Source organism: Leopardus geoffroyi, chromosome B1, assembly GCF_018350155.1.
Source record: "Leopardus geoffroyi isolate Oge1 chromosome B1, O.geoffroyi_Oge1_pat1.0, whole genome shotgun sequence".
NCBI lineage: Eukaryota > Metazoa > Chordata > Mammalia > Carnivora > Felidae > Leopardus > Leopardus geoffroyi.
The window spans coordinates 33,259,607-33,397,258 of NC_059327.1; the positions used below are offsets into that span (position 1 = coordinate 33,259,607).

At 39.6% G+C, this 137,652-nt stretch overlaps 1 protein-coding gene across 2 annotated transcripts; it reads right to left on the minus strand.

Annotated features, from left to right (window-relative positions):
- Nucleotides 1-36,681: 36,681 nt before the first annotated feature.
- On the minus strand, nucleotides 36,682-106,860 carry ADAM7 (ADAM metallopeptidase domain 7). 2 transcript variants are annotated; one of them, XM_045456835.1, is made up of 23 exons: nucleotides 106,686-106,860; nucleotides 105,588-105,691; nucleotides 100,810-100,886; nucleotides 87,885-87,963; nucleotides 86,258-86,334; nucleotides 84,853-85,045; nucleotides 82,714-82,767; nucleotides 77,220-77,291; nucleotides 63,213-63,382; nucleotides 60,574-60,658; nucleotides 59,073-59,203; nucleotides 57,037-57,211; nucleotides 54,772-54,861; nucleotides 53,355-53,550; nucleotides 52,281-52,383; nucleotides 51,105-51,294; nucleotides 45,370-45,450; nucleotides 44,050-44,128; nucleotides 43,209-43,314; nucleotides 42,742-42,841; nucleotides 39,885-39,950; nucleotides 39,170-39,226; nucleotides 36,682-37,758 (listed from the first exon to the last, which is right to left on the minus strand). In XM_045456835.1, exons 1-23 carry the CDS (start codon nucleotides 106,735-106,737, stop codon nucleotides 37,714-37,716), a joined length of 2,382 nt encoding a protein of 793 aa, XP_045312791.1. In that variant the 5' UTR covers nucleotides 106,738-106,860; the 3' UTR covers nucleotides 36,682-37,713. The 2 variants fall into 2 exon arrangements, with proteins under 2 accessions (XP_045312791.1, XP_045312802.1); XM_045456846.1 differs by lacking the exon at nucleotides 39,885-39,950.
- Nucleotides 106,861-137,652: the final 30,792 nt, after the last annotated feature.

The window sequence follows — 137,652 nt, forward strand, 5'->3', positions numbered from 1 at the left end:
TACAGTCCCCCAGTTAGGGGACAAGTGAGTCACGGGAACAAAGAGCAGATACTTGGAATACAGTCAATGATATCGTAATAGCCAGGCAATGGGACAGATGGTAACTACACTTGTGGTAAGCATACCATAAAGTATAAACTTGCCAAGTCACCAAGCTGTGCACCTGAGGCTAAGGTAACCTTGTCTCAAGTCTACATAACTCAAATTAGAAAAAAAATATATTAAATAAGCGACACCAAAAGTATCTGGAAATCAAGCGTGGGAACAAACTTTTACCGAGAGGCGATGCCCCTTATATTCTTTAATCCTCATGCTAAATGCAGGATGTATTTTGGTATCCCTGTTTTGCAAATGAACGATACGGCGCTGAAATAACTCCCGTAACTGAACCAAACGAAAACAGCTGGCAACAAACCACACGCAAGTTAATTTTATAACAGAATGTAGGTTTTGGCACAGAGCCAAACATTTGAGGAGTGCCCAGACGACAAGCTTCTTACCGCGTCATCCGCTACCCAGACGGAGAAGATGTGAGACCACAAAGCGGCACTGTTGATAACTACCATGGAACAACAAGACAGCAAAGAGAAATGACCTGGGAAAACCAGGATGTGCGGGCATGCTACTTAACCATGTTTTATTTAAAATGTGACAAAAAAAGAAAAGGGTGTGGGAATAAGTTGGAGAAGGATGGCAGGCAAGTGTCCCTATCACCAGCTTGGTGGAAGGGCCATCTCTCTGCTCTCCCACCACCTGCAGCTCTGTTCTCAGACCTCCAGTGCCCAAGTCTAATATTCTTTAGCCGCATAGTCTTGATAGCCCCCAATGATTCTTCTTGCGTAGACCCAACAGTCCTTTGCATGAAACTTGCAGTTAGTTAATACTGTGATCATGAACTTGGGATCACAGGATGGGTCCCCCAAGGAACCTGTGAGCTTGAATAGTCACCACCATAACTTGTTTCTAGATAGCTGCCTAATACTTGGTACGTCGAACAGAGGGGTGGTATTTCGGAGTCACCAACAGGCCTAGGTTTGAAGCTTCTCTTCTCTTCTTAAGTGTGCGATATTTGGCAAGTTACTTAACATGTCTTCGCCTGACTTTTCTCATTAGTTAAAAGGGATGGGGCGCCTGGGTGGCTCAGTTGGTTGAGCTTCTGACTTCCGCCCAGGTCACGATCTTGCCGTTCGTGAGCTCGAGCCCGATGCCGGGCTCTGGGTTGACAGCTCAGAGCCTGGAGCCTGCTTCAGATTCCATGTGTCTCTCTCTCTCTCTGTCCCTCCCCCACTCATGCTCTATCTTTCTTTCTCTCAAGAATTGATAAATGTAAAAAAGGAAGGATGATGATGGTGTCTCTGAGATATAGAAAATTCTTTCCAAAAATATTTTTATCTACTTTTGGCGTTAGTATCAGATAATTAGAATTGTATTTCTTTCTACCAAGTACAAGATGCAACAAATAGCTCAATAAGCATGATTTCTGGACACTTGACAAAGAGAGTCATTGGCAGCAGAGTTGGATTCGAGGTTACAAGCCTTGGGTGAAGGTCCTAGCTTTCCCATGGGCAAGTTGCATCACCTCTCTGAGCCTCAGTTCCTCCTCTGCATAAATCAGAGCAATGCTGACCTTCACACAGTCATGTCTACCTCACAGGGTCACTGTAAACATCAGAGTAAAGTATTCTCTATTCCAAAAAATACTACCTAAAAGTAAATGATTATAACTTGTCATCCTAGCATGTTTTATTACAAAGAATTTAATCATTACTCCTAAGAAAATGTGTATGGCACTTGGCACCGTTCAAATATTTTTAGGTAGAAACATACTCCTCGCAGCTGTTGTATCACCTGTAACCGAAAGGTGAATTATTCGCAGGATTGAATTAAGTTCTTTAAAAGAACCCAATTACCATCAGTTTTTGGGGACATAAACTCTTGTCCAGAATTTGCTTAAGGGACAAAAGAGTTGTCAGGGAAGCAGTCGGATACAATCTGCTCATCATATCCAGGCGTTTGAAGAACAGACGCCACCCTCTTAATGTACTCCATATGCAAAAATTGAAATAGATCATACCTTAAAAAATACGAGAATGAGAACATTACTGGGATGAGGGCTAGCTCGGATTGGAAGAGATTCGTGGTGCATTGCAGAGAAATATGAGTAGCAATGATGAATCCAGTTATAGAAGTCAGCTTCAGTTCCCATTTGCAACCTTGGTCAAGCAGCCAAAGAAACCAAGAGGAGGAGAGTTCAGCAACTGGCCAGAGAGAACCCCCTGGGGCAAATTTTTCAGAGAAAGGTGATAAATCAGGTGACGGAGAAAAGCCTCCACACTGCTTTAAGTTACTCTAAAAATCAGATTCGATGCAGAAGTTCCCAAGCGAAAAACCTGTTAAAGCAAGCAATCAAAAGTAATTTTGTGTCAAATTTGTATTTTAAAAGGACATACTGAGATTAATATCCACTGCCCTTGGAAAACATGTGACCATCTCAATCATGATTCCCAGGGCATGTTTGATGCCATTAATGCCATTATCCTGATCATTATTCCCAGCAGGCAGGACAGTACCATTTTCCAGTTGGAGAAATGGATTGGGTTAGCTGCCCCAAGCTCACGACTGGCCATTTTCAGGCTTGTTCTTTCTCGCTGGTAAACCCCGCCATCATTCAAGTATGTCAAGCAGAGAAATTTTATAAAACGCTTTTAAAACTTAAGTGGTTGAAAGAGCTCATGGTTGCCTAGCAACAGAGCTTCCCGAGGTAAGCAATGTGACATACTGAGGAGGTCTCTGGAGAAGAGAGGAAACCTTGCTTCTAGCTGTAGCTTTCTCACCATAGTACGTGGGAAAAGCATTTCAGCACTGAGGCTAACTCGCCAATAAAATGACATGCTTGAGCTAATCATCAGCAGAATTGCATTCGCTATTTTATTGGATGAACCATCAAGTTATAGTCTTAGCCTCTGAGGCACGACACTTGGGTTTAGATCCTCATTTTGTCATTGATTACAGCATCTTTGGGTATTCTCAAATTCCTTAGTCACTTGTCTCTATGTAAGACAAATACACGCTGTCAACATGTGGATCTTTCACATGATTTGCTTAAAGAGCAGATTCTTTCCAAGCAAGTGCAGTGTGCAAGGCACTGACCTTGTCCTAAGGGAGTAAACGTGAGTAAAACACAAGCTCCATCTTTCAGAAGCTTGTGGTTCTGCAGAGGGAAAGCATGCACAAATCTTTTGAAAACTTGATGACAGTCATGCAATTTGCAGTGACGTTAGAGTTCACCTAACCGACTTTTATGTGGCTCCCAAAGTTCCCTAGAGACCTGGATGCCATTTATTTTATGATGAGGTTTATATTGCCAGGTGTCCTAGGAAGTCTGATGCCTCTCCCACATTTTGACACAAGGGAAAACTGAGGCTCAAGGGAAGTGACTTGCCTCAAATCACTCAGCTGATAGGTGGCGAAGGTCGGATTCAAACTCATAGTTTCTGATTACACATTTCACATTTTCACGTAAGGTAGGCCCCTGATGTAAGGTGCAAATTGATAGACGCACACAACAGCTATAAAAGTAAATGATGGTCTTTGAAAGGAGGGAAGAATTACATCAGGAAGGAAATGGGAAAAAAAATCATGGAAGAAATGGCATTTGACTTGGAGATCGTAGGCCATGCGGACTTATGTCTCTGGTAATATTAGGAAAGATATTCTTGGCAGAGGGGATATTATGAGCAAAGGAAGCAAAATGCGCATAGAAGGACCACGCAGTTCAGGGGCCTCGATTTCATTCAGCAGGCAATTGAGAGATGATAACCTTTTTAAGCAAAGGAATGGCATCGTTGTACGTATGACCTTGAAGGAATTATATTATGGTAGGTATAAAGTGCCTTTGTAAAGACCAATCAGGTGGCTGCTGCAGTTGTCCAGGAAAAAGCATGAGAGTGTCAAGCAGAATGACAATGGTCAGGGCAGGGATGACAGAATGGACCCACGTGATTGTAGGCTCAGAGAATGACATTGTGGGCTGAGGTGGGGGAGTGCTCAAATGACCACATTGTATCGAGTCTGGTTGACAAGCGGGCAGCCATGTTGGTGCTACAACTATAGATTCTAGCATCATCTGCCCATAGGAAAATATTGCCAGGATGAAGGTGGATAAATGGGTAAGGGAAAGATCATGTAGTATTGATAACGTCTGTAGTCACCACACTAATTAGCAGGGACTTTGAGTGCAGGGACTATATTTTTATGTTTTAATGATACCTAATTACGATGTGACATACATTCAGCAAAGTGCACAGATATAAAATGTGAAAATGTCTTTTCACAGAGCAATGGTAAGAAAACATTATCTGCCTCCCAAAAGGCACCCGCATGTCCCCTTGATTTTCCTCTTCTCCCCAGAGATAAGCACTAATTCCTTCTTCGTTTTCCCTGGTTCTGTCCTTTATATAAAGACAACCATCTAATATAAGTTCTCTTGTGTGTGGCTTCTTTTACTGAAAATTATGCCTGAAAACTCATCTCATCTATGATATTGCACGTAGCAGCAAACCATCTTTTTTTTCATTCCTGTGTAGCATCCTATTGTATAAATACACCACGATTTACTTACACAATCTGCTATTCAGTGACTTGAAATGAAAAAGACACTCTCACGCGTGTTATTCTTGCACATTTTTGACATTCTTGTGCATCAGCTGTGTGTACGCATGGGCAAAAACCTGGGAGTGTTATTTCTGGGTCTTAAAATGCACACACACATACACACGCTTGCGCGCGCGCACGCACTGATACATCTTTAGCATACCGCCAAAGAGCTTTGCAAAGTGATTGTACCAATTAACAATCTCACCAGGAATATATATGAGAACTCTGCTCTAGCTCTTTGCCAACACTGTATCAGCCTTTTAATGTTAGCCATTCTGGAGAGTTCAGTGGTATTTCCTTGTGCTTTCAGTTTGTATTTCCCTGATGAAGAAGAAATTAAGTTGAACACATTTGTGTACATTTGTTGTCCTTCGATAATTTGGTTATTCTCACTTGTGAATGCCTGTTTAGCATTCTTGCCTAATATTCGATTGAGTTGTCTATTTTATACTTATTGGTAAATGGGAGTCCTTTGTATATTTATGTTGCAAACACTCATAAGCTTTACATTTTGCCCATATCTCCTACACTATGGCTTGTGCTTTGACGTACTTGATGGCGTGTTTTGACAACCAGAAATTGCTAATTTTATTCCTCTCATCTGTCTTTTCCTTTACCATTAATGGTTTTGTGTGTTTGGGCGTGTGCGTGTGTTGAAGACATCTTTCTCTACCTCAATACTGTAAAGAGATTTCTGTACATTTTTTTTATTACTTCAAAGTTAGATCTACAAATCACCTGTAGTTGACTTTTGTACATAGAGTGGGATAGGGGTCAATATTCACCTTTTCTCAAATAGATATCAAAGGGCCCAGCAGTGTTTAATGAAAGACTACCGTTTTCCCTCCTCCCTAGCACCTGTGGCTCTGCTTGTGAACCCTCTGTTCGTCTGTATCACTCTCTTTTTCCATCCTTCCATATTTACAGACTTTCTTTTTTTTTAATGTTTCATTATTTATTTATTTATTTTTTATTTATTTATTTTTTTTAATTTTTTTTTTCAACGTTTATTTATTTTTTTGGGGACAGAGAGAGACAGAGCATGAACGGGGGAGGGGCAGAGAGAGAGGGAGACACAGAATCGGAAACAGGCTCCAGGCTCTGAGCCATCAGCCCAGAGCCTGACGCGGGGCTCGAACTCCCGCACCGCGAGATCGTGACCTGGCTGAAGTCGGACGCTTAACCGACTGCGCCACCCAGGCGCCCATCATTATTTATTTTTGAGAGACAGAGGCAGAGCATGAGTCAGGGAGGGGCAGAGAGAGAGAGAGAGAGAGACACAGAATGTGAAGCAGCTCCAGGCTCTGAGCTGTCAGCACAGAGCCTGACGCAGGGCTCGAACTCACGAACTACGAGATCATGACCTGAGCTGAAGTTGGATGCTTAACTGACTGAGCCACCCAGGCGCCCCTTTACAGACTGGCTTAATTACTTTAGCTTCATAAAAGAGTCCTGATGTCAGCTAACACTGTCTTAACTCCTACAGATTAGCAACGTTCTTAATATTGGGAAGCGTTCCGGTCGTCTTAAGGTTTATCTGGGCCATTTTCAGCTCTTCACATTTCCGGGTGCAAAATAGTTTTTAAAATCACATTCTTGGGGCCCCTGGGTGGCCTAGTCAGTTAAGCATCTGACTCTTGGTTTTGGCTCAGGTCGTGATCTCCCGGTTGGAGAGCAGGCTCTGAGCTGATGGCACAGAGATTCTCTCTCTCTCTCTCTCTTTCTCTTTCTGCCTCTGCCCTTTTTCTGCTCTCGCTCTCTCTCTCTCAAAAATAAATAAACTTAAAAAAATTTTATCTTCCTATTTTACAGACACACAGACACACAGACACACACACACACACACACATGTGCGCCTTTTGTATTGTATCAAATCAGTTTAGGAAGAACATACATCCTTAAGATATTGAGTCTTCAAAGCCATAAACATGATGTATTTCTTCATTTATCAGACTTTCTATTATTTCCCTCCAAAATGTTTTATACTTTCCAGTGTAGAGGTTTGTATACATTTTTGTTAGATTCAGTCTTAATCACACAATTTTGAGTCGTCTCAATAGTTTTTGTTAGTGTCACGAGACGCAATTTATATCTGTATGTTTATACAGCATCTTGTGGCTTTATTAAATTCACTTAAAGTTGTAACAATCTGGGGGCGCCTGGGTGGCTTAGTTGGTTGGGCAACCGACATCCGCTCAGGTCATGATCTCACGGTTCGTGGGTTCGAGCCCCGCGTCGGGCTCTGTGCTGACAGCTCAGAGCCTGGAGCCTGCTTCGGATTCTGTGTCTCCCCCTGTCTCTGCCCCTCCCCTGCTCAAGCTTTGTGTCTCTCTGTCTCTCAATAATAAATAAACGTTAAAAAATTAAAAAAAATTGTAACGATCTGTAGCCTCTGTTGTTTATTCAACAATGCAAAGTCACATTATCAAAGCAAATTACTGCCTCCTCTGGGTCTTTGTATTTCTTTTGCTTTTACTTGCCTTAATATACCAGCTAGGATTGCCGATACAATGTTGAATAGGAGTAGCAGTAGGATTGGTCCTTGCCCCATTTCTCATGTCAGAGCCAAAGCTACATATTTTTAACTATTAAATATGAATTTTGCTTTAGATGGTTGCAGCTGCTTTAATCAGATTAAATAAACATCCTTTTATTACTATTCGACTAAGAATTTTTGTCATAAATGGATGTTCCTTATTATCCAATGACATTCCGTCTATATCAAGATGCCTGCATAATTTTTCTTCCTTAGTCTCTTAGTATGGTGCTTTATATTGATTAAATGTTAATGTTAAATGAACCTTTCTTTCTAGAATAAAGCCAGCTTGATTGTGATATATTATCCTCTTTATACCTGAATTAATTGTATTTGAACCTATTTTGCTTTTGACATTTGCAACCATATTCTTTTTTTTTTTTTTAACGTTTATTTCCGAGACAGAGAGAGAGAGAGCATGAACAGGGGAGGGGCAGAGAGAGAGGGAGACACAGAATCTGAAACAGGCTCCAGGCTCTGAGATGTCAGCACAGAGCCCAACGCGGGGCTCGAACTCATGAACTGTGAGATCATGACCTGAGCCGAAGTCGGACGCTCAACCGACTGAGCTACTCAGGCGCCCCTGCAACCATATTCTTGATTGGCCTGTAATTTTCCATTTGGAAATATCCTTTTCTGTGTTTGGCACTATGTTTATTCTCATCTCATAAAATAATATGGGGGAGAGTTTGCATCTTGCTACTTATGGGAAGAGTTAGTGTACAATTGAAACAGTTAATCGCTTAAACGCTTGGTAGAATTCACTGGTTTAGCATCTGGATTTAGGGCTTACTTTGTGGGAAGTTTTACATTTTTGTAAACTCTAGCTTTAATATTTTAAAATTTAGATATTAATATTTTAAAATATTAAAACTATTTTAATATTCAGAATTTCCATTTCTTCTTGTATTGGGCCACGTCTCCTTAATCTTTTATTCTTCCCCTGTTTTCCAATGCCTGGCATGTTGTAATTGCTCTAATACTATTTAATTTGTATTTAATGAGTAAATGAACAAATGATTTAGAAGTGGATTGATCATATGAATACATGAGAAAATACCTCCTAGTAATCCAGATTGCATATTTGTGTACATGCATCTACCCTTATACATACATATAAATGTGTGCATGTGTAATTCTAATTTTTTTAGTGTTTATTTTTGAAAGAGAGATTGGGAGACAGAGTATGAGCAGGGAAGGGGCAGAGAGAGAGGGAGACACAGAATCTGAGGCAGGGTTCAGGCTCTGAGTTGTCAGCACACAGCCTGATGCAGGGCTCAAACCCATGAACCATGAAATCGTGACCTGAGCCCAAGTCAGACTCTCAACTGACTGAGCCACCCAGGTGCCCCTGTAATTCTAATTTTTAAAGTTTATTTATTTTGAGAGAGAGAGAGAGAGCAAGAGAGAGAGCACACATGAGCAGGGGAGAGGCAGAGGCAGAGGGAGAGAGAGTATCCCAAGCAGGCTCTGAACTGTCAACGCAAAGCCCCATGTGGGGCTCAAACTTACGAACTGTGAGATCATGTCTTAAACTGAAACCCAGGGTCAGATATCTAACCAACTGAGCCACCCAGGCACCCCTGTAGTTCTAATTTTTTTTAACGTTTACTTATTTTTGAGGAAGAGAGAGAGAGTAGGGGAGGGGCAGAGAGAGAGGGAGACAGAGGATCTGAAATGGGCTCTCCACTGACAGCAGAGAGCCCGAAGTGGGGTTCGAACTCACGAACCATGAGATCGTGGCCTGAACGAAATCGGACGTTTCACTGACTGAGCCACCCAGGAGCTCCTGTCATTCTATTTTTTAATGAAGCATGGCTATAAGAGAGCCTGTTATGGGGCATGCTAAACCATCTTAGCTTCTCACTGAGAGTGAGTAGACATAGGCTGGATCACAACTGACAAACCCAAATCTAGTCCTAATCTCTGAGAACATAAATAAACCTTACTGAGATTATCCACAAGCAACGTTACTTAATTAATTAATTGTTATTGATTTATTTTTTAACTTCATTTATTTACTTAGAGAGGACGAGTACAAGTGGGGAGGAGCAGAGACAAGGAGAGACAGAATCCCAAGCAGGCTCCGTGCCATCAGCGACAGCCTGATGCGGGGATTGAACTCACGAAACGTGAGTTCACGACCTGAGCCAAGACTGAGAGTCAGATGCTTAACTGACTGTGCCACCTAGGCACGCCCACATTAATTGTGTCTTCATCCGAGGTGTCATCTATACAGGGAGTCGGATCCCGAATGCTGCAGATAAAGAGAACTTCTAGATCGTGGACAGACACCTCGTCAAACAAAATCAACATCGTGTTCGCAGGTGGTCTATTCAGTGTAAACAAAACAGAAACCAACAAACGAAGCAGAGAACACAGTTCCAGCCGCCAGCGTAAATACCAATGAAGCGTAAGTCGTAGGGCAGAATCCTATCTAGTTCAGTTGGGATTCAGCTCCGATTTCCAATGCCACTGGGGACAGCAGTACCTGTCAGGAAATAGAGAGGGAAGCCCAGGCCAAGGTCGGGGGACTGATGGTGGAGGTTAGTGCAGCTGCTCAGTGGACAACTGAATGCAAAAAACGACAGACAGAACGGCCCCTGGGCTTGGTGACGTAAGACTGATCCTTGACCCTCCCTAAGGGAAGCAGCCAGTTTCCTTAGCCGCTTTTTTGGTTTTGTCTAATTTCGTTCAGAGCTGAGTCTTTGCCTGCTAGGCCAAGGGCTACAGCAAAGCCTGACGGGCTAAGGCAGCAATGGGCTCATCGTCACCATATTGCAAAGTTTTCGAACCCTATATGTTCCAAGGAGGTCCAATTCTAAGTAGAGTACCTGTTTCAAAGACAAAATTAGGAGTTTTATTGCCTTACTCCTTTGGAAACCATTTTCTCTTCTCAGTGGCATGGGAAATCGAGACAGGTACAATCTCTGAGTTATACATAAGACATAGAATCAGAAACAGTGCTTCCCCAGTGGGACTCTAACGAGCGTACAGGAGGAGGACGTGCCAGTAAATTAATTGCAGTGGGTATACACAGGCAGGAAGTGCCAGAAAATTAATGGCCTCAAAAGCAAAGCTTATAATAACTGTCGTATGATCAGGGCATTCGTTTTTACTCTAGGATGTGAGAGTGACCTGGGGGATCTGGGGATGTGTCAAATATTTATTCCTACATTTTTTTTTTTAATTCTGAGAGAGAGAGAGAGAGAGAGGAAGAGAGAGAGAGAACCAGCAGGGGAGGGGCAGAGAGAAAGAGGGAGACAGAGGATCCGAAGTGGGCTCTGTGCGAACAGCAGTGAGCCAGATGCGGGGCTCGAACTCACGAACCGTGAGATCAGGACCTGAGCCAAAGTCGGACGCTCGACTGACTGAGCCCCCCAGGCACCCCTATTCCTGCTCTTTAATGATTAACTTTTGCTTTCAGGTTTCCCTGTTTTCCACTGGGCCTTTCAGTGTTCATAAATATATTTGATAGAACATTGTGGAAGAGAATAAAAATGGGGAATCATACAGTTCATGAAGCTATTTTTAACATGGTAGTATTTGCTGATATGTACTAATGTTTCCCATATACAGACTCTGTCCTAATGGCCTTACATATATTAACTCAATTATTACAATAACCTTATTGGGTGGGTACATTATTACATTTACATTTGAGGAAAATAAGGCACAGAGAGACATGAGCACTGGACCAGGTTAACATGTGTAAATCGTATAGTTAAAGTTCAAACACAGGCTTTCTGGGTCCAATCTATACACTTAACCACTATATACACCCTGCCTCTTAAAGATGCCCGAGTGCTGTAGGCAATGAGTAGACCAAATTCAAATTTATTCAAAAGACCTGACTTCACTATCTTCTATGACACGGAGCTGTGCTCTAGGTGTGATAAATATATGTCAGACAAGTTGTTAGTAAGGTATAGAGATATATACCCCAAATTACAGACATGGAAAGGTACCCAAGTCCAGCTTTTGATGCTAAGATTACTCAAAAAAAGTTAGCGCTCAACTAGGAGCAAGTTCGGGTTTTTCTAGCCCCTGGCTTAGACTTTAGTTGTAGCCCAGTCGATTTTAGCCACAACGTTTTACAGAAGAATTGGTTTCCGCAAATTTCTCATACCTGCTGACGGCAGTCTTTTGGCACTGTTCCATGACTTGTTTTGTATTTTGCCCGTGATCTAACTAGACTTTTATAGTCTACCTATTTCTATAGCTGGAGGTAGCTGAGGAGACAGACTCCCACATCTTAGTTCAACCTTGCAGCCCCTCAGTACCCTTTAAATAGACCATTTGCAAGTATTCAGTTCTGTGAACGATGAGACCAGAGTCTCTGGAGAACTGGTGTTGCTAACCAGAGGCACCTGCAGTATAAACCAGACTGACGTCTATGCTGTGTGTGAGTACATTCACACAGCGTAATCAATACGGCCAAAGGAAAAGGGTGTGAGTGCAGTCAGCGTGTCGGCTACTGCATAGAAATGTTGTGACACTGGGACATCGTCTCCTGTTCTTCCACCCAGTAGGGGTTTATTACATTATGCATTGTTAGGTGGCTTGGGGCTGATGGCTGTTAGGTTGCATAGAATCATTCAGATTTCCGTGGTGGTAATGAGACTTCCACAAATCACAAACATTAGATCCTGTGACCCCGGGATCTCTATTTGTAGCATTTTTCATTCTCCGCTTTAACAGGGAGACCTGGTATTTTAGAGATTAGTTCTCAATGGCCTTGGCAATGCTATACCAATTTTACACTTAAAACTGATGGGCTTATCAACCTAGGATAGTGACAAAACCCCGGGGAACTTTAAGCACTGTAATCCTTTCCTTGCCTCTGAAGCCATACAATACCAGCACCATCGCTGCTTAGGGCCCCTCCCTGTGTCTTGCCTTCTTTTTTCTTTTCTCTTCTTTTCTTCTCTTCTCTTCTCTTCTCTTCTCTTCTCTTCTCTTCTCCTTTCCTTCCCTTTCCTTCCCTTTCCTTTCCTTTCCTTTCCTTTCCTTTCCTTTCCTTTCCTTTCCTTCCCTTCCCTTCCCTTCCCTTCCCTTCCCTTCCCTTCCCTTCCCTTCTCTCTTCTCTTCTCTTTCTTTTCTTTTCTTTTTAAATCACTATGACTTCCAAAAATTGCTTGTAAAGATTTTCCTCTTCAATCAAGCAATGAAAAAGGAGGCAAAAAAAAAAAAAAAAAAAAGGAGGCATTTGGGAAATGCAAAATACTACATAAATTTAAGCACACTTCTGTTCATTCTAAAGCCAGAACTATACACATATGATTACCTTGCATGAAAGCAAGTGCTTGTTTTTGCCTAATTTAGGGAAAGAGTTGATGCATTCGAGGAGTAAACTGGTGAAGACCAGAATTTATTTTCAGCGCTGCCACTTACTGGATAAGACCCGGACAGATTACCTTTCAGAGCCCGTTTTCTAATCTACATAATAAAGGTAATCTCACACACACACACACACACACACACACACACACACACACACACTCATACTCCCAGAGACTTGTGACAGCTGAGTGAGATAACGCAGGCAAAATGTTTAGCATTAGTTTTCCTAATGTTTGAAATTCTGAATCATTAGAGTGGGCGGTGCTCAGTTTAAGACACAGGCCAACAAGTGGTTCATCGCAGCAAAGTTGTTACAAAAGAAGAGGAAACCCTGTTGGTGTCCTTCTTTCTCTCCCTAGCTGTTCACCTTGGAATAAGAATCTATGTGGCCCCAGAATAGTGTTGAACGAATACGGGGAACTCGTCTTGACTCTTTTGGATACTGCTCTGTAATGGGTCCTTGGAAGTTCATTCATAACGAGAAAATTACAATGGATAAGACATCAAAGACACACGGTGCCGTGGAAGTGATACTGGAAAAGTGCCAGGTGCCCGGGGATCTGGTTGCATCTGCTTGCTTGCTAGCATATCCTCCAGCCTTTGGGGGTGTCACTTTCCTCTCCTGAACAAAAAAATGAGAAAAAATGGCCCAACGACCTTGATAGCCCTGAACCATTCTTCAAATTTGTGCAATGAAATTCCTTCATGAAAGAGAGATTTTCTGCAGCTCAGAAAAAAGGCCAGTTGCTAAAGAATTGATATGAGCTTTCAGAGCAGGCAAGACACTGATTTCTGTCATTTCCCGAATGTGAATTTAGCTTAAGCCGTCTCTGGAGCACTTGGCTGTTGGCCAAGCAGGGGCTCCATCACTGAAGAATAACATGACCTTCCTCCAGATGAAATTGTTGACTGTAGACGCAGCAGCATGTTTGGCCGTTTCATTAATAGAGTTGTTCTAGACCTTGAGGATTTGACAACAAAGTCATCTGTAGTTAACAGGCATTTCATGTGGAATATTTTTAAGAAACAACCCACGCATTTTGAAAAGCCTATTGTGTATTAAGATCCCGCAATGCGTTTTTGTTCTTTCCCAACACCCTGTGAATCCAAATGCGTTAAATGCCTTCATTGGCATTTCAGCCTCCTCCACATTAATGCACCTTTTCTAGGGCAGGGACCTTGGGTTGCTTTCCTCATTATGCATGGAACGTAGCACGGCTACTCGGTTGTTTATTCAGTCGATATGATAATGAATCAGTGGTCACAAAGATCTTGTGAAACACTGGTCTGTGAGTGAAATAAGTGGGCATTCGGTGCAATGGCATTCTACCAAGAGATTTAAATTTAGAAAGAAGTCTAACTCGGACACTATCAGATGCAGGTAAGTAATTTTCACCTCTCTGAACTTGAACATCCTCCTTGACAAATGACAGAGTGGAACAAGGTGTCTAGCAGGATGTCTTATCTTAGTTTCCTATGTTCTAGTTCTAAATTCTATGCTTTCATTCTACATATATATTGGAATTTTTGATAATCCCACAATTGTATTTGGAAAGTACACAGATTTAAGGGGTACCAAAAACTATAAAATGACTTCCCAGCATCCCGATAAATTTCAAGTACCTTACACCTGGCCTTCAAATCCTTCACAACATACTATTTATCGCATCAACATGATATATTTTCTAGGTTACTTTCAACATACAATATTCAACAAACATACAATATTAGAGGTCACAATGGTCCATTCCCTATCTTTTTAAAAACTCCTTGAGGGAAGGATTTCTGTTTCAATTTTCTTTGAGTCCTCACTAACACCTTGCACATAAGAGCAAAAATATATAAAAATAGAAGTGAATAAATGACATTAAATTTTATTTTCTTTGAACACACACAAATGAAGGAACAAAGGCAAACAAAGAAATAAACAAACCCCATGAAGGTGTCAGGAAAGGAAAACAGAATGGATCTCCTTCAACCAGAGGTTCGATTTAGATCAGAGAGATAGAGGACTGGTTGCAGGCAGGCAAGAACTTAGCTCTGTAGCACACCCGTTGAAAATTCTTGGAAGAAAACGCCGATCTGTGGGGTTGCGCCTAGACACATCCAGAGAGACTGTTTCTGCACAATTATACCAGTGAGTAGCCTATGAAAGGCATTGATTGTTGATGATGGGGCGTCCTGCTTTAACGCCTTTTGCTGTGTGATCCTGATGCAACCATCTCATACCCCTGTGCGTAATAAAACTGTTATTAAACGAGCAAATGTAAAAAATGTAGCACAGCTCTTGGTTCTGCTTAAATGTTCAAAAGTATATTATTTTTTTTCCCTTCCACTAGTTGTGTATTTCTATGAGATAAAAAGAAAAAGTCGTATGCAGATCATTTAGATGACCCCAAAGCTTGGGCTACTTTGTGACCTGTAATCTTTTTTTTAAAATATAATTTATTTTCAAATTGGTTTCCATACAACACCCAGTACGCATCCCAGCAGGTGCCCTCCTCAATGCCCATCACCCACTTTCCCCCCTCTCCCACCCCCCATCAACCCTCAGTTTGTTCTCACTATTTAAGGGTCTCTTATTGTTTGCCTCCCTCCCTCTCTGTAACTTTTTCTTCCCCCTTCCCCTCCTCCATGTTCTTCTATTAAGTTTCTCATGATCCACATATGAGTGAAAACATAGGGTATCTGTCTTCAGACAGACTGACTTATTTCCTCTGACTGACTTATTTCACTTAGCATTATACCCTCCAGTTCCATCCACATTGCTGCAAATGGCCAGATTTCATTCTTTCTCATTGCCAAGTAGTATTCCTTTGTATATATAAACCACATTTTCTTTATCCATTTGTCAGTTGATGGACATTTAGGCTCTTTCCATATTTGGCTATTGTTGAAAGTGCTCCTATAAACACTGGGGTACAAGTGACCCTGTGCATCAGCACTCCTGTATCCCTTGGGTCAATTCCTAGCAGTGCTATTGCTGGGTCATAGGGTAGATCTCTTTTTAATTTTTTGAGGAACCTCCACACTGTTTTCCAGAGCGGCTGCACCAGTTTGCATTCCCACCAGTGGTGCAAGAGGGTTCCCGTTTCTCCACATCCTCCCAGCATCTGTTGTTGGCTGAGTTGCTAATTTTAGTCACTCCGACCGGCGTGAGGTGGCATCTCAGTGTGGCTTTGATTTTTATTTCCCTGATGATGAGTGACGTTGAGCATCTTTTCATGTGTCTGTTAGCCTTCTGGATGTCTTCTTTGGAAAAGTGTCTATTTATGTCTCCTGCCTGTTTCTCCACTGGATTATTTGTTTTTTTGGGGGGTGTGGAGTTTGGTGAGTTCTTTATAGATTTGGATACTAGCCCTTTATCCCATATATCATTTGCAAATATCTGTTCCATTCCATATGACCTGTAATCTCATCAGAGTCCATGCCAAATGGACATGTTTGCAGCCAATTCTGGTCCTTTTCATCTCTCTGCCCTTTTCTCCATTAGTGGTTCTTCTAGACTGCAAATCAAGCAGTGTGTCCTTAGAGATAAAGCATGGGCCTAAAGAATTATCATTGCCCTTTTTCAAGAAACGGAAATTAAAAAATTGTTCTTGTGTGACAACTGCTTCTGCATCAGTTTCTGAACCCTTGGACAGCTTCTCAGTTTCCAAGTGCAGAATTATGTTAAAGACCTATTTATCTGTCATCTCTCTTCTGCTGAACAAAGATTTAGAGAAGCACCATAACTATCTGTAAGATCCCTTAACTAAAGATTTCAGTATTTCCACATGAGCCGTACTGGGAGAATTAGCCTGGCTTCTACTGGTTTCCAGACTTTCCTGGAGGTCTGTTGTAGTCATTCTGAGGTGAGCACCAACACAGATCCAAAATCCAGTTAAGGTAATTGAAATTGCTAACACAGAATTTCTCCTGTGGTCTGGCTATATTTAGCGTATAACTTCAACGTTTTCCTATTGCCATCTACATCTAATTTAAATATTTCCACCTAGATGTTAAGGTCTTCTGTCTAGTGGCTTCGACCCCAACTTTCCTTGCTCCTCAGGACATGGTGCCCACCGTCTATTAATGTTCTACTTTGTTACCCTTCTGTAAATGTTACATTTCTCTGACGCGTATTCCAAGCTCCTTAAGGTAGCCTCATTTTCTTTCTCTTGTCAAGATAAAATTGGTCTCAGGGCGCCTGGAGGGCTCAGTCGGTTAAGTGTCCAGCTCTTGATTTCGGTTCGGGTCATAATCTCCGGGTCCTGAGATCAAGTTCTAGGTGGGCTTCATGTTGAGTGTGGAGCTTGCTTAGGATTCTATCTCCCTCTCTCTCCGCCCCTCCTCCACTAGAGTGCGTGTGTTGTCTCTCTCTCTCTCAAAATATATAAATAAACTTTAAGAAATTATTTTTTTAACAGATCAAATTGGTCTCATCTTGTTCATAAAAACTTTTTAAAAAAATTTTTTAATGTTTATTTTTGAGAGAGAGAGAGAGAGAGACAGAGACAGAGCGTGAGTAGGGGAGGAGCAGAGATAGAGGGAGACACAGAATCTGAAGCAGCTCCAGGCTCTGAGCTGTCAGCACAGAGCCCGACGTGGGGCTCGAACTCACAAACCATGAGATCATAACCTGAGCCAAAGTCGGACGCTTAACCGGCTGAGCCACCCAGGTGCCCCCATAAAAACTTTTCTGATCAGTCCAACCTTTGTAATTCTGAGTTTCTTACCCAACCCCTATCCCCCCACCTCCTGCAAACACACCCATTTTTAAAAACATTTTTTTTAGTTTATTTATTTATTTTGAGAGAGAGACAGAGAGAGACCGCACAAGTGCGAGTGGGGGAGGAGCAAAGAGAGAGGGAGCAAGAAAGAATCCCAAACAGGCTCTGTGTTGTCAGCGAGAGCCTGACACAGGGCTCATTCCTACCCCCATGAGATCACAGCCTGAGCCAAAACCAAGAGTCAGATACTCAATGGACTGACCCGTCCAGGCACCCCAAACACACCTACTTTTATGATTGGAACTGAGAATGTTTTGCTCGGATAAGTTAGCGCTCTGTAAGCCAGGCCCCTTCCCTTCTTATGCATCGTCCAGCCACGCATACAACTTTGCATCCAGGTTTTATGCCTGGAAGGGGATTTGTGAATAGGAGCAGGGCCTAAAGAGAAGGACAGAGGGAATGCTTTTATTTCTTTATTTATTTTTGCCTGTTTTCCAAGACTGTAGGGAACTGAGTTTCATGGGATGTGTTGTAACTGACTTAACTGGGTATAAGCTGATCTGCTCTAGGGCTCATGTAATTGCACTGGGAAAAGGGGGTTGGGGGGGGTGGAGGATGAATATTCCCCCTGCTTCTGCATGAAACTAAGCAGAATTAGGACACTGTAGCCATCAGGGCCTGGGCCGATCACAGAAGCCATACATGGGGTCATTGGTGAGTGTTACTGAAAGGGACACGGGGGGAGAAATTGCTGTTTCATAAAGAGGTGTGATTAGGGTTTCAGGAGGCTCAAAAAGGATGGTAAAGCATCCCGAGAATGTCAAGAGGAGCTAGGCCTTACCATCTTTAGTCTGAAGGGGCAAAGGAGGCCACTGTTCCTGCAAGGGAGGGAGGGGAGGGGAGGGGAGCCGGGAGAGAGACTGCTGTGGGAGAGGGCTGCATTGCATAGCACCCGCTGCCCTGTACTCCAGTGTGGAAGGATCGGAGACATAAAAGGATTCCTGTGCTGCCCTCTCCCTAAATTCCTGTCTGCTGTCTCCACTTAGACAAACCCAAAGGCAAGGCGAGGGTAGAAAGTGAATCTCAGGGGCCCACGGAGAGTACCAGGGGCCAGCGGCCTGATGATTGGAAGTCTTGTGAGACCTGCAGGAGAGGTATGGACAGCACAGGTGACAGAGATGAGACACAATCGAGCATGCCCCCGAGCAGGTGAGTGGGTGTGACTGAAGGCACCGTGGGATTTGTTGGTGAGAAACCCCGGGGGGACTTCCCAGAAATAACTGGAGGGCATCTTGAGGTCGGATAATGTCTTCAAGGGAAGAGCACAGAGAGGTCCAGTAAGACCCAAAAATATACCACTACCTTGTGTCAGAGCCCAGAGGTCCAACGGGGCAGGGGGCGGGGGGGGGGGTGTTTCTGCAGAGCCTGCAGTGTGGGGACTTTACTTTTCTGTCTCTATTTTGTACAGTACAGAGAGACTTGAGCTTTGTGGATTGTAGAACACTTCCTATTCTGTGCCCTACAGACCAGGTTTGAATGGCCTACACTTTTGTATTATTTATTGGTAGATATTACTTTCACTGTCTAAATCGAAGGGTGAGAACTATTTTTCCCACATTTGTCATATATATTTAATATCTTTAAGGACTGAGCACATGGCAATTACCCATTTGCTGATGGCTTAACAGCCTTTGAAAGTAAGATTTTGATAGAATCGGTTGATGATAGATGGAAAGATAGATAGATAGATAGATAGATAGATAGATAGGTGATAGATAGATAGATAGAGACAGATAGATAAAAGCAACTGGCTGCTTCTGGCTATCTTATCCACATAATCTCTCTAGTGAATAACACATAAAGATGCAAATGAGTATCTATAAATGAGTTGCTAGAAGCTGCTTTCTGGGTATCTCCATTCCCAGTTGTTCATGCACTTAACGGGAAGCAAGCTATTACATTTTCTTTTTTTTTTTTTTTTTTTTTAACATTTATTTATTTTTGAGACAGAGAGAGACAGAGCATGAACAGGGGAGGGGCAGAGAGGGAGACACAGAATCCGAAACAGGCTCCAGGCTCTGAGCCATCAGCACAGAGCCCGATGCAGGGCTCGAACTCATGGACCGCGAGATCATGACCTGAGCTGAAGTCGGCCGCTTAACCGACTGAGCCACCCAGACGCCCCAACATTTTCTATATCTGGTGTGCATTGTCGCTGGTAAGAACAAAGGATGTTAGGATATCAGGAACAGGAATTAGTGAGAATTATTTTGGTACTTTCTATGGAAAATTAAAGAGAAATATCATCCAAAGCTAGAGTCAATGCTTTGCTGTATGAATACATCAGATCAACTGCTGTGTTCTACAAATGACTGTCAGTATGCAGTTCATTGTTATAGCAGGGGAAGTGACTATTCTCACTTAAAATTAAACAATGAAAAACTGAGAGAACAAGACAGGCCAAACGTTTCACACCAACCGGATGCAAAAACCTTCCTATTTAGTATACTTAGCGTCCTTCCAAGGTCTTGTGTGTGAGTGTATTAGTTTTACAGTTTATTTTGATTTGTTTTGAGAGAGAGATAGAGAGCAAGAGGGGAGGGGCACAGAGAGAGGGAGACAGAATCCCAAGCAAGCTACTCGCTTTAGCGCAGAGCCTGATGCAGGGCTCGAACTCACAAACCCTGAGATCATGACCTGAACCAAAGCCAAGAGTCGGACGCTTAACCAACTGAGCCACCCAGGCGCCCTTATTTGCTTGTTTGTTTTTTAACTTTTATTTTTTTTTAAAGTTTATTTATTTTGAGAGAGACAGAGACAGTGCACGTTGGGGAGGGGCAGAGAGAGAGGGAGACAAAGAATCCCAAGCAGACTCTGAACTGTCAGCGCCGAGCCCTATGCGGGGCTTGAACCCACGTAACCATGAGATCAGGACCGGAGCCGAAACCGAGAGTCGGAGGCTTACCCGACTGAGCCACCCAGGCGCCCCATGTATGTTTTTTTTTTTTTTTTCATTTCTATTTTATTTTATTTTATTATTTTTCTTAATATGAAATTTATTGTCAAACTGGTTTCCATATATAACACCCAGTGCTCATCCCAACAGGTGCCTCCTCAATGCCCATCACCCACTTTCCCCTCCTTCCTACCCCCCATCAACCCTCAGTTTATTCTCAGCTTTCAAGAGTCTCTTATGGTTTGCCTCCCTCCCTCTCTAACTTTTCTTTCCCTTCCCCTGCCCCATGGTCTTCTGCTAAGTTTCTCAGGATCCACCTAAGAGTGAAAACATATGGTATCTGTCTTTGTCTGTACGGCTTATTTCACTTAGCGTAACACTCTCCAGTTCCATCCCCGTTGCTACAAAGGGCTAGATTTCATTCTTTCTCATTGCCACTTAGTATTCCATTGTATGTTTGGGTTTTTTTTGTTTTTTTTTTTTAATTTTTTTTTTCAACGTTTATTTATTTTTGGGACAGAGAGAGACAGAGCATGAACGGGGGAGGGGCAGAGAGAGAGGGAGACACAGAATCGGAAACAGGCTCCAGGCTCTGAGCCATCAGCCCAGAGCCTGACGCGGGGCTCGAACTCACGGACTGCGAGATCGTGACCTGGCTGAAGTCGGACATTTAACCGACTGCGCCACCCAGGCGCCCCTGTATGTTTGTTTTTTAACTAGGATTTCTTTCTCATGTTATTCATTGCGGAAGCCACATGGAAGGAAACAGGGGCCCAGTATCCTCATCCTTAGTGCTTGTTCTCCAAGAACGTGGAGGGCAGGACCCTGAGTAGCTTTCTGCCCAGGAGACAGGTGGGCAGTGGGGCTGAAAATGCGCCTAACGATCTCCCTTCGGCGCTGGCAGAGAACGAGGACGTGATGCCTTTGTTACAGAAGGTCATTTGTTCTGGTTCTCACTGTTCTAGGGCCTCAGACAGCCGTTTGCTATGGTGACAATGGAGGTGAAATTCAGACATCACTCATTTTCCATCTAAAAAACACATTATTTCTTTTTAAATTACAAAAAGTAATCTCCATTTGGCCTTAACTAGTAAATGATGCCAAAGAATGCAGAGGAATTTAACGATCGCCTTGTCTCTTTTATTTTCTCTGGCCCATAATAATTATAAACTTTCAAGCCTGAGAGATAGTCTTTCTCAAGGTCCTTCAGGTTCAGACCCCCATATGCTCACGCATGATGTAGTCCACTCTGCACTCCTAATCTTTTTAAGGCTAGTGCTCGCCACTTTACACGGTTTTTTTTTTCTTTATACATTAATCTTAAATCCCAAGCTGGTATAAGGGCCTTGAGAACAAGGATGATGTTAAAGGTCTTCTGTGCTTCCTGTCAAATACCTTGCCACATCCCAAACCCACCCTAGCCCACACGGCACCAAAATGAGTTGCCGACCCCATCTTGGCCTTTCCAACCATATTCTGGTTACCATTAGAAACACTGAAATTTCTGGGGCGCCTGGGTGGCTCAGTCGGTTGAGCGGCCGACTTCGGCTCAGGTCATGATCTCACAGTCTGTGAGTTCGAGCCCCGCGTTGGGCTCTGTGCTGACAGCTCGGAGCCTGGAGCCTGCTTTGGATTCTGTCTCCCTCTCTCTCTGCCCCTCCCCCACTCATGCTCTGTTTCTCTCTTTCTGTCAAAAATAAATAAACATTTAAAAAAAAAGAAATACTGAAATTTCCTTGGTTATCATTGGCTTTATAAAAAATAAACTAACGGGGTACCTGGGTGGCTCAGTCAGTTAAGCGTCTGACTTCAGCTCAGGTCATGATCTCGCAGTTCGGGAGTTCAAGCCCCGCATTGGGCTCTGTGCTGACAGCTCAGAGCCTGGAGCCTGCTTCAGACTCTGTGTCTCCCTCTCTCTCTGCTGCTCCCCCACTCACACTCTGTCTCTCTCTCTCCCTCAAAAATATATAAACATTATAAAATTTTTAAAAATAAGTAAAAAAAATAAAACCTAACTAGCTAAAATAAACCAAACTTGTAATTTCTTATATTTCTAATATTTTGTTAAAATGTACCTGTCCTGAAGGACAACTTTGTACCTCTTGTAACTAAGGGAAGATATCATATACTGAACATACGCATAATAGAAAAATGTGAGTGTAAAAAAGGGAAGGGTTTTAACCACACGATTGCAAATATTAACATCATTAGCTGATTGAATTTGAAATTCTTCCATGTGATACGGCTATTCCTTTTCAGAAAACCATCACGACTGGTCTTACACGTGTGTGCGTTCTCTGAATCCACGAACGCAAATTATTCCTAGTGATAGAAGGAAAATTGCACTGTCATCTTCGAAATATTGTGGAGTAATGCAAAAGAGTTCAACCATGAACGCAACCAATTAAAATAGTACATCACTTAAAAACCCTCACGTTATTATCGAAGGTTTGAGCGTCACAGTTCTATTTTAGCTGTGCTCCTTAAAGCAAAGAGTTGTGAAACAAGCACGTGACCCACAAACACATGACAAGCTCACTGTTTTTGACGAAGAAGCCCAGCCCCATGAACAATGCTGTTTCAGCCCTGCAGCAAAGCAGGGTTCTCGTCTTGATCACTCAACCTGCAGACGGATGATCTCATCTACCTCATTTATTTCGGTGGCTCCCAGAGGCTGTGCATTGCATTTCACAATAAGAGAACAATTTACCCTCGTGTGTGTGTGTGTGTGTGTGTGTGTGTGTGTGCATGTGCATTTGTTTAATTTTTGAATCCTCCCTTCGTGGTGTTCTTTCACATCCCAGCCCCTTTAATGGGTGAACTTTCAAGTGCCCACGTACAGAGAATGCATCTAGGAGTGGTGGCCATGGGCTCCCCTCTTTGGAATTATTCTAGACCACCTCCTGTTTCGCTCATTTCAGCCCCTTCTCCACAAAGTACCGCAGTCTTCCATTCCAGTTGATTTCAATAGACAGGCATCCTTTGTCACAGAGTGAAGGACCTGCTTTGCACACGTCTCTTTGGATCAGCCTCAGTTTTGTCCCTCAGTTGCATTTTTACATTGTCCTTGTAGCACCATGTAGGGATGACAATGGGACCATCTTGCTGCTTGCTGAATCAGTCCCTGAACACACTGCCTTCAGCCTGCCTGCCTGGGCTCTCCACTAAGGGAAACCAACTTGAAATAATGAGGAAAGATTGCAGTGAAGGTCAGAAAAAAATTGCATTTCTTGGCATATCAATCAGAAAATCAGGATGTTAAAGTTTGATCAAGTCACTTATTTATTTATGTGAACCAAACTCTAATTTCTTTAAAAAAATTTTTTTATGTTTATTTTTTAGAGAGAGACAGAGCACGAGCACAGGACAGGCAGAGAGAGAGAGAGAGAGGGAAAGACAGACTCCAAAGCAGGCTCCAGGCTCTGAGCTGTCAGCACAGAGCCTGATGTGGGGCTCAAACTCACAAACTGCAAGGTCATGGCCTGAGCCGAAGTCGGACTCCCAACTTACTGAGTCGCTCAGGCGCCCCCAGAACTCTAATCTCTTAATTAGATTCCTGAATCTCATGATTGCCATATCTGCTTTAACATTGTTTTTTCATTAGTTTCAAATATCAAATGATAGTATCAAATATAGTTTCAAATATCAAATGATAGGTAAAGATTTACAATGAAAGACGGGAGCCTCTGTCTCCTGCTTTCTCATTCTTGGTCTCCATTCACTGTATCCTAAACATTCCATACTCTAAGTTATTTCTGTGACCAGAACCTCCGTATTTTCTAAATAACTTACTTTGGCTTCTGTTCGTACACATGTCACTTTTAAGAATTATCTACTGTCTTCTAACTAAGAGAGATAAAGATTACCTTCTTTTTCTCACCATTTCTGTTTCCTAATCTTTCCAAAACAGTTTAGCACAACTGCTTTAAATATTGCTTATAGTTGAACAACATAGTACATGGGATTATGTGTCTTTCCTTGTCCATTTTTTTTTTCATTTAAAATTTTTGTCTGAAACTCAGGGTTTTTTGACCTTGGAACTACTGACATTTTGGTCCTAGAATTCTTTGATGGGATGCTAATGGGCAGGAGGCTGTCCTGTGCACTGTAGGATGTTCAGGCACATCCCTGGTCTTGTCCTACCTAATACCAGCGGCACCCCCATCTTGTTGCAACAACCACAAATGTCTCCAGACATTGTCAAATGTCTCCTGAGGAAGAAAAGAATCACCCTCATTGAGAACTACCGCTCCAGAAAAACTAGAAACCACATCTCAGAATCATAAAGACACCTTGTTCTCAATCAGGTCTACTTTTGTTGATTTCCTCTTGGGGACGGCTCTTCTGGAGCTGTCTGTGGTCTTGCTGCGATGAGAGGTGCTCCCTAGGGCTCCCTAGCACGGCAGTCATCCCGAAACTTCCGTTCACCCATCTCTGGGAAACGCCTTTGCTTTCCCCTCTGCTGAATCATCTGTTTACCAAATCTTTTGTCTCCTTTATGTTTTTAATCCTCTAAAATGTTGAAGCACAACCTCTGCTACCTTCCTGTAAGTGAACAACAGGTAAAATTTGGATGAATCGTATGGTGAAAATGTCTATTTTCTGTTCATCTGGATTATTAAGTCCGGCTGAGTTTAGACTTCTAGGTTTGAAAAACATTTCCCCTCAACATTTGAACATACGGATCATCTTACTTCTATAACCTTCTGCCCTGCATTGAAAAATATAATGCCCTCCCTGATTCTCCAGTCTTTCTTTATAACCTGTATTTTCCCTCTGAAGGTTTTGAGTTCTTCCCTTTAAACCTGATGATTTGAAATTTCTGTATAACTTTGAAGACAGGTACTTCACATCTGGGAAGTCACAGGCTCAAGTGCTGATTTTTTTTTTCTTTTTCCCTTGCCGTTTCCTTCTTTCTCTCCCTACTGGAAAATATTTACCTGTAATTTTATGAATAATGTCTACTTTGGGACTACAGCTAGATACAGGTTAATCTTTTCACCTTCTGCTACATCTTTAAACTATTCTTTCATTCTTTTCCTCCAACCCTATCTCATTAGGCTGCCTTCTGGATATGCTGCTGAACACAACCATATTTTTTTAATCTTAATTATTTTATGGATATATTTAAATCTACAGGCTAGTTTGGTTGCTTATTTCTGTTGTTCTCTGGTCTTTTAACTCTTTAAATATATGTGCCTTTTTTCTGTTCTGAATCTGTTAATTCCAACACCAATTATCTTTGGAAACTTTCATCTGCCGGTTATTTTTTTCTACTGATTCTTCTTCCTGACGACTTAATTCCGCTTCTGCTTTGCAATTTTATAACATGTCATTTCCTGTCCATCGGACCCTGACCGTGAGATAAAAATTGAGTTTGTCATGAAAGTGGCTTTTATCTAGCTCTCGATTCACATTTGTCAGTGTTTCTGGACTCTGAAATTTTCCTTGGCTTTCTTATCAATACAACAGTGAATCAGGAAAAACAAAGGTATTCCAAACCTTTTTGTATTCTGTACCAGGTATATTTCTTTAGCGTTCTAGTTCACCATATTGCCGGAAAAGGAAGCTGCATTATTAAAGCCTATTAAAAATAGGCTTCATGCCCAGCGTGGAGCCCAATGCAGGGCTTGAACTCATGACCTGAGATCAAGACCTGAGCTGAGATTAAGAGTCGGTTGCTTAACTGACTGAACCACCCAAGCTCCCCTCATGTTCTTCTTTCATACAGAATACATTAACTCCATCCCAACAGCCCCAAATATCTTAACTCATTCTATCATATACTCTAAAGTTTCATCTAAATATCATCTAAATCTGGTGTGGGTGAGACTCAAGGTATGATTCATCCTGAGACGAAATCTCTCTCCAGCTATGAATCTGTGCAACTAGAAAAGTTAACTGCTTCCCAAATACAATGGTGGGACAGGTAGAGGATAAACATTCCAATTCTAAAAGGGAGAAATTAGAAAGAAGAAAAGGGTGATGGGTTCCAAGCACGTCTGAAAATTAGCAGAGAAAATTCCCTAAGATTTTAAGGTTCAGGAATAATCCTTTTTGGCTCTATGCACCTGGTTAGTGGCCCTGCCTTTTTAGACCAACCAGTCCAAATGGAGTGGCTCTGTTCTTTTGACTGTGAACAGTGACCCTGACCCCTCAGGCCTTGGCCTTCGGGCTCTTGGTAGAATCACCATCCCTGCCCACGTTTGAACCACCCTGAGGGTCATTATTTCCTTTTCTTGAAGGATAGCATGTTATACCAGAAAAGCTCTGGTAGTCCATCTTATAGAATCTCAGAAGTCCAACAGCCTTCCTTCATTTCATCCCATCTCTGCAGTGTTTCTAAAGGTATAACCCAATGCCTACCCCTGGCTTCTGCTGAGATGGCTGACTGGATCCATAAAGCACACATCGGTCATCTTTTAACAAATTATTATGTAGTCATACTCGTGATGTTCTCTCCAAAATATGCTTTCTTAGTTTTGCAATAGAGATAGGCTCAGAATTTTCCAAATCTTCAAGTTCTGGTTCCCCTATGCTTAACAATGGTTTCTTCAATTCCTCTCTCTCTCTCTCTCTCTCTCTCTCTCTCTCTCTCTGACTCCTTGCATTTTGTTACAAGCAGCAAGGAGAAACCAGGTGCCCCCTTCAACACTTTGAATAGGAATATCCTCAGCTAAATAGCCAAGTTCATCACTTGCAAATGTTACCTTCCATAAAACACTAGGACACAATTTAACCAAGTTCTACAACTGTATAACAAGAAAGGCCTTTCATCTGGTCCAATAACATGTTCAGCATTTCCCTCTGAGACCTCACCAGAAGTACCTTTAACATCCATACTTCTAACAACATTCTATTTGTGATGATATATGGATCTCTCAGAGAAACTTTCTCAACAGCTCTCTTCTTCTTTTTCAGCCGCCACCAGAGTTATCTTCAACAGTCATGTTTGTGCCGAATGCCTCTTGAAGGCAATCTATGCCTCTTCTAACATGCATCTCAAAACTTCCTGCCTCTTCCCATGGTCCAGTTCCAAAGCGACTTCCACATTTTTAGGTTTTTGTAACAGAAGCACCCCCCCCACCCCCGTCCCAGCACCAGATTTTATCACTCACCTTGAACCCTGATAACACGTATCATTTAAACAACAGAAATTTATTCTTTTGCAATTCTGGAGTGCAAGATCTTTGCGGGGACGTGATTCAGCCCATAACACAAGTCCAAGGAAAAATTACCTGCTAGCTCCATCAGATACCTCGTAATTCATGGGCATCTGAGTACTTGGTATTTCTCTGCAGTGAGGAATCAGTTGCCCTAGACTAAACACTGCTCTGGACCTGTGTAACGGTCTTAAATGCAAGACCTAAAAGGACCAAATTGTTTCCAAATAACCAACTGCTTTTCAGAACAAAGTTCAAGAATATTTATGGGAATACCAAAAAAAAAAAAAAAAAAAAAAAAAAAAATCCAGGGCCAGTAAGGGTGGCGTTCACAGTGGATGGGCATCTAATCAACAATGACCGTGCATTAAAGAGGCAGAAAGAGGGGCGCCTGGGTGGCGCAGTCGGTTAAGCATCCGACTTCAGCCAGGTCACGATCTCGCGGTCCGTGAGTTCGAGCCCCGCGTCGGGCTCTGGGCTGATGGCTCAGAGCCTGGAGCCTGTTTCCGATTCTGTGTCTCCCTCTCTCTCTGCCCCTCCCCCGTTCATGCTCTGTCTCTCTCTGTCCCAAAAATAAATAAACGTTGAAAAAAAATTATTTTAAAGAGGCAGAAAGATATGACCCTTATGAGTAGGAAGCTCAATCAAAACCAAACTAGAACTGACACAGAGTTTTGAATGACTGGACAAGGATATTGCAACAGTTATTATTATTGTATTTCATATGTCTAAAGATTTAATTGAAGACATAGAATATACAAAAGGTATTAGATGTTTGCATTGTTTCAAGTCAGAGAGAGGAGGACGATTTTGTTGGATACAATTGGCTTCAAGTGTCCTTCAAAGTTGGGGCTCCTGGGTGACTCAGTCAGTTAAGTGTCTGACTCTTGGCTTCGGCTCAGGTCATGATCTCATGGTTCATGAGTTCGAGACCCGTGCTGGGCTCTGAACTGGCGGTGCAGAACCTGCTTGGGATTCTCTCTCCCTCTCTCTCTGTGCCTTCCCCACTTGTGCCCTCTCTCAAAATAAATAAATAAACATTAAAAATGAAAAGTGTCCTTCAACGACTAATGCTTCTTCTCCCTTGCCTTTCTCCCTTGAAGGACCCTTATTGGGGCTCAGGGGAAGTGAGTTGTGTCCTTAGCTTAGCAGAGAGAATCCCAGAATCTGTGGAGTTTGGAGGAGAGCTCCTCTGATCCAGCAAAGCGTCTGAGGATGGGCAGCGGCCAGGTGCTGCATGAGCAGCTAAGGGAATCAAGAGTCCGACTCTCAAAATTACCTTGATCCGTGTTATTTCCTACTAGTTGATCTATCGTCACTGTGCTTTCTTTCCATTGCCTAAAAAACGTAACACATTTCATTTACATCTAAGCCAGTATTTGATGAGCCCATTTTACATTCTACCCTGTGCTACTGGTCCTGGGTGCTGTTCTAGGCAGTAGCTTCTAGCACAACGGTTGAGTAAATCACGATCTTTATTTTACTTTTTTTTTTAATCATTTTTTTTTATTGGGGTGCCTGGGTGGCGCAGTCGGTTGGGCGTCCGACTTCAGCCAGGTCACGATCTCGCGGTCCGTGAGTTCGAGCCCCGCATCGGGCTCTGGGCTGATGGCTCAGAGCCTGGAGCCTGCTTCCGATTCTGTGTCTCCCTCTCTCTCTGCCCCTCCCCCGTTCATGCTCTGTCTCTCTCTGTCCCAAAATTAAATAAATGTTGAAAAACAAAAATTTAAAAAAAAAGATCATTTTTTTTTAAAGGAAAACTTTTCTGAGTAGTTTTTCCCACTTTGCTCTTCCTATCATATGAATTCACTATACATATTTACATTAAGAGGAAGTTAAAATGGCTCACATTTAACCCATTTTCACCTCCAGGGTAACCTGGTTCTATTCCTTGTATTCTTTTCTGGTGAAGGAACAGGTGGAGCTTCATCTACGTGAAACAGAAATGGACAAGCCAGTATCAACGCTTCCATCTACCCCATCCCTGTAAGTCCCTCATCAGTAAGAACGAAGCAATGTGAAGTCCTCCGTTTTCTCTGTTTTCTACCAACTCTGGTCTCTGCAGAGTTTGGTGTCTTCTAATCCGGACGGTCCGCTAGCTTTCGCCAATCCGCCTTTCATAATTATGACTGTCTTTTTCCCCCTCAAGTACAAATTTGATCATGTCACTGTCACTTAAGTCCCCTAAATAATTCCCGCTACCTTTAAGAGAAACACAGCAGAGTATATCCTATACAGGTTACCTTTAACCTGCCCTCATATCACATGTTTCTGCATGCCTTATAGTTGAGCTATCCTAACTCCTCACCACGAATGGACCTGACAGACTCTGGTGTGCGTAGCCTGGCTGATTGTCCCTGGAATGCTAGCTCTCTGTTTGGCAAAACTTTGTCCATTTGTTAAGCTCTTGATAAAAAGCTTGTTTTTCTGAAAGATTCTCCGCTGTACCAAATAGTATACACCTCCTCTCTCTTCTCCTGTCAGTCACATCTGCCGCCTCCTTTGTCTGTGCAGTTCATCACGTGACCTCGAGGCCATTCATTTAGAAGCCTGGGTGCTTTCCTGTGAGGCTTGAGGCCCCTTGGGCAGAGTCTGCTACACCGTCTATCTTCAGGCACCTAGAACGACACCTCGGATACAGCAAATGTGCAGTGAGCACCTGTTGAACGGTGGAGTAAATGAATAATTAAAGGAACAGAGCCTAAATTGTATCAATCCATATTCGTTATTTATTTTATTACTTTTATGCCATGTTTCCCCCCTTTGAAATCTAAGAGTACTATTGGTCTCTGCTTGTCGTTTTGGTTTGTTGGCTTTTCGAAGGGTCACTGAAGAGTCCTCAGGAGGAAGATTATAGCTTTGGCTGGAAATGGGGTTGTGAGATCCGCCATTTTATCCTGCTGCTTTCTGAGTGTCCCCTCGCTAGAAAACGCAGGGGGACTCAGGGAGCAGTATGACGCTGGGTTGGGCTTGGGTCTGATTCTTCATTTCTAAAGGTGGGATATTGAGTAGCACAGTGTCCCGCTGGTGCTATTTTCAGCCTGGAAACCTGTTACGCAACCAAGCAGCATGAACAAGGTGGAGCAAATCGATTTATTTCTCTTCTGAATTAGTTGGCGGTGCGTCAATATTGAGGTATCCAGTTTGCGCAATGTGCTACCTGGGAGGTTATTTCTTCCTTTCCTCCTGCCAGCCTAAAGACGGCAGTAGGTAATGATATTTCAAACTATGTCCTTCTGCAGAGAGAGCATCAGACACATTTCTAAGAACGTCAAATTAGTATCCAGGGACTTTCCCTGGTAGACCTGAAGTGGCACACCCCAGAGCCCGATCTCTAGTTTTCTGGGGGTTTTTGTTTTTGTTTTTAAAATGTTACCGTCTCTGGGTAATGAACGTCAACTTTTACGTCCAGAGGCTGATGTGGATAACGGGAGAGAAAAGGACTCGTTTAAATACAGGACGAGAAGGACTTTAAGTGCCAGAGGATTTACCTAAAAGCCTTTGCGGGGGCGCCTGGGTGGCGCAGTCGGTTAAGCGTCCGACTTCAGCCAGGTCACGATCTCGCGGTCCGTGAGTTCGAGTCCCGCGTCAGGCTCTGGGCTGATGGCTCAGAGCCTGGAGCCTGTTTCCAATTCTGTGTCTCCCTCTCTCTCTGCCCCTCCCCCGTTCATGCTCTGTCTCTCTCTGTCCCAAAAATAAATAAACGTTGAAAAAAAAAATTAAAAAAAAAAAAAAATAAAAGCCTTTGCGTTTTTCGATCCAGTGAATCCACTTTTGAACCCTGTTGGAACGACAGTAGACCTGTGAACATTTTCTTCCCTCTAATCATCGCTTTGAAAACCTGGAGAAGACTGGGAAATGAAACGGACGCCTTGTTCTTTACGACAAAAAACCTAGGCCCACCCACTGCCTTGTGTTGGCCCGCCCCTTTCTAGATCAAAGTTGCCTCTCCCAGAAATAAGCTCCAGTGGCCACCTGTGATGTCACTGTCACCCTGGGGGTATAATAGGTCAGTTTAGAAACTCGAGTGGGTTCGGATCGTGGCTTTGGTCTGAGGCTTACGTGCGGATTTCTGTTTCACCCTTGACCGCTGTGTGGCTGGGCACCTCTTATCCCTACCTTCCTTATCTGTAAGAGAATACTTTCACAGGGCTTTGCAGTGGGCATCGAATGAGAAATACGGAGAGGTCTAGCACGTGTGTGGAGTCTGAAAGGTGCGGCACGGATACTCTCCTTCCCCACATGTTAAATGTGACCACTTGTCTGGTGCATTCTTCATTTGATTAGAACCAGGAAGCCTTCCTCAGAGCGGGTCAGCCCCTTCATTGACTCTTGCCATCCCCTGATCCACCAGCTGCAGCCAAATGTCAATAATTCTTTTGGTTTTCCTTCCCTGCACGCTGACAACGAACGAAGACATCTTTCCCAGGCATGCTAAAGCGAACTAAAACATTGCCCAGGCAGAGCCCTGTTCTACTGAGTAAGACCTCCCAGAACCTGAAGTAGTACAACACAGAAAAGGTTCCGGGATCACAAGCACCCCCCTTGGGATGGGCCAGGAGAAGGGTTAAAGGTGCTAAAGTCTCAGGTGCAGCCCCAAACACGGTTCTACCACGACAACAGCATGGCAGCCAGGGTCGGGCTAAATTGGGAGGTGGCCCCTGCCCGGCTTGCCTTGCTGTGTAAATCCGTGCATCGTTGTGGCTGTGGCTGCAAAGATTGGGAAGTTAGTGGACGGGAAATGGGAATGGGAGCAAGATATATGAGTTTCCCTTGCACCACTGTGAATGTTGGAAGGACCTGTGCTTCCTCCCTCTCAAAATTATATTTACACCAAACACCGTGGTAGTGATGGGAAACACACTCTCTGGAGGTTGAATCCCTGGGTTGACATTCTGGCTAAGCTCTTCCATCCACTGTCTCTCTTTTGGCAAATTATTTTACCTTGAGCTTGATTTTCTCAAAGCGTAAAATGACGATAATAACAGTAGTTAACTCCTAGAGTTATTTTAAGTCAAATAAAATACTACATGCGAAGTGCTTAGAAAAATGCCTGACAAATACTATGTACTCAGTAAATGCTATATTTGCTCTCCTTGCAGCAAATCACTGATATCTTTGAGCAAGCAGCTGTTGGCTCTTGAATTGACTTACCCAAGCTCTAAAGCAACTCCGGTTCAGTTTCTTTCCGACTAGCACTTCTATGATCCTATGAAGACCCCTTTTTACGTACCTTTTGCTCCCGGAGACCCCTGAGGTCTAAAGTTATGTGTATCTTCTTTTCTTAGCGATCAATATCCATTACATATAGTTCCCAATTACAGCTTTTCCTGGAGAAATATACTAATGGATTCTGTCAAGGCCGGGAGACAGCCATTTCCCTTGCATAATGGCTCTCGACTTTCCTAAAAGCCTGAGCTTCCGTCGGAAAGTGATCAGGAAGCGTCCAATAAGCTCAGGAGTCAAATCGATATTTCTCACTCCTTGGTGGTGATTAGTAGGGGGACGTCGATTGTCATGAATGTCCCACCACAAAGTCATAGAAGTCACACAGGCTATGGCTCCTCCTGGTATTTACTAGCAGCCGTTACATATCCCTGGGGAAAGGGGGAGCTCTTCGGGCGTCCACAGCAGCAGTGGCTAATTTGCTGGCCTTCAAAAAACTAAAATAAATAAACAGATCATATAAAAGCAAAAAGCAATAACAAAATGATCCCTCCAGCCCTCCCCCAGTAGTTTTCAGGAGATGGGGTCATTTGGAGCTACTGACATGTCAGCTTCAACACCACTAGACTTCAAGACTGAAAGCAAACAGGATTTATCTTCAGAATCTAAAACCCTCATTCAAAGTTTGCAGGCTCGGGTTGCCTGGGTGGCCCGGTCAGGTAAACGTCTGACTCCGGCTCAGGTCCTGATCTCCTGGTTCCCTGAGCCCCAGCCCTGAGCTGTGCTGACAGCTCAGAGCCTAGAGCCTGCTTTGGATCCTGTGTCTCCCTCTGTCTCTGCCACCCCCACCCCCTGGCACTCTGTCTCTCTCGCAAAAATAAGTAATACACATTAAATTTTTTTTCTTTTCATTCAAAGTTTTCAGGCTGTCCACCCAACTCCCCTTTGCTCAGGGGCTCCGTTTCTGTTTTCCTAACCCAACCCACAACCCTGGCAGAGAAGAAAGGGGTCTGGCAAAATTCTCCCAGAACTACGTCTTCCGTAACCGGCAACGGACTTGAACAAACTTCTTGGTAAGTTTATTTCAAGTCAGGATTTTGCAGGCCTGGTGTTGTGTGAATTCCCTGGGCGAGTTTCCAGCTCATAGATTTAGATTGTTAGGTGGCCACCTAGTGGTCGTTGTAGAAACTTCATCGATGCGTTGAGCCGTGAGGACTGCCAGGGCCCATGCATGTATTTGTGCCCCAGATCAGGAAGCGATCACTGGTCTTTTAGGATGTGACTTCCCAATTCTATCACGCCCCAAGAGTGCCTTTAAATTCCACAACCATTTGGAAGCACCCATGCTTTCTGAGAATGGCAACGTGGTCGTGTGGAGCTGGCCGGTATTTAGAATAGTGGATGCTGTCCTGGGAATGCTGATTTTTGGTTTAGTTTGTGTGGGCTCTCCATCACGGCATTCCTGGCAGAACTGACGTGAACGTATACGGGAGATTCCTTCGTACAGTAGTATTTAAATACTATTGCAACAAGTATGAATTCTGATTTACTTCTGAATGTTTTTTAAAGGCACTTGTCCGAACTTAAACTGCAGAATCTATCGCCCACCCTCTGCCCCCTGGGATGTACAGCTGCTGATATGTCTGCTCAGGTTTCGCTTCTTATTTTTTTTTTTTTTTCAACGTTTTATTTATTTTTGGGACAGAGAGAGACAGAGCATGAACGGGGGAGGGGCAGAGAGAGAGGGAGACACAGAATCGGAAACAGGCTCCAGGCTCTGAGCCATCAGCCCAGAGCCTGACGCGGGGCTCGAACTCACGGACCGCGAGATCGTGACCTGGCTGAAGTCGGACGCCCAACCGACTGCGCCACCCAGGCGCCCCTCGCTTCTTATTTTTGTATTTTATTTTTTTTTAATTTTTAATGTTTATTTATTTATTTATTTACTTTTGAGAGAGACAGAGCACGAGTGGGGCAAGTGGGGGAGGGGCAGAGAGAGAGGGAGACACAGAATCGGAAGCAGGCTCCAGGCTCCGAGCTGTCAGCACAGAGCCCGATGTGGGGATTGAACTCATGAACCGCAAGATCGTGACCCGAGCTGAAGTCGGACGCTTAACCGACTGAGCCACCCAGGCGCCCCTTAGTTTTGTACTCTGTATTGTTTTTCTATGGGTCGCGCTGGGTCTGCATCGCTCAGGGTTCCGTGATTTGCGCACAGGTTTTGCTCAAACTCAGCCGGCTGGTAAAGCCCTGGCCCTCGGCCATTATCTGTGGGTGGATTGGGGAACACAAAGTTCGCTTCCTTCTTGGATTTTCCTCTCTGTGGTGCTGTCTGGGAACTCACCTCCACCCAAGCCTTTCCCCAGTCGGCCATGGGTTTGCTGAGGGTTCCTCACACCTGCCATGCTGCTCTCATTCCCAGGTCCCCCCATCCCATTTCTGGCTGGTCGTCTCCTTGCCCTTCCCGGAACCACCAATTTCAGCCTAACACAGGGAATCTTCATCCTGTCTGCTTCTTAGGTATAGGCCCTATTGCCGACACATCATTTGAACTCATTTGAGTTCTCACTTCCCCACCCAAACCAGCCCACTGTCATTAAAAAAAGGAAATGTCAAATTAGATAAAAGGTCTGGGAAGGAGCAATGCGCACGATAGACCCTGAAGCTCAAGCTTTATTAGCTTCTGGATAAATCCACCTCTGTCCAGGGCAGAGGGTACAGGGACCCAGCTACCGAGAGTAACTCAGTACCCCAAAACACAACATCCCAGAGCTGTAACGAGCTCCATCTTACTTTAGGCAAGTTCCAGCATCAGGAAGGTTCTCTATCTGTGTATGGGGTGGGAAAGGAAGCAGTTCACAGGCTGAGGAGGAAGACAGAGTTCCTTAGCCCATAAGTCCTGCAGGTCTGTTCATTCACAACAGGAGTTCTGTCTGCAACTGTTGGTTCAAAGGAAAAGACTCAAACTGTCCAAGGTGATAAGAGCCATACATATTAGGGCTATGAAATCATACCTGGCTCCATAACCGGCGACAGGGACAGCACTCCTGCTGGTTCCCTCCAAGGGAACCATGAAATTGCTTCCTAATCTGCAGACAGTATTGGAAGAAGATCCCTAAGAAACACGGCACAGGGTGGCAGCATCTCAAAGAAGTGTAGGTCAAGTCTCTAGGGCCTCGGATAAGTAATAAAAACAAGCACGGAAAATACTCCCTATAGTAAAAAGGAAGCTTACCCGGCAGAGGGCCACTGGGGTTATTTGAAGAATGGGGGAGCAGACTAGGAGTCCGGAGTGATTATCTAGGCATGAAGCAGCAAAGCAGGAGGACTCAGATGATGCCAGGCATATTTATAATTTGAGAAAGAGAAGAAAAATTTGCAAAAAAAAAAAAAAAAAAAAAGAGAAATAAAGAAAGAAAAAGAAAGAAAGAAAGAAAGAAAGAAAGAAAGAAAGAAAGAAAGATCACTGGAAACTAGTAGTTGGCTGAATGTGGAACCCAAGGCAGAGATGATGGTGAGTCTTTTGGAAGAAATACGAGAGCAAGAAGAAACATAGTGAATCAAGAAGGCGAGATATATATATATTGTTCGGCAACATATGTATTGTTCAAGCAAGTACACGTATGTGACCGTCCCTTCGTTTTGGACATCAGAAGACTATTGTTTGCTGTAAGGAGTATATACGACACACAATTTCTTTTTTTCACAAGTTTGCCTAAAACATTTGTCTTTTAAAAATTTTTTCAGGTTCCTATTTAAATTCTAGTCTGTTAATATGTAGTGTAATATTGGTTTCAGGAATAGCATTCAGTGAATTACCACTAATGTACAACACCCAGCGTTCCTCACAACAAGTGCCCTCCTAAATGCCCATCATCCATCTAGCCCACCCACTTCCCATCCAGCAACCCTCAGTTTGTTCTATATCCTCAAGAGTCATAAAACAGTTAAATTAGCATCTTTCAGCGGGCAATCGTCAACACTCTTTCTCAAATGAGTGGTTTTAATCAGAAAAACAAACGCGTATGGAATTCTTGCTTAGGTGTGAAATGCTGAGTCCCCGCTGTCCTTTGCTGATCTCACTGTGTCCTCACATCAGCCAGTCAAGTAAAGCAAGAAGAATCTCACCAAGAACAACCAGCTCTCTTCCTTGCTTTATTTATTTATTGAATCATAAAATTCTCACTTAGCACTTGAAAACTTCACTTTAGTATACAAAGAAACAATTGATATAGCTTTAGCCGTTAACAAAAAGAAAATAATACAAGAGAAAGTGCTGAGAAACAGGGGCATAAGAAATACCTGACATCATTCCTTGGACAGCCCCACACACCAGAATCAGGGAAGGCTAGGGACGGAAGAGAAATTGCACAGTAATTGTGCAAATCTGTGCACTACAAAGATCTCACAAGCACTTAAGGGGAGCCGTGAGGATTTCTTCTCTGCTGGAGTTAATTTTCTGAAATTCTTATAACCCCTCTGATTTCTCTGTCGGGTTTAGAAGGAATTCTAAAAATTTAGGAATTTAAGATGAGATTCTAGGAATTTAACCAGAAGCATCTCATGTCCTCCTTTGCTGCCACAATTTTAAGATTGATTCTGTAGCGGAGAGGACTATTCTCCTGCCTCCTTCGCTGATAAGACATGAGCCAGACAGCCCTCTACCTTTTAATTATTTAGTGGAATCAGATGACTTCCTGCACTGAATTCCTTGGCATTTCTGCAGGAGAGAACTTCATTTAAACCAGAATTAGTGGCAATCGTGTCATATTCCAATTAAGGTTCAGTAGTTTTATGATTCCAAACAAATGAACTTTTATAAGAAGTGTTTTGCTTCTTAGACTCGGGGCTGTAATTTAATATCCTCAAGGTTAAGAGTCTTTTTTAAAGTAACCAGATTGACATTCTTTAGGAAAATCCTAGAGCAAGGAGACTATTTTGTATTAGTCTATTGTATTAGTTTTGTTATTGTATTATATTGTATTAGTCATTGGAAAAACGCCAAGAATCTTTTTGTAGCATATGTCTACACTACAGGCTATAAATTCTACAGGTAAAGATTACAGAAAGAAGTTGCTTCTCATCAACATTTTCTGTCTTGATAAGAACTTTTGAAAAACTACCAGAAATTTGTGTAGCAAGTATCGAGGGAGGGTTATGAAGATCTTTCATCCAGAGTCTTCAGCCTAGCCTTGCACAGCTATTTTGGATATCCAGTTTCAAGCTCTAAATAGAAACAGACAGGTAAAAAGAAGTTATTTTCTCTAAAGTCTATGGCACATTATATTTCAGTTACTCATTGTTATCTGCTAATTACAGTAACTTTCCGGGATTCTGTTGTACTAGGCTTGTTCACATTTTTTCCAGATCTCCTTAGCCATGGCTAATTAAGCAGTCATTATGAAGTGAACAAGCCTATCACAAAAGAGAGAAAATCATTTTGTTTTTCATTACAGGACGCCAAACAGTTTTCTTGCATTAAGGAGCATCTCTCTCCTTTCATCAGTATGAGACATGTCGATCATTAAGGAGTGGAAGGACCATTAGAAATGTCCTTCCTTCCCCTTTCCAACACAGAAAGTGTGTTGGGCAAGATTTCTTGTGAAGAATGTTTTTACGGGGGAGGCACCTGGGTGGCTCAGTCAGTTGAGTGCTGACTCTGGATTTGGCTCAGGTCATGACCCCAGGATTGGGATTGAGCCCCATGTAGGGCTCTGAACTGAGTGTGGAGCCAGTTTAAGGTTCTCCCTCCCTCCCCGCTCCCCTCTTTATGTCTCTCTGAAATGAAAAAAAAAGATGAAAAAAGAATGTTTTGTGGGGGAAACTTCTGATTAACCCAGTACATTGTAGAAACTCAATGGAAATCGATGAATGGATGCATGAAGGAATGAAAACAGAAACTCTGAAATGTAGCCACAGTGCTCATTTTGTCTCGTTTTGACAAAAATCACAACTTTTTGATAAATTTTCTAATATAGCCATTGCACTTAAAAAGTGAAATCATCCCTCAGATAGAGTCAGTTATTGACTTAGTAGGTGAAACTTTGGTAAAGCAAACATGAAATAACTGTTCCATTAGGAATGATACTTTCTCCGTAATTACCAGTGCTATTTGGTCCTTAAAATTCTTCATGAGAGGGGTGTTTGGGTGACTCAGTCGGGTGAGCATCCCCACTTTGGCTCGGGTCACGATCTCACGGTTTGTGAGTTCGAGCCCCACGTCGGGTTCTGTGCTGACGGCTCAGAGCCTGGAGCCTGCTTCGGATTCTGTGTCTCCCCTCTCTCTTTCTCCCCTCCCATGTTCACACTCCATCTCTCTCAAAAATAAATAAACATTTGAAAAAAATTCTTCATGAGAAACAATAAGTGTGTATACTCTGGGCAAGAAAAGTCTAAGAAAGAAGTTTTGTTTCTGTTATGTCTAAAATACCCAAGACTCTGAGACTGTTAAATCCTAGCTTGCTCCCATAGTCAGGTTTGAAACTCTCAGACTGAAACATACTCTGTTAAATTGTCTCTTAGAAATTTTAGCACACGGGAGAAAACAATTCCAACCATCTTATTCTTCTGGTAAGGACAGAGGGTGTCCCCTCTCCATCAATAGTGGGTGGGGGTACCATCTGTCACAGGAACCTACCTCTTTGGCACTTTGACTGGGATCTGCGATTCCTCTTGGGTCTTTATTTGCAGATTTCTGGAATACACAAATTGTGCTGTGTCAGGAACTGTACCAGATGTCACACGTAGACACACATACACACAAGCACATCACATGCAGACGGTCTCTTCTTGATCCGTGAACAATCTAAGAAAGTTTGTACATTGCTATGGGAGACGATGGGGAGATAGTCCTGATTAGTGAAGCCTTATCGGAAGCCATTTTTTTTTTCCTTGTAAACTTTGTGGTGGATCTCTCCAACCGTGTATTTGGTAAGAGATTTCCAAACATTTTTCAAGCGCTGGAGTTTCCATTGCAAAAACATCCCTGTTGAAACCCCAGTAAAAACAATTTGTCAAAATGGACGGTACTGGTTGAGTGGGGTATGGGGAGAAATGATCATTCAGCCCCATCCCAACTGGGTGGCATGCTCCGAGATCCTTTTGTGGGAGAGGAGGATTCTGGGGAACCATAGACCGAAAGCTATCTTAATCACACCCTTTTAGCTATTAATATAGACAGCATAATGAGACTTGTTCATTTGAAAAATAGTTGAAAATCGTGGTGCTTTCAGAGCTTTGTTATATTATTTGACTATTTCAAGGAACCAGCAAATAGTTAAGTGACACAGAAATTATTACTGAAATGGCCACAGACTAGCACAACCCAACAGAAAGTGGGTAAGCGACCATACCAGTGTGATGTAGTGCGGACTTGACAAACTGGTTGGAAGTCTCTCCAAGGACTCTGCAGTTCTTTGCTAGGAAAAAGAGATACTATTATCCTTGCAATTAAGTGTTGTGGCAAGTGTGACCCTTTTCTAAGCCTGCACAATAAATTTTCTAGCTATCTCTAGAAAACACCTAGTAAATGTACAAATATCAAAACACACGGGGAAATATTCTTCCCTAAGTTATTCTCTCATACTGAAGGAGTCTAAGAACTCACAAAACAAACTTACATTGGAGAAGAGTGGGAGTTAATTTATGTATTATAGTAAGAATTGACCAAGGCAGATCTTTTAGTATCCGAATGTAAAGTCAATTTCTGAATGTTTGAAATTCCATAACCGGCTATATTCTTGTTTGTATATGAAAACACAATAGGTTCTTGTGCACAGATTCATATCTTAAAATCTTAAAGAGGTTAGAGTGGGAGAGAGCCAAAGCATAAGAGACTCTTAAAAACTGAGAACAAACTGAGGGTTGATGGGGGGTGGGAGGGAGGGGGGGGGGTGAGGGGTATTGAGGAGGGCACCTTTTGGGATGAGCACTAGGTGTTGTATGGAAACCAATTTGACAATAAATTTCATATATTGAAAAAAAATCTTACTAAATTCACTTTTTTTTACTATAGGATTTATTTATTTATTTGTTTTGAGAGAGAGAGAGAGCGAGCGAGCGAGTGCACTAGTGGGGGAGGGGCAGAGACAGATGGAGAGAGAGAATCCCAAGCAGGCTCCATGCTGCCAGCACACAGCACAATATGGGGCTCTATCTCACAAACTGTGAGATCATGACCTAAGCTGAAATCAAGAGTCAGGTGCTTAACCAACTGAGCCACCCAGGCACCCCTAGTATAGGATTTTTTTATAGATGATAGTGTCTTCAGCAAATCAAAAGGGTTTACTTTTTTTCTAATTTTTTTTTCCTTATTGTAATGGCTATAGTCTCAAGTAAAATGTTCAATAGAAGTGGTGGGAGTGGACATCATTGCTTTATTCCTGTTGTTATAGAAAAGGTATTCAGGTTTTTAACCATAAATATATCAGCTATAGGTTTTTTGGTAGACACTTTCACCAGGTTCAGAAAGTTCCCTTATGTTCCTAATTTACTGAGTTTTATCAGGAACATAGATTACATCTTTTCCAAATGCTTTTCCCACATCTATTGAGATGGTCATATAATTTTACTTTTTGCCAAGTGATACCGTGGATTAGCTTGATTGGTTTGTTAATGTTAAATTTTCCTTACCCTCCTAGGATAACCCTCATTTGGTCACAATACCATATCCTTTTTGTGCATTGTGAAATTCAATTTGCTAAAATTTAGTACTTACGCACTTATATTTATTAGAAATATTGGCAAACAGTTTTCTGTGTTATAATGCTTTTCTCTAGAAGGATAACAGAAAAATACTGTCCTTGTTAAAAGAGTTGGGAAGTATCCATTCTCTCCCATTTTTTGGAAGAGTTTACATAGAATTGGTAATATTTCATCATTATATGTTTGGTAGAATTCCCCCATTATTCTTATTAATTATTATTATTATTATTATTTGTAGAAAGTTTTTTACTACAAATTCAATTTTTCTTGTTAAATACAGAGATATTTCGGTAATCTATTTCTTCACGAGTAAGCTTTGGTGATTTGAAACTTTCAAAAAGTTTACTATTGAATTACACTGTCAAATATATATATGTTAAAATAACAATTTTTCAAATTAATCTCCATGTTCAAAATACTGTCAATTTAATAAGGGACATTACTCTCCTGGGATATCACCTTTATGATTCCTGATAGTCATTTTGACTCTCGTACTTTTTTCTCTTCGTGTGACTGGAAGTTTATAAGATTTATTAATTTCTGGAAAGCAGCTTTTGCTTTTATTGTCTTCCTACAGTATTTTGTTTTGTTTTGTTTTTAGTTTCATTGGTGACCAATATTTATTGTTTTCCTGTCCTCTATTTGCATGGAGTTTTATTTGCTTTTCTTTTTTTAGTTTCCTAAAATGAAAGCTGATGTCATTGATCTGATACCTTTCTTCTTTTCTAGCATAAGTATTTAGTGCTATAAACTCTCCTTTACTGGTTTCACTACTTCCCACAAATTTGGGTAGGTTTTGTTTCATTTTCCTTTAAAGTATTTTCCATTTTCCCTATTGATTTTTTATTTGGCCCAGGTGTTCTTTAGAATTTATTATCTAATTTTCATTTGGAGATTTTTTCCGATAGTTTTCTGTTACTGATTTTTTAAAAAAAAATTTTTTTTAACGTTTTATTTATTTTTGAGACAGGGAGAGACAGAGCATGAACAGGGGAGGGTTGGAGAGAGGGATACACGGAATCTGAAACAGGCTCCAGGCTCTGAGCTGTCAACACAGAGCCCAACGTGGGGATCGAACTCACAGACCGTGAGATCGTGACCTGAGCCGAAGTCGGCCACCTAACCCACTGAGCCACCCAGGCGCCCCTGTTACTGATTTTTAATAAAGTTTTGTTTTGGTAACATTGTGTATGACTCCCATTCTTTTAAATTTACTGACTTGTTTTCTGTCCCAAAATATAGTTTACGTTTGTAAATTTTTCTGATAGTGCACAAATCAATATTTTATTTAACTCATAGATTCTGCTGTGAAATAGTGTCTTGCTTTGCTTATGTCCTGCCATCTTTTCCTTCCCCACATGTAGACCAAAGGCTTCATTGGTGTGGAATCACGTTAAACTGTTCTTTAGCACCTCCCATATCACTTAGCTTAGGGCTAGTTCTACTTCGAATACACGTGCAACTACTTTTTAAATCAGTCAGCTGTTGCAAGTGACATTGGCTTACGTGGAGGGGATGAATGTCGGGAAAGATGGGCTCAGTCCTTGTCTGCTGCTCATCACCAAAGTATCCTTTATTCTCCACTCCCAGTGTCTCTCTCGGTGGGCTGTCAAGAGGAAGTTGAATATTGACATAAGCTACGGGGTATGCCTGTGGTTAATATTTAATCATCTAGGAGATTTCTAAACGATTGATACTCAGGTTGCACCCCATAACAATTTAATCGGAGGGAGAAACTAAAATTAGTATTCTTGTAAAAAATCTCTATGATTCCAATGTGTAGCAAACTTTGGGAACCATCGGGATAAGCGTTTGGAGATGAGAACATAAATATGTAAAAGCTTGATTTACTGTTACTCTTACTTTGTCTTCAGTAAGAGGCTTAGACTTCTCCCCCAGGGAATATCGTCTACAGTGACAGAGCTTATATATCGTTAGTAGTGGTCCCATTTCACTAGACAGAAAATACATACCTCTGGATTTGCTTCAGCTTAATACATTTTTGGTAATGAATTAATAATGCGACAACCCCTACACCAATAATCACCAGGACAAGCACGACAACCAGGATGGATATATCTGCAACATTAAAAAAACATAAGCTTTAGCCAGGACATCAACCTTAGCACAATGGAGTATTAACTGAGCTATTACAATCCAGCTTTTCCCTTACTTAAAGGACCTTAATGTCCCCTTCCTCCATTTTTTTTAAATTTTTTCTTCAATGTTTATTTATTTTTGAGAGAGAGAGAGAGAGACAGAGCATGATCAAGGGAGGGAGAGCAGAGAGAGACCGAGAGACCCAGAATACCTCCAGGCTCTGCCCCTGTCAGCACAGATCCTGACGCGGGGCTCGAACTCACAAACCGTGAGATCATGACCCGAGCGAAAGTCGGATGCTTAACTGACTGAGCCACCCAGGCGCCCCATTTTTTTTAAATATAAAGTAAAAGACCAAAACATTATACAAATTATCATGTGTATTAACAACTGACACTCAACCTGAGAGTCCGTTATGTTTAAGAACAACAATCGGCAGGAAATGTGTTGACTGTTAGTTGTTAATTGATTATAAAAAGGTCTTGTTGTGTTACAGTTTCTTAGAAGATCCTATCCAAATATAACTAGAAGAAGATACATTAATTGAAACAGCAATTGTAGTATACTCAAATTTAGGTGTTTAAATATGCAAAATAGTAAAAAGACCATACAAATCCACACGGAAACACAACATATATGTCTTAGACTTGGGAAATAAGGAAAACAAGCTTTCTCATTGTCTAGGCTTTTGATATTATATTCTAGAATGCTCACTGGTAGCATTTAAGTTTTCTCCCCAGTCCACATGTTCCTGTTCTTCCTCACACTGGCACTGAAGTTCAGGGCCATCCACCTGGAAGAATAGTTAATCATATAATTTTATCAGGTTATATGTGTGTTTTGTACCTCGCTTAGCTTGGTGCTGTTTCTACATCACACACACACACACACGCACGCACACACACACACACATACGCACACACTTTTACTGATTAATTAACTAAACTGCATATCAAAATCAACATTGGAAACAAATAAATAAATGAAATTGCAAGAAGCAGCAACTTTTGAAGGTGGCCTTTGGAGAAGAGAATGATTCTAACAAATTTAAAACCAGATGAATTAGATGGCTTTACTTATCTTTCTAGAAGACATGAATGTTACTAAAAGAACAGCCCTGTTAGAGTTAGACATATCATAGCCACACAGCTGGCTCTAACTAGCCTTAGTAATAACGAGATAACATTAATACGAGAAAAAAGAGTGATGCAATGTTTTCTTCATCAAAGACCATTGTGATTGAGACCATATGATTAAGATATGCACTCTTTCTGTACTTATATTTCAGCTTTTCCTTCAACATAACATCATGTGACTTATTCTCCACCTGTAATATTGGGCATAAGAATAGTACTCGCTTTTGAGGCTGTTATGAAGTGTGTAGAATGTAATATATGTAAAGTACTTGGAAGGGTACCTGATACATATACAACTTATATATAAGCGTTACTGATTAATTGCACTAAGGAAAAATGTTACCCACAAATGCAAACTGCTAGGTACTGGTAGTATCAGGCAGTGTTGAGTAATTATATATATATATATATATATATATATGTATATATATATACATTTACATATATATGTATACGTATACGTATATGTACATATACGTATATACATATGTACATATGTACATATACGTATACGTATACATATATATAATTTTTGTTATTTGGTCAAAAGCTTTCAATTAATGTTGACATTGTTATAATTTTACTATAAGAGACATTATGATAGATCCTTTAGGTTTCAACTTCATATGTACATAAGTTACTAGGTTTGTAGATTACCAGTCCAATGATAAAATATATACTTGTAATATTGACAATATCTATAAGTAATACCTGGTTTGGATCTTTAGATCAATTTTATGGATGATACATGAAAACATGGATCCCAAATGTGTATTTTATTTAAAAATCAACACACACACACACACACGCACGCACACACACACACACGCTCAGGAATGAAGTTCTATGTAAGCAAATGACTGGCAAGACATTAATTTAAAAAGGAGCCAAATCTTACAGCATTTTCACTGCACAGAGACAAGCAATTGGTTGAATTGTAGACCTTTTCGAGTTTCACACATTCACCATTGCTGCACACCTGGAAATAAAGTTACCAGTATGAATTAATGACTTGCTCTTAGAATTTACATGATTTTTTTCTATTATAAAAAAAAAAAACACATGTAGAATCTTCTGTAGAAGAAATCCTCCATAAATGTTTGATGAGATATTTGAAATTAATGCAGCGTACAATCAAACACTGTTACATACAAACTCATCATTAAAATACCTGTATCCTTACTAATTCTTCAAATGTTAACCTATCAAAGATTCTACAGTTGTAAGTGCAACAATTTATGTTATTATTTCTATCAAGTTTTCTTTTTCTGTTTTTTTAAAGTGTATTTGTTCTTTTTATTTATTTTGAGAGAGAGAGGCAGAGAGAGAGGGAGAGAGAAAGAATCCCAAGCAGGCCGCATGCTCAGCGCGAACCTGGACCTGGGGCTTGATTCCACGACCGCAAGATCATGACCTGAGCCAAAAATCAAGAGTCAGATGTTGAACCGACTGAGCCACCCAGGCATCCCGCAAGTTTTCTTTTGATTCAGTAAGATCCACGCTTGCTATACCACTGTTGTCAACTGTGCATTTGGTTATTTTTGGGGCGCCTGGGTGGCGCAGTCGGTTAAGCATCCGACTTCAGCCAGGTCACGATCTCGCGGTCCGTGAGTTCGAGCCCCGCGTCGGGCTCTGGGCTGATGGCTCAGAGCCTGGAGCCTGTTTCCGATTCTGTGTCTCCTTCTCTCTCTGCCCCTCCCCCGTTCATGCTCTGTCTCTCTCTGTCCCAAAAATAAATAAACGTTGAAAAAAAAAATAAAAAACGTGTATCAGGAAATGTTTTTCCAACTCTATTGAGGCATAACTGGCAAATAAAAATTGCATATATTTCAAGTGCATATTTTAATGATTTTATATACAATGTATACATTGTGAAATGATTACCAAAAACAATGAACACATCCATCCCCTCAAATAGTTACTTTTTTGTGTGTGTTGAGAACACTTAAAATTTTACCCCCTTAGAAAATTTTAAGTATACATTACAGCATCATTAACTATAGCCACCTTCTACATTAAACCTTCAGATAATTCATATGCTTTGACCAACATCTCCCCATTTTCCCCACCTGGCAGCCATCATTCTCTCTGCTTTTGTGACTTTGACTTCTTTAGCTTCCACATGTAAGTGAAATCATACAGAATTTGTGTCTCTGTGTCAGGCTTTATCTTGCTTAGCATACATGAAAAGTCTTCCAAGTTTATCCAGGTGGCTGCAACTGACAGAATTTCCCTCTTTTTCAAAGCTAAATAATATTCCATTATATATATTCCATAATTATGTAGTATATATTATTGTGATATTTTATATGCATATCACATTTTCACTATCCATTTTCCTGTTAAAGGACATTTAAATGGTTTCCATATCTTGGCTACTGTAAATAATGGTGCAACGAAACTAGGAGTGCAGATATCTCTTCAAGATCCTGATTTCAGTTTCTTTGGTTATGTGCCCAAAGTGAGGGTGCTGGATCATAGTGTAGTTCTGTTTTTAATTTTTGGAAGAACCACTGTACTGTTTCTATAATGTCTGTTCCAGTCTACATTCCCGCCAATAGTGCACAAGGGTTTCCTTTTTTCCACAGCCTCACCAACATTTTTTATTTGTTGTCTTTTTGATAATAGCCATCCAAACAGGTGTGGGGTGACATCTCTTAGTGGCTTTGATTCACTTTTCCTTGAAGATTAATGATGTTGAACTCTTTTTCATTTCCTTGTTGGTCATTTGCATATCTTCTTTGGAAAAAATGTCCATTTAGGTCCTTTGCCTTTTTTTTTTAATTGGACTGTTGTGGTTTTTGCTCTTCAGCTGTATGAATTAGTTAAAACTTTTGTATATTAACTCTATCAGATATATGGTTTGGAGATCTTTTCTTCCAATCCATTGGTTGCCTTTTCATTTTCTTGATTGTGCCCTTTGCTGAAGAAATGTTTTACTTTGATAGAGCCCCCCTTATTTATTTTAGCTTTTTTGTCTGTGTCACATACAAAACAAAACAAAAAAAAATCGCAAAGACCAATGACAAGGAGATTTTCTCCTATGTTTTCTTCTAGGTGCTTTACTGTTTCATACCTTAAATGATCTTGAGTTCATTTTGGTTCACGGTGTAAGTTAAGAGTCCAGTTTCATTCTTTTGCATGTGTAGTATTCCCAGAACCATTTATTCAAAAGACTATCCTTTCCCCATTGTGTATTGTTGGTGCTTTGTCAATGATTAGTTGACCATATACGCATAAATTTATTTCTGGTATCTCTATTCAATTCCATTGGTCTATATGTGCATGTTTTAAATGTCTGTTCCATGCTGTTTTTATTACTGTATAGCTTTGTAATATTGTTTGATGTAAGGAAGTGTGATGCCTCCAGCTTTGTTCTTTTTTGCTCAAGATTGCTTTGGTGATTCAAGATCTTTTGTCGTTCCTACATATTTTTGGATCATCTTTAATAATTTTCAGTCTATGGACTTTTCACCTCTTGGTTAAATTTACTCCTAAGCATTTTTATTGTTTTTGATGCTATTATAAATGGGGTTGTTGTTGTTTTTTAATTTCTTTTACAGATAGGTTTTTTTTTCTTTAGTGTATAGAAATGCGACTAAGTTTTCTATGTTGTTCTTTATCATGCAACTTTACTGAATTCACTTATAAGTTCTAATAGTTGCTTGATGGAGCCTTCAGGGTTTTCTCTCTTTTTTAAGTTTATTTATTAATTTTGAGAGAGACAGAGACAGTGCAAGTGGGGGAAGGGCAGAGAGTTTAGAGAGAGAGGATCCCAAGCAGGCTCTGGACTGCCAGCATAGAGCCCAATGTGGGGCTTGAACTCATGAAGCTGAGACTGTGACCTGAGCCGAAACCAAGAGTTGGACACTTCACCGACTGAGCCACCCAGGTATCCCTGGGGTTTTCTATATATAAGATCATATCACCTGCAAACAGAAAATTTAACTTCTTCCTTTCTGAATTGAATGCCTGTTGTTTTTTTCTTGCCTAATTGCTTTGGCTGGTAATTCCAGTACTATGCTTACTAGAAGTGGGGAGAGTGGGTACACTTTTCTTGTTCCTGATCTTAAAGGAAAATCTTTCAACTTTTCACCATTGCATATGATATTAGTTGTGGGTTTGCCACATAGGGCCTTTATAATATTGGGGTGCATTCCTTCTGTACAGAATTTGTTGAGAGTTTTTATCATGAAAAGATTCTAAATTTTGCCAAATACTTTTTCTGCATCTATTCATATGGTCATATGATTTTTGTATTTCATTCTCTTAATGAGGTATATCATTGATTACTTTGTGTAAGTAGACTCATTCTTGCATCTCATGAATAAATCCCACTTGATTATGGTGTACAATCCTTTTAATGTGCTACTGAATTCAGTTTACTAATATTTTTGCTAGGATTTTTGCATCTGTGTTCATCAACCATATTAGCCCATAATTTTCTTTTCTTATAGTTTCCTCTTCTGGCTTTGATAGAGCATAATGCTGGCCACATAAAATGAATTTGGAAGTGTCTAAGTGTCTCCTCCTGTTTGATTTTTTGAGATGATGAGAAGGAATGGCATTAATTCTTTAAATATTTGATAGAATTCACATGTGAAACCATCTGATCCAGGATTTTTCTTTGTTAGGAGATTATTAATTATTGATTTGATCTCTCTTGGTTTATTCAGATGTTCTCTCTCTTCATCATTTAATTTTGGTACGTTGTATGTTTTTCAGAATTTATCCATTTCTTTTAAATATTCAACTTGTAGAATTATCCATAGTATTTTTTATGATACTTTCTATTTCTGTGATATCAGCTGTGAGGTCTCCTCTGTCATTTATAATTTCATTATTTGAATCCTCTTCCCTTTGTTTCTTGGTCAGCCTATTTAAAGGTTTGTCAATTTTGTTTATCTCTTAAAAAACAAAACAATTTTGGGGGCGCCTGAGTGGCTCAGTCAGTTGAGCGACCGACTTCGGCTCGGGTCATGATCTCACGGTTTGTGAGTTCAAGCCCCGCGTCGGGCTCTGTGCTGACAGCTCAGACCCTGGAGTCTGCTTCTGATTCTATGTCTCCCTCTCTCTCTGCCTCTCCCCCACTCATGCTGTCTCTCTCTGTCTCAGAAATAAATAAACATTAAAAAAAAACAATTTTGTTGGTATTTTTGGATGACTTTTCTTATCTGGAGTGAATAAGAAATTATTTGATATTTTCTTTAACGTGGTGCCTCATATACTCTACCATTGAAAGTCCTTGAACTTTCTAGCATGTGGTTGGTACACATACCTAAAATTTCACAAATACACATTCCTCACCATTCTGATATTTAGTTATTATAATGGGAAACTGTAGTAGTTAAGAAAATGGATTTGCAATATAGGGCTCCATTAAATTATTAAAATTCTAGTTCCCTTTTTTACATTATGAATTTTGTTTTTCAATTCATTTCTCTATCACATGATATGAACGACACTGTAATGTTTGGGGGTGGTGGTATGGGAGGAAAGGAGGTGTATTACAGAAAGAAGCCATACTATTTCAAAATAACTGATTTTTTTGAAAGTATTATGTTTTCCATATATTCCTGTGTTTATAAACCTTGATGAGTTGGCTATTATTTTTAGTGTCCATTCTCAACTTTTCATCTTGGAATAATACACCCTTTCTAATCTGGCCTTATTCTAGCTGCTCAATTTCATTTTCTGATATTTCACCCAAAGCTCCTGTCACACCAAAATTTCCCAGTTATCTGACTATGCCATACACACTGTATCTTTGCCTATTATGTTAGTATTTCTTTCTAAAAAGTCTCTTCTCGGGGCACCTGGGTGGCTCAGTTGGTTAAGCATCTGACTTGGGCTCAGGTCATGATCTCAACGTTCATGAGTTCCAGCCCTGCGTCAGATTCTGGAGTTCTGAGCCTGGAGCCTGCTTCGGATTCTGTGTCTCCCTCTCTTTCTGCTCTTCCCCTGCTTTCTCTCTCTCTCTCTCTGTCTCAAAAATAGATAAACATTAAAACAATTTTTTAAAGTCTTTTCTCATTTTGTCTGCATTGAAAAATATTCATTACCTCAAAGCTGAAACATCACTCATTTAATGGCATCATAAGATGCCTGTTGTGTTTTACGAGTAAAGTCCATCATCTCTTCCTTTGGGCTTGAATGTATATTGGTCACAACACTATGAAAGCACTGGTGTTTGATTTTAATATTTAATGCAGTCTATGAAGTTCTCAAGTACACTCATCTTTACATCATTTGTGTACAGCATGGTCACTGGCACCACAGTATGGTGGTAATAATGGGATAAATGTGGCTGAATGAATAACATAATTGAAGAACCTATAGCTACGTCATAGTCAAACTAATTTTAAAAATTATGCCTATAATTTCACTAGATGTCTACTGTAAGATACTAATTAAGCACACTTATAACATTTACACATCACTTTGTCTAACAGAGATTAGGCGAAATGAATATTTATTATCGTGTTATTACTACTTTGCTCCATAAAAAATAAAAACATTGCCCATTTGTTTCTGCTTTCGCATATATAGGCCCTCAGGAACCAATTACAAAAAGTAATGTTTTCAAGTGACTGAACCAAGAAGTTTTAATAGGACAAAAGGCTTTTGTCTTACCCTTTTATCTCCACATTTTGTTCCAGAAGCAACCAGGCCCAAATCTTTAGAATTGTGATATGAACTAAAAGTTTTGCACTCAGTAGTGACATTCTTCTTTGAAACCTTCTTAAGGTGATTGATCTTTTCTTCTCCAGGTAGAGACGAGTGCTTCCCTCTGCTGCAGTGTATCTTCCCACATTTGACATCTCTGAAGGAAAGGGAGAATATTCTCAGACTTGGGACCAGGAAATAAGGATTTCATAGAGACGAGACCAGCAGTGAAGCAGTTTGGTCACTTTTCTGTAGGCCCAGGCTTATCAGTGGGCTGCCGAAGCATCAAGAGAGGCAGGATGAAAGGTTGGACAGTCACAGTCCTGACTCTGGGAACCGTGAGGTAGAACGATCGTATTTCTTTAGATCTCTGATTGTCACAAATCAACATTAGCTCACGTTTCCAGAAGAATATTTCCTATGAGTCATTTGAGTTAGCGTAATGTTAATCAAGACATTCGAATTTTTTCCTGGCACAGAGCACCCAGTTAATTCTCACAACAAACCTATGTCTTTGCTATTATTATAACACCCATTTGACAGATTGGGCAACAATTGGAAGGAAGGTTAAGGGACAGCCCAGTTTCGCCTAGTATATTTAGGAGCAAAGTCAAACTCGACCTAAGTCTTCTATCGTGTGTTTTCAGTCCATATCCCTCTGTGGCACATAAAAAGAAAAAGCCTTTCTGAGCGTAACAAGTCTGGAAGAATGACACAGCTCATGGTTTTTAAAATCAGATCGTTCACTTCTCCCCTTCCTTCCCGTTTCAAGTTCTACGTTTCTTTCTGGATATGGCTTCACTCGCTTCCTTCTTTCTGCTTCTTTCCACCCCTTCCCACTTTACTTTCCTCCTCCTCCTCCTGTTTGCTCTTTCCTATTTTTTGCAGCTTCTCTTCTTCCCTTTCTTTCCTAGGAATTTTAACTCTTGCCCATCTTTCTTCCTTATATTCCACGACCTCCAGCTCATAACTACAGTACATAAATGCCGGTGCCACTCCCAGGGTTGTGTCCTTGCTGCCTCACTCCCTCTCTTCCTAATCTCAATCAAAAGAGGTTAGCAGCTGTCAGAACAAGAGCGTTCTGGTTCTGATTTCACAAAACCACTCTTAGAAAGCACTTGCTTTTCTTTACGTGGTACTTACTTGTCTTCGCAGGGAATTAATCCGTTTTCCTTATTTTTGCAGTATCCAAATCTATTTCCCTTTTTATTCATCTCATAGCAGAGATCAGAACTGTCTCTCACCTCTAGGATCCAAAGTAGTATGATTAAAGTAACGCAATAAAAACATGAGTGTTATACATCACACAATACCTTATTTTTCTAATCTAATTGAAATGTCAGTATCACGGGGCGGGGAGGCAGAATGGGATAAATAAATCACTTTAAAACTATCCTATTGCAGGGGCGCCTGGGTGGGGCAGTCGGTGGAGCGTCCGACTTCAGCCAGGTCACGATCTCGCGGTCCGTGAGTTCGAGCCCCGCGTCGGGCTCTGGGCTGATGGCTCAGAGCCTGGAGCCTGTTTCCGATTCTGTGCCTCCGTCTCTCTCTGCCCCTCCCCCGTTCATGCTCTGTCTCTCTCTGTCCCAAAAATAAATAAACGTTGAAAAATTAAAAAAAATAAAAAATAAAAAAAAAAGAGCCCAGTTCTCAAAAAAAAAAAAAAAACCAAAAAACTATCCTATTGCATCAGGAAGATATTTTACGGCAGAGTGGGGATATAAAAAAAGTAACAAACATACCTTAACCCACATACCAAGGCAGTTAATTAACATTAATGGTAATATCAACTAATATTTTTTTTTATTTTTTTTTTTAACGTTTATTTATTTTTTTTATTTATTTTTTTTTTCAACGTTTATTTATTTTGGGGACAGAGAGAGACAGAGCATGAACAGGGGAGGGGCAGAGAGAGAGAGGGTAGACACAGAATCCGAAACGGGCTCCAGGCTCCGAGCTGTCAGCACAGAGCCCGACGCGGGGCTCGAACTCACGGACCGTGACATCATGACCTGAGCCGAAGTTGGACGCCCAAGCGACCAAGCCACCCAGGCGCCCCTCAACTAATATTAAAGGTAATACCCAGAGAGATTCTAGGTGATATCTGGGAAGAATGCCACAAACGGCGTTATCTTCAATCTTGCCCATAAATTACAGGATAATAATAGAAATAATGGCTATTATCGTTATCAGCCATTTGTGGTAATCGTCTCTCACCATTATCAAAGAGTTCAGAGCACTGATCATCCCGGGTGGGACATTTCCCCATGAAGCAGTAACCTTTTGCATTCTTGCAAGGAACGCCGTTTACTTGGAATTTGTCCATAGGGCATGCAGAAGAGTGGCCCGTGCACACTTCAGGAAAATCACATTCATCTTTCGCTGGCCTGCACATAGACCCTGATTTTTTCATCTGTTGAAGAAAAACAAAAAAGACTAAATCTTGGGCACATTCAGGTAGCTTGAGGTTAAGTCAGTAGGGGAGGGTTGACCCATTTAATTTATCGGAAAAAAAAAAAAAAGTTTGAAGTTTGGATCGTGACTTTCTTCTCCATTCCACTGAGAATTGTTATCATTTGTAAATGCCTTGGTGCTTAGGTAATTTCAGGAGTGACAGGATGGTTAGGACAGCATTGGGCAGAACCAGAAAGGACATAAAATGGAGAGGTGAGCAAGTGCTCTGCTCATCTTGCTCTAGTACATTCCGTCCCCAGCACACACACACAACCAAGACCCCCTCCTGCCTGTATCTATAATGAGGCATCTCCACTCCCAAGAAATCAGATCTCTCCGTATGAACCAGAAAAGTGCCCTGACTCATTGCTGGAGGAAAGTGCATGAAAATAATCTCTTATTCAGCCATTCAATAGGCACTGAATTGTGATGAGTTCTAGAAAGATTTGAAGATGAAGAAGACATGTTTCCTTCCCTTTGTGAGTTCCGAACATAGTGGGTGAAAAAAGTGTCATTAAACCTTTGGACAGAGTCATTTGGACTTCTGATTACCCTTTCTGGGAATAGATCTCCATGTACTAGTTATTCCCCACTTTTAAATCCCAGTATAGGGGCGCCTGGGTGGCGCAGTCGGTTAGGCGTCCGACTTCAGCCAGGTCACAATCTCGCGGTCTGTGAGTTCGAGCCCCGCGTCAGGCTCTGGGCTGATGGCTCAGAGCCTGGAGCCTGTTTCTGATTCTGTGTCTCCCTCTCTCTGCCCCTCCCCCGTTCATACTCTGTCTCTCTCTGTCCCAAAAATAAATAAACGTTGAAAAAAAAAATTTTAAATCCCAGTATAATCCTTTTCCCTTCTATTTCACTGTTGTTAGAATGACACCCAAGCTGAGGTTAAATAGGTTGGTAATGATTTCGTAAAGGTTGGCCAAGAACAAGAGTAATGTTGAGCATATAAATCTGTTCCTAACAGACCATATGATACCTGCCTCTTCACTCCCCAGACCATAGATCACTGCCAGGGCTTAGACGCCAGAACATCTCAGAAGAAGCTTTACTGGGGCCAAGCAAGCATAACCCTAATCTGGGATTAGTAATGTAACTAGTAATGGACAGACAATTCTGTGGTCCTCTGTATCCTTAATAAACTGAAAACGGAGAACCCAGTCTTAGCAAAGGTCCTTACCTGACAAGATTCACAACATTCTCCTTCGGCACAAGTAAATCCTGGCTTCAACACACATTTGTTTGCATCACAGCAAGGATTGCTGCACTCCTGGCAACAAGCAAAAGTTAAAGATCGGAAATGGGTTGGTAGGCTCCTGTTTAATAAGCTGTGCGTGTATATAACTTATTGTTACTTGTCTTTCGGTTTGAAATGCAAATGCATTAGCCTTGGTTATGACATGTATGTGAAGACGATTCCTTGTAACTGGTCTTTGGGACTTTTACTTTGTTTCCTTCCTGTTTGGCCATTCAGTACTCCACACTCAGTGGATTTTCCCTGGCAGGGTACAAAGCCCAAAGCTTCTGACCTTCCATTTTCCTTTCCACTCTTTGCAAGGAAGGGTCCTGCTACTGCTTTATACTAAAGGTTTAATATGAAATAATAGAACTTCTGAAGACATAATTTAACATTTTTCTCAAGATGCTAAGTATTTCAGGCTGGATTTTGTTGCTGTTGTTAACGCTTCATTAAAAACTCATGGACACTTAGGCCCTGTCTCCTCAAACGAAATTAAAATTGCAAAAGAAGGGGCGCCTGGGTGGCTCAGTTGGTTAAGCGGCCAACTTGGGCTCAGGTCACGATCTCGCGGTCCGTGAGTTCGAGCCCCGCGTCGGGCTCTGTGCTGACAGCTCAGAGCCTGGAGCCTGCTTCAGATTCTGTGTCTCCCTCTCTCTGACCCTCCCCTGTTCATGCTCTGTCTCTCTCTGTCTCAAAAATAAATAAACGTTAAAAAAATTTTTTTAAAAATTGCAAAAGAAATTGTCTGCATCCTGTCATGGACAGCACTTCATATGTTAGAACGAAACTGTAGAACTATTTTAAAGAAGAGGCATGGGCAGACGCATCAATTTCCAAAGTTAAGAGCCTCTTCACATTTAAGGTGAGACATTTGAAAACTCTGGACATGTCACTGTCCCCACTCCGATCGTGCAGTCTCTGGTTCGCCACACAATTAGATTTATTTTGAACTGTAGTATTTGTGTGTATACCACAAATACGGTCTTCAGTCCAGTAGTATCAACGTGACCTTGGTGGTTGTTAGGAATAAAGGATCTCCGCCTCACTTCAGGCCTCCTGAATTAGAATCCACAATTTAACAACATCCCCAGGTGATATACATACACATAACTTGAGAAGTAGCTGTTTAGGATTCATACCTACATGATAAGCTCTCAACCAAAATAGCCTCTATGTTGGAGAAAAGCAGATTAAGAATTACTCTAGGGGCACCTGGGTGGCTCAGTTGGTTAAGCCTCCAACTCTCGCTTTCGGCTCAGGTCACGATCTCAAGGTTCGTAAGTTTGAGCCCCACATCCGGCTGTGAGCTGACGGCACGGAGCCTGCTTGGGATTCTCTGTCTCCGTCTCTCTCTGCCCTTTCCCCACTCGTGCTCTCTCTCTCTCTCAAAATAGATACTTTTTTTAATTAAAAAAAAAAAAAAGAATGACTCAAACATTTGTCTTAAATCTTCTTCTAAGTGTTCCAGAGACCAAGGCTGTAATAAATATGTGGAAGGTTAGAAGGTTTCTGCTCAATTAAGACAGAGTTTTCTAATCACATGAACTGTCCAACTGGGATATAGACAAGCTTCCTAAGGTCCTGAGTAAAACTCAATTGACTGACTGTGGAGAACACATTCTTACTGTGCATGAGATCAGACTTAATGACATCTAGGGGGTTTTCTCACAAGAAGAGCCAATTAATATATAAACCAGGCAAATGTGATACTGTGGGTCTCCAGCAAGATCATTATGCGTAATTCATGACTTGGTAAGATGCCTTGCAATGAGGCTACGCCAATAACTTGTTTCAAAATGAGACAAAAAAACCACATTACTTAACACTTTACAAGAAATATGGTTGATTAAAGGCTACTTACCTGCCTAGGTTCTAGCTGAGCACAAACTTTGTAATTTATTTATTTATTTATTTTTTATTTATTTATTTATTTTTTTTTTAAAGAAGATTTTTTTTTTTTTTCAACGTTTATTTATTTTTGGGACAGAGAGAGACAGAGCATGAACGGGGGAGGGGCAGAGAGAGAGGGAGACACAGAATCGGAAACAGGCTCCAGGCTCTGAGCCATCAGCCCAGAGCCCGACACGGGGCTCGAACTCACGGACTGCGAGATCGTGACCTGGCTGAAGTCGGACGCTTCACCGACGGCGCCACCCAGGCGCCCCACAAACTTTGTAATTTAAATACAACATCATTTGCAAATACCTGAACAGGGCCACAGTCGCACTCTTCTCCTTCGTCCAACTTCTTGTCTCCACAATACGGGTAATCACTTAGCTTATCAGAAAATGGGACATTGAACAGGCACGTCGGATTGTAATCCTTCACGTGTTGAAGGTACCGAATTCTGTTGCATTTACTGAATTTTAGTGCCGGAATGCTAGAGTTTAGATGAGCGAAAAATAAAGATTAATTTTATCCCTGCATACTGGTGGAACAGCTATGAAAGTTTTATGAGGGATTTAGAAAGAATAAATATAAACGATCAACTCTAAAAGTCCATTTACTTCTCTTACTCTTGCCTTAGTGGTATAAGAGAGTAGCAACTGGGCTTTTATAATAGGCAATGTCTATTGAAACAGGCAACGCATGCCATTCTGGTGAAAATACTCTGACTATATCTCCTCCAGAAAGTCCTCCCTGAAGCCCACAGTTTAGACTGAATGGCTTGCTGCCCCATATCACTTTTTGCTTGTGCCTCTTGCCATCATCTACATAATTGTTTATCATTCATGCAAGATTACAAGCTTCTCAAAGCAAGAAATAGATCTTCTTCTTCTTTTCCAATAAGCGTTAGTTTAACTCCGTGTATGGGACAGAGTAGGTCTCTGTAAACATTTGTTGAAACAAAGGATTCATTTGGTAACATCTCACACATCCTAGGAATGCACCATACTTCTGAAAAGTTTAAAGATTCACAAAACTGATATTCACCTCCCTTCTGTCTTCCTCTTGTTTTGACTCCCTTGCCATTATTGACACAATGATTGGGTACAGACATACTTTTTGAGCCTTAAGTGCGTTACTTTGGGATGGTGGGGTTCTGAAAAACACTACTAATTATGTAGATAACGATATAAAATCAGCTGTCAGTTACTTAGTTCTTATTCTGTGCCAGTCACCGTAATTTGGGGCTTTCACTATTTTACTTCATTTAATCAATATATAGAAGCACTGACCATCATCAGCAAACACTTTTCTTATATGCAATGCACTGTGTCCCCTCTGTGAAGGAATTCCAAGGCATGTAAGGTTTAGGACCTGGATGCACATAATTCACAGCATGATGAAGGGATATATATACACACACACACACACACACACACACACACAGGATATACAGTCCTATATTCTGTAACTATTTATAGAGTGTATCTGGGACTTTTCTAGATAGTGTGATGAAATAGTGAACGAAGCAGACAAAACCCTCTGCCTTCATGAAGTTTATAATTTATTGGAAAAATAAAATAATAAGCAAGCTAAATAGCTAAAGCATAGACTATATTAAATAGTGATTAATACTAAGAATGTGGGGGGGGGATGCAAAGAAGAGGGGATAGATAATTCCCGACAGGGTGTTATGAGGAGACAGGATTGAACAATTGGATCAAGTGGCTGGGGGAGGCTTGGCTGAGAATAACATGTGAGTAAAGATTTGAAGGAGGAAATTAGAGTTTATAACAAAGATGATAAAACGAGGCACATTGAGTGTATCCCTCCCCTATGCACCTTAGTGCAATTTACTAATTAATCATTGCATACTTTTGTAGTATGCTCAGATGGAGTTTTAAATTTTCTCTCACTGGGGGCGCCTGGGTGGCGCAGTCGGTGAAGCGTCCGACTTCAGCCAGGTCACGATCTCGCGGTCCGTGAGTTCGAGCCCCGCGTCAGGCTCTGGGCTGATGGCTCAGAGCCTGGAGCCTGTTTCCGATTTTGTTGTCTCCCTCTCTCTCTGCCCCTCCCCCGTTCATGCTCTGTCTCTCTCTGTCCCAAAAATAAATAAACGTTGAAAAAAAAAAATAAAAAAAATTTTCTCTCACTGTATCACTAGGCCAGACACTAACAACTGATAAGATTTAGACCCCAAAGGGAAGCCTATCACGGCTGGTTTTGTAAGAGAATTTACGGAATATATTAGGAAAATTTTCACATAATAACAGTATATCCCTACGATATGGAGATCTAATCAAGAGCCAGTCGCAAAACATCTAAATGTCTTCTCTGCATGGTTTGAGCCTCACCTTCCACCGTGATCCATCACACATCTCTCAAAAGTACAAGTACACGGGTAATCATTATGCTTCATCCCAAGGCTATGCCCCAGCTGATGTGCAATTCTGCTTGCGACTACATTTAGGTCAGGTAAAAGATCCTAAGGCCAAGAAAAGATGTGCATCAGAAATTTCTATAAGATAATGCACTCTAGGACATAGTGTTTTGAAATATTGGTTGAGACCCAGTTTCTAGCTTCTGGTTAAGTAGTACTTATCTGAGAGGCCATGGACTTAGTTATCTCCCTGTCTTGCCCTCCGGTCCTTTAATTATATAATGATGTTGGACAAACGACCTTCTGAGTGTTTCTAACACTAGCATCTTGAAATTCTTTTTTTGTGGCACAGCAATAGTCATTGTTGGATTTCTATAAACTCATTCTTACAAATAGCTAAAAATGATAAGCTAATGTCCTACACAATACAATAAGCATTATTGATTTGCCTTTTATATACTAGATATTCAAAGAGGGTAAAAATAAATATGCGAGGTTCATGTTTTCAAAATACAGTCTTACACCGCACAACAATGTTGTGTGATCCTTGCGGAGGAAGTTTCTGCTACGAAAAAACCCAGAAATTCAGTGATTTGAAATCCCAGGCAGGGTTGATTGTTACCTGTGTTTTAGCTCTATTTCATGTTTTTATCTCTATGTTAATGACTAAAAAATTAATTTCCAGAAGGAGTGGGATATTAGGCTACTGTAAAGGTAAAATTCCTCTAATTTGGCTCTCTCATTGCACTCGTTTGAAATTTAAAATGTGTTCTGGACGAGTTGTAATGCCATAATTGGAGTGGCGACAGCCTGTGTTAGATTAGACGGACTCCACTATGCAGAATTTGTGTTATTAAAATACCGGAGTCAAGGCATAATCATAAAAATATCCATTTAAGAAAGAGATCATGTACTAGGTTTTAATTTCAAGGTCTTAATAAGACTGAAATAAGATTACTTGGACACCATTTACTAGAAGCTTAGTGACTTGGGAAAAATACCAGATAAAATAGATAAGTCAGCAGTTTGAAGGCCTTATTCTTCCTGAAAATGAATTGCAAGGTTGTCTTGCTATGCTATTTTAAATGGCTTATGCACTCCCTTTTCAGCACGGGAACAATTATCACTTGCTAACTCAGCCATCAAGTTTTGTGCACTTTATGTGTCCTTGTAAATAAAGACACATTATATTTAATATGCCAAAAAGCTTTCTTAGTTTTTGTATGTTCATTTGTGTGTGGTGTTCTTTTAAGCTCTGAACAACACTCGTTTACTTTCATTGTTCATCTATAGTTTTTATAAAAGATTATTTTCTGATTTGATCAAAGAAACATAACAGCTTCATCATGACATATCTTGGTGGGAATATATGACAGAATGCATGCGTGTTCTCTTCAGCGGGACACAGAAAATTTACAAAAGTTTAATTCAAACTTTTTGATTAAGCAACATAACATCAATAAAACACAGCCTACCTTAACAACACTGGAGGAATAATAAGGCAGGCATATACCCCCTGGATAAGAAATTCCTTGTGCATTTGTGTAGAGCCACTTCCCACTGGAAACAAGGTGCAAATACACTCTTCAGTCTGAGGTCATAGTTTAACGCAAAGATTGAATTGCTACGAACCCTCACAATGCTAGTACCTTTGCACATAAAAGTGCCTTTTGTTCTAGAGTTCTAGAATTGAGGATGATCTTAGTTGTTATTAAGCTCATTTAAAACCTGTGGTATGTTAGAGGCATTGAAACAGTACAGTCTAAAGTTGAAGTCATAAAAAATGTACTTTCTAAAAACATAATATGGTGAGAGTCCAATTTTCCATGGCTTACTCTATACTCAGCTTTGGATAAAACCACTTAAAAGACCAAACAATTAAGCTAAAAAATGTTTGGAGGGAAAAATACAACACAGTGAGTAGACTCAACACCATGACTAATTAATTAGCTATAGTTGAAAATTTTTAGAAAATTTCAATCAACCATAGAAATTCATAGAGGACTTGATAGCTATAATCAAATATTTTTTTTTTAATTTTTTTTTTTTTAACGTTTATTTATTTTTGAGACAGAGAGAGACAGAGCATGAACAGGGGAGGGGCAGAGAGAGAGGGAGACACAGAATCGGAAACAGGCTCCAGGCTCTGAGCCATCAGCCCAGAGCCTGACGCGGGGCTCGAACTCACGGACCGCGAGATCGTGACCTGGCTGAAGTCGGACGCTTAACCGACTGCGCCACCCAGGCACCCCATATAATCAAATATTTTAAACAGTTGTCACGTGAACTATTCTTGGATTACCTAAAAAGACAGATGTAGTTGTGTATGTTAAGGGAATCCAGACCTGATATGCTTTCAAGAACATTTAGAGTTAAACCACTTTAAATACAGTGATCATGAGCTGGAGGACCACACTTGGAATTTAATTAAGAAGGTTCAAATACAAGGAAGGTGGTCAGGCTAGATGACCACCTTTAATCTTTAACTTTTTTGACCAAGAAGATCAAAAAAGAAATATGCTCTATTTCTTTCTTTGCTTTAGAAATGTTGCACATTTTAGTCTCAGTGTTTGGCTACACATCTTGGAAGAACTTAGAATTCTGGTCTTGCTAGACTCTGGAGATCTTGGAAGAACACCACCTATGGAAATAAAGCATCAGAGCGAGCACGGTCTGATTTTGCTCAAGGTCACTTAAGAACAAAAGTCACACCATGATAATGCCATATATATTGTCTCATCCCTTCTGGTTCTCTGTGAACATAGGCAAAAAGACGTCCAAGAAGCTCAACACATAAGAAGTCTCAAATATGATGTCCGGTTAAACATTCAGTAGCACTTTTCTCATCTCCGTATTTGCAGACGTACTATTGGTGTAAGAAGCTATTGCTCAGGATAAGAGACATTGAGGAAAGCAAAGTTTTCCGTTTACAGCCATGTAAATATTTCTAGACTAATTTATTATTTTAAAACACAGGCCCAAGAAATAGGCAAAGAGATTAATCTTGCCCACAACAAAGGTCATGGTGATATTTTACTTTAACCTCTGTAATTTTAGGGCAAACTGGTGCATGAATATCTGAGTCCAAGTCCGGTACAACTATGACCCCCTGCAGATGTGTGCTGGGGGCCATTCCAGATATAAAAATCAGAAATGATATTATTTTGGAGGTGCATTACACTCTCATCAATCTGCCAAAGAGCTGGACTCCAACTATAGGCTTTGGAAGGTTCACTGTTCTGAGTTCAAACTGAAAGTTAACACTTATGTGATGGCGGGAAGCACATTTGTAGGCCATCCACAGACCTTAGGAGAAGCACTGCTATTATAGGAAAATGACGTGGGTCAGGTGGGTACCATGGTTATATACATAGTAGCCTTAAGGGCACCAGAAGAATTGCCGAAAGATTCCATTGCTCCAAAGGTGTGTTTTCATAATTTAATTAGGATAACAGGACTATGGTTAACACAAGGTGAAGATCAGTTCGGCTCCACAATTATTTATCATTTTCTTATAGGCTGAGTAGTGTGATAGGTATTTTGAATTACAAAAACATGATAAAAATGCCCCCCACCCCGCTTTAAAGAATGATGTAATACTGTACGTAAATCCCAACCTTTACTTAGGAATACTAACGCTGTGATAGATTAGTTATTTGTCATCTTTAACAGCAGAAGAGATGCTCTTGAGAGGCCAGTCACTGGATAGGGACACTCTGTTGAGGGAAAATATCCAGGGAATGAGGATATTCCTTTCCACCAGAAAGGTTGGTTTTGGTGGCGCATTGGAATGGCATAACATGGAAGGAGTTAGTGTTGGATGTTGATAAGTGAATCAATTATAAAAGTACATTGCTTACCTAATGACATTTTCAACCCTGCCCAGAATTGGAAATATATCATATGTTTACTTTCTAGTATTAACCAATACTAGAAAGAAAGAATATGAAAAATTCACTTAGAAATTTTACGTATGGCTAGACATAACATTTTGTCACTGTGTACTATGCAAAAGTCAATTGTTTTAAAAAGTATTTGGTTGCTGTTCATTTGTTTTATTTTCTTTTTTTTATAATCCACCTAAGTTATGCAGGAAAATAGAGAACTTACATACCTGAGTAACAGAACGTGATCAAAATTATTCCTCTTTTTAAGGAATATTTCTTGCCAACTTGAAAAACGCAATAAGGTATTTTCCATATTTGAATCTATGTCTATTTTATCTCCATTTGTCCACATTTCAAGGCCAACCAATGTCACATGAATGTCCATGGTTTTATAAATCTGTTCAAAGGGGAAGTAAGTTTTCACAGAGTCAAGTTACAGAAGGATCCTTCATCGTTACTATATTCCTTTATATTAAAATAAATACTTTTAACATGTGAGGTACAGGGGTGCCTGGGTGGCTCAGTCAGTTGAGTGTCCGACTTCGGCTCAGGTCATGATCTCGCGGTTTGTGGGTTTGAACCCCGAGTCGGGCTCTGTGCTGACAGCTCAGAGCCTGGAGCCTGCTTCGGAATCTTGGTCTCCCTCTCTCTTTCTGCCCCTCCCCACTCATGCTCTGTTTCTGTCTTTCTCAAAAATAAATAAACATTTTATAAAACAAAACAAAACAAAATATGTGAGGTACATCAACAAAAAGCACAGGCCTTATTTTACAAATGGTTATATTGAAACACAATGTAGAGTAAATTGGCCAGAATCCTGGGTGAATTACCATGACCAACAAAGACACTTGACTAAAAAATCATATTCCCTTGGCACCTCTGGGTGGCTCAGTTGGTTGAGCGTCTGACTTCGGCGCAGGTCTGTGAGTTTGAGCCCCACATCGTGCTCTGTGCTAACAGCTCAGAGCCTGGAGCCTGCTTCAGATTCTGTGTCTCCCTCTCTCTCTCTGCCCCTCTCCCACTTGCACACACTCTCTCTCTCTCAAAAGATAAACATTAAAAACAAGAAATAAATCAGATTCCCTTTGAGCTGTCATAAACTTTACAGACACTGGGCTCAAGATGTGCCTAGAATAAATAATTTATTAAGGCTCTGAGATTATAACTGACTTACGTGAATTCACTAACAGTGACACACAGAGGACTAAATGTACCTTATTTATCTCTCCATTTAAGTCATTAGTTGGTTCTACGGCAGATTAGAAGGTTGATATTGATTTTCAAAGACCAATAGCTTAGCTGCCATATTTTGTTTGATTTTTGGAACTACTTTGTAGTCTGAGAAATCTTACTGGAGATTGCTCAAAACAGGCACAAATAGCTGTAGCCCATAAGCCTTCTCACCCCTATTCCCATTTGCTTTTGTAAACTCTAAGCTGGCAGATAGTTTGATGTCATCACAAAAGAAGATAAAGTTTAAGTACACATTATGAGGATTTTGAGACAAAAACTGTATATAGCAGCCAATACAAAGTAGATTGAAAGAAAGAATGAATAAGAAACTGAATGGAGAGCTCACAGAACTAGTAGAGGATGCAATTGTTACTATGAAGCGTATCCATATTCATGGATAAAGAAGATATGGTATATAACGGAGTGTTACTCAGCCATCAAAAAGAATGAAGTCTTGCCATTTGCAATGATGTGGATGGAGTTAGAGTGCATTATGCTAAGTGAAGTAAGTCGGTCAGAGAAAGACAAATACAATGATTTAACTCCTATAGAATTTAAGAAACAAAACAGGTGAACACTGGGGAAAGGAAAAAAGACAGAGAGGCAAACCATAAGAGACTCTTAATTACGTAAGAGATTAATGTTATCATTTTATGTTTTTTTATGATTTTAATTAGCATTCCTTTTCTTCCACTCAAAGAAATCTCTTTAGCATTTTTTATAAGGCAGGTCTGGTGGTAATGAGCTCTCTTCCTCAGCTTTTGTTTGTTCAAGAAAGTTTTTATCTCTCCATTACTGAAGGACAGCTTTACCAGTCATAGTATTTTTAGTTGACAGTTATTTTGATATTACATTCTCTCTTGGCTTAAAAAGTTTCTGTTGAGGGGCGCCTGGGTGGCGCAGTCGGTTAAGCGTCCGACTTCAGCCAGGTCACGATCTCGCAGTCCGTGAGTTCGAGCCCCACGTCGGGCTCTGGGCTGATGGCTCAGAGCCTGGAGCCTGTTTCCAATTCTGTGTCTCCCTCTCTCTCTGCCCTTCCCCCATTCATGCTGTGTCTCTCTCTGTCCCAAAAATAAATAAACGTTGAAAAAAAAAAATTAAAAAAAAAAAAAGTTTCTGTTGATAAATCTCATTTGTAATGGTAAGTATATAGTCATTGTTAGATTCTGCAATTTGGTAATAGTGGTATATAATTCACGACTCTAGTTTAAAAGCTAAAAAAAATGAACATAGCAAAAAAAAAACCCATAAGTACAATGTGCACAATGCTATTTGTTACAAAATATTTAAAAACCATCTAAATTATAACAGCAGTAATCTAACATGTAAGGAGGAAAAGGAGAAGTGCAAAGTATATGAATTCTAAGTTGTTATCAGGTTAAATCAGGATGTGATAAGTTTGATATCTTATGTAAACCTCATGATAACCTCAAGGGAAATTTTTCTGGCAATTATACAAAGGAATACAATAAAGAAGTCAAAGTGTACTGATACTAAAGATATCAAAACACAAAAAAAGACAGTAGGATAAGAAATAGGGAAAAATGGATCTACAAAACAACCAGAAAACAATAAACAAAGTGGCAATACCAGGTTCTTACCTATCAATAATTACTCTAAATGTAAACAAATTAAATTCTTCAATCTGAAAGACATAGGGTGGATGAATGGATAAAAAAGCAAAATACAACAATATACAGCATACAAGACACATTGGCCCTACAGACACACATAGACTAAGAGAGAAGGAATGGAAAAAGACATTTCAAGCAAATGGTAACTAGAAGGAGAAAGAAAGAAAGAAAGAAGAAAGAAAGAAAGAAAGAAAGAAAGAAAGAAAGAAAGAAAAAAAAAAAAGAAAGAAAGAAAGAAAGAAAGAAAGAAAGAAAGAAAGAAAGAAAGGAAAAGACAAGTAGTGGTAGCTATATTTATATCAAACAAAGTAGATTTTTTTTTTTATAATATATGAAATTTATTGTCCAAATTGGTTTCCATAAAACACCCAGTGCTCATCCCAAAAGGTGCCCTCCTCAATACCCATCACCCACCCTCTCCTCCCTCCCACCCCCCATCAACCCTCAGTTTGTTCTCAGTTTTTAATAGTCTCTTATGCTTTGGCTCTCTCCCACTCTAACCTCTTTTTTTTTTTTTTTTTTCCTTTTTTCCTCCCCCTCCCCAATGGGTTCCTGTTACGTTTCTCAGGATCCACATAAGAGTGAAACCATATGGTATCTGTCTTTCTCTGTATGGCTTATTTCACTTAGCATCACACTCTCCAGTTCCATCCACGTTGCTACAAAAGGCCATATTTCATTTTTTCTCATTGCCACGTAGTATTCCATTGTGTATATAAACCACAATTTCTTTATCCATTCATCAGTTGATGGACATTTAGGCTCTTTCCATAATTTGGCTATTGTTGAGAGTGCTGCTATGAACATTGGGGTACAAGTGCCCCTATGCATCAGTACTCCTGTATCCCTTGGATAAATTCCCAGCAGTGCTATTGCTGGGTCATAGGGTAGGTCTATTTTTAATTTTCTGAGGAACCTCCACACTGTTTTCCAGAGCGGCTGCACCAATTTGCATTCCCACCAACAGTGCAAGAGGGTTCCCGTTTCTCCACATCCTCGCCAGCATCTATAGTCTCCTGATTTGTTCATTTTGGCCACTCTGACTGGCGTGAGGTGATACCTGAGTGTGGTTTTGATTTGTATTTCCCTGATAAGGAGCGACGCTGAACATCTTTTCATGTGCCTGTTGGCCATCCGGATGTCTTCTTTAGAGAAGTGTCTATTCATGTTTTCTGCCCATTTCTTCACTGGGTTATTTGTTTTTCGGGTGTGGAGTTTGGTGAGCTCTTTATAGATTCTGGATACTAGCCCTTTGTCCGATATGTCATTTGCAAATATCTTTTCCCATTCTGTTGGTTGCCTTTTAGTTTTGTTGGTTGTTTCCTTTGCTGTGCAGAAGCTTTTTATCTTCATAAGGTCCCAGTAATTCACTTTTGCTTTTAATTCCCTTGCCTTTGGGGATGTGTCGAGTAAGAGATTGCTACGGCTGAGGTCAGAGAGGTCTTTTCCTGCTTTCTCCTCTAAGGTTTTGATGGTTTCCTGTCTCACATTCAGGTCCTTTATCCATTTTGAGTTTATTTTTGTGAATGGTGTGAGAAAGTGGTCTAGTTTCAACCTTCTGCATGTTGCTGTCCAGTTCTCCCAGCACCATTTGTTAAAGAGGCTGTCTTTTTTCCATTGGATGTTTTTTCCTGCTTTGTCAAAGATGAGTTGACCATACGTTTGTGGGTCTAGTTCTGGGGTTTCTATTCTATTCCATTGGTCTATGTGTCTGTTTTTGTGCCAATACCATGCTGTCTTGATGATGACAGCTTTGTAGTAGAGGCTAAAGTCTGGGATTGTGATGCCTCCTGCTTTGGTCTTCTTCTTCAAAATTCCTTTGGCTATTCGGGGCCTTTTGTGGTTCCATATGAATTTTAGGATTGCTTGTTCTAGTTTCGAGAAGAATGCTCGTGCAATTTTGATTGGGATTGCATTGAATGTGTAGATAGCTTTGGGTAGTATTGACATTTTGACAATATTTATTTTTCCAATCCATGAGCAGGGAATGTCTTTCCATTTCTTTAAATCTTCTTCAATTTCCTTCGTAAGCTTTCTATAGTTTTCAGCATACAGATCCTTTACATCTTTGGTTAGATTTATTCCTAGGTATTTTATGCTTCTTGGTGCAATTGTGAATGGGATCAGTTTCTTTATTTGTCTTTCTGTTGCTTCATTGTTAGTGTATAAGAATGCAACTGATTTCTGTACATTGATTTTGTATCCTGCAACTTTGCTGAATTCATGTATCAATTCTAGCAGACTTTTGGTGGAGTCTATCGGATTTTCCATGTATAATATCATGTCATCTGCAAAGAGCGAAAGCTTGACTTCATCTTTGCCAATTTTAATGCCTTTGATTTCCTTTTGTTGTCTGATTGCTGATGCTAGAACTTCCAGCACTATGTTAAACAACAGCGGTGAGAGTGGGCATCCCTGTCGTGTTCCTGATCTCAGGGAAAAAGCTCTCAGTTTTTCCCCGTTGAGGATGATGTTAGCTGTGGGCTTTTCATAAACGGCTTTTATGATCTTTAAGTATGTTCCTTCTATCCCGACTTTCTCAAGGGTTTTTATTAAGAAAGGGTGCTGGATTTTGTCAAAGGCCTTTTCTGCATCGATTGACAGGATCATATGGTTCTTCTCTTTTTTTTTGTTAATGTGATGTATCACGTTGATTGATTTGCGAATGTTGAACCAGCCCTGCATCCCAGGAATGAATCCCACTTGATCATGGTGAATAATTCTTTTTATATGCCGTTGAATTCGATTTGCCAGTATCTTATTGAGAATTTTTGCATCCGTATTCATCAGGGATATTGGCCGGTAGTTCTCTTTTTTTACTGGGTCTCTATCTGGTTTAGGAATCAAAGTAATACTGGCTTCATAGAATGAGTCTGGAAGTTTTCCTTCCCTTTCTATTTCTTGGAATAGCTTGAGAAGGATAGGTATTATCTCTGCTTTAAACGTCTGGTAGAACTCCCCTGGGAAGCCATCTGGTCCTGGACTCTTATTTGTTGGGAGATTTTTAATAACCGATTCAATTTCTTCACTGGTTATGGGTCTGTTCAAGCTTTCTATTTCCTCCTGGTTGAGTTTTGGAAGAGTGTGGGTGTTCAGGAATTTGTCCATTTCTTCCAGGTTGTCCAATTTGTTGGCATATAATTTTTCATAGTATTCCCTGATAATTGTTTGTATCTCTGAGGGATTGGTTGTAATAATTCCATTTTCATTCATGATTTTATCTATTTGGGTCATCTCCCTTTTCTTTTTGAGAAGCCTGGCTAGAGGTTTGTCAATTTTGTTTATTTTTTCAAAAAACCAACTCTTGGTTTCGTTGATCTGCTCTACAGTTTTTTTAGACTCTATATTGTTTATTTCTGCTCTGATCTTTATTATTTCTCTTCTTCTGCTGGGTTTAGGCTGCCTTTGCTGTTCTGCTTCCATTTCCTTTAGGTGTGCTGTTAGATTTTGTATTTGGGATTTTTCTTGTTTCTTGAGATAGGCCTGGATTGCAATGTATTTTCCTCTCAGGACTGCCTTCGCTGCGTCCCAAAGCATTTGGATTGTTGTATTTTCATTTTCGTTTGTTTCCATATATTTTTTTATTTCTTCTCTAATTGCCTGGTTGACCCACTCATTCGTTAGTAGGGTGTTCTTTAACCTCCATGCTTTTGGAGGTTTTCCAGACTTTTTTCTGTGGTTGATTTCAAGCTTCATAGCATTGTGGTCTGAAAGTATGCATGGTATAATTTCAATTCTGGTAAACTTATGAAGGGCTGTTTTGTGACCCAGTATATGATCTATCTTGGAGAATGTTCCATGTGCACTCGAGAAGAAAGTATATTCTGTTGCTTTGGGATGCAGAGTTCTAAATATATCTGTCAAGTCCATCTGATCCAATGTCTCATTCAGGGCCCTTGTTTCTTTATTGACCATGTGTCTAGATGATCTATCCATTTCTGTAAGTGGGGTGTTAAAGTCCCCTGCAATTACCACATTCTTATCAATAAGGTTGCTTATGTTTATGAGTAGTTGTTTTATATATTTGGGGGCTCCGGTATTCGGCGCATAGACATTTATAATTGTTAGCTCTTCCTGATGGATAGACCCTGTAACTATTATATAATGTCCTTCTTCATCTCTTGTTACAGCCTTTAATTTAAAGTCTAGTTTGTCTGATATAAGTATGGCTACTCCAGCTTTCTTTTGGCTTCCAGTAGCATGATAAATAGTTCTCCATCCCCTCACTCTCAATCTAAAGGTGTCCTCAGGTCTAAAATGAGTCTCTTGTAGACAGCAAATAGATGGGTCTTGTTTTTTTATCCATTCTGATACCCTATGTCTTTTGGTTGGCGCATTTAATCCATTTACATTCAGTGTTATTATAGAAAGATACGGGTTTAGAGTCATTGTGATGTCTGTATGTTTTATGCTTGTAGTGATGTCTCTGGTATTTTGTCTCACAGGGTCCCCCTTAGGATCTCTTGTAGGGCTGGTTTAGTGGTGACAAATTCCTTCAGTTTTTGTTTGTTTGGGAAGACCTTTATCTCTCCTTCTATTCTAAATGACAGACTTGCTGGATAAAGGATTCTCGGCTGCATATGTTTTCTGTCTAGCACACTGAAAATCTCGTGCCAATTCTTTCTGGCCTGCCAAGTTTCAAAAGAGAGATCAGTCACGAGTCTTATAGGTCTCCCTTTATATGTGGGGGCACGTTTACCCCTTGCTGCTTTCAGAATTTTCTCTTTATCCTTGTATTTTGCCAGTTTCACTATGATATGTCGTGCAGAAGATCGATTCAGGTTCCATCTGAAGGGAGTTCTCTGTGCCTCTTGGATTTCAATGCCTTTTTCCTTCCCCAGTTCAGGGAAGTTCTCAGCTATTATTTCTTCAAGTACCCCTTCAGCACCTTTCCCTCTCTCTTCCTCCTCTGGGATACCAATTATGCGTATATTATTTCTTTTTAGTGTATCACTTAGTTCTCTAATTTTCCCCTCATACTCCTGGATTTTTTTTATCTCTCTTTCTCTCAGCTTCCTCTTTTTCCATAACTTTATCTTCTAGTTCACCTATTCTCTCCTCTGCCTCTTCAATCCGAGCTGTGGTGGTCTCCATTTTGTTTTGCATGTCATTTAAAGCGTTTTTCAGCTCCTCATGACTGTTCCTTAGTCCCTTGATCTCTGTAGCAAGGGATTCTCTGCTGTCCTGTATACTGTTTTCAAGCCCGGCGATTAATTTTATGACTATTATTCTAAATTCACTTTCTGTTATATTATTTAAATCCTTTTTGATCAGCTCATTAGCTGTTGTTATTTCCTGGAGATTCTTCTGAGGGGAATTCTTCCGCTTGGTCATTTTGGATAGTCCCTGGCGTGGTGAGGACCTGCAGGGCACTTCCCCTGTGCTGTGGTGTATAACTGGAGTTGGTGGGCGGGGCCACACTCCGACCTGATGTCTGCCCCCAGCCCACTGCTGGGGCCACAGTCAGACTGGTGTGTGCCTTCTCTTCCCCTCTCCTAGGGGCGGGATTCACTGTGGGGTGGCGTGGCCCGTCTGGGCTACTTGCACACTGCCAGGCTTGTGATGCTGGGGATCTGGCGTATTAGCTGGGGTGGGTAGGCAAGGTGCACAGGGGCAGGAGGGGCAGGCTTAGGTCGCTTCTCCTTAGGTGATCCACTTCAGGAGGGGCCCCTCTTCCGTGGGCCTCTCGTCTGCGCTTGGCTCCGGCGACTCCGTTCTGCTAATCCTCTGGCGGTTTTCTGGGTTATTTAGGCAGGTGTAGGTGGAATCTAAGTGATCAGCAGGACGCGCGGTGAGCCCAGCGTCCTCCTACGCCGCCATCTTCCTGGAATCTCCAAAGTAGATTTTAAACTAAGGGCATTAGTCAATGATAAAGTGGTCAATATATCAAAAAGATATAACTATATAACTATATATATATATATATATATATAACTATGTATATATAACTATATATAACTATGTATACATAACTATATATAACTATGTATATATAACTATATATAACTATATATATATATATAGTTATATATATATATAGTTTTATATATATATATATATATATATATATATATATATACCCAATACTGGAAAACCTAAATATATGGAGTGCCTGGGTGGCTCATTTGGTCAAGTGTCCGACTCCTGATTTTGGCTCAGGTCATGATCTCATGGTTCTTGAGATTGAGCCCTATATTGGGCTTTTTGGTGATGGCATAGAGCCTGCTTGGAATTCTCTTTCTCCCTCTGTCTCTCTGCTCCTCTTCAGCTGTGTGCACATTCTCTCTCTCTCTCTCTCTCTCTCTCTCAAAATAAACATTAAAAAAAACTTGAAAAAAAGAAAACAAATATACAAAGAAAAACCAGCAGAAATAAAAGGAGAAATAAACAGTAAAGCAATTATAGTTGGGCCTTTAATACCCCACACTGAACAATGGATAGATCAGACAGAGAATCAATAAGTCAACAGTGAATTTGAACAATGCTTTAGCCCTAATGGACCTAACAGACATATATAGAACATTCTATCCAACAACAGAATACATATTCTTCTTATATGCACACAGAATATTTTTGTGATAGACTATATATTAGGTTTTAAAACAAGTCTTAGCGAGTTCAAGAAGACAGAAATCATACCAAGTATCTTTTCTGAACATAAAGGTATGGAACTAGAAACCAATAACAAGAGGAAAACTGGAAATTCATGAATACATGAAAATTAAGCACACTCTCCTACACAATCAATGGATCAAAGGAGAAACTAAAGGGGAAACAAGAATTTCTTGAGAGAAATGAAAATGGAAACACAACATGAAAAACTTATAGGATGCATCAAAAGCAGCTCTAAGAGAAAAGAAAGTTCATAGCCATAAATGCCTACATTAAGAGGTAAGAAAGATCTCAGATAAACAACCTAACTCTACACACTGAGGAACTATACATATTTAAAAAACACCAAACCAAAACAACAACGATAAAAACTGAGCCCAAACTTAGCTGAAGAAAGGAAATGATAAACATTATAGGAAAAATAAATGAAGTAGAGAACAGAAAACATTGGAAAAGATTAACCAAACTAAGAGTCAGTTTTTTAAAAAGATGAAGAAAATGGACAAACCCTAGCTAGACTAAGCAAAACATAAAGGACTTAAACCAGCAAAATTATAAATGAAAAAGGGGGCGTTACAACTGATATCACAGAAATTTAAAGGACAAGAGGCTGCTATGAACAACTATATGACAAGAAACATGACACCTAGGAGAAAAGCAAAAAATTGGAAACATACAACTTACCAAGACCAAATCAACAGAAATAGAAACTCCAAATAGACCAATTACTAGTATGGATATTGAAATAATAATCGAAACTATCCTAATGAACCCGAGGACCCAATAGTGTAAATATACCAAACATTTAAAGAATTAATACCAATAATTCTCAAACTCTTCCAAAAAGAAAAAGAAAAAGAAAAAACTCAAAGGGAAGGAAACACTCAAAACTCATTTCACAAGGCCAACATCACCTTGATACCCAAACCAGAAATGGATACTACTAGAAAAGAATACTTCAGGCTAATATCCCTAATGAGTATAAATGCAAAAAAAATCTCAAAAAAATACCACCAAATTGAATTCAGCAGCACATTAAGAGGATCAGTCACATGGTCAAGTGGAATTTACCCTGGGATGCAAGTGTCATTCAAATAAACAAATCAATGAATGTGACATATTACATTAATAAAATGAAAGAAAAGAATCATAAGAATCGTATCTCAACTTGACAAAATTCAACATTTTATTCATTATTAAAAAAAACCTCTTAACAAATTAGGCATAGGTGGAACATATCTCAACATAATCAAAGCCATATATGACAAGCGCACAGCTAACATCATGCTCAATGGTGAAAAAGCATTTCTTCTAAGGTCAAGTACAAAACCAGTACCCACTCTTAGCAACCCTATTCAACATAGTACTGGAAGTTCTAGCTACAGCAATCAGACAATAAAAAGAAACAAAGGTATCAGAATTGGTAAGGAAAGTAACATTGTCCCCATTTGCAGCCATGATTTCATCTATAGAAAAATCCCAAAGACAACCCAAAATTGTTAAGATCTACTCAATGAATTTAGTGCAGTTGTAGGATACAAAATTAGCAGGCAGACATTTGGTAGCATTTCTAGACAATAACAGGGAAATTTCTGAAAAGAAATAAAAATATTTATCCCCCACATACATGAACGTCAAAAATAATAAAATACTTAGGAATAAAGTTAACTAAGGAGCTGAAAGATATGCTGTAAGATATGTATGCTGAAAAGTATAAGTTGATAAAATAAATCAAAGAAGACACAAATAAATGCAAAGGTATCCTCTGTCCATTGAGTGGAAGAATTAATAATGTTAAAATGCAAATACTACTGAAAGCAATCCCTATCAAGATTCCAATGACAGTTTTTATGAAAGTAGAAAACAAACTCCTAAAGTTTATATAGAACCACAAAACACCCAAATAGCCAAGAAAAAAAAATCCTGAGAGAGACAAAGCAGGAGCATCACACTTCCTGATGTTAAGTTTTATGTAAATCTAAAGTCATCAAAACAGTATGGGACTAGCATATAAAGAGACAAATAGTCCAATGGAGCAGAATCAAGAGCCCAGAAATGAACCGAGGCATATACAGTCACCTAATATTTGATAAGGAAGCCAAGAACACTCAGTGGACAAAACATTATCTCTTCAATGTATGATGCTGAGATGATTGGGTATTCACGTGTAAATAAATGAATGAAGATGAACCAGTAACTTATGCCACTCACAAAAATGAATTCAAAGTGGATTAAAGACTTAAATGTTGAGTCTTACTATGAAGATCCTAGAAGAAAACAAAACTAAAGCTCCTTAGCATGGGTCTTGGTAATGATTTTTTGGATATGACGCCTAAAAGCACAAGCAATAAAATAAGAAATAAGAAATGGGACTGCATCTCAAAGCTTCTACACAGCAAAAGAGTCCATTAAAAAAGTGAAAAGATGGAATGGGAAAACATATTTACAAGCCATATATCTGATAAGGGGTTAATATCCAACACACCTAAACAACCCATCAACTCAATAGCAAAAAAAATACAAATAACCTAATTCAAAAATGGGCAAAGAACCTAAACAGACATGTTTTTCAAAAAAGATGCATGAAAGGCCAATAAGTACATTGAAAACATGTTGAACATCACTAGGCATTAGGATAATGCAAATTAAAATCACGATGAGGTATGATCTTATGCTTGTTAGAATGGCCATCAACAGGTGCTGGTATGGATATGGAGAAAAGGGAGAAAATCAATCAATAAAAAGAAACAGGAAAAAAAACATAGGTGACTATGAGATATAACTATTTCACACTACATTGTTCCTCCCTTTTAGAAAAATATGGGGAGGGTTTTTAATAGCCATAGAAATAGGCTTAAAGCTCAGAGAAAATCTACTTCTGGCTCAGATGTACAAAACTGGAAATAATATCGCTTCTACCCTGACAGAAAGAAAAAGCCAGAGAATCTACAAAGTCATATCAGATCGGACCGTAAGTTAGCTGAGGTAACAGGGCAAGTAAGATGATGCCTGAAATCTCGGGAAAGATTGCTTCTTTAAGGCAGAAATGGTACTGGAGTATCTCCCAGCAGCAGAGCATGCTGAGCGCCATACAAGACATATGAAGAATTTACCAGACATTTTCAAGGAATTGCTAAAGGGCAAGTATGTGATAGAATGAGTATGGGATCCTCTGAGAGACACAGGCATAAGGAATCTCACACCTATGCTCAGCATCTTCTCCACAGGCCTCCTCTGCATGCCCATGAAACCATGGAGGGCAGGATGGGAGACTGGAGGTCCCCTCCTTTGGTGGGATAGGCTTGAAGGATGACAGAAACTGCTGACTTGGGAACATCTTTAAACCTACCAGACTCTTGTTCTCCAGAAAAACAAAAGCACTAAGCTGCTGTGTGACCTTCAGAAAAAAAATTTTTTTCCTGTTCTTATCTCATTGTTCCTTCTTTCCTTGTGCTCACTACGGGCTTAGTTTGCTCTCTTTGCAGTTCCTTAAGGTAGAATGTTAGTTGTTTGTTGATATTTTCTTTTTAATTGATATATGTTTGCATTTATAGCTATAAACTTTCCTCCCAGAGCTCCTTTTGTTGCATCTCATACGTTTTGATAGGTTTTGTTTTCATTTTTTGTACCAACATTTTTTTCTTATGCCTTTCATTTATCTGTTGGTCCACTTGTTCAGGAATGTGCTCTTAAATTTCTGCATATTTATAAATTTTCCATTAATCTGGCTGGCGTTGCTTTTTTAGTTTCATACCACTGTGGCAGGAAAAGATACTTGATATCATTTCCATCTTCTTGAATTTGTTGAGATTTGCTTTGTGGCCTACTCTATAATATATATCATGAAATGTCTCTTCTGCTCTGGAAAAGAAATGGTGCATTCTGTTGCTCTTGGGTGAAAAATTCTGCATATACCTGTTGGTTTCATTTGGTCTATAGTGTTGTTCAAATCCAGTCTTTATTGATGATCTGTCTGGATGGCATATCGATTGCTGAGGGTGAGGCATTTTTTTTTTTTTTATTCTCCCAGAACTCAAGTGAAAACCTATTGTTACTGAAAGAAGGGAAAAGAAAAACCAGAAAAACAAACAAAAACCTTCTGCCCCTGGAGGACAGACAGGAAGCTGTCCTAAGGCCAGAGCCTTCTAGGTCTCCTACCAGTGAAGGAAGAACATAAACGATGAGAATAATCTACCCAAAGACCCCATGGGCAGAGCTTTCCTAAAACAGGATAGATCAGGGTAACAAAACTCTCTGGGTCCCCTAACCAGGCTAGAGATCACTGAATTAACAACAAAAACAGATTACTACTGAAGGAGAGATAAGAATTGTGAGTGCAGACCTTTCAGCTCTGGCTCTTAACCAAGGCCTGAAGCTGAGGGTGAAGTGGGGACAAGGTCTCCAACAGTGCTAGGTTCTGGAACAGTGATTTTAAATGTATTAATGGATTTGATTTATGCATGATGAGTTTTCAAGTCTTTATATGTTGCTTTATAAATTTTGTGGTTGCTAACCGATATTTGAAATTTATTTAGATGTTAAATGTCATTCACTTCAAAACCCAAAATCTCGGAGCTGTGTTTCCTTTATTGCCTTACAGTTTTCAATGGATTTTGGTTCATTAGTCTATGCAGTGAATTTCTGTGTTTTGGGCCGTCTCAATACTGAGCTTACCACAAAACCCAGGAGATATCTACCCTAAAAGATATTTTCCATTTGTATTCTTAGATTGATTCAAATGTTATCAGATCTTACCATGTTGACAAAATTGACCATTCCCCAAATTCGATTCCTTATTTTACTGTGAGGATGATTATTCCTGCGACACTGGAAATAAAACATCAGATCAACATTCATTAATAACAGATGATATAAACTCAACAAAATACTTCACCCACTGTGAGATATTTCCAGGGTGGGGGGGGGGAACTTATTGGTATTCTTTCTGGTCAGCTAAAAATCGTGGCAATTTATGCAGAATTACATTTTTGATATGAAATCACTACATACAGCAGTTTCTAAAGACATGCTTCAGCTTAGCACTACTTTTAAGATTTTCTTCATAACCTTGTTCCCTTTTCACATCACAACATATTGCATTACGTTGATTTATTAAACCAACTGATAAGTGTTCTTTAGAGTCCATATTTATCATGCTGATGAAGCAAAACTTATTAAAGTGTCACAGAAATCCTTATATTGCAAAAAAACCCGGAAACTTTATCAACCCTTCTGTATCCATGGTAGTAACAAACTACGGAATGTAATCAAAGACCACCCTGGAGACAGAGATGTGATGGAGAGGGGCAGGAACCTGTGACACCCCTTCTCTCCAGGGAAAGGCTGAGAAAACAAAGCGGACCTTCCTGCTCCAGCCTATTCTGTCTTTTGTTCCTTTCTAAGAAATGGACTCCCCATTTGTGGACCTTGTTGTTGGCATTATCGACTTAGACCTGATAAAATATACTTTATAATAACAAAAGTATCCTGTAGGGATAAATGCAAATGATCAAGCTTGTTTCATAATAAGAATAAAAAGAAATATGGCTTTTCTGAATCCTACAAATATCCTCTATTTACTATTCCATTGCTCTCCTGTTGTCTCACATACCTAAATACCTCAAAGATATAACGTTAGACTCTCTTCACTTATCTCTCATTCATTCCTCAACCCACTACTCATTAGTTTAACTGCCTCTATTCCACGGAAACTCTTCTTGACAGGCACATAAATGTCCTCCTGCTTATCCAGTCCATTGAACACCTTTTCCTCATCTTCCTAGTCATCTCATCTACCTTTAATATTGACCATTTTATCTTTCAAGAAATTTCTTATCACCTTTGTGTCCAATACCCTATCACTCCTAGTGTTTCATTGTACAGAGGTTCCTTTTTTCCACCATTCCCTTAAATTCTGGATGGCAAATATGGTTTCACACCAGAATTCTTGGTGACCAGTTGGTAGAGCTTGCCTAAAATACGGTTGAGAAAGACCCTGAGACTGGGGTACCTGGGTGGCTCAGTTGGCTACGTGTTGGACTCTTGATTTTGGCTCGGGTCGTGATCTCAAGGTTCATGAGATCAAACACTGAGTCGGGCTGTGGGCGGGCCGCATGGAGTCTGCTTGGGATTCTCTCTCTCCCTCTCCCTCTGCCCATCCCCAGCTCATGCTTTCACGTTCTCTCACAAAATAAATAAATACACTTAAAAATTTTTTTAATCTTTCTATTTTTTTAAAATGTTTATTCATTTATTTTGAGAGAGTGACAAAGAGAGTGAACAGGGGAGGCGGGGGAGAGAGAGAGAGAGAGAGAGAGAGAGAGAGACTCCCAAGGAGGCTCCGTGTTGTCAGCACAAAGCCTGATGGGGGGCTCAAACTCATGAACCATGAGATCACGACCTTAGCCCAAACCAAGAGTCAGACACTTAACTGACCGAGTCACCCAGAACCCCCAAGAAAGAAGGATTCTGAGAGTATCTTAGAGATCATAGGGATAGGGTACTTTATCAATCAGTGACTTCCACCGATGGGGGTAAGGAAGACAAATGCGTACAGAGTCTTTGCATCCTTATTGCCAAGGCTTTATTAATGGTTAGTCTTCCCCAGTATCTAGACACCTGTGTTCTACTTATCCTTTCAACTTGCTGGGTCTGGTTGTATACATCCATATCCTTACTCACCTGCTTAAAATTCATCACATCGTCTTCAAGATATGTAAACTCCTCAACATGTTTTCCAAAAGCTGCCTTTGTTTTTCTATTCTGTCTTACCAGAATACAATAACTCTACGTTGTTCTTGCTGTTGCCCTTTATAATCAGCTAACATATACATGTATGTATGTATGAATATATTACTCATATAATTATAAATATATACATTTAACACTCAGCATCTAGCATGTTAAATGCTCATTAACTATTTGTTAAATGAAAATGAATGATTTACTATAGGAACTTCTCTCTTTTTTTTTTTTTTTTTTCAACGTTTATTTATTTTTTGGGGGACAGAGAGAGACAGAGCATGAACGGGGGAGGGGCAGAGAGAGAGGGAGACACAGAATCGGAAACAGGCTCCAGGCTCTGAGCCATCAGCCCAGAGCCCGACGCGGGGCTCGAACTCACGGACCGCGAGATCGTGACCTGGCTGAAGTCGGACGCTTAACCGACTGCGCCACCCAGGCGCCCCTATAGGAACTTCTCTTTAAAAAAACTTAAATATTAAGGCAGCCTATGTGAGAGTTATGCCCAGTTTAATGCCCCTAAATCATATCAAGCAAATATTTGCCTGGTACCTGGGGTAAAATATTAAATTTAATAAATTGTTCTTACTTTTTACTAATAACTTATTGTTAAGAGCAAAGAAATTATTTTAGCACTCTTTTAAAAGTGAGTTAACACGTTCTCATAAACATGTTAAAGTAAGCCTATCTAGTGCCCAAATCTTACCCACTTCTTTTTTTTTTTTATAAAATTGACAATTGTAGTTTCTCCTCATTTTTAAAAATATGCAATAATGTTGTGTCTTTCTTTTAAACTAACACAGATCCCATTTATTTTGTTTTATTATGGTGACTAAAAATTTCAGTGAATATGTTAAAATAAAATTTATTGACAGTGAAAATAAATGTATCTTATTCTCACTTTTGGAGGAAAAAACCTCCAACGTTACAGTTTAAGTTTAATATTTATACAGGATAGAACGATTTCGGTAAATGTTCTTTATTTTCTTCCATCTTTCACTTGCTAAGAGTTTTATCAGAAATATTTGAGATGATTTCATTCCTGGGATAAACCATTGCCATGTAAACTTTCTTTGCATCTGTGCAAGGACCGGGTTTGCAACTATTTTTTAGGATTTTGCAGTTGTTTTGGTAAGTGAAATCATCTTACAATTTTACTTTCCTGTCTGGATTTGTTATCAAAGTCATCATAGATCGTTACAGTAATGATCCTTAAGAAATCCCTCTTCCAGATATCCACACCCTTGTGTATTTCCCTCCAACATCGATTCTAGGCTTGACTCCATGGCTTAGTTTGGCTAAGGAGACATTAACTAATAATTGTTGTACAAGCAGGAGCTTAAAAAGTCTTACATACTGAAGCCTGGCCTCTTTCTTGATAGTTTGATGCCCAGCTATCATATGAGAAGCACAGGCGAGCCTACTGCTTACGTGGCCAACTGATACTTGTACTACATATCAGTCAAGTGTCTGAAGTCATTTTTACACCAGCCAGCTAGCCCAGTGGAACTGCTATACAAGCGAACCACACTAAGCTTGGGGTTGTTTGTTACACAGCAGTAGATATCTAATGCGAAAGGTATAATAACTGTATAACATGTGCGAAGAATTTTTCCTTTTGCTTATTCTTCAAATTTGTTTGTAAGAGATATTATCTGTTAAAGCAAATTTCGGCAAAGTTTGTGTTTAAATGCATGTGAGCCTAGTGTCTTCATTTGTTAAGAGACTGTGGACTGCTTATTTAATTTTTAAAATTCGTTACAATCTTTTTTGGGTTTACTATTTCTTCTCAAGTCAGCTTGGTAACACTTTACTGCACGCCTCTGCTCATAACTGTATTGGCACAGGTCGTACGTATATTTTTTATTGACGTGTAACCTGTACTATATTTATAGTTATGCTTCCTTTTACTTCTAATTTTATTTGTACTTTTATTTTTTTTAATAATTGTTGTCAGAGATTTCTCTATTTTACCAATCTATTCGAGGAATGAGCATTTGGCTTTGTTGATCTACCAATTGCTTCTTTTTGACTCATGTCTTTTATTAATGTCATGCATTGTTAAGATGTTTTTCTCCTTTCTATCCTTTTTTGATTTATTCTGCTTCATTTTATAACTTTTCCAGTTAGACTCTTAGTTCATTAAATTTTTCTTTCTCTTTCATAGAAATGTCTAAGACTACAAATATCCTTCCAAATACTGCTACGCCTCCCGCATCTAAAGTTTTCTCTACACCAGTCTTTTCTTTTTGCTGTTATACATGTTTCATAATTTCAGATTTGACTTCTTCAGTCAGTTAATATTTGGAAATGTATTTTGCTTTAGTTTCCAAACCAATGATCATTTAGTGGCTTAATGTATCAATTTTTGTTATAACTTCCAATTTGGTTGTGGTTTAAAAACAAAAGGGTGCTCTTTATTATATATCTATTTTTTTTTTCTATTTCTTTTTACTTTCTTTGTGGTCAAATACCAGTTTAATTTTTGGAAGTATTTTATTTGCATTTGAAAAGATTATAGATTGTCTATTTTGTGTGTTTTGGAGATTCTACCAATTGATTATATCAAAACGATATTTATGTGACTCAGATCTTTTCTACTTGTGTTGAATTTTTTCCTACTTTACTTAAAATTTCCTGATAGAGAGGAACTGAAAAAAACTTACTCTGCCTGTAACTCTGTTATTTTTTGTTGCACATCTTTTTTGACTCTATTGTTAGGTATATAATCTGAAATATCAGTGGCTGGTTTACAGTTCTTGGAGAGCTTATTCTCCTTCCCATTATGTTAGTTGACTCTTCCTCATGTGATTAGTTTCATCTTAGATTATGAAACTGTCTTCATAGAACATTTTTTGACTTGAGCTGTAACAGTTTATCAAGTGTCTAATCAAGTTTTACATTAAAAGCTTTGCTTGGCATTTCTGTACCTAAAGAAAAATATATCACGCTCCATATCATTATATGACACGTGTTTAACATTTTTGCTTTCCTGTGCATAATATATTCCCTTCCTATTGCTACAAACAAACAGAATACTCCTTTTCTCTTTGCAGTTTCAGTAGGGAGACATTCTCTGGTTCCCTTTTCAGAGATGGGGCAGCTCATCATGGCTCTGGGCATTATTCAATATATTCTATATACTATATGTCACCAAGCCTGTGATTTTTACTTACTGCTCTGACAAGAGATTCTCTTCTCATTTTTAGGACTTGGAGATTTTCTGTGTTTTCTTCTGAGCTCAACTATAGATTGTGCACATTTTTTCAATTTTGTGTATGTTGTTCATCATTTCCATATGCTCAGTAAAAGGAGGAGAATTCTATTTTGGCTTAGTCTTCTATACTGCCAAAGGACCTTGTCATCTCTTATATAAATCTGTTTGGGGAAGCTAAAAACAACATTGAGCCCAAAATGGAATTCCGATTAAAATATTTTTTTCTCTTTTTTAGGATCACTATAGTTTTATACGTATGAATGAGGAGCAAATATTCATCTGAAAACTTACCACGTTATCATCAGCAACAATGAACAGTTCCACATACTTTTCTTTGTGGGTGTTCTGGAAATTTATGAAAAATTTAATAGAGTATGGTCAATGTTTCTCATTTGACGTTAAAATTTTCATGGTAAGAAATGTTAGTATTATTGATACAGGAAGGTGAGGAAGAGGAGTATAACTAATAACTCCAGGAATTTATCTAAAGAAAGCCCCATATATTATTAAAACATGTGGCCCTTTACATCAGATCGTCTTTCAGGTAACATAAGTTGTATTTATTGCAGCATTATTTACAATGGCCAAGATATGGAAGCATCCTAAGTGGCTATTGGTAGATGAAAGGGTAAAGAAGATGTGGCACACACACACGAACACACACACGCACACACTGATATTATGCAGCCATAAGAAAGGATACGATCTTGCCATTTACAACGGTATGAATCAATCCAGAAGGTATTATGCTAAGTGAAATAAGTCAGACTGAGGAAGACAAATAACATTTCACTTAGGTGTGGAATCTAAAATTCAAAATAAACGAATAAACAAACAAGTTAAACCAGAATCAGACCTATAAATACAGAGATCAAACTGATGGTTGTCATAGGGAAGGAGGGTGTAGGAAGCAAAATAGGTGAAGGGGCGTGGGAGACACAGGCTTCCAGTCATGGAATGAATAAGTCATGGAACTAGGGAATATAGTCAATGGCATTGCGGTATCGTTGCATGGTGACAGAGGGTAGCAACACCTGTGGTGAGTGTAGCATGATGTATGGAGATGTTCAATCACTAGGTTGTACACCTGAGCCTGATATAACATTGTCAGCTATACTCTAAATAAATAAATAGAAGAGTTATAAATAAAGAATCATGAATACAGTTTTAATTTTTTTTTTCATTTATAAAGTAAATGCTTACTAAATAGCTCGTATAAAAAGGACTCAACTCATCAAGAGTGGAGAGCAAATCGTGGGACTGGCTAAAAGGACTGACTGTATTCCTTCTACTCCTCTCCTGTCTCTCAATCCCCTACTTTGTGGTAGTCTCAATTCCAAAGAAATGTATAAAGGTTGCTAATAACAGATCCTTATTTTTTATAAATCAACAATACCAGAAAATTCTGTCTTCAGCTTTCAATGTCATCTATTGAGGTACATGCATATTCTCCGAGTAATAAACCAGAGGCGTATTGTTCAAAGATCTAACTGAGTCATTTTGGGGGGAACTTTTTTTTAGTGATCATTTATTAATTGATTGAGTCCATCAAAAACATCAGTTAGGGGGCGCCTCGGTGGCTCAGTCGGTTAAGCGTCCGACTTCAGCTCAGGTCACCATCTCGCGGTCCGTGAGTTCGAGCCCCGCGTCGGGCTCTGGGCTGATGGCCCAGAGCCTGGAGCCTGCTTCCGGTTCTGTGTCTCCCTCTCTCTCTGCCCCTCCCCCGTTCATGCTCTGTCTCTCTCTGTCTCAAAAATAAATAAACGTTAAAAAAAAAAATTAAAAAAAAAAAACATCAGTTAGGCACCTAGTAAGTTTCAGACACAATCTGGACCATGGATATGTGAAGCAGATGGGCACTCATGGATCTTTAAAGGCTAACGCCTCGTGAGGATTTGAGGTGATATGAACTAGTCATACAAGAAAGCCTAAAACACATAGGACTCTCATAGCGCAATCATCTGCCAGAAATTGAACTTGCGATTACTCTTAATTGTCCTTAATAATTAATAATTAGAATATTTGGCCTGATGAAAGGGGCAGACCTTGACTTATCGTCAGCAAATCCCCCCTCTCCCAACAAATTGATGGCAGTGACGACAAGGGGAAACAATAGCTCGTAGAGGTTTTAAGACATTGCAAATTTCATTCTTTCCAACCACTTGTAGCCCTGATGGTATAAATCACATGTAGGGTTGCAAAAATCCCCGTTCCTTAAAACTGATGGGACAATCTGAGATTTGCTGTAGGTAACGGACATTTTCTATGTTGATAAAAAGTTTGACATTTTAGATTTCAAACAACGAAGAGTCAGACTCAGGTGGCATGTATATTTCACTAGTTGTGCTCATTTCTCTCCTTTGAGATCAGAAAGGAAATAAGAGGTGCTTATCCTGACATTAAGATGATTTTTTTCAAAAAGGCACTTACTTCTGTTTTGAGGTCTTCCACGATTTTAATAGCATCCTTCGGATCAGTTGTCCTGGTAAAATTGAGTTCTGTACAAGAATAATTGGCAGCGAACTGTGCCTTTGGATTATATCTGAACACAAAATGTTGTCCCTCATCTGAATATTTCACTGGTTCGATGAGGTACCTTTGGTTATATACCCTGAAGAATCCCCTACAGAAAATGGAAATATGATGTATATTCAAGATCTATACCATTTTACTACTTTATTTCTCACCATATTTCTCTGTTCCATTTTATTGACTTTCCTTAGCTAAGAAAGGAAACTATAAGACCAAGGCCTCATGAGCATGTGGCTGCACACATATTCTGAGTGATAAAAAGGTGAGGTGATATGTGGCCTTTGAATCAATAACATGCGTAAGAATCCACTCCTCTAGGTTTTCAGAAGCTTACCAGCCCGATCTCTACTTTGAAATCTCAGAGTTCTCTGGGGCGCCTGGGTGGCGCAGTCGGTTAAGCGTCCGACTTCAGCCAGGTCGCGATCTCGCGGTCCGTGAGTTCGAGCCCCGCGTCAGGCTCTGGGCTGATGGCTCAGAGCCTGGAGCCTGTTTCCGATTCTGTGTCTCCCTCTCTCTCTGCCCCTCCCCCGTTCATGCTCTGTCTCTCTCTGTCCCAAAAATAAATAAACGTTGAAAAAAAAATTTAGAAAAAAAAAAAAAAATGAAATCTCAGAGTTCTCACAAATATTTTGTGAATTTTTATGTCCATCATGCTTTAATTGTAGAGTAACTATATGAAAGCACAAATACTATTACATGGCAATTTTGTCATTAAAAGAGTCTTTACTCTTGAACATATTGGGATCTACTTCAGTAAAGTACTCATAAATGAAGGCGGAAATGTCTTGTTCTCCTACCCTGCTACCCCACATTTCCTCTTTAATCCTTGAGCCCAAGATCTATAAGGAACTGATACAGACGATACTTCTGGCTTTTTTGATTTCTAAAGACTCTAAACTCCTGAAGAGCAAAAAGCTATGAAGTGTTGTGCTGTGGTGGGAATTCACAGGACTAGAAGTCAGGAGACCTGGTTTTTCCATAGAGTTCTATCACCAGCAAATTGAATGTTCAGAGGCTAGTCTCTGATTTCAGTGTCTCTGACATGAGAGGACAGGCTAGATTATTCCCAGCAGTCTCTGAATCCCTTGACAAAAAATTTGCCTTGCTTAGGGCTGTGCATGAGACATCTTTTTGTCAGAAATGGACATCAGTGATGGGCTAGAAGGGCTACTCATGCTGAAAATATGCAGTAGCTTTTTCCCCTGATTTTTTCTATTTATAAGGCTGTTTGAAAGATGAAAAGCAAATGTCTCTGAAAATGCCTTAAGCAAACTTATAAACCAAATAGAGAACCGTGCAATACCTCAGACCATTGCATGTGCTGATACTGGCAGAAGAATCAAATTCATGTAGGATGGATCCTTGGTAAAAACAGTGATCCTGAAATAGATGAAGAGACTATTGCTATAAATACATATGCTCATATTGCATAGATATCACTATACACCTATTTGACGTTCACAATATATCAGCATTGCATTCTCCCAGATTACACCCATGCTCCTTCATGTATTCGCTCATTGCACTCTGTCATTTGGAAAATTTTGAACTCCTTCAGAATCCTTTTATTCTAATTGCATCATTACTTTGTATGAAGCAGGATGTGGATTCTTTCCTCACAGATTTAGGAGTGTATTAGTTGATGAATCCAGTCTCAGAAATGTGACCCTTTTCCATTGAAGTATTTCTCCTTTCATCCACCCTAAAATGTCTACCAAACTACCCTTCTCGTGTTATTATAATTTTTCCCCAGTTGCCTATGAAATCAATCCAATTTTTAAAAAAAAATTTTTTCTTTAAGTTCATTTATTTATTTTGAGAGAGACAGAGACGGTGCGAGTGAGGGAGGGGTAGAGAAGGCGGGAGAATCTCAAGCAGGCTCTGCACCATCAGCACAGAACCCATGCAGGGCTCAAACTCACGAAATTGTGAGATTATGACCTGAGTCAAAATCAAGAGTTGGACCCCTAACGGACCGAGTCACCCAAGCGCCCCATGCCAATGTTGTTGATGATTGCTAAAATTAGGTTTCGCTCTCCAGCCAGGTCCCCTCAAGCCCTTTCCTCCTGCGGCCTTGCTTCAGTCAAGTTGGTATCCCTGTCACTCCCTGCGTGGTGCTCTGCCTGTAATGGTTCCAACAGGTAATCACCTTTTCCATTTTGTCCATTTTGTCCATGAGTGACACTCCCCGTGTGATCGCAGCCCCTCTTAGGCCAACAGCCACCCCCTGCATAAAAGCATGTTGCCCAGTTTTCTTCCATTTCTATTTTACAAAGATTGCCTGAAGGTTTACATTCCATGATTGACACATGCCTTAACCAGGAAATAAGTTTTTAGAAAGTATACTTTTGGTGAAAAGGAATAATGTCATCTTCGGTTAGAAGGCTACAGAGGGCATGGAAAGGGAAGGAAGGCCGTAAAAATAGAACCTGTATCCACTGGAATATTATTGATGATAAATGAACAAAAATTCATTTGGAGAATGAAGGAGAGACCGCAATGTTGGTGCAGCAGAAGGCCTAGGCCGGGGAATAAGGACTCACATAAGGGTCAATTAGATGGAGGTTTTAAAATAGTTTCATGTCGTTAGTTTTTATCCCTTTAGCCCGATGACAATCTCAATCAGGGTGCCTTCTACCTCTTGGGTTCCTGCTTTACCCTTTCTCCAGACTTAACACCATTTGGGGTACACAGAAGTCAGTTTAGTTAAGAAAAAATACATTAACAGTCATCAATCTGCTTGTGAGACAGTAGTCGGCCTCCTTTAGAGTTTGAAGGGTCATGTTTTCTATTCTAGAATGATTCGTGACAGTATTCAATGTAAGATTCGCCTCTGACATAACATTTTCAGAAGCTGCCTATACAGCTGGATTGCGTTTCAAAATCCCATGAGAAAATTTCAGAAGACAAGGGAAGGTTCCATAAGATACCGTAGTGGAAGGGTAGCTGGTGACGGCCTCTCCTTTTATAGAGTAGTAGGTTTCACTGTAATTTGAGGCTAGGAACTCCCTGGAAAAGAGGGCAGAGAGGTAGTGAGATTTAGTCAGTTTACAAAGATAGCAGATAAAACCAATTATGGGGAAGAGAAGCCTTGAGGCTGTTTCCAAATCTCAGCTCGTTCCTCTCATGCTAAAAACACATAAGCAGAAACTTGCTACAGAGAGACAACCTCTGCTAATATCTTCATGTAACTCTTCTTGTTTTAGGTTAATTTGTTTATTTTGAGACAAAGGCAGGGAGTGGCAGAGAGAGAGGGAGAAAGAGAATCCCAAGCAGGCTCCCTACTGTCAGGACAGAGCCCCATGTGGGGCCCGAACCCACGAACCCTGAGATCATGACCTGAGCCAAATTAAGAGTCAGATGTTCAACCAACTGAGCCACTCAGGTTCCCCTTCATGTAATTCTTTATAGTTTGTTTTTTTCTCTGCACAAGTTAAGGGATGGCATTCTGAGTAATCAGTAGAATGATTCTACTTTCCCACATGCCCTGTAACAAATCCCATGGGTATCCTCAGACCAAGAACTAAGGTCGTATATCTCAACTCTCTCAGTACATGGATGCGACAGAAGTACATAGGGAATCGTTGGATTCTTCTTACACCGTTCTGTCATTTACTTAGTTCTATCTGAATTACCCTATGTGGATAATAGCCATTCTATTTTAAGATTTACGAGGCCCCAAGAAGAAAAGTGGAATATTGGCTCTCTTAGAGAGGAAATGGTGACGGGGTAGAGAAAGCCCTAGTATCAGAACCATCACTTGGGTTTGACTGAATAGAACAAGCTCAAAATCACTTTGGAGAGGTAATATGTACACTATCTTATATGAACGTGAAAAACAAACATTTGTGTAGTTTGTAGAGGCATAAACACGTTCATTATTAAAATTGACATCATCTTCTCGACATAGCTGTTTACCCAACAATCTTACTTTGTTATCTCATGAATTTGAAAACAGATAGTTACAAAACACAATAAAGAAAATATTTAACTTAACTTAAACATACCCACCTGTGCATTGTTACTCACCCTTCCTCAAAGAGCTGGCAGAACAGTCACAATTTGCCCTACTCGAGCAGAGTCGGTAGATTTCCCTTTATGTCCATGCTTCGTGAACACAACCTGCCTCATTCTCAGTAACTCCCAAAAGGTAGGATTGTATGTTCAGCGTGCAACCAGAATGTACATTTTAATGGGCTGAATCATCGTGGGCATCCCTTTTCTTTCCCCAAAACTATATTCAAAAATTTTATTTTCTTAGAAAGCAGAGGATCCCACGTTTTTCCGATGTATGAATTCAAAGTACTCATATCTCATTTTTTTAAATTTTATTTTGAAATAATTATAGACTCATAGGTAGTTACAGAGATAGCGTAGCAGAATCTGATGTCTATGCACACCTCCCTCAATTTCCCCAGTAGTTACATCTCACATAATTATAGTACAATAACAAAACCAGAAATACACATTAGTCTATTGCATGTTTGTGTTCATGTGGCATTTTATCATAGGTGTAATTTGCACCACTGCAATCAAGATACAGAACTATTCCACCAGAAAATGACCTCTCATCTCTCTCACTGATCCCAGGAGTACAATTGCTTCCCCTGAGGGAGGTTGCATGTTTGTTCTTTTTTTAAATGGCCAAATTGTTTTCCAGAGTGTTATATTGTTTAATATTCCCGTCAGCAATGTATTAATGATCCAGTATTCCTTATATCCTTTGCCAGCTTTCTGGCAATGTAATTATTGTTTTAGGCTTAGCCATTCCAATTGAATGAAATGATATTTCATTATAGTTTCATTTGCATTTCTTGAATGATTAATGATGCCACACGTCTCTCAAGTGCTTATTTGTCATGCGTATATTGTCTTTGGTGAGATGTCTCTTCCTACCTTTCGCCTATTTTCTGATTGAATTGCTTACTTTATTATTGTTGAGTTCTCAGAACTCTTTATTTTTCCAGACGCTAGTCCTCTGTCGGTTTGCCAATGTCTCCTCCCAATTTGCAGCTTGTCTTTTCATCCCCATAATGAGACTTTGGTAGAGTTAAGCATTTTCAATTTCAATGAAGTCCAATTTATCAACTTTGTCTTTTATTAGTCATGTCAAATGAACTGATGTCAAGTGGAAGAATTCTTTGCCTTAGCCCAAGATCTTAAGGTATTTGCTGTTTTATCTAAATGTATTATAGCTTTGCATTCTACACTGACACCCATGATCTATTTTGAGTTAATTTTGACATGAATTTGGTAAAAGCATTGAGATTTAGGATGAGTTTCTTTTTTTTTTTGTATTTTTTTGCTGGATAGTTTCAGGACCTTTTGCTGAAGAGATTCTACTTCCTCCATTGATTTGCTTTACAAACTTTGTCAAAAAAGAGTTGGCTTTACTAGGGTGGAACTATTTCTGAGATTTCTATTTGATGCCACTGATTTCTCTGTCTATTGTCCTGACAGTCTGACTCTCTATATAATAGCTCTCAAAGTGATTACTCCTGTTATTTTTTTCTTTTTTCAGATTTCTTTCAGCTACTCTAGTTCCTTTGTCTTCCCCTATAAGTTTTGGAATAATCTTGTCTATATTTATAAAAAGTCTTGCAGTAATTTCAATGGGAATTGTGATAACCCTATATATCCACTGGAGAAATTAACATCTTTCCCATGTGGTCTTCCAATATAGTAATACAAAATAAGACCCCACCTATTTACATCTTTTTGATGATTTTCATCAGAATCTTGTAGTTTTCAGTGAACAAGCTTTGTATTTAGTTCTCTGATTTGTAACAGTTTTATTTCTTTTTGAACAGTTGCAAATGGTGTTACAGTTTAAACTTCAGTTTCCACATGTTCATGGTGAGTGTTTAAATACAATTGATATTTTTATGATGCAATATTCTGTGACTTTGCTGAATGCACGTATTACGCCCAGAAGATGTTTTTTGTTTGGTGTTTGGTTAGCCTGTTTGTTAGATTTTGTAGAATTTTCTATGCCAACCACTGTATGTCACCTGCAAGTAAGGACTTTTTTTTTCCTTCTACCTTTCCAATCTCTATGCCTTTTATTTCCTTTTGTTTCTGAGTTGAACTGACTAGATGTCCTGGGAATATGTTGACTAACAGTAGTGAGGGTGTACATATTTGCCTGGTTCCAGATTTTAGGAGGAAAACATTCAGTCTTTCACCAATAATAATCCTATTGCTGTAGGGTTTTGTAAATACTCGCTATCAAGTCAAGGACATCCTGTTATATTGCTAATTTTCTGAAATGTTTAATCATAAATGATTGTTGTATTTTAGCAAAAGCTTTTTTCTCTGCCAATTAATAATATCATGTGATTTTTTCTTCTTTCCATTGTTAATATGGTAAATTATGTTGATTAATTTTAGAATATTGGGCCAGTATTGTATTCCTGGAAAAGATCCCATTTGGTTATGGTGTATTACTCTTGTTGTGCATTGTTGAATTCTATTTAATTTTGTTCATACTGTCTTTGTCTGGTTTAGGTATCAAAGTAATGTTGGCTTCATAAAATGAGAAGGGAAGTATTCTCTGTGTTTTCTGGAAGGCATTGTATAAACACCGTAAAGTTTAGTGATATTTTTCATCCACTCTGCCATTTTCAGTATTTATACAATTTGAAGTAATTATTAATATATTAAGACTTAAGTCTGCTATTTTATCTTTTGTTCCTGTTTCTTCTTTTCTCATGTTTTAGTTTCCTTTTCCTGCCTTCTTATGGATTGCTTAAATATACTTTCAAATTCCATTTTGATTTATCTATAGCGTTTTTCAGCGTACCTCCCTGTATAGGTTTTTTAGTGGTTACTCTAGATAATACATTTCATACATGTGTATGTATGTATACATAAAACGAACCAAGGTATGTCTTTGAATTGTTTGAGATTTATATATTGGAGATTGTCTGAGTTTATCTTGTTTTGAATTTGTTCAGCTTCTTGAACCTGTAGGTTTTTAGTGTCTCCTTTGCCAAATGTGGGTATTTTCAGTATCAAGATATTCATTTGATATTTTTTTCAGCTCCATACTCTTTCTCCTCTCCTTTGGGGTCTCTGATGACCTCAGTTTTTCATCTTTTATTTTATTACCACATATTCCTGAGAGTGGCTTTTTTTTTTTCAGAAAATTTTCTTTGTTATTTAGATTGTGTAATTTCTATTATTCCATATTCACTGATTATTTTCTCCTGCCGTCTCTGTTCTTTTTTGTTTTTAATGTTAATTTTGAAAAAGAGAGTGAGAGAGCATGTGCACGAGTAGGGGGAAGGCAGACAGAGAGGGAGAGAGAGAATCCCAAACAGCCTCCATGCTGAGCACAGAGCCCAATGCAGGGCTCAATCTCACAATCGTGTTCGTGGCCTGGGCTGAAATCAAGAGTCAGATGCTAAACAACTGAGCCACCTAAGCATCCCTGCCCTCTCCATTCTGATATTGAGCCCATGCATTAAAAGTTTTATTTTTTCCATGTATTTTACTTTTCAGTTCTAAAATTTCCTTTAGATTCTTATTTATATCTTCTATTTTTTTCTGAGGTTTTCTATTCATCCCCTGAGACATTCTATTTTGTTTCATTTGTTTCAAGCATGTTTATAATTGTTCACTGAAGCATTATTTTTAATGTCTATTTCCTTTTTTATATTAAATATAGTTTATTGTCAAATTGGTTTCCATACAACACCCAGTGCTCATCCCAACAGGTGCCCTCCTCCATGCCCATCACCCACTTTCCCCTCTCTTCCACCCCCCATCAACCCTTCGTTTGTCTCAGTCCTTAAGAGTCTCTTACGGTTTGCATCCCTCCCTCACTGTAATTTTTTTCCCTCCTTCCCCTCCCCCATGGTCTTCTGTTAAGTTTCTCAGGATCCACATACGAGTGAAAACAGACGGTATCTGTCTTTCTCTGCCTGATTTATTTCACTTAGCATAATACCCTCAAGTTCCATCCATGTTGCTACAAATGGCCAGATTTCACTCTTTCTCACTGCCAAGGAGGATTCCATTGTATATATAAACCACAGCTTCTTCATCCATTCATCAGTTGATGGACATTTAGGCTCTTTCCATAGTCTGGCTATTGTTGAGAGTGCTGCCGTAAACAGCAGGGTATGAGTGCCCCTATGCATCAGCACTCCTGTAGTTTATTTATTTTTAAGAGAGAGAGAAAGAGCAAGCAGGGGAGGGGCAGAGCGAGAGGGAGGGAGAGAGAATCCCAAGCAACCTCCACGGTGTCACAGCAATGCCAGACATGGAGCTCAGTCTTACAAACTGTGAGATCATGACCCGAGCAAAAATCAAGAGTTGGATGCCTAACTGACTGAGCCACCCAGGTGTCCCTGTTCACTGAAATATTTTTATGATGGATGCTTTGAAATTTTGTCTGATAATTCAAAGGTAAAATTCTGCCAGCAGACCCTGTACTACAAAAATCAGTAAAAGAAGTCCTTCAGGCTCAAGGGATTGGCAGAAGATGGAAAATTGAATTTCTAAGAATAGAAAGATAGGAAATGATAAATAATTCAGGAAATAAAGTTGTTTTTTCACTGAATTTCTTTCAGGTACACATGACCACTTTAAGCCAAAATTATAGCCATGCATCATGGAGCTCATAATGTTTACAGATGTATACATATCCAAATTAACATAAAAAAATCGTGGTATAGACTTATATGATTGTGAAGCTTTTACATTTTATATTAAATGATACAATATTAATTTTAAATAAATATTGTAATATCTGAAATAAAAGCTTAAACCTAAAGCAGAGAGATATTTCTAAAAACCCAATAGATAAATAAAAAGCCAGTAAGGAAGGTAATAAAAAAATCAAATAATCCAAAGATCCAAAAAAGAAGACCAGAGAAACAAACAAACAACAACAATAAAAAACTCAGACAGATATCAAAAATTAAATACAACATAGCATTCAAAACATTAAATGTTAATGGATAAAACATTATAATTAGAAATCAGATTGTCAGAATTTGCTAAAAAACAGGACCCAACTACTTGCCAAATTACAAGAGACACATTTTAAATAGAAAGACAGATATGTTGAAGGAAATGGATGAAAAATAATACATTACACAAAGAGTAAATATATGAAGGCTAGGATATTATGTTGATATCAGGTAAAATACACTTCCTGACAAGACAGATCTTGTATAATGACATAATGATAAAAGAATCAATTCGCCAACATAGCTGGAGGTGTCATAAATCCAGACTTTAAGTTATACTATAAAGGTGTAGTAATCAAAACAGTATGATACTGGCATAAAAAAAATACACATAGATCATGGAACAGACTAAAGCCCAGAAATAAACCCACAATTATATGGTGAATTAATCAACAAAGGAGGCAACAATGTGCAATGGGGAAAAGTCTCTTCAATAAATGGTGCTATAGGGGTGCCTGGGTGACCCAGAGAGTTAAGCATCTAACTTCGGCTCAGGTTATGATCTCACAGTTCGTGAGTTCAAGCCCCCCTTCGGGCTCTGTGCTGATAGCTCAGAGTTTGGAGCCTGCTTTGGATTCTGTGTCTCCCTGTCTCTGCCCCACTCGTATTTGCACTCTGTCACTCTCTGTCTCTCAAAAATGAATAAAATGTTAAAAACAATTTTAATGGTGCTGCAAAACTGGACAGCTACAAACAAAAGAATGAAACTGGACCACTTTCTTACACCATCCCAAAAAAATAAGCTCAAAATGGATTAAAGATATAAGTGTGAGTCCTGAAACCATAGAAATCTTAGAAGAGAACACAGGCAGTAACTTCTCTGAAATTGGCCATAGCAACATTTTTCTAGGTAAGTCTCCAGGGGCAAGAGAAACAAAAGCAAAAAAATAAACTATTGGGACTACATCAAAATTAAAAGCTTCTGTACAGCAAAGGAAACAATCAACAAACCTAAAAGACAACTTACTGAATGGAAAAAGATATTTGCAAATGACATAGCTCATACAGGATTAGTATCCAAAATGTATAAAGAACTTAAATAACTCAATATCAACAAAATGAATAATCCAATTTAAAAAATGGGCAGAAGACACGAATAGACATTTCTCCAAAGAAGACATCCAGATGTCCAACAGGCACATGAAAAAATGCTCAACATCACTCATCATCAGGGAAATACAAATCAAAACATAATGAGATATCACATCACGCCTATCAAAATGGCTAAAAGCACAAGGATGTGGAGAAATAGGAATGCTTTTGCACTGGTGGTGGGAATGCAAACTGGTGCAGCCACTGCAGAAAACAGTATGGAGGGTGTTCAAAAAATTAAAAACAGAATGACCCTATGATCCAGTAATGGTGCTACTAGGTATTTACTTAAAGAATACAAAAACACTAATTTTAAAGGATATATGCATCTCTATGTTTACTGCAGCATTATTTACAATAGTCAAATTATGGAAGCAGCCCGAGTGTCCATTGATAGATGAACAGATAAGTGATATCTATACATACAATGGAATATTATTCAGTCATGAAAACAAATGAAATCTTGCCATTTGCGAAGAACGGGGCTGGATCTAGAGAGTATAAGGCGAACTGAAATAAACAGTCAGAGAAAGACAAATATCATATGATGTCACTCATGTGCGGAACTTAAGAAATAAAACAAATAAATAAAATAAAAGAGACAAACAAAGAAACAGACTCTTAACCATAGAGAACAGATTATTATCAGAGGGAAGTGGGAGGGGGGAAATGGATGAAATAGGCGAAGGGGATTAAGATACACTTGTTTTGATAAGCACTGAGTAATATATGGATTGATGAGTGACTATGCCTACACCTGAAAGTAATATAACACTGTATGTTAACTACACTGAAATTCAAATTAAAAAAAAAAAAAAAACAGTTACTGGGAACTGGAGGAAAAATAGAATCAACTCACCATAAAAAATTATAAATATGTCTGAACCTAATAGTTAAGCTTCATAATACATGAAACAAATATTAAAGGAATGGAAAAGAGAGAAAAATGGAAAGAATAAAAACAATTTCAAAAACCATAGTTAAATATTTTGACACTCCTCTCTCAGCAATGGACAGAGAAAATGGACACATAAATTAAATAAAAATAATTCTGAATAATCCACCACTTTTTTCTAATTGCTGTGTATAGAATACTTCACCCAACACTGTAAAATACATATTCTTTTCAAGTGCACATGTATGTTTAATAAGTTAGAAACATGCTTGGCTATAAAAAATTATAATACATTTTTAAAAATATGATGTTATACAAACTATATTCTTCATCAAAAATAGAATTAAAATAGAAAAATTTGACACAACGATATATTTTTTAAAAAACACCAAATATTGGGGGGCGTCTGGATGGCTCAGTAGTTAAGTGTCTGACTTTGGCTCAGGTCATGATCTTATGGTCTGTGAGTTCGAGCCCCATATCAGGCTCTGTGCTGACAGCTCAGAGCCTGGAGCCTGTTTCGGATTCTGTGTCTCCCTCTCTCTCTGCCCCTCCCCTGCTCATGCTCTGTCTCTCTCTGTCTCAAAAATAAAGAAACATTAAAAAAATTAAAAATAAATAAAATTAAATTACCAAATGGATTCTAAATTTTAGAAAAATGGAAAGGATCTAGAATTTTTAATTTCTGAAACAGTAGAACAAAGTTGGAGAGGTTACCCAAACTGGCTTTTGATTTACTATAAAGCTGCAGTACACAAGACAATGTGGTCACGGATTCAGGATTGAAAAGTAAAGGAACAGGATAGACTAGAGAGATCCCAGAAATAATCATTGGATTTTGTTTAAGGTATGAAAGCAATCCAATGCAAAGAAAGGCAATGTAACAAAATGGGCTGGAATAACTAGCTAAGCATATGGAAAGATAGAACCTTGACCTTCCCACAAATTGCCCACACACGCACACATTCACGACAATAGCAGATCAAATCTAAAAACCAAAACAATGAAGACAGTTCACATAAAGCAATTACCATAAATGAAACATGTGATAAATTAAAATTGTTTTCAAATGATAAATTTTTACTTTTTAGGAGACACAATTAAGAAAATGAATAAAAAATTACAGAATGGAAACGCCATTAACAGATATATTTGACAAAGAGCTGATCTTCAAGATATAAAAAGATAATAAAAAACGTTTTCAACAGGGGCTGCAAGTTTATTGAAAATGAAATATTACCACAAACTCACTAGTGTAACTAAAATTATAAAGGGGAGCCCCTGGGTGGCTCAGTCAGATAAGCCTCCAACTTTTGATTTCTGCTCAGGTCATGATCTCACATTTCGTGAGACTGAGCCCTGCATCTGGCTCTGTGCTCTCAGTTCAGGGCCTGCTTGGGATTCTCTGCCACTCTTACTCTCTCTGTCCCTCGTCCTTCTCTCTCTCTCTCAACACAAATAAATAAAAAAAAAAAATTATAATGATGAAGACGACAGGGAGCAACTAGAATTCTCATACGTTGTAATATACAAAATTGTACAACCACTTTGGAAACTGATTGGAAGCCTTTTATTTATTTATTTATTCATTTATTTATTTTTATTCTTTTTTTAAAATTGTTATGTTTATTTTTGAGAAAGAGAGAGAGAGAGAAGACAGAGAGAGAGTGCAGGCAGGGGAGGGGCAGAAAGAGAGGGGACACAGAATCCGAGGCAGGCTCCAGACTCTGTGCCGACAGCAGAGAGACTGATGTGGGGCTTGAACTCACAAACCTCAAGGTCATAACCTGAACCGAAGTCGGACGCTTAACTGACTGAGCCACCCAGGCAGCCCCAATTTTTTTTTTTTTTAAGTAACACTCTATGACCCAGAAATTTCACTCCTTGGCTTTGACCAAGGAGAAATGAAAGCATGTATCATATAAAGGCTATACAAGAATGCCCATTTAAGCTTTACTTGTGATGGCCAAATCCTGGAAAGAGCTTAGGCTGTCCAACCATGGGAGACTAAATAAATAAACTGTAGTATATTTATACAATGGAATAGTACTCAGAAAGTAAAAGACTCAAACTTCTGATACTTGGAACTACATGAACGAGTCTCATTAATGCAATGCTGAATTAAAGAAGCCGTATGCAAAAAAAAAAAAAAAAAAAAAAAAAGCCGTATGCAAAAGAGTACATGCGGTGTAAACCTATTTATAAGAACTTCCAGAATGGACAAAAATAATTTGCAGTTGATGAACCTCTATGAGCAGGTTTTGAGGGGAATCGATTAGGAAAAAACAGAAGTAAATTTTCTGAGTGACACGTCTTCTATAGTTCATTTTTGTAAAAATTTGGGTAACACAGGTATGCGCATTTGCCAAAATTCAATGAATATACACTTAAGATATGTGCATTTCTTTGTATAAAAATTTTAAATGAGAAGAAGAAAACTGTAAACAAATGTTAAATTCTAATGATCTGCTGCTTGTTGAAGTATGTAGTGGGAAGTTATGTTAATGTCTAAAATGTATAAAAATAAGATGATGGATGGATGGATGGATGGATGGATAGGGGAATGGATAGACAGGAAAATAGGATATAAAACAAGCATATTAAAATGTTAATGGGTATATGTTATATGTATATCTTCTTGGGATTATGGGTATATGTGTATTCGTGGGTATATAAATGTTCACTCTAAAATTATTTCAACTAAAAATAAAATAAAATAAAATAAAATAAAATAAAATAAAATAACTTCAAATTTGTTCTCTGTGTGAATTTTTTTTATAACAAACTGTTGGTTAAAAATGAAAGACATACAACAGGTAAATAAAATACAATCATATTTGTGGCTATTTTCAAAACACATAGGTATAACTTTTGGTAAAGTGCTTGATTATATAACATATTCTAAATTAATGTTTCTTTTGCCTCATATATACATACACATGTAACTTTTCACCTATTATTGGATTTACTATAGTGAAAACTAAGTTGACCCAATCAGTGTTTCCACCGGATGAATAAAAATCTGATCAGACATGGTTGGTCTATGAAGATTTACCTCTATTTCTCAATATCAGCTTCTAAAGTAAGTATTCGGTGTGGTTAAAACCAAGTCAGATGAAACTCACAGGGGAACTATGGGAAAAAGTGGCTACAAAAAACAAAACCCAAGACAAAAATCTAAATTAATAACATCAAGTTTCTGTTTGTTACCATAAGGTATGAAAACATCTGAATAAATAGTATTCACAGATTTGAAAGGCTCCATGGTATGTACTAAATTCACTTACTTCTTGGAGGGGACTAAAGTAATGTTGTCGATCAGAAGTATCAACATTAGATTAAACTACTTTATACCTCCACAAGTCTATAATATGCCACTCCAGGCGGATTAACAGAATTACACAATAGCTAATGTGTAATGAGATTTGGCTACTTGAGGCATAGGCAGCATGGAGTAATTTTGAAAACAGGTAGATCTGAGTTAGAGAATCAGCACCATCATCTGCACTGTGGCCCTGACAGGTTTTTGCTTCAGTGAACCTATGATTCTTCCTCAGTAAAATAAAAGCAAAATCATATATTTGCTTGTATGGATATTGTGGGCATTAAGAGAGCACTTTGAGAGAAGGCATATAGAAATTGCTCAATAAATGCTAGCCTTCTTTATGCAGAGTCTGAATAAACTATCAATAGAATTATGTTCTTAGATTAATTCTATTTCTGTGCATCTGTCCAGTGGGCAACTCTGGAGTAGAAGAAAGGTTTTTTGTTTGTTTCTTTGTTTTATATTTTTTGTGGCTGTTCTTTTTAGCTAATAGGCTAGAGTCTCAATTCTTTTTTTTTTTTTTTTTTGAGAGAGAGAGAGAGAGCGCGTGCGCACATGCAATTGGGAGAGTGGCAGAGGGAGAGAAAAACAGAATCTCTTTGTTGTTGTTGTTGTTTTTATTTTTTAAAAATTTGAATATAATTTATTGTCAGATTGGTTTCCATAAAACACCCAGTGCTCATCCCAACAAGTGCCCTCCTCCATGCCCATCACCCACTTGCCCGTCTCCCCCAGCCCCCATCAACCCTTAGTTTGTTCTCAGTCCTTGAGAGTCTCTTATGGTTTGCCTCCCTCCCTCTCTGTAACTTTTTTTTCCCCTCCTCTCCCCCATGATCTTCTGTTAAGTTTCTCAAGATCCACAAATGAGAAAGACAGAATCTCTAGCAGGCTCCACACTCAGCAGAGAGCCAGACATGAGACTTGATTCCACAATCCTGGGATCATGACCTGAGTCAAAATCTAGAGCCTGATGCTCAGTCACCTGAGCCACCCAGTTGCCCTCCAATCCTTCAGTAGAGTTATCCTTCCACTTAGCATTTAATACTTCTTCATGATTTTAATGTTTGGGTCTGGGAGGCAGAGCTATTGTGTATAGGAATGGCCCAAAGAAAAACGATGGAAATTTAACAGTAACAACACAGAAGTTGTAAAGAAAGCTAAGGAAGAAATGAAGGCCATTAGAATTATTTAGCTAACACAAGATAACCTGTTGAAGTAAATTCTTCCCAGTTCTGGTTTATTCTCCCACAGAACTTGGTTTGATATCTATTTTAAAGAACTTAGCAGTCCACCCTAAAAAGCCATGTTTTTCAAATTTCCTTTGTTCCACTGATTCACAAAGGACTCCAAGTTTCCAAATAAAGAGTAACTCAGGAACTGAAGGGCAGTGTCTGTAATTGTTGTTAAGATGTCGAAATGCAAGGGGCTTATATTAGAAGACTAGGAATTCAGAATATATACAGGTAACAGTGACTTGACGAATTCACTTCGCTGGCAGTTTTTACAAAAGCTGAGATACTACAGACTAATACATCTATAAGGTGGTGAATTATAATAGAACTTACCTTGATTTTAAAAGGTGAAGTATTAAGGTTTTTCTAGTTAGCCTTAGTTCATACAACAATTCTTCTTCATAAGTTTCCTGCAAAACAATATCCATCGCATGGCTTAAACGTGTGCTCATTTGGTGTGTGTTGGGGTGGGGAGTGGGGTGGATCCTGACAGAAATTAGACTTTATCAATCTACCTGGCAACCCAGCAGTTAAGGGCCAGACAAAATGATCAATACGGATTAGGCTGAGTGAACAAGAACCAATATACGGAGGATTTTGCTTGTAAGTTATGTTTTCGTTAAATTTTTTGATGGGCATTTTTTCTAGTTGTAAAATAAAATGAAAGGAAAGGAAAATATTTATAGTCTCTGCCCATAGAGCTTTTGTTTACGTATTTTTAACAATTTTGGGTATAGTGTTTTATAGTCTATTGTCTCACATAAAAATAAATTATGACCATCACCATTTTCCTATCCCAATAAATGTTTTTCATAGCATGTATTTTATGGCTGAAAAGCACAATGTGAACTTATTTAATCTATATCCATATCAGAAATTTGATTTGAGGTATTCACTGTAGTTAGACATAATTTCTTTATCGGCAAGGTGGAAAAAATGCAAAGCTTTTAGAGAAATACTGCAAAATAACCTGAAGAAAGGAAGCACAAAATTAGAATTTCACTAGAAATTTACAGTGGTTCTTGTTTTTTTGCCTTAGATGTTAACAGTAATGAATTGATAACTTATTGTGACAAATTGTTTTCTTCGATGACCATTGGGAGTGATATTTTTCTTCTGTTCATTTAGTTTATGTTGTTATTTGTATACTCGTATATGATTTCCTAATTTATATCCTTTAACTATTTTCTTTTGTGGTATTTTCTTTCTTTATAATTCATAAGAACTATTTATAATTTCAGGATTTACCGTTACTGGTCATATGTCTGGCACATTTCTTTAGTTTATTGTTCAGCCATGTATTCAATAGCTGTCATTTCAGGCATACTGATCATATGGAAAATACAATGGTACACAAGATAGAGGTCACTGCCCTTATGGAAGCGATAGCTTGGCAAAGAAGAAAATCAGTCAAATGTAACTGAGTATTATTAAGCATCATAATAGGAGAAATGACGTGACTGTGTGAGGGATGTAGAGAGAGGAGTCAGGGGCAGAGAACAGCACATGCAAAAGCTCTGAGGTAAGAAAGAGCTTGACATGTTTGAGAAATCCAGAGGAGTTCAACATGGCGGGAAAAGCAAATGTAAATTGAATAAATACGAAAAACGCCAAGGTAGGAAGGCGCCAAATCAGGCACCAATTAGTTAGTCACTTAAGAAGATTTGGACCTTATCCTAAGAGCCAAGAGAAGAAAAAAAGGCAGAAGTAGGTATGGTATTTTAGGTGGTTTACTTATTATGGGTAATGGATCAGCAAAAATCACAACCGTAGGCAGGAAAAGCATTTAAAGACTGTTGCTGGATTATTCGTCACTTGGGCAGGGGAGTGGCAGCAATGATAAGGCGGGGAGGGTCGATAATTTCAAAGGATATTTATTGACATACTGGAATCAGCTCAGTGATTCTTTGATGGGGGAGGCACAAGTGAGGAGTGAAGAATTCCCTCAGGCTTCTAGTTTGTTTAAACTATGCTATTGAAATGAGGGTCTTCTGAAAAGGGGCAGCTTTGAGGAAAGGAGAGGGGAGTTTTGTGTTTGTTGAATGTGAGGTGTGCATGAGGGCATTTTTGACTGCAAGTTTAACGTAAAATTAGGACTTTAGCATAAACACATAATTCACAGTGGGCCAGCAAGAACCTGGGTGTTTATTCAAATAAGAAGGGTGGAATTGCATTTACAAACACGAGGAACCGTATACATTGTGTATTAGCTAATATTCAGACACTATTGTTAATATTGTTAAATGTGACATTATCGTTATTCTTGTCATTACTATTGTTTCTACATGAACAGAATTTTGTGATTTTATATTTAATTTGGAATTTTATTAATCTTATTTAATTTAATTTTTTTATATTTTTTTCCTCTTAACATTTATTTATTATTGGGAGACAGAAAGAGACAGAGCATGAACATGGGAGGGGCAGAGGGAGGAGGAAACACAGAATCCAAAGCAGGCGCCAGGCTCTGAGCTGGCAGCACAGAACCCGAAACGGGGCTCGAACTCACAGACCGCGAGATCATGACCTGAGCCGAGGTCGGACGCTTAGCTGACTGAGCCACCCAGGCGCCCCAAATTTGTTTCATTTTAGAATCATTTTAGACTTAGAGAAAAGTTGGAAAGATAATACAGAGAATCCCCATGGACCCCACAACTCAGATTTCCATATTGCTAATATCTTACATGGCTATTATGTACCTATCACAACTTATGAACCAAGACTACCATTATCAATTAATGTATACATTTATAGATTTCCTTAATTTTGTTTAAAGTCCTGTCTTAGGATCCCATCCAGGGCAGCACATTACATTCAGTCATGCTTCTTTAGGATCCTCTATGACAGTTTCTCAGACATTCTTTATTTTCCTGAAAACGTTGACAGTTTTGAAGAGTAACAATCAAGTATTTTATAGGTTGTCCCTCAATTGAGGTTTTTCTGAAATTTTTCTTATTACTGGATTGGGACTGTGGAGATTTGAGGGAAAAAGGTGCCATTTTCTTTTTTAAATTTTTTTTTCAACGTTTTTTATTTATTTTTGGGACAGAGAGAGACAGAGCATGAACGGGGGAGGGGCAGAGAGAGAGGGAGACACAGAATCGGAAACAGGCTCCAGGCTCTAAGCCATCAGCCCAGAGCCCGACGCGGGGCTTGAACTCACGGACCGCGAGATCCTGACCTGGCTGAAGTCGGACGCTTAACCGACTGTGCCACCCAGGCGCCCCAAAAGGTGCCATTTTCATCACATCATACTAAAAGTACCTACTATCAACATGAGTTATTACTGATGATGTTAACCTTGATCGGCTCACTGAGGTGACATTTGTCAGCCCTTCTCCACTTCACGGTAACAGTGTTTCTCCCCTTCCATGTTCTTCTCTATGGAGAAGTCACTATGCGCAGTCCATGCTTAAAGCGTGGGGAGTTATGTCCATCTCCTGGAAAGGGTAGTGCCTATGTCAATTTTTTCACTCTTATGAATAGATTCGTCTATCCCCCCTCAATTTATGGGGGGGATATGGGTTCATGGGCATTAATTTATCTTTCTTTATGGTCCAAAACTATGTTATTAATTTTGTTGCTCAAATTGTCCCTTCTTTCGCTACTGGGAGCTCCTTCCTTTGGCTCCTATGTTCTTTTGACATACTCCCATCGATGCAAGTTTGGGTTGTTTGAGAATTTCCTTACTTTCTGGTAGCATAAGATGCTTCAAACTCATCTTGTATAATTCCTGCCCCAGGCCAGGCTCATCTTGCATACTCATAATGGGACTTTTAAAGCTTTTATTTTGAGAGAGAGAGAGAGACACACACAAGAGGGGGAGGGACAGAGAGAGAGGGAGAGAAAGAGAGAGAATCCCAAGCAGACTCTGTGCTGACAACACAGATCTAAGGCTCGATCTTACGAACAGTGAGATAATGACCTGAACAGCAATCAAGAGTTGGACACCTAACTGACTGAGCCACTCAAGTGCCCCCATATGGGACTTTTAACATAAGTCCTGATTTGCACAATGGTGGTAAAAGATTGGCTTTGCCCTCTTGGGTGAGTACCAAACTTCAACCAATAAAAGTTTTGCTTTTTTTTAATTGTTGACCTGCAATGTTATATTAATAAAACGTTTAAGAAGGTGATAAAGGAATTGGAGATCAAGAGAATACACTATTTGTAAGGAGATAACTAGAGAAAAAATGGCTAGACATTATCTCCCGATGGCCGCAGGTGGAGAGTTGCATTTTCATGATCTCAAGCCATGGGAAAGACATTTAGGTGGGATCTTTTGGAATGCTGAAATGTATCATGCTTATGACTGAGAAACCTAACAAATGAGAGCATGGAGGGCTGGCTCTTCTAGTCTTGGAGGGAAGAAAAACAGCTGCCCTGGGAAAAGCTTACCCACTCAAAAAATGTTGGAGCAAAGTGACAGTATTCTCCATGGACCAAGTAAGAAACCTAAGGCTCACAATGCAACTGCCTGGTAATAAATATCTAAGGACAGTCATTGAATGCCTTTCATAGTAGCAGGAGTTGAAAAATTACCTAATTTTGAAGCTTGTTTCCTATTGTATGTATTACATATTGTCTGCATAAACATTTAGGTTTTTTTTTTTAAATAAAATCTTAAATGCTTATGTTTTAACACCTGAATAAACACTATTCTAAGCAACAGGCCAAATGTGTTCCCGTGAAAGTTGTCCAACTTTGCTGCAGAAAGCTGCTGTAAAGCAAACAAACCTGCATATTACAACTCTGAGAAAGCAAAACGCTCAGAGATTACATTCCACGGGCACCAGCTCAGAACAAACGAAGTTGCCTTAAATCAGTCCGGAAAGCTGTTAGTGGAAATCCTCTGTTAGTGGAAGGTTTTAAATGGCACCCCCTGAAATCCAAATTTTACTCTATCTTATGTCCTAATCCATCAAAAGCTTGCTGCCTCCACAACCCTCTCCCCCACCAAGCACACGCTGTACCCTGGGCGGTGGGGGGGGGGGGCAAGTCCGCAGAAACATCGAGACTCCTCTCTTGTTCAGTTCGGATTGGAGCACGAGCTGTTTTTCTACATATCCTGTGAATGCAATAAATCCAATTTATTCAATCCCAATGTGTACCTGTATGTCATAATCATGGATGTGCCAAACATCTCTCTTCTGCATCAGAGGAAGCCTTTTCGGATACACCAGTTCTTGGCCCTCCACTCCAAGGATTACCTTTTCTAAAAGGAAACATAAGGGGGAAAATACATCCGGCATTAACATTCACCCACAGCGACTGGAGAACGAATAGTCTCACAGAGTTCACTTGCCCCCAGTTAGCAGTCATGTACAGCATCACTAGGAAGTAGGTCCCCATTCACAGGTGAGGAAATTGAGACTGTCATTTCCAGATTGGGAAAATACAAGCAAAATTGGAAAGTAGACCAAAAAACCATGAGGTCCTTTGGCTTTTTCCATCTCTCCACCTTGTTCTGCAGTTGCCTGTCTCCTCACGCCTGTCTCTGGATTCTGCCCCCTGTCCCAGCCTGCCCTGGGATGGATCGTAGATGGTAAATTACCGATTTTAGTGTAAATTACCGATTTTTGTCTCCCAGGAACATTTGCATTTGAAACCTTGACCCTCTTAGATACATACAGGTCTTTCTCTTGCAAAAAAAGGTTTGAAGTACTCTTGAATCAGTGCTGGACATAATATTCTACACAACCGGTGGCCATCTGTGAGGTGAGCCCTGGTAACCTCCCTGAAGAGCGATAGGGAGGAAAGACCATAGGATTTTAGAATCTGCTATTATCTGAATCAAATAGGTTTTACCAGTTTCTTAGCAGTGTGACCATAAATACTATATCCATTCTCTCTGATCTGTATATATTATTCTCAATTCCTTTATCTATAAAGTGGAGACAGTAACTCAGAATTTTACGTGTGCTAATGTACAAAGTGGCCAATGGCCAGCTCGACGTGTGCAATGTTGCAGATATTCAGAAATGTCCATTCCTTCCTCCTTCTCGGTGTAAATCAGAATATATAAGACCGAGAAGGTGTCTCATAGAATCTCAGTATTTGTCATAACTGGCCCAAGTCCTATGCTATGTTCTCAGCGAAGTCATCCATGGGAATTCCTGTTTTTATCATTTACAGTTTCAATTTTGTGACTAAAGAGACATTACCTCATAGCCTAGTAAGAAAACCCTAGTAAAAAGATTAAGACATACCTTTAATCTGAGAGATGAGTATGATCATGAAAAGCAAAGTCCCGGGGAACATTCTGAAGGATTCTGGTGGAAGGGGGCACAGGTGCTTGACAAAAGATGCGCACAGCTCCCTGCCCTTGCTTCCTCAGCGGGGTCAAAGCGCCCAACAGATGGACAGGCAGTTTTGATGCACAGCACAAGGAAGTGTTCCTTGCTCGTGTTGCATCATTTGTGAGGTGCCTGAGGCTAAAACCCGGAGGGTTGACATCATGTACTAATTAAAAGGACTACTGAGGTGCTGTCATGGGGGTGGACTGGGCAGAGATCCCTGCTTCGTGCCTGATATAAGTACAATTCTAGAGGTACTAAAAATCCTAAAGTGAAAAAAAATCATGTGGGTCTTAGAAAAAAACATTAAAGAATGTTTATATAAACTTGGGTTGATGAAGGTACATAGGAAGAATGCCACGTGTGGGAATTGTAAAGGAAGATTTGTTAAAACCAGTTAGAAATACTGAAACCTTTTTTCCCCTAGCTATTAAAGAAAAGCCTATGCCACATGGGGCAGGGGCATAATGGCCTTTCTAATGGTGCCCCAAACACAAGATATTAATTCATATCCCACCCCCAGCCTCCACTCCTACCCTTATAAAAGAACCCAGAGTCCTGAGGCAAGAAGAGAAAATAAGGGGAGATAACTTGATCTCCCCTCCCCCACCAGTTTTATCAAGATATAACTAACAGACAGCACTGTGTAAGTTTAAGGTGCATGGTGCAATGACTTGGTTTACTCTTATTGTAAGTTATAGCGCAGTAAGTGTAATTGACATCCATCATCCCCCTACAGATGCAGACACAAAAGAAAAAAAATGGCTTTTTCTTTGTGATGAGAGCTCTTAGCATCTACTCTCTAAATCACATATGAATTTAAATTAAAAGACAAGAACTCCAGGAATGTACGCAAGGTAAGGGTAAAGGTAAGGGTAAATATCCTTATAATATGGAACTCCTTCAAATCAATACAAAAAATAAGACATTAATAGACACATGCGCGAAGAACCTGTATAAGCCTATCTCTATGCCTACGATCTCTTCTTATGTTAGAAGAGATATCCCTTTGCCAATATAATCCTTTGGTGTTTGGTATTCTATCTCCTCCCCGATCTCATATTATTGATTATCCCTCTAATATTCCCATAAATTGAACCAATCTATGATAACTAGAAGCATTCTTTTAATATTTAAATAGGTTTAAGTCTCTTCCTTTCAAAAAATCCTCCCCTCAATCCTATATTCCACAGACCCCTACCATCACCTTGTTTTTCATTCCCTTTTCAACTAAACTTTTCACAAAGTTTATCTCTACTTCTTCTGGCAATTTTCTCCCTTCCAGCTCATCCTAACAGATTGTACTCTGCCTTCATTATTCTGCTGATATAGCTGATCAATCTTGCCTACCATTTCACAATTTCTATATCCAGTGGCTATTTTGGTTCCTTATATTACTCGCCCTCTTAACAACATTTGGCACTCTTGACCATATCTTCGCCATTGAAATACTCTATTTAACTCCCTTGACACAGACTTTTTTAATGTTTTCCTAGCCCTCTGGCAACCTGTGCGTGCATTTCTTTTCTTACCCAACCTTTAAATTTTGGAGTTCCTCAAGGTATTATCCTATACCCTCTTTTCCTCTAACTGCATGCCCGTTCCAAAGCCATCTTATCATCAGTTACGGCTTAATTATCATCTCTCTGCGATGCCTCACATTTACACAGCTAGCCACCTAAATGGTAGACCTTTACATCCAACTCTCTACTCAACATCTTCGCTGGGAGGGCTCAAAGCCCCTGCAAATTCAGAAGGTACAAAACTTGTTCTCTGTCTTTCTTAATGATGTCAATATCCATTCCACATTGCAAGTCTGAAATCTGGTAGCCGTCATTGATATCTCTCGTAATCGACCAAATTTCATTCTGAAACAAGATTCTCTTTTTTTCTGAAAACTTAGTTTATCACACACTTACTCATCTAAGTATTTGATTATCTACCTCCTTCAGCGGACTATAATCTCCAGAAAGCAAATATTCTGTTTGTTTTTGCTTACTCTGGTACCACAAACCTAACAGCGTGTTGCAGATAGAAACGACATTTAATATAAAATTGTTGAATGCAAGAACATAATTTGCAGCATCATTATTGCCTGGTTACACCCTCATGTGTTTCCAGAAATTTTGAACATCATTGAAACAGCTTTAATGCAAATGATCATCTCTACCAGTAGAGTCTATGACACACTTTCAGGTCAGTGCAAAAGAGAGGTGAAGACTGATGAGTGTCCTCAGGGTATTCGACCCATTATCAAACCAAATACTCAGCCACACATCAAATGGAACTTACCAGCTTATTCATCATGACAGTCGAAAAGATCATTTTAAATTGGGTGACAGAAACTATATTGAACTTGCCTTTGTTGCAGTCAAAGTTGTGGGAGATAGAAGAAACAATTTTTAAAATGCAAATTGTGAGGGGCGCCTGGGTGGCTCAGTCGGTTAAGCGTCCGACTTCAACTCAGGTCACCATCTCGCGGTCCGTGAGTTCCAGCCCCGCGTTGGGCTCTGGGCTGATGGCTCAGAGCCTGGAGCCTGCTTTGGATTCTGTGTCTCCCTCTCTCTCTGCCCCTCCCCCGTTAATGCTCTGTCTCACTCTGTCTCAAAAATAAAGAAACGTTAAAAAAAATACAAATTGTGGAATCTCAATTATTTATAGTGTCATGGTAAATGATAAGGCTTTGAGGCCTTAGTCTGGTGTCTTTGTTCGAGTTACAACTAGACTAACTCTCTGCCATATCTAAAGTATTACAGATACAGTATTATCTATGGTTAACCCAGGTGAAACAAACAAGCACTTTCAAAGAAGAAACATTTTTGTAACTTACTCAAGCCACGTGCTCAACAAATGGAAGGCAGAGATTAAAAGAAAATGTCTGCCTGACTCGGTGTTCTTTCTATTATATCCTGGTGTCCCTTTTTAGAGAGGGAAACAAGCTTTACTCTTTCTCAAAATCACACTCGAACCAATCTTTCAAACTTGGAGACTGTTGCACTCAATTCCAAACTCTACCAAGTTCCTAGCATGGTGTAGTGCAACATAATACAACTCATTCATTGTTCTCACTCTTGCTCACAGTTTTCTGTTTAAATTAGCATGATCACTAAAGTATATGAAACTTTTTTTTTTTCCAAAAAGCAATGAACCCTGGAACAGATTTCAATATCAAAGGGAGTCCAAATGTCAGACAACAGCCGATTTGAAAGAAAGATTAGACATGCATGAGAATGTTCTGTTCTCTTCCTATTTCTCTGTTACAAATTAGCGAAGCAGCCTCTCTTGGAGGTTCTCTAACCTACTCTTATCTTGCTTTCCATGAGAGGTTTGGAGGCTGTAGATTCTTGTGTTCAATCCTTATTGCCACTAGGATCAGCTCTTTGCGAAATAGTCTTGGAGGTCCCCAGCTTTGTGCAGACCTTGTACACTTTCTCCTTTTGACCTCCCTCACAATCCAGATACTCCTCAGGCTTGCCCTCTGGGGCTCCCTTCTGCTGTTCTTTTCCTCAATGTTGTTCCCACTCTCCTCGCTAGTGACTTAAAGAGCAACCCCCAGACCCTCGTAAAAACTTAAAGGAGTGTGTTCACAATGGAGGCCCCAGGAAGGATGATAGATGGTGCAGAACGTATTCTAAATCAGAAATGAGCAGCAGACCCCAAATGCTTACTCTTGTGACTACCTTTGTGAAGAGAAGCATGAAGGAAAGGGGCACTAAATACAAGCGAATGAAGAGAAGAAGGTGAATAAAGAAAAACATTTAAATTGTAACAAGGAAAAAGCTCCACAGAGAAATACTGGAATACAAATGAGCATTTTTCTGTCTGGCTTTGAAAGAAATAGCAGTATAAAGTACTCCAAAACCACAGTAATCAAAGGAAACTTGTAATTCTCTTTGTAGACGCTGATTTCAGCCTATTAATTGTGTTTTAAGTGCATCGAAAAGAACACTAGATTCAAAATCAGGAGCTCTGTGTTCTCCTGTGACTAATTCTACTACCTTTGGCAAATCACTGATTTTCTTGGCTCCACTGCCTAATTTATAAATTGGGATTGTCAGACTGTTTGAAGTCTAAGATTATTTTTTTAACATCAAAATGCTATTTCCACGCTTTCACTTGTTGGGGTTTTTTCCCCCCTTTTCTAACACCTTCACTGTAAGTGGGAATTTTGATTTGGGACAATAATGATAAATTTGGGACTTTTTTATCACTATCATATTTTTTTTTATTTCTAACTACAGGTTTACCAATAATATGCATAGAAAACATCATGTAACAAATACAACAAGAGCCATAACAAATTGACACACTCTGTCACCCAGAGGGACAAAGTTATTCCTGGGGAATGGCAGTCCCAGAATGAACAGAAGGTGTAATAATTTCACCTCTTTATTCTGATAATCACATTACTTAGCTAGTGACATTGAACAAATCACTTGATACTCCTAGAGTTTGGGTTTCCTCATGATAAACTAAGGATGAGAGTGTTTTTTTTTTTTTTTACATAGGATTGTTGTGTAGATTAAGTGAAATAATTAATGAATTGTGTTACTGAAGGGTTGACATTATTTCTTACTCTCAACCTGTTTCATACCAGCTTTAAGAAATGCACTAAAGTCAGCAAGGCCAAAATGGTTTAAAGAACATAGACGTAAAACTAACTGGTGGTAGGATAGAAAACGAAATGCAGTCTAATTAGATTTTTTCCTGTTGGACAACCAGGCACAAGATGATGGCTCTCATGTTTCCATCCATCAGTCCCATTTTCCTACACAACTATGCCACACCTTCTCCTCACCCCTCAACAAGCTGTAATTTTCTTCATCTTTAAACAAATTAGAGTAAGTTTCTTGTTCTTACTTGCCCGCCCAGCAGTTTCAATATTTTTTTTAAATCCCTTTACAGCAAAATGCTCTCAATACAGTCACTGCCCCTGATTCTTCATTCTTTCTTTAAGCCACTCCTATCAGGGACAAGAGACAATTTCTTTTGTCCCCACTACTCTTCTGAAATGACTCATTGATGTCACCAATGACTTCCACATTTTAAATTCAATGGTCAAGTGTCAGTCTTAATTTCACTTCTTTGCCATGTTTGGTTTCTTATTTGAGCCTTTCTTTGTCTTTGTCTTTTTTTTTTTTTGACACACTTTTATTACTGGACTTCTAGCCCTGCATTTTCTCCCTCATTAGCCATTTCTTCTTGCTTTACTGCACTCCTTTTCCTCACACCCTAGACCTTTAATCATTGGAAAGTCCTAGGAAGGCTCACTGTCTGAACATATTCTCTTTTCTGTCTACACTAATTCCCTTGGAGATCTCAACAAATCACAAGTCTGGAGCGCCTGGGTGGCTCAGTCGGTTGAGCATCCGACTTCAGCTCAGGTCATGATCTCACGGTCCGTGAGTTCGAGCCCCGCGTCGGGCTCTGTACTGACAGCTCAGAGCCTGGAGCCTGCTTCAGATTCTGTGTCTCCCTCTCTCTCTGCCCTTCCCCTGCTCATGCTCTGTCTTTCTCTCTGTCAAAAATAAATAAACATTAAATTCATTTTTTAAAAAAGCACATCTTAAAATCTTTGGGTATGCTGTTGACTGCCAAATTAATATGTCCCAGAGATATTTCCTTAGCTTCAGTTGTCTATTTGCCATCTCCATTTTGATGTGTACTGGGCACCACAAATTTAATTTATACCAAAACCAAACTCTTCGTCTGCATCCCCAAAAGTGTTCCTCTAAATGTCTTGCTCATCTCAGAAAGTAATAATGCTGTAGATCAATATAACCACTCAAGCCAAAGACCGTGGTGCTGTCCTTGGGCCCTCTCTCTCTCTCACACTCCATACATAACCTGTCAGGACATCTTGCTGGCTTTTTCTTCAGAACGTACTCAGAATCTAACTTCTTCTCATCGCCTCTACTGATACCACACTGAGCAAATCCACGATCATCTCCCTCCTGCCGGAGGACTACCACAAACCCCTGATCAGTGCTTTCATTGTCCATCCTTGCCTCTCCCTAATAGTCTATTTCCCAGAAGCAGTTGGAAACCTTTTTTTTTTTAAATTTTTTTAACGTTTATTTATTTTTGAGACAGAGACAGAGCATGAATAGGGGAGGGGCAGAGAGAGAGGGAGACACAGAGTCTGAAACAGGCTCCAGGCTCTGAGCTGTCAGCACAGAGCCCGACGCGGGGCTCGAACCCACGGACCGTGAGATCATGACCTGAGCCGAAGTCGGATGCTTAACCGACCAAGCCACCCAGGTGCCCCTGGAAATCTTTTTAAAATGGAAGAAGTAACATGTCATTCCTCTGTTTAAAATCCTGCGGTGGTTTACCACCTACCCAAATAGAAGCTATATTCCTTGTAACACTCTTCAAGTCCCTATATGATCTGGTGCCCTGTTACTCTCAAACCTCATCATTTACTCTTCTCCTTGGCTCTTTCCAGCTACTCTGTCCTTTTTGCTCTACCCAGAACCAATATGCCAACATGTTGTCAGTTCAGGACTCCATCCCTTACCTCTGCTAGTTCTTTCCTCCAATACGCTTCTTCAGAGGAGGAGCCAAGATGGCGGAAGAGCATGGAAGTTTTTTGTGTGTCTCGCGTCCATGAAATACAGCCAGACCAACACTAAACCATCCTACACACCTAAAAAACCGACTGGAGGATTAACACAACAATCTGCACAACCTGAACCACAGAATTCAGCAGGTACATGGCGCGGAGAAGTGAACTTGGGGAGTGAAAAGGTGCAGGAAGGCAGGTGCTTTTGTGAGCGGAGAGAGGACGGAGACTGGGGTGGGGGGAGAATACGGGAAAAGCACCCCTCCCCAAAAGCAGCTGGAGAGAAAGTGGAAAACTGGAAACAGCTGCAGGGACTAAACTAAAAAGGGAGAAAGGAGAAAGGAGAGAGTTTAAATTCCATGAAGACTGTAAACAAGGGGAGCGCAAAGTTTGCAACTCTGCAGAGCCATACTTGGCGGTGCCCTGATGGGAAGGGCGAATCCCCAGGAGCAGAGTGGGGTCTGGGAGGTTCTCAGGCCACACGGGGAAAAGCAGTTCTACTGCTGGAAGGACTGTTGAAGCCACCTGGTCCCAGCAGACCCCAGAAAACAGCCACATTCGCTGGTGCTGGAACAAGGTCATTAAGGGTGAAGCTTTGTGCCAAATGTGTGTTGTGATTTTCCATAATCCCTGAAACGCTGTTTCTACACTATCTCGCTAACTTTTTCTGGGGTGGGCTGACACCTGGCCGCAGTCTCGGGGCATTGGCAGCAGCAGGGTCCAGCAAGCATTCCTGGGTGCAGCTGACATTCAGCCATTGCTCATTTGGCCATTGCTCGGTGAGACCCTCCTGCAGAGGGGTGGAACAGGTCAAAGCCGCAGTCCTTCGGAAGTAAGGGGCCGGGGAAAACAGCCGCATCTGAGACAAAACTCGGGAGAGAGGTACTGCCCTGGGGCCTGGTCATGGAGAGTGAAAAAGTGGGGAGTGGACGAAAGCTAAAGACAGAGGACGGGTGCGCGGTTGCTGATCCGGGAGAACAGACTGGGTAGCTGGGTGGCGCCATTTTCACCACTCTTGCGCATGCTCATACACAACTACGCGCTCCACAACAATCCACCCCAGTGGGCTAGCAGTGCCATCTAGTGGAGAATGGAGCTGTTACACAGACCCCCGCCCACCTGGGCCAATTTCCCTCTCAAGAACACAGGTCTCAACACCGGCTTCGTTTATGAACTATAAAGTGCTACATAGACTGACTTCTAGGGGAAAACGAAATAATTTCAGTCCTACTTCAATCTGTTAGCAGGTCCATCTAACCAATTTTCTTTCTTCTTTCTTTCTTTCTTTCTTTCTTTCTTTCTTTCTTTCTTTCTTTTCTCTTTTACAATTCTTTTCTTTTTCTTCAATACAGAAAGAGAAAAAACTCATTTTCACTTTCAATTTTTATTAAAAATATTTTTCTTTAATTTTTATTACTATACTTTTTACTTTTGAGCAATTTCTTTTCAAATTCTTTTACTTCCATCATTTTATTTTAGTCTACTTCAGTGTATTCACATTTTCAAATTTTCAAACGATTTCCTTTTTTCCTTTCTTTTTCTTTTTTTCTGTTTTTTGTTTCTTTTCTTTTCCTGAATGCAGAAAGAGAAAAACTTCATTTTTAATTTCAATTTCTATTAAAAATATTTTCTTTAATTTCTTTACTATAGTTTTTGCTTTTATATATATTTTTTCAAATCCTATTTACTTCCATCATTCTATTTTAGTCTACTACAGTGTATTCACTTTTTCAAATTTTCAAACAATTTCTTTTTTCTTTTTTCCTTTTTTTATCTTTTTTCTCTTTTTCATTTCTTTTTTCTTAAATACAAAAAACGAAAAATTCATATTTTTTAATTTTTATTAAAAATATTTTTATTTTTTTTTCTATATTCTTTACTTTTGTGTATATTTTTTCAAATTCTATTTGCCCTCATTATCTCAGTTTAGTCTACTTCAGTGTGTTCATTTTTTCAAATTCTCAAACGATTTCCTTCTTTTTCTTTTTTTTCTCCTCCCCCCTTTTTTTCTCTAATCTGTCAAACCACTTTCAACACCCAGACCAAAACACACCTAAGATCTAGCATCATCTATTCGATGTGTGTGTGTGTTTAATTTTTAATTTAATTTTTTTAATTATAATTTTTTTTAATTTCAATTTTTCTACCTTGTTAATTCCTTTTCTCCCTTCAAAATGACAAAATGAAGAAATTCACCCCAAAAGAAAGAGCATGAAAAAATGAGAGCCAGGGATTTAACCAACACAGTTACAAGCAAGATGTCTGAACCAGAATTTAGAATCACGATAATAAGAATACTAGCTGGAGTCGAAAATAGATTAGAATCCCTTTTTGCAGAGATAAAAGAAGTAAAAAAAATAGCTGGACTGAAATTTAAAATGCTATAATTAAGCTGCAATCACGGATGGATGCAGCAGCGGCAAGGATGGACGAGGCAGAACAGAGAATCCGCAATATAGAGGACAAATTTATAAAGAATAACGAAGCAGAAAAAGAGGGAGATTAAAGCAAAAGAGCACGATTTAAGAATTAGAGAAATCAGTGACTCATTAAAAAGGAACAACATCAGAATCATAGGGGTCCCAGAAGAGGAAGAGAGAGAAATAGGGGTAGAAGGATTATGTGAGCAAATCATAGCGGAAACTTTCCTAACCTGGGGAAAGACACAGACATCAAAATCCAGGAAACACAGAGGACCCCCATTAGATTCAACAAAAGTTAACCGTCAACAAGGCATATGATAATCAAATTCACAAAATACTCAGGCAAGGAGAGAATCATGAAAGCAGCAAGGGAAAAAAAGTCCCTAACCTACAAGGGAAGACACATCAGGTTTGCAGCAGACCTATCCACAGAAACTTGGCAGGCCAGAAAAGAGTGGTGGGATATATTCAGTGTGCTGAATCAGAAAAATATGCAGCCAAGAACTCCTTATCCAGCAAGGCTGTCATTCAAAATAGAAGGAGAGATTATAATTTTCCCAGACAAACAAAAATTAAAGATGTTTATGACCACTAAACCAGCCCTGCAAGAAATTTTAAGGGGGACTCTCTGAGGGGAGAAAAGATGAAAAAAAAAAAAAAAAATATATATATATATATATATATATATATATATATATATATATATATATAAACACCAAAAGCAACAATGATTGGAAAGGACCAGAGAACACCACCAGAAACTCCAACTCTACACGAATCATTAAGGCAATAAATTCATATCTTTCAGTACTCACTCTAAATGTCAATGGACTCAATGCTTCAATCAAAAGACATAGGGTAACAGAATGGGTAAGAAAACAAGATCCATCTATATTCCGTTTACAAGAGACCCACTTTAGACCTATAAAGACACCTTCAGAATGAAAATAAGGGGATGGAGAACCATCTATCATGCTAATGGTCGCCAAAAGAAAGCTGGAGTAGCCATACTTATATCAGACAATCTAGACTTTAAAATAAAGACTGTATCAAGAGATGCAGAAGGACGTTATATCATAATCAAGGGCTCTATCCACCAAGAAGACCTAATAATTATAAACATTTATGCACCCAAATATATAAATGTGGACCTCCCAAATATATAAATCAATTAATCACAAACATAAAGAACCTCATCGATAGTAATACAATAATAGTGGGAGACTTCAACACCCCACTCACAGCAATGAGTGATCACCTAATCAAAAAATCAACAAGAAAACAATGGTTTGAATGACACACTGGAACAGACGGACTTAACAGATATAGTCAGAACAGTTCATCCTAAAGCAGCAGAATATACATTCTTCTCCAGTGCACATGGAACATTCTCCAGAGTAGACCATATACTGGGACACAAATCAGCCCTGAGTAAGTACAAAAAGATCGAGATCATACCGTGCATATTTTCAGACCACAACACTATGAAACTCGAAATCAACCATAAAAAAAATTTGGAAAGGTAACAACTACTTGGAGACTGAAGGACATCTTACTAAAGAATGAATGGGCTAACCAAGCAGTTAAAGGGGAAATTAATAGCATATGGAAGTCAATGAAAATGATAACACCACAACCCCAAACCTCTGGGATGCAGCAAAGGTGACATAAGAGGAAAGTATATAGCAATCCAGGCCTTCCTAAAGAAGGAAGAAAGATCTCAGATACACAACCTAACATTGTGCCTAAAAGAGCTGGAAAAAGAAGAGCAAATAAAACCCAAAACCAGCAGAAGACAGAAAATAATAAAGATTAGAGCAGAAATTAATGCTACCAAAACCAAAAAAACAAAACAAAACAAAACAAAACAAAAAAAACAGTAGAACAGATCAATGAAACCAGAAGCTGATTCTTTGAAAGAATTAACAAAATTGATAAACCACTAGCCAGTTTGATCAAGAAGAAAAAGGAAAGGACCCAAATAAATAAAATCAAGAATGAAAGAGGAGAGGTCACAACCAACACAACAGAAATAGAAACAATAATAAGAGAATATTATGAGCAATTATATGCCAATAAAATGGACAATCTGGAAGAAATGGACAAATTCCTAGAAACATATACACTACCAAAACTGAAACAGGAAGAAATAGAAAATTTGAACAGACCCATAACCAGTAAGGAAATTGAAGTAGTAATCAAAAATCTTCCAAAAAATGAGTCCAAGGCCAGATGGCTTTCCAGGGGAATTCTACCAAACATTTAAGTAAGAGTTAACACCTATTCTCTTGAAACTGTTCCAAAAAATAGAAATGGAAGGAAAACTTCCAAACTCTTTCTATGAAGCCAGTGTTATCTTGATCCCAAAACCAGAGACCCCACTAAAAAGGAGAACTATAGACCAATTATAGAACCATGATGAACACAGATGCAAAAATCCTCAACAAGATATTAGCCAACCAGATCCAACAACACATTAAAAAAATTATTCACCACAACCAAGTGGGATTTATACCTGAGATGCAGGGCTGGTTCAATATCTGCAAAACAGTTAACATGATTCATCACATCAATAAAAGAAAGGAGAAGAACCATATGATCCTCTCAATAGATGCAGAGAAAGCATCTGACATAATACAGCATCGTTTCTTGATAAAAACCCTCAAGAAAGTAGGGATAGAAGGAGCATACCTCGAGATCACAAAAGCCATATATGAATGACCCAACGCTAATGTCATCCTCAATGGGGAAAAGCTGAGAGCTTTCCCCCTAAGGTCAGGAACGAGACAGGGATGTCCACTGTCACCACTGTTATTCAACATAGTATTGGAAGTCTTAGCCTCTGCAGTCAGACAACGCAAAGAAATAAAAGGCATCAAAATAGGCCAAGAGGAGGTCAAATTTTCACTCTTCGCAGATGACATGATACTCTATATGGAAAGCTCAAAAGATTCCACCAAAAAACTGCTAGAACTGATTCATGAATTCAGCAAAATTGCAGGATGTGAAATCAATGCACAGAATCGTTTGCAATCCTATACACCAACAATGAAGCGACAGAAAGAGAAATCAAGGAATCGAACCCATTTCAGTTGCACCAAAAACCATAAAATACCTAGGAATAAATCTAACCAAAGAGGTGAAAACTCTATACACTGAAAACTATGGAAAGCTTATGAAAGAAATTGAAGAAAACACAAAAAGATGGAAAAAGATGTCATGCTCCTGATAGGAAGAACAAATATTGTTGAAATGTCAATACTACCCAAAGCAATCTACATATTCAACGCGATCCCTATCAAAGTAACACTAACATTCTTCACAGAGCTAGAACAAACGATCCTAAAATTTGTATGGAACCAGAAAAGACCCCAAATAGCCAAAGCGATATTGAAAAAGAAAACCAAAGCAGAAGGCATCACAATCCCAGACTTCAAGCTATACTACAAAGGTGTAATCATCAAGACAGTATGGTACTGGCACAAGAAAAGACACTCAGATCAATGGAACAGAATAGAGAACCCAGAAATGGACCCACAAACGTATGGCCAACTAATCTTTGACAAAGCAGGAAAGAGTATCCAATGGAATAAAGACAGTCTCTTCAGCAAGTGGTGCTGGGAAAACTGGATGGTGACATGCAGAAGAATGAACCTGGGCCACTTTCTTACACCATACACAAAAATAAACTCAAAATGGATGAAAGACCTCAATGTAAGACAGGAAGCCATCAAAATCCTCGAGGAAAAAGCAGGCAGGAACCTCTTTGATCTTGGCCACAGCAACTTCTTACTAAACATATCTCCAGAGGCAAGGGAAACAAAAGCAAAAATGAACTACTGGGACCTCATCAAAATAAAAAACTGCACAGTGAAGGAAACAATCAGCAAAACTAAAAGGCAACCGACAGAATGGGAGAAGATATTTGCAAATGACATATCACATAAAGGGTTAGTATCCAAAATCTACAAAGAACTTATCAAACCCACACCCAAAAAACAAATAATCCAGTGAAGAAATGGGCAAAAGACATGAATAGACACTTCTCTAAGGAAGACATCCAGATGGCAACAAAAATATGAAAAAATGCTCAACATCACTCATCATCAGGAAGAAATACAAATTAAAACCACCATGAGATACCACCTTACACCTGTCAGAATTGGTAACATTAACAACTTAGGCAACAATAGGTGTTGGTGAGGATGCGGAGAAAGAGGACCTCTGTTGCATTGTTGGTGGCAATGCAAGCTGGTGCAGCCACTCTGGAAAACAGTATGGAGGTTCCTCAAAAAACTAAAACTAGAATTACCCTATGACCCAGCAATTGCACTACTAGGCATTTATCCAAGGGATACAGGGGTGCTGTTTCAAAGGGACAAATGCACCCCCATGTTTATAGCAGTACTATCAACAATAGCCAAATTATGCAAAGATCCCAAGTGTCCATCGATGGATGAATGGATAAAGAAGATATATATACACACACACACACATAAACATACCTGTATGTTATGTGTATATATATATATATATATATATATATATATATATACACACACAATATATATATATATGTATATATATGTATATATACACACATGTATATATACATGTGTATATATATATGTATATATGTGTGTGTATATATATATATATACACACACACACAATGGAGTATTACTCGGCAATCAAAAATAATGAAATCTTGCCATTTGCAACTACGTGGATGGAGCTGGAGGGCATCATGCTAAGTGAAATTAGAGAAAGACAAAAATCATATGACTTCACTCATATGAGGACTTTAAGAGACAAAACAGATTAACATAGGGAAGCGAAACAAAAAGAATATAAAAACAGGGAGGGGGACAAAACAGAAGAGACTCCTAAATATGGAGAACAAACTGAGGGTTTCTGGAGGGGTTGTGGGAGGGGGGATGGGCTAAATGGGTAAGGGGCACTAAGGAATCTACTCCTGAAATCATTGTTGCACTAGATGCTAACCAGTATGGTTGTAAATTTAAAAAAACAAAATTTTAAAAAATATGCTTTTTCAGCAAGTCCTTCTTTGCCTGCTCAATTTTAGATGCACACTCTTCATAAAAACATCTAAGATCTCTTTATCTGCTTTCCCACTTGGTCATTGAAGAGTAAGCACATGATCAGCACAAAGACTTTTAACTATGCACTTGGTTTTTTTGTTTGTTTGTTTGTTTATCTACCTGCACTAGGATGTAATACAATCTTCTGTGTCTGTTGTTCAGTGCTATATCCCCAACATCTAGAGTTGTATCTCACACAAGGGAGACTCTCAATAAATATTTTTAGGGTAAGTTCATTTGAAGATCTTGTCCTTATAGTTTATGTTTGTTTTTTTCCCAAGAAACTGAACATTACCAATGAATGACTGAGACTCTGTCCTCTTCTGCCTTTTTTTTTTTTTAATTTTTTTTTTCAACGTTTATTTATTTTTGGGACAGAGAGAGACAGAGCATGAACGGGGGAGGGGCAGAGAGAGAGGGAGACACAGAATCGGAAACAGGCTCCAGGCTCTGAGCCATCAGCCCAGAGCCTGACGCGGGGCTCGAACTCACGGACCGCGAGATCGTGACCTGGCTGAAGTCTGACGCTCAACCGACTGCGCCACCCAGGCGCCCCCTCTTCTGCCTTTTTGAAGAAGGTTTCCCAGTAGCCTGGGTGGCTAAATGTAAGGAAACCTAAGCTGTCATAACCAGACACTGTATGTGTAATATTTTAAGACTACAAACTAGAAAAGACTAGAGACTGCTTTTAGCCAACAGATCATCTGATTGGTTGGCCTGCTCAGGTCTTGCTCCCCCTGCTATTTTTGTTTTTCAAATTTTTTTAACACTTATTTATTTTTGAGAGACAGAGAGAGACAGAGCATGAGCAGGGGAGGGGCAGAAAGAGGAGGAGACAGAGAATCTGAAGCAGGCTCCAGGCTCCGAGCTGTCAGCACAGAGCCCGACGCAGGGCTCGAACTCACAAACCGCCAGTTCATGACCTGAGAGGAAGTCTAACCGACTGAGCCACCCAGGCGCCCCTTCCCCTGCTTTTTTTTTTTTTTTATCAGCACACCTGCTGAGCTCTCCTTTCATCTTCCTACAGGTTCAAGTGAACCATCTTTTTCAGGGTTGGTTGAACACAACTCAGTATACCTATCAGTCCTTGTGGTGCAATCATATTCTTTATTCCAGGCCACTCTCCTCCTCCAATTTGACAAATATGATAAGTCACTTTGGAGTGAGGGCTTGTCCACCCTTCCTGAATCCACACATGTAGTACTACATTCTTCAGGATACTTCTGTTACTCAACAGAGCCCATGCTGCCCCTACCTTTCGCTGAATCCTAAGAATGCTTGCTTCTGCCCTACAGTCTGTATGTAAGGGGTGTGAGTACCTTTGAGGGAGTTTTGTTGCTTTTGTCTGCTTGTTTCTCTGGGCTAAATATAGTGAAGGCGAAGGTGTTTATGTGCCAAGCCAAAGGTATCTTCGAAGTATCTAGACCTTAATTAAGTGATATATCTGAACTTGCTTGCCGTCTGCCTCTTAACATTTGCAAAGTCAGGATTAACATTTGCAAAGTCAGGAATTATTCGTGAAATTTTTACTGTAGCTTCTGAAATATGTACACACCTGTTGAAATCAGAGGTCTGGGCTAAGACGCACGTGTCCCTGCGGGGTCCAACATCTCTAGACCTTGCACGTTGTCGGGATTCAATAAACAGTAGTTTCAGGAGGTGATTACTTTAGCATAACTTTGCTGCTGCGCTCAGTTTGCAGAAAGGTGGTAAGCATTATAGATTTCCTGTGGCCAAAAACAAATTTCCACAACTCTTATTTTCCCGAAAATCAAGTTCCTTTGGGTCTCTCTATAGCTAAGCCAAGGCTGCATAACAGCTCCAGACGCACCCGTGACCAAGAGCTATTCAAGGACTATCAAGTACTGGGAGTTGAGGTTACATTCGGATTTCTAATAGCTTGACTACCCATCATGCCTTTCTTCTGAAAGTAGGAATGAATCCGATAGCATCTCTACAGTCTGTCCGTTCAAATTCGGCAGACTGCTTTCACCCACAATTGAACCTTCCAGTACAGTCTGTACCAGCAGGGCTCCATTAACCATAAGGAAGTGGCGTGGTACGGCCGTCGAACCCGCGCCAGAAACTCCCCGCCTCCAGGTTGTCTCCTTGCAAAGAGAAAGTTGAGGCAGGAAATGTTGGCACCCAGATGTTCCTTCACTCAGAACACACTTTCAAGCCTGGATTCAGGCTTGAAATGAGCCCTACGACCTCATGATGCAATAAAACTTAACCCCTGGATCACTTACTCTGTGGGGCACTTGGACATTCAGTTCTGACAAGAGGGAAATTTGCCTGCTCGAAGGTAACCAGCGACTGGTGGAACTTTGTATAGACCCAATTATCTTAGGCTATTAATTTATGAGGTTCCCACTCTTCCGTTCTCATTTCTGAGGATCACAGAGAGAGCCTGTCTGTGCCAGTGACAGTCGCACACAGAAAAATGTTTTAAAGTCTCAGAGTAATCAGCATCTGCAGGAGGTTTGAAATCAAGGAACGCGTTCCCCTTCAACTTTAAATATCAGCCACAAGTCGTGTAACGTATTTGGAACCTTTGTCTTCCACTCTTTTGCGCTGCCTATTCGTGCCCATGGTTAGAGATAGAAATAAAAATTCAAGAGTTTTCAATTTTTTTTTTTTGAGGCACCTGGGTGGCTCAGTTGGCTAAGCACGACTTCGGCGCAGGTCATGATCTCGCACCTCATGAGTTCAAACCCCACCCCAGGCTCTCTTCTGTCAGCGCAGAGCCCTCTTCAAATCCTCTGTCTCCCTCTCCCTCTGGCCCTCCCGCACTAGTGCATGTGTGCTCTCTCTTTCTCTCAGAAATAAGCAAACATTCAAAAAGTAAAATTTTCTTTCATCAGAGTTTCTTCTTTTAAAAATAATACTCCAAAAAGGGGTGAGGGGGGCGCCTGGGTGGTTCGCTCAGTTGAGCTGCTGACTCCTGATTTCTGCTCAGGTCATGATGCCAGGATCGTAGGACTGGGCCTTGTGTAGGACTCCACGCTGAATGTGGAGCCTGCTTGGGTTTCCTCCTTCTATCTCCCTCTGTCCCTTTCCCCTGTCCAAACTCTGTCTCTCAAAAAAAAAAATATATATATATATATATATATATATATATATATACTCTTTTATCCCTAATTGTTAAGGAGGATTCACAAGAAAGCCACTTCCTTTCTCTCTCCCCCTATGAAGTCAGGAAGCCTGCCTGTGTTGTGTTGTGTGGTGTGGTGTGGAACAGTGGCACCGTCCCTCACTTCTGTTTGTTGTTATGGTTCGAGATCCTCCCATCTTTGTGCCTCCCATTTCCTCTGCTGAACTTTCTCGGTTGTTTCCACGGAACAACACATACTTGTAGCCATTGTAACAGTCATTGACACAGGGCCAACAAATATTAGTTAGATATTAGTACGATGCTGAGATGTATTCTCTGGTCGAGTATGAATTGAAGTGAAATTGCTTAAAAAACAGTGTACATGAAGTCAACTCACATCTGAAACTCTGACCGATTCTGGAGCTGGGTGCTCAGTGGAGACGTGTTTAATAAAGGGCCAGGTGAAATGGGATTGGGAAGGTGGGCCGGGCCATGAGATGAAGCTCTCCAGAAGGTTGGAGATGGATTGGGAAGACGTCTGTTTGCCAGAGTACGAAGGTGCTAATTTATCCGGAAGGCAATGTTCGCAAAAGTTTTAAACACAGAAATAATGTTGTTAGTTTTCTCTTGAATGAGAAGGCTATTTAGGATAATGCGTTGGAGGGCAGAAAGGAGAAAGTGGTTTTGATTGGGCCAGACCTTCCATCCAGGAAGAATAATGTTGGTTTCATTCACCTTGAGAGGTTTTAGTCTTATCCCTCAGATTGAGGAATTCCATTCCTGGGACTTTTCCTTGTTAGAGAAAACATATCCCAGCTGTACTTAGTATGAGCTACTAAATGCAATGATTTGGAACACACGATTTGGAAGACTGCCCTATGATTTTCTACAAAATTAAGAAATAAAATCATATTCACTGTATTTTTTAAGCCAGTGGGTCAAAATACTATGGTCTATGGGCCACCGCCAGTTTTGTAAATAAAGTTTTATTGAAACGCAGCCACACCCATTCGTTTGTGTATTTTCTATGGCTGTTTTCATGCTGCAATGGCCAAGTAATTGTTGCATCAGAGACCACATGGCCCATGAAGTGCTAATATGCCGTCTAGATCCTTACAGAAAATGTATACCAATTCCTGTCTTAAGCAATATTGTTTTTATATATGCGTGTTATTTTTCTTTTTGGCTCTTCTTCTAAAGTTTGGAAGAGTTTTGAATCAGTGAAAAGATAAATATTCGACAGTAGTTACGTTGTTGAGATCCTGGGTCAGCTTTTGCGAATACGTTTTAGGCCAAGGACAGATAGACATAATGCAATTGTGTTATTTGACACTGGAGCTCTCATGGAAATAATTATATCTGCTGCTCAATCTCTACTAACTTTTTATATGATGCTGAAAAAAAATAGAATTAAATGTCGCTATGCATATAAAATGCACAGTACAGTGCTTGTGGTGTAAGAAAAGGTGAATAATTGTTTTTACGACTTGCAATGAATTTTAAATCATATCCAATTAGTTGATGTAAAAACAAATGTGAACTCATTTAATCAGAAAATCTCTTACTAACCTCAAATTCAAATGTGGATGACAACCATAGTCACAAAAGGCATTCTCTTCTCCAAACTTTCAGGATAAGAGAAAAGAACAAAATATTATAGTTTTTCAAGACCACGAACCACCATAGAGAGCTGGGCTACACTGGAGGGTCACGACAGTGAAATTAGGAGACAAGTTGAACTTCAGGCATCTCATCTGGGAGGCCCATTCTTACATTGTGATTTAATTCAGCCTATTCCGTCAGGGCTCTCTGGATGAGATCACTTACATACACCTCCTTTATATTTAAATCAATGACTTTCATATTAACATATTGCTAGACTGAGCCTCTAAAGCACCCCAAACACAAGGAAGCAATTAGAACTTTTGTCTTCAAGTCTGCAGGGGAAAAGTAATGACACAAATGGGGAAAATCAGCAACTAAGCTGATGATATAAACAATTCATTATAAAACGGACATGGGAAAATGTATGGTTAAAATGAGAACATGACTCTCAGACACTAAAGATACTATAGCAGCAAAAGTTGTATAACATATCTCTAATATTAAACATGCAAAGAGTGTAAGTGTAGATTTCCAGTGGGGGCAGCAAAGCCCTGGTTGGATTGAGAAGTGTAAAACCCTGGGGGCGCCTGGGTGGCTCAGTAGGTTGGGCAGCCAACTCTTGATATCGACTCAGGTCATGATCTCACAGTTCGTGACTTCAAGTCTCACATGGGGCTCTGCTTTGGCAGAGCTAAGCCTGCTTGGGATTCTCTCTCTCTCCTTCTCTCTGCCACTTCCCTGCTCATGCTCTCTCTCTCTCTCAAAAATAAATAAGTAAACTTAAAAAAAAAAAGAAGTTTAAAACCCCGACTTTGATGAAGAATATGACGGCAGCGTACTAATCATATAGTTGGGCAATCAGTCAAGCCAAGAAAGATGTTTCAGACAAGGCAAGAACGAGTGAGTATTAAGAGATTAAGCAAGCTGGGAGGAATTGCAATCTCTGTGGTAAAATATTCCAAAGTCCACACAACAAAAACAGGAAGTAAGCCAATAGATTTTATGGATCGAGTTTCTTAAGGCTGCTGTTCACTGAAGTTTTCCGTGTGCCAAGAACTGCTCCAGCTTGATACATATCAGCATTAAATCCTAATATGAACCCTTGGTAGAAGGTAAAATTGTTATCTCCATTTTGGGTCATGAAGTCGAGAGGTCAATAGCGAGCAATAAACCAGTATTTGTATCTATAACCAGCTTCAAGAGCCCTTGCCTGGAAACATGGTGCGATCCTGCATCCTGGGAGATGAGCAGTCCTTCCATTTATGGGAGGCCCACAAAGGCACTTAGTCTTTCTCTCCCTCCAACCCTTCCCAAGAAGTCATTTGCATTCAGCAACTAAATGATTTCCTTAAAATCTAAGCCTCGTCAATTTATTTTATGGCTGAAAACCTTCTAAAGGCTTTCCAACACACTGAAAACAAAAGCCAAATCTCTTATCCTGATTCACAAAGCCCTGCTTACCTGACCCCTGCTTACTTCCCCGACTTTATCACCTCAAGATAATTTTGTCAGCTTGATTACTGTTCTAGCTCTAGTGCTTGGAGATTGTCTGACAATTTATAGTAGACACTATATTTGTTGATTAAATTAAGATCAGAGATGACCAGGCGAAGCATTGCAATTAAAAGTAGGGATTAGGGGTATGTATTTTAATCCAACAACAGATGCTCTATGCTCTCGGGACCTTACTCTGGAGAGGCAAGTGAAAGATAAATGTGTTTGGCAGTCAGGCAAGAGTGTAATCCTTCAGGTTAACTCCAGTAAGGGCAGACTTATGAAGGATTTTAAACGAAGTGTGGACCTAAGATTTATAAAAATATCTGCTCTTAGTTGTTTCTAAGAGCAATGGTCCAGTCAGAGGAGAAAAACTAACGCCAAGCAAATGAGACTCCAAGGAAATAAATATCCAGCATAAATGTATAGCTATGAAATTCTTTGCTTCAGGTTATTTCTTCTAAAATAGATTTTCTGCTAATTATGCAGGTACAACCATAACTCATTATTTTATTACATGGAAGGCATAGGGGAGAGAAGAAGGAATCATTTTTTCTAAAGATGTGTTTTGTTTCAAACTATTTATTGTACTTAGATGGTCCCTGCATTGCCTTTTACTGACCAGAGCTCTTTAAAAATAATTTTTTTTTTAATGCTTATTCACTTTTGAGAGACAGAGAGAGAGACAGAGTGTGAGTGGGGGAAGGGCAGAGAGAGAAGGAGACGCAGAATCCGAGGCAGACTCCAGGCTCTGAGCTGTCAGCACAGAGCCCCACAGAGGCTCGAACCCACGGACCACGAGATGGTGACCTGAGCTGAAGTCGGACACTTAAGTGACTGGGCCACTCAGGCGCCCCAAACCAGAACTTTTAAGAAGAGCTGAAATGGAAATCTGAAGAAAAGGCCTCTCAAACAGCCAAGGTTAGAGTACTGCACATATGCATACAGGCATGTGCACACACACACACACAGAGAAAACAAACAAACAAACAAACAGAAAAGACAAGAAAAAAAGAAGAAAAAAACACGATGAAACCAGGATGGAACTATTTGTTTTGTCCACTGGGTCAGCTAATGCTGTATCTGTTTGTAAGAAAAAAAGGAAAACTTGTGTCTCAGAATATCTAACCTTATAATAAAGTTTCCAGGCATTCTTTCCATGGACTCCGGGGTACCACTCTTTGTTGAAAGCGTACAAATGATTGTGGCATCTTGAGTTACCTTCCTGTTGATGACGAAGACGGTGGTGCTATGGAAGATAAGCAATGCTTAGATATTCCATCTGAGATAGGACAAAGAGGAAAACGCTTTTATTATTGTTATATATTACCTTTCACCTGTTGAATGCTGACTGCTCACACTACTAGGCAATTTGTACATCTCTGTTAAACTTCCAAAAGACTGCAGCATGGAACCATACTTCACTTAGCGGGTGTGCATCCTGCGTCCTCATCTGTAAAAGGTGGGGCAGGGGTGGGGGGTACGATTTCACAGATGACTCAACGAATTGCACCTTCCAATTCCACACAAGTACTAACTGGCAGAGTAAGGATTCCAAGCCAAGTGTATCTTCTACCGAGCCGATCCTTCTCAGGATACCGCACTGTCTCCAACAAAGGTAACTTAAAAACAAAACCTCTATCATCTATCTTCTGTCAAGAATTATGATTCAAAGCTTTTAGAAATCTCACCTGGGTTATAGGCAAATGGCAAAATACCTGGAAGGAGATATTTCTGAAGAAAGGCAAACTCCATCAGTACTGCAAATCAATACGTGTCCCAGACGAATCTTATTCTAAAATTAGCTCTAAATCCATTAGCGTTGTCAGATATTGAAAGTCTCTCCTAGCTCTAAAATGCTCCGTTCCTAATAAAGAAATCTGACTTCAACCACATGCCCTGGGCAAAAGCACTTATTCTGAAAGAATACAATCACCAAAAGAACATTTTAAGGCAACCTAATGAGTTTTCCCCCATTTTACAATAAAGTAGTTTGGGTCTCTAATTCTGTGAAGCTTATTTTAATTTCCCAAGTGGAAGTAAAAAAAAAAAAACCCCAGAAAAACCAAAAAACAAAAACAAAACAAAACATGGTCATTGTTTTTGGTGTAAAAATAACGGGTTTATTCTGCTTATTTGTTTTGTGTATGTATACGTGCGTGGGATGATCTATATATGTATTTACTCTAAAAAGAGTCAATTAACTAGGAAACGAGTTGAAATGTCTGGGGTTGACTGGAACAATAAGTTGAAGAGAGCAACTTCAAGGACTTTACCTAAAACTGCTTTCTCCTATGTTTCATGGGAGTATACATTTTATGACCTTACCATTATGTTTCTAAGGAATGTGAGTGAATATTTTTTGTGTTTCTGCAGATGTGTGGCTTTCTGAATCAATTTTGCAGAAACTTCATACTCTGACCTAAAAGCAAGTCTCGACAAGTTAATTCATACCATAGATATGAGTTTATATTTGAAGGGAAGATGAAGCTTGGGAGATATTCCTGTAGGTCATTAAAGCCTGAAAGTCTGGAGCATATCTGGCTTTTGGAGTTATTTATTTATTTATTTATTTATTTATTTATTTAGATTTTGTGTGTGTGTGTCTTCTTCTTTTTTTTTTAAATTTAAATCCAAGTCAGTAAACATATAGTGTAATAATGATTTCAGGAATAGAATTTAGTGATTCATCACTTACATATAACATGCAGTTCTCATCCCAACAAGTGCCCTCCTTAATACCCATCACCCATTTAGCCCACCCATCCACCAACACCCCTCCAGCAACCCTCAGTTTGTTCTCTGTATTTAAGAGTCTCTTATGATTTGTCTCCCTCTCTGTTTTTACCTGATTTTTGCTTCCTTGCCCCTATGTTCATCTGTTTTGTTTCTTAAATTCTACATATGAGTGAAATCATATGATATTTGTCTTTCCCTGACTGGCTTATTTTGCTTAGCCTAATACATTCAAGTTCCATCCATGTTGTTGCAAATAGCAAGATTCATTCTTATGAATGAATAAAATGTTCCATTTTATGTATATATATACATACAATATATATGTGTGTACGCACACACACACACACACCACATCTTTATCTATTCATCCGTCGATGGACATTTGGGCTTTTTACATGCCTTGGCTATTGTCCATAGTGCCCTTCAAATGAGCATTTTTACATCCTTTGGATAAATGCCTAGTAGTGCAAACGCTTGGTCATAGGGTAGTTCTATTTTTAATTTTCCCACCAGCAGTTTCTCCACACCTTCACCAACATCTGTCGTTACCTGAGTTGTTAATTTTAGCCATTCTGACAGGTGTGAGGTGGTATTTCATAGTGGTTTTGATTTGTATTTCCCCGATAATGAGTGATGCTGAGCATCTTTTCACGTGTCTGTTTGCCACCTGGACATCTTCTTTGGAAGAGTCTATTCAGATCTTTTGCCCATTTCTTCACTGCATTATTTGTTTTTTGGGTGTCAAGTTTGACACGTTCTTTGTAGATTTTGGATACTAACCCTTCATCTGATACGTCATTTGCAAATATCTTCTTCCATTCTGTTGGTTGTATTTTAGTTTTGCCGATTGTTTCCTTCACTGTACACAGCTATTTATCTTGATGAGGTCCCAATAGTTCATTTTTGCTTTTTTCCCCCTGCCTCCTGACACATGTCTAGTAAGAAGTTGTTGCAGTTGAAGTCAGAGAAGTTGTTGCTTGTTTTCTCCTCCGGCATTTTGATGGCTTCCTGTCTTACCTTTAGGTTTTTCATCCTGTTTGAGTTTATTTTTGTGCATGGTGTAAGAAAGTGGTCCAGGTTCATTCTTCTGCGTGTTGCTGTCCAGTTTCCCCAACACCATTTGTTGAAGAGACTGTCTTTTTTCCCATCAGATATTCTTTCCTGTTTTGTCAAAGATTAGTCGGTCATACATTTGTTGGTCCATTCCTAGGTTCTCTATTCTGTTCCATTGATGTGAGTGTCTGTTTTTTGTGCCAGTAACATACCATCTTGATCATTACAGCTTTGTAATACATCCTGAAGTCTGGGATTGTGATGCCTCGAGCTTTGGTTTTCTTTTTCAGGATCGTTTTGGCTATTCGGGGTCTTTTCTGTTCCACACAAATTTGGGGATTTGTTCTAGCTTTGTGAAGAATGTTGGGTGCTTTTTGGGTAGGGATTGCACTGAGTAAGTAAATTGCTTTGGACAATATCGACATTTTAACAATATTTGTCCTTCCAATCCATGAGTATGGAATGTTTTTCCATTTTTTTTGTGTGTGTCTTTTTCAATTTCCTTAATAAGCTTTCTATAGTTTTCAGTGTATGGATTTTCCACCTGTTCGGTTAAGTTTATTCTTAGGTATTTTATGGATTTTGGTAAATTGGTAATGAGATCAATTCGTTGGTTTGTCTTTCTGTTGCTTCATTATTGGTGTATAGATAATGCAGCCAATTTCTGTACATTGATTCTATATGCTGCAACGTTGCTGAATCCATGTATCATTTCTAGCAGTTTTTTGGTGGAGTCTTTCCACATAGAGAATATGTCATCTCTGGAGAGTGAAATTTTGACTTCCCCCTTGCTGATTTGGATGCGTTTTCTTTCTTTTTGTAGTCTGATTGTTGAGACTAGGACTTCCATTATGTTGAGTAACAGTGGTGAGCGTGGACTTCCCTGTCTTGTTCCTGACCTTAGGGGGAAAGCTCTCAGTTTTGTCCCCATTGAGGATGATATAAGCTGTAGGTCTTTCATATATGGCCTCTATGTTCTTGAGGTATATTCCTTCTATCCCTACTTTCTTGAGGGTTTTTATTATGAAAGGATGCTGTATTTTGTCAGATGCTTTTTCTGCATACATTGATTTGTTTTAGTTTATTTGTTTAGTTTGAGAGAGACATTTTGAGAAAGACATTTATTTTTAGAGACCATGGGGATGGGGTAGGGGCAGAGAGAGAGAGAGAGAGAGAGAGAGAGAGAGAGAGAATCCCAAGCAGGCTCCCCATAGTCAATGCAAAGCCTGACATGGGGCTTGAACTCACCAAACAGTGAGTTCATGACCTGAGCTGAAACCAAGAGTCAGAAGCTTAACCGACTGGAGTGGTGTATTTATATTTCAAAAGATTAGAGTGAGAACCCAGGATCCTTTCTATTATGTCTCTAAGGAGCAAGATATTTTCTCCCTTCTTTATGGAGTGGAGAGAAAGACAGATGTATTTTTCTCCTATACATAAGCAGAAAAAGTCCATTTTTCTCTGGCCCTTGCCTAAAGGTATTTTGGCTCCCCAAATAAATTTTCCCACCTGGTTCTTTCTGTGTTGTCTCAGGACAGGAATTGAAACAAAGGAAGCAACACAGTTATTATTCTAGAAATACTAATAAATAATCTTTCACTGATCCAGAATGCCTCTTATTCACATTTGGAATAAAATTAAAAAGAGGAATATTTAAAAACTCAAAGGTTTACTTTTTCTTCTTATCTACTTCAAATTTATATTTTTGTTTTGTACATCATGTATCATGAGTTACCTTTAAATTATTTTAACTATGTAGTTAGGAATATGTAAGTTGGTGTAGATAGAACGATACATTAGATGACCGAGAAAGAGAAACAACAAATATTGATTGATATTCATATTTACTAGTGCACACCTATCAATAATTACTTTAAATGTAAATGTACAAAATTCTCCAATCGAAAGATAGAGTGACTTAATGGATTAAAAAACAAGACCCATCTATATGCTGCCCATAACAGTCTCACTTCAAATATAAGGACACATAAAGGCTGAAAGGGAAGGGATGGGAAAAGATACTCCTTGCAAATGAAAGCCAATAGAACCTGGGGTAGCTATCCTTATATCAGACAAAATAGACTTTAAAATAAAGTTTGTAATAAGAGACAAAGAAGGACATTACATAATGATAAAAGGGTCAATCCAAAAAGAGCATATGTTTGTAAATATTTATGTACTCACCATAGGAACACCTAAATATATAAAACAAACATTAGAAGATCTAACAGAAGAAAATGGAAGCAATGCAATACCAGTAAGGAACTTTAATACTCACTTACATCAATGGATATCCCATCCAAACAGAAAATCCATAAAGAAACTGCTACCTTAGGGGTGCCTGGGTAGCTCAGTTGGTTAAGCATCTGACTCTTGATCTCAGCTCAGGTTTTGGTCTCAGGGTGGTGACTTCAAGCCCCATGTCAGTCTCCATGCTAGGTTGGAACCTGCTTTAAAAAATAAAAAATAAAATAAAATAAAATAAAATAAAATAAAATAAAAGAACTGTGACCCTAAATGATACATTAGACCAGATGGACTTAATAGATATATACAGAACATTTCAGCCAGAAGCACAGAAAACACATTCTTCTCAAGTATATATGGGGCATTCTCTAAGATAGATCACATCATGACACAAAACAAGGCTCACTAAATGCAAGAGGATCATTCTATTGAGGTGACTCTGGAAGGACTCCTGCATGGGCAGCTGGTCACCAGAAAGACAAAATCATGATCAGAAGCTTAGGATTTTCAGCCTCCCCCCTCCCCCCACTTCTCCAGAGAGGGGACAGGGGCTGGAAAAGGAGTTAAAAATTGATCTTGCCTACATGAGGAAACCTCCCTAAAATCCAAATTGTAGGTGGCTTGATAGGTTTCCAGCTTGGTAAACATACCCATAAACATATCCCAGGAGACCAATGCACAATAGACAATAGAATTGGTAAACATTGGTAAACATACCCCAGGAGACCAATGCACCCCAATTCCATGACAATAGAATTGGTAAATATCGGTAAACATATCCCAGGAGACCAATGCACCCCAATTCCATGACAATAGAATTGGTAAACGTTGGTAAACATACCCCAGGAGACCAATGCACCCCAATTCCATGACAATAGAATTGGTAAACATTGGTAAACATATCCCAGGAGACCAATGCACCCCAATTCCATGACAACAGAAGCTGTTGCGCGCAGGACCCTCTCAAGCCTTGCTGTTTCCATTGTGCCCTGTTGAAATCGTGACCCACAGAGTCAGGGAACACACTAAAATGTTTTCTGCCACTAAGTTTTGAGGTGAGTAGTTATAACATTAATAATAACTGGATTCGATGAATCTTCCAAATATGCTGAGTGAAAGACACTGAGCATAAAGAATGCATACTGTATGAGTCCCTTTACTTGAAACTAGAAAACACAAACTTGATTTATAGTAATAGAAAGCAGATCAGTGATTGCCTGGGACCTGGTTGGGGGTGGGGGGGGGGTGAGGGGAAGTCAGGGCTCATCAGAGAGAGGTAGAAAAGAATGCTCAATGGAAACTTTCTATATCTTGATTTTGGTAGTGGTGACATTTGTCAAAATTCATTGAACTGCATCTTAAAGCAAGTACATTTTATGTGAATCATACCCAATAAAATTGTATTAAAAAAAAAAAAAAACAGAAACAAACAAGGGGCCCCGGAACTTAAAAAAAAGGTGATATCTACACGCTCAAAGCATGGGTAGATGCCTGCAAATATTTGTCCGTCTGGTGGTCACTAAATCAATCACTCAGCACCAAATCTCTGGGGAAAAAATTGGGGCAGGACAGAGACAGGCCTTGGGCTGCCTACAGTGTTCCAACACAAATGCTACCTGCTTAAAACTGGAATTTCAGTGGTCTGGAACAATTAGGGTTGTTTTAATACAGTACAAAAATGAAAATTGTGATTTGCTCATTGTCTCCTAGAAGTTTTCAGGTCCTAGGCATCTTTATTTCTTAGCGATCAGCAAGGCCAGTTGGCAGCCGGAGAGAAGTTCTCTATTTCTGACAGCAGGTGTCACAATTGCCTAATAAAAGAGAAGCAGTGTGTTTTCTTAATGCAAAAGAGAAAGGCAATAATCACCTTAAAATACGGCTTTAAAATACATTCAGTTAGTACCATGGACATGGCAGAATTGACGTGGTAATGAGCACTTTTCCTCCATTGACAAGCAACAGGCTGGTAAGCTACAGCCTTGATTTCACGATAGTTATAGAGGGCAAAAAAGGGAATGCTACCTCATCAGATGTGTGCGTCTGTGTGCGCATGCATGCAGGTGTGTGTAAAACCGTATATCGTATCCTTATATACGACACGCAGTATCTCAATTTTATAAATCTTAAAAATATGAGAGAATGTCACCCTTAGCACCAGGGAAATGTAGTAACGAACCACGTGCTATTTGCTTCCCAGTTTCCCAGACGTCTGTCCCGTTCCATTTTCCTTGCAGAGATTCCAATTCTGGAGAGCGTCAACTGAGTGCTAATACCTCCGCTGGCCCCTGCTTCGTGAAAACAATAGAGAACCTTGAGGCCGGCAGGGCTGGGGATCGTGAAGGATGGTAACAGTCACCGGGTAGTTGCTGAGGGACGCAGGAGCTAGTACTCTCCTTTCCATTTGCAGTTTTGGCATGGTTAGGAGAGGAATAAGGAACTCTCTCTGCTGTCTATAACAGGAACCTGTAGCAAGTGCCTGCTGTTTTGCTACTTGGCCTATACTAAGAGCTCAATGAATGCTGGGAAAATAAACCAGCTTATAATCTTTGGACAACATCCATCCCGACTGTGGGAAGAGACCAGGAGAAACTTCATCTTTCAGTTCAGCAGAGTCTCTGTCTTCCTTTGCTCCCATTCTTAGAGAAGGTTTTGCTATTGTTTTATTTATTTTTTAAGTATTTTTCATATAATGCATCTCTGCACTCAATCCTGGGTCCCTCAGTTTAGCTAAGACTATCATCCTTCTTGGTGGATGTTCTTTTGTAACAAGAGATCTATGGGTACTATGTCAAAAAAAGATGTCCTCCAATAGCCACGCTATGAAAAATACCCTGGCATATTCCAGGCACGGATACATCTGCCTCAAATATATTTCTTCTCTACTTCTATTTATTCCACAAAGATAAGAACTATTACCCTAAGTAATCAAACACGTCAACAATAATAATATAAGGCAAAAAAGTATAACTCCTTTAAATTACTAAATTACCAATGAATATGGGATATTTCCTCCCATAGAGATAGCCCTCTCCAGGGTAAAAGCTGAAAGATCCAGCCTCTAAACTGAATTACTGGGCTAAAGCTGTTGCCTAAGCGAAATATGGATGATACCAGTGGCCTGGAGGATGGGGAAGAGAGAGTGATGATCATAGCAGCCTGGTTCTGGGTGGGAGGATACTGGGTTTGGAACAGCAGCGCCCTCCCATAGCAGGATTAGGGAAGTGAGGTGTCAGGACAAGGAACAGGACACACACGCCAAACCCAGACTAAATAAGGACTGGCAGTCACTGAACCGGCTGCACAAACCAATTTAGGAATGGCCGTTGGTGTCTAGATGATGTGACAAGTCAATGAAGAGCATTGGCATTCGCAGTCCTACAGACGATGTACAACAAGGAAAAGTGTATAAAATTAGGAGACACAAGCGACTGGAACTAACAAGTTAATTTAGCAAGATCATACATCAGAGGCGAAGATCAATGGAACAGAACCCAGTCCAGAAATTGACTTGTACGTGCATACTCATTGACAGTTGCCTTTGAATTGCATCCAGATAACTCACTGGGGAAAAGACATCGTCTTCAGCAAATTGCGTAAGAACAACTGGCTACATATATGGTGAAAATGAACATTGGAGCTCACCTAACGCCCCATGTGAAAATTAACTCGAAATGCATCATAGACCTACCCGTAAAAGTTACAACAATAAATGCTCTGGAAGAAAACCCAAGATAAAAATTTAACAATCAAGGGGAATAAAGACGTAATACAGAGCACATAACCATCATAAAGGAACCAAATGACAAACTAGACTTCATTAAAATTAAAAACTTCTAACCATGGAAAGAGCATTCAGAAAACAACGCAAGTTTCAGCCCGGGAGAAAATATCGGCGCGCTCCGCGCAGGCCCTGGGGCACAGTTGTGTGGAATCTGCAAACACGGTGGTGACCACAGATGATTCAGTGCCACTCAGCCTGGCGTGCGACTATGTGCGTCTGTGAGGAACATTAGCGGCACCCTTCCATCCTCGGTCCTCCTTCAAGAACTATGCTCAGGGAGAAAGCGATTCTAATCTGAAATGAATAAGGAAGAGCTTTATTGGAAACTCGAAGTCCCCCATGTGGTTTCAAATCAAGTGTAGAACCAAGCGCATTTGGGTGAAGACAGAGGTCAACTACTTACTTATCTCGATAGTTCACGAGAGAGCCGTTGATGCTGTCGGACTGAATGGGTAAGCCTTGGCCAGCTCTGCAGCTTTCAGCCTGAAAGGATCAACTTTGCTAAAGGGTCTTGAGGGAAACACAGACCTCGCTGTGGTAGAGGCTGCAGGTCTGACTTGCTTTAGAAACAGGTCCTACGGAATCTCTCCGTGGAGCTGGGTTTCTTCCACCTGCCATGGTCGCACACCGCCCAACCAACCCACCCCGAGGCCTCCAGTAAGGGCATTCTCCCCGTGGTAGCCGTGGGGACATACCAGGGGAACAGAGAATTTGCCAGAGGCTCCGCACCCGTCCACATCACACCCACAGGAGGGCGCCCAAAGCCCAAGATTTTGT

Excerpts from the sequence above, each read along its gene's own strand:
- ADAM7 (XM_045456835.1), bottom strand. The coding sequence starts at position 106,737 with ATGTTCCCCGGGACTTTGCTTTTCATGATCATACTCATCTCTCAGATT. Across the intron at positions 57,212-59,072 it reads GTGATGGATCACGGTGGAAG|CATTCCGGCACTAAAATTCA; the intron begins GTGAGGCTCAAA and ends TCTAAACTCTAG. Across the intron at positions 39,227-39,884 it reads GTCCGCACTACATCACACTG|AAATCTGCAAATAAAGACCC; the intron begins GTATGGTCGCTT and ends TGTGTATTCCAG.